General features: G+C 42.1%; 1 protein-coding gene across 10 annotated transcripts; it reads right to left on the reverse strand.

Annotated features, from left to right (window-relative positions):
* Positions 1–6,823: 6,823 nt before the first annotated feature.
* On the reverse strand, positions 6,824–109,581 carry MTCL1 (microtubule crosslinking factor 1). 10 transcript variants are annotated; one of them, XM_059466665.1, is made up of 17 exons: positions 109,271–109,483; positions 97,751–97,975; positions 96,087–96,245; positions 55,712–55,771; positions 53,595–53,672; positions 48,486–49,811; positions 47,382–47,537; positions 39,785–39,877; positions 36,711–36,941; positions 34,931–35,119; positions 28,697–28,864; positions 24,541–24,789; positions 20,163–20,468; positions 17,897–17,928; positions 14,704–16,258; positions 11,081–11,138; positions 6,824–8,080 (listed from the first exon to the last, which is right to left on the reverse strand). In XM_059466665.1, the coding sequence occupies exons 2-16, from the start codon at positions 97,946–97,948 to the stop codon at positions 11,100–11,102; spliced, it is 4,839 nt and encodes a 1,612-aa protein (XP_059322648.1). In that variant the 5' UTR covers positions 97,949–97,975; positions 109,271–109,483; the 3' UTR covers positions 6,824–8,080; positions 11,081–11,099. The 10 variants fall into 10 exon arrangements, with proteins under 10 accessions (XP_059322648.1, XP_059322669.1, XP_059322610.1 ...); XM_059466650.1 differs by lacking the exon at positions 11,081–11,138 and adding an exon at positions 8,946–9,166 and having other exon boundaries at positions 7,859–8,223; XM_059466686.1 differs by lacking the exon at positions 53,595–53,672 and having other exon boundaries at positions 109,271–109,581.
* Positions 109,582–135,106: the final 25,525 nt, after the last annotated feature.

Here is a 135,106-nt window from a genome sequence, read left to right on the forward strand (position 1 = left end):
GATGGAGGTTGAAAGCCTATGTATGTATGTTTTGATTGTGTCTGTATGCTCCATCTGATCAGACTGATACAGGAAAGAACCCAAAATTTATCAAAGTAAATGATTTAGAAAGAAAAGAGAAAACAACAATACCAGCCATGGCTTATGTGCTATTCCCCAGACATTTCTTCAGTGACCATCTTGCCTAGTCCCTCATTAGCACAGAAAAAATTGCTAGACTTTAATCACAAAGACTTCCTAATTTTCACTGTCCATTTAAATTATCTTTAAAGCTCTGTATTGTATTTCTCTTCTTAATCTCAGCTGAGCTTTTGCCCACAAATGCTGTTTAAAAACAGGAGAGCAAATACTATGTGGTGACTGTTTCCAAAGAACAGGTTTGCAGCAGTCTGTGGTCAAAAGTTGTGTGATGCTGATATGGGATAAAAGACAATTCTAGGAGGGCTGGGAAAATCCATTTGGTCTGAAGAACATCTCCTCCACTCTATTGTGGAAAAGGCCACTTCATAGACCTTGCAAACTGCCTGTTATTAGGGTTCTGGTGTTACCCCTGTATACACACACCTGCATTGCTAGATTCCAAAAGATAAGAGACTTTCTGTTTTACAGATAGGCAGAGAAATTGATGTTTCTTTTTCCATCTTCCTTTAGGAGACTGTTTTCAATATATATATTGTTTTATCCTCTGTGACTACATCACTATTGGTCTTTAGCTGATGTACTTTTATAAAGATTTAATGCCCAGTGTGCTGCCTCATGTGTTTTACTTTTGCATAGTAGCTGTGGAGGTGCTGCCTCTAGGCAGCTGGCAATGAACCTTCTGCATGTAATACATTATTTTCTGTTTAAATTATTGTTTCTAGGCTGTAATTACTGTGTCTGCACTGCAATATGCACCAAGCCTAATCAGTTCATCTGTCAGCATTCATCTGTCTGCTACCCTGACAAGAGACTAAAACCATTGCAGGCCTGACCTAATAGATGCCAAGGTTTAAACATGTCCTACTGCTTCTTCAGATTGACTGTTTCTGCTACAAGATCAATGGAGGCTTCGGAGAAAATGTGTGGATTTTTAAACTAGATTTTACTGAGTGACCTGACTCCCAGGGAAAGAAGCATTTCCACATATCCAAAGCTTTCTAGTATGTAGGTCACAATCAAATTAGTTAACTTGCTAAGTGGCTCAAATGATAATTTAATTTCAGTGTAGGGTGGTGTGTTTTCTTTTTGCCATTCAGGTCAGAAGTGGCCTCAGGTAACAGTGGTCTAGTTCCTTACTCCATTCTCCATCCTGGCTCCATTGCAGTTTCAGAGTTCCCTGAAGAACCAGCAGCAGAAGAATATTTTGTGCTTGTGCAGGGATGATTTCTGGGTAACTAACTCCTCTCAGGGAAACCAGAAACCCTGGTAGTGGGACAGCTAAATAAACCAGTTCTGGTTCTGGGAGCCGGCAGGGGCTATGTGAGACAGGGTCCATAGCAAGTGGAGGTTCTCCCAGTTCTTCATGGAGGATTGATGTTGATCAGAGGAGCTGCTGGTCACCTAAACCAGGCCTGCTCACCGAGAGCTCAGGCAGACTCTTCTGAGTGGGAAAATTCCAAGTGCTAAATTATTTAGCTCTGTGCTAGGAAGATGCACTAATTATTTGCTGAGTAAAAGTAACCCACATACCTGAGGAGGTGTTATCCCATAGTGCTGCAGTTTCTGAATAATTTTGCTTCTGTTCTTGATGTGAAAAATGTTGCATAATTCAGGGAACAGTGTCCCACCATGTCTCCTGCACTGAGTGTCACTGTGTTTGTTCCTCAGGACTCACGGCGTGGCAAGTCAGTCTGTCCTGCTGAAGACCCTGGGGCTTTTTGAGAAAAGCACAGCACAGTGCAGCTCATCAGCTGCAGTTTCCCTGTCACCCAAATGTGGACTGCTGCTGAGAGATGCTGTCAGTGTCATAGACAGGCAAGGTTTGTCCCTTTGTGTGTCCTCCCATGAAACTGACACCACTCAAGGTTTGCTACAGCCTAGGCACAGGTCTGGGGCTGCTCTCCAGGAAATCAGAATGAGACTCACTGTTTATCAAACACAGTCCAGGGTGTTGGTTTCCAGGGGCTCTGTCTTTCCCAACTTCTTATTGTTGTTTCCTTCCAACTATTTAATGGTCCTATTACTCAAAAAAAATTCTTTTGTTTGAGTACACATCAGAACCTACTTGTAATACGTCTAGTATGCCTGTGCAACATATTTAACTTACATTTTTATGTGTACATTATGAAGCAGAGGTGTTGTCAGAAGCATCACAGACTAAGAGGAACACAGATAATTTGTGAAGCCAGGGCTTTGTTTTTTGTTTGAAATGTGATTTCCATGACAAACCACAGTGACATTGTAGTAAGAAAACTCCCTCTCAAAAGTCTTTGGTTTTGTCATGGAAATAGCTGTGACAAAATCATGGCCTTTATTGTTCTTCCTCTCATTCATATATGCAAAGAGGATTTTTTTTCAGTCCTGACAATGCAGAGTGCAGAAAATGCAGTGAGGAACAACACAATACATGTCTTCTCCCAGACAACATCAGGAATTGAGGCTGTACTTTAAAGACAAACACACTGAAGCTGTAGTCAAAGATTTGTGACAAAAGTTCTCCAAATGTCTTAAGTTGCTTAAGTCTCTTCCCTGAGCAGAAAATCAATGAGATTTATGATCTAAATTGCTAAGCACTTAACATTGCAATTCTTAATAGCTAAAATGCATTGACTGCTCATCTCCTATTTCAAAGGGGTAATTTTTTCAACCCCAGAATGATGTCCTATTCCATTATGGCAGGGCTTGATATTTCTGAGCCAGGTGGGTTCCAACCAGCTCAGTGAGAAAGAGGCACCTGCTGAGCACAACCTGTGGGATGAGCCTATCCATTTGCACTCAGCTCTCTCCTCTGCAGGCTAATCCAGATGGATCACAGTGGGAGAGAGGAGCAGGAGGAGGATTAGGAGAGTACCTGAGTCCATGACATTTTTGTGTGTAACAGTATTCTAAAGTTTTACTGTAGAAATTATAAAATATAATTATAGTATATAAAAAAACAACTCAAACCCCAAACAAACAACCTAGGGATTTTAAAGGACAAACCAAAAATTGCTATTTGCTATTGCTGAGGTTTAACAGGATTCACATTTCATGGCCTAACGGCACTCTTCCCTTTTAGTGCAGTATCTGCTTACATAGCTCAGCCAGGCTTGTTGCCATCTAGAGAATCATATAAAACTCAATATCCAAACCACCTTCTTTCTTCTCCTCATTGAGATGTCCATCTGCTTGCAGCTGCCAAGTACACTGATTTTTTCTTTTTCTATGACCTTCTCTCCTCAGATCTCAGTCTACCACCCTGGGCTCCCCTGTCCTGTCCCCAGGAAGGGCACATTCTGCCACCCACCTCTTCACCACCTGCAGCTCCAACCTGCAAGTGATGGCTGTCAAATTGGGGACTTGGCTGCCAACCAGGGACTTCTGAGGAGCTGCTTTGGGCCTGTGCAGCCCCAGCCCCAGCTTTGCCTCCAAACACTTGCTCAGGATGGAGCATCACCTTTCCTCAGGCCAGCTTCAGGATGAGAGTTTGCACTGCCTTTGCTGAGCAGCCCATTGATCCCTCCCTCAACAGTGAAATCCTGCCCAAATCACCAAGTGCTCTCAGGATTTCTCATGTATTTTTTTCAGAGGATGACAACACTGGCCTCCAGAAAGTGTTGGTATGCCAAAAAAAAAAAAGATTGAATAATGAGAGAAGTCCTAAATCTGCTCTGATAGGGAATAAAAAATGGTTTTCAGTGACAGGTTCTAGACTTCTATTCTAGAGACATCTATAGCAAGGCAGTAACCTCTCTCACCCAAACCTGAGGCACAATGTCTCATACTCCCACATGATGGATAAGGGGATGATAACAGGGGAGGGAAGCAGACTTTGCTCAAAGCTATTATACCTCTCTGTGAAGCAGACTGGGCTGTGTGGAGTCTGAAGACATTAGCTGTCATTTTGTATGAAAATTATATGTACTCAGCAGCTTAATAATACTCCAGCAGGTTACAATGATTTACATATAACGAAGTAAAAACTGGGGAACAGGGAGTGAGTGAGAAATGGGATACCTCAAAAGAGACCATGGAAGGGCTTGGTGGTTCAGATACTCAGGAAAAGAGTAGGAATAGCCACAGCCCTACCTGATACAGGAGAAATCAGACCTCAATTGAGAAAATACATCCCTTGGGGTACTGTATGGTCATGGAGTTTCCCTCTGTGCAGAGGAGGATATGAAGGGAAAAGGGTAATGGGGAAGGATGGTCCAAGCCTGGTCATTTTCCAGGCACTGAGGTACCACACAGGTGTGGTGTTGCCAGGTTGTCCTGCTTTGGGTCAGTGAGTTAAGAGGCCATACACCATTGCCACTGGTATATATCCATGTGTCCCTGGGGTGCAAAGTGGAGCACAGCACGGGCAGGTGACTGTGGAGAGGCAGGAAGTGGGAGAAAGGGGGGACTTCTCCTCCTCATGGTACCCCCATGGACACATCAGTGTTGTGACATGAGGGATATGCCATCACCCTGGGGTGCCACAGCCACCTCAAAAGCTGTCTGGGCTGGGAGGGATGCCACAGGTCACAGTCCTGCTCCTGATGCCCTCTGTATTGCAGGAGCAGGCAATATCCCAAAGCCATTGTCTCTGGCACCACAAACCCCTGGGTGAAATCCAGCTATTTCAGCCTTACCAAACAAAGCTGTGACACATGTATTCACATCCCCTTACACTAACTTGTGTGCTAATCTGTGAGGCTTCTCCTGCCCTGATTATTCATGAGGCAATAATTCATATACCCCATAGACACTGAGCTGCAGACTTTCTAAAAAGGCTTTTTATTTTCTCTCAGAAGATTGTAAAAGGACTTCAGATGGACTAGAGACTTGTCATTTGTTTTATGATTTATGTAAGTAATGATGGAGCATGATGGAATAATGTGGAGGTGGGTAGGAATGTCCCAAATCCCCCAGCAGCTATATTGGAAGAGAGAAACCCTGTTGTTTCCAGAGCCAGTAGAAACATGGGACATTTCTCGATGTCACTGTATTCACTAATTAGACTAGAAAGAAGATTATGTTTAATTAATGTCATTCTTTTTAAGATTACACATAGAATCACTATTTGTGCTTAACCTTCTCCTTCTTGCTATTGCTTGCTCTCTGGCTTTTGTTTCAGTGATTCCTGCTGTTTCAGAAGCATTTTACCTGTTAAGCCACAGGCAGCTGCTTATCCTCACAGATCTTCATGGCCAGCAGCTAATTCTGCAAACTGGGGTATCCTTGACTTGAAAGGCAAATACCATCCTCTGGCATCAAAGTAACAGATTAGTGGCCTGAATTTTCTGGTGCATCATTAACAAAAATATTATAGCTGTCACAAGAAACAGAACACAATTTTTACTTGCCAGATGTCAACAGTGCTCATTCATTTGCAACTTCCAATTGCTTCATGAAGGAGAAATAGCTTTTAAGGAAGCAGCAACCTTCCCTTATCCCTGCAAAGCTACTTTGAAAACAAAGAAGGATTTTTCAGGTGTGGCTTAGTCTTCTCCAATAATTGTGACTCTTGTGGTTCACCTTCAAAACACTTCTTGCCTGTGCTCCTCCTTCCCCTCCCAAACCCAAATTAGCGCAACAATTCAGCAATGTGTTGCAGGAGGAAGATTTTCAGCAAACAGGGTGATCACCACGGACAATTTTAGGCATTCAGTCTTGGAGATTGTACTAAACTCATGAAAAAGCCTAGCAGTGAGGCTTTGAGACAGCTGGGAAGGCAGCTATCACTAAGATGACTATTGCTGCTCTGCACTGGCCCTGGACACCCCTTGCTCTGACTGTGGCACCAGAGAGCCATGAGACAGCAGTACTGTCCATTCACTGCCCAGTTTTGTAATGATGACCCACAGCTGGACATTTTGACCTCGGGTCAATAGCCACAGCCCTACGTGATATGGGAGAAATCAGACCTAAACTGGCTGTGATCTGGGAGACAGGGAGTTTGTTCTTATCCAACAGCTGAATTAAACTTCCTAGAAAGCTGGCTGTGACACAGCAGGACAGGATGTGAAGGGCTTATTTCTTGACAGAGCTAACCAGGAAGGCTTCTAGGGAGCCCAGATGGTGCTCTTCAACAAATGAGCCTCAGAAAACCTCAGCTGAGGAAACAGAATGGGAACAAGCCAGTTCAGCAACGGGATAACTAGTCGGAGCAGTTCTGGGGCTCCAGAGAAAGCATGTGGCCAAACAGATGGTCTTAGGCAAAGTGGCTTGAGAGGTTTCCACCTCTCAGAAGTGTGAATTCTTGGCTGCATTTACTTCTCATTGTTAGCCTTCAGTTTTACAAAAGCCCTGTTTATTGGTCTCCGTGCGTAATGCAGATGGTACATAATCGTAGATCAATACTGGACGTGTCATATTTCTGGTGTTCCATTTAGCTGGCTGGTTTTCACTCCCATGAGTGAGAAAACAACAAGCCACAGGGCCACAGAGAAACTGGGAAGATGGGTCCTACAATCCCTGTGAGTAGATGTCTTATGGAGTTCAGGGATGGAATTTAGAAACCTTCCCACGGTCTGATCCAGTGCTCACAGGAGTCCGTGGAGCACAGCATAGTATTTGGTTTTGCTGTGATTTATTTCATATTAGGAAGCTTTTTTCTCTCCTTATGAATAAAGGAGGAGCTCAGGGGCTTTTATGTCCCCCTGTTAAATGAACCTGGGGAGTACCATCATAAAAAAAAATTATGAAGCATTCCAGCAGCTTGTAAATATTGAGGGTTTTATTCCACTTCACATGGTCTCAAACAGACTCTTAAACAAGACCAGTTACAATTTAGTATGCCCAGAGATTTCCATGGTTTTTCCAAAATGAAGGAAGTTCTCAGTAAATGCTGTACATAGCCAGTTGAACTGCTAACAATAATTTAAAAACTCTTTTTTGAATAGTCAATGCAAGAATACCAACGATAAAAGTACAGTACAGGTAAATTCACAACAATATTACAGTGAAACAGATTGACTCACATTTATGTGATGGTACAGTAGCAGTATGTACATGCACTAAAGTGCGAGGACCCAGAGGCATGCAAGTCAAGTATTGTAGGTGTATTTTACAGCTAACTCTGTAAGACTTTCTGAGGCATTCTTTTCTCTTTTTTTTCACACATTTACTTGTGTTTACCTGTATTCCCCTCCATCTCAATTAATTACAAGTCTAGTGAACGAGCTTAATGGCTTTCTTCACTACTTAAAAGGTATCGCTTCAGACAGTTGAAGCATCTTTAAGAACCTTACCTTTAAAAACCGATAACACTGACATTAAAATAGAATAAAATTAACTTAAGACCCTAGTTTTACATGAAATTAAAAAAAAAAAACCAACCCAAAATACCCAAAACCAAAACTGAAAACGTAACAGTGCAAATATAACCAAAAGGCAGTCAGTATTTGGAGAGAGCGCGAGCACGTATTCAAATTCCCTTAAAACTTAATTTACATTTTATTTTAAATCTTACTTTATATCATTTTAACCCTTTTTTTTTTTGCTGTTTTTGTTAATATACTGTATGTAGAAAAGATGGAGACAAAAATAGTTTTCTCAGCTATGAAAAAAATTAAGTTATTACAGGCACATTAACTGTTTCATTCTAGAAACACCTCTGTTTTCCCCAGGTTGCACATTCAGCAGCTGTGTCTGAGAACATTCTTTGACCTCTCTCTCCAAGTGGACCTCCCTCCTGTCGTGGCAGGGATGGCTGGCAGGCGGCCTGGTGGAGGCGAGGGGTGTCTTGCCCTGCTCCCGTGTGTGGTCAGGCCGGCTCGCCTCCCTGGCCGGGGGTCTCTGCCAGCAGCTCCTCGCTTCCGCGCTCCTCTGAGGACGCCAGGTCTCCGGTGGACTGCGACTGTGAGGCAGTGGGGGAATGTGAGGCCCATCGTGACGGTGGGCGCCGCTTCGCTGGTCTCTCTGGCCGGGAGAAGCAGGGTTGGAGGGACGGGGCTAGTGCAGAACAAGGCAGTTCCTTGGCAGCCAAGAGAGCAAAACAGCGGTTAGTGACTCGCGTTAGAGACCGCCGGGGTGCGCGAAGAATTGCGAAACAAACCCGCCAAACTAAAGCTAAGCGTGTGCCGTGGCGCGGGACAAAAGCGAGCAGCGAACACCCGGCTGCGTGAGGGCTCCAGGTGTGTCCGTGATTTATGGAACAGGTAAGGAGACAATGAAAGGAAGAGGGTGAGTTGGAGTAGCTGAAACACTTTCAATTGCTATTTGTCCTTGTGCTAGAAAGAGAAGAGCTGAAAAGTACATTTGCATAATAATTCAGGAAACTCCGCTGTTCAACACTTTAAGTGCTGACCTGGCATAAAAAGCCTAGGTTTGGCATTTGCAAGGCAGGTGAAAAATCAACCATTATCTCCTTTTTTTCGCCTTCAGAATTCAGACTTGACATGCAGGAGACTTCTTAGCACAGAATAATGACTACAGGGGTAGTTATGCTCTCCAGCTGGGTTAAATATGAGGCTTACCTACAAATTTCATTTTCTGGAACACCACTGCTAACTGCCAGCTGCTGAAGCCTGAGTTACAGGATTCAGAGTTACTCTTTGTTAAAGGCAACATTCACAGAAACAGAAGAAACTGGAAATTTTATTCCTTCACTGAGTTTCTGTTGTTCTGGCTTGGTTAGCTTGCCTTTGCAATTAGAAACAATCTGCAGCTGTGATTTTTCACCCTGTCACTAAGATGGTAATGCTTTTAATATTCACTTTGCTCAAAGTACAGGTGCACTTCCTGCCTTGCTCTGAATGTTCCCTACATCAAGATAAGTGACTGTGGAAGCAAATCTGTCTCGCAGGGCCAAAGCCAAACTTCTGAATTTCACTGCATACCTTGAAACTTATAAAAGCAAATCAGAGCAGTTTGCCAACATCTAGCAATGTGTACACCAAGCAGAAGTCACTGGAATGTACAGAAGAGTAAAAAGCAAAGTCAGAATGCAAACTGATGATAAATGAAGAGAGAGACCAGAAATGATACAATGCAAAGGAAAAGCTGTGGCACAGTAAGATGCAGGGATACCAGGGCAGCAGGGAGGCCAGGATTCAGCACACTGTTTCGCATGGAGAAGGAGAATAGTCACTAAAGGTGGAGAATATTGGAGTAGGTAACATGATGTGATTGACAGTGAACAAACATGTGATACAACATTGAACTTCTCAATTGCAGTGGAAGACCAAACATAAATGTCATAGGACAGAAAGACCAGTTTTGAAGACATAAAGCTGAGGTATGAGAAATGGAGCTGGTGACACGTGTTTTGGAGAGAGTGCGTTGTTGGACTTGGGAAAGCCTCAGTGAAGGGTCAACCCAGGTGTTTTGGGCAGCATGCAGCCAGTGGGGTGATCTACAGCTACACACCAGTGCTTGAGAAAGAGCTATGGCCAGCTGCCCTCAGCTCTCACAGAGCACCTCAGCCTGCAGCCCCTCTTCTCTGCACCCTCACCCCCCATCCCATCTCTGTGCCATTAACTTCACAACCCTTGCTAAAACAGCAGTAAGGCTGAAACAGAAATGGGTGCTAACAAGAAGTTTGACTGTGTGTCCTTACTTCACCTTATCCCATTGTGCCTGGGGCAGCATATGGTCTGTGAAAGCTGCCACTAGACTCAGATTTGTTAAGAGAAATCCATCTGTGCAAAAACAGTCATGGGCAGCACAACACAGTGAATTGAGGCTATGAGATTTGTGGGTTTTGTCTTAGCCTCTTTCAAAAAGGAGGGTTAAAATTATATCTTTATAGTACTGCTTGCTCCTGGCTGCTTTATCCTAGTTTTGGAGCAGTAAATCAGAGTTAGCACAGCGATAACAAAATTTATTTCCACTGCTGCCTCCCTGTTCAAAAGCCTCTCTCCAGCACGCCCGCAGATGTTGGTCAGCTTTTACCAAACATCAAGGTTAAGCTCATCTTATCTGTGATGTACACACGCCCAGCAGCACACAAGGCTGTGCTGGTGATGGATGTTGCTGCAGGGCCAAAAGTGAGTAGCAGCATAATCTTATAAAGTGCTGGCTGCTGAGTCAGTCGTCCCCACCTGCAGTGTGGAAATGCAGCCATGACAAGGAAACTCTGCAGAATGGTTTGTGAAAACCCCTCCTCCCTTACTACATGTAGCTGTCATAGCTAAAGATGGTTTCAAAAAAATAAATAACCTGTGGGTAATTTAGTTTGGTAGTTGCTCAGGGGTGTAGGTGGATAGGCAGCATTTCTTAGCCTGAGCACTGGAAATGGGAAAAGATGATTTCAGCTTCAGTTTCTAGCTATTTCCTAAAACAGACTGTCAGCCAGCATGGCTATGTCTATATTAATAAATAAGGAAAACAGTTTTCTCTTCTGTCTGAGGCAGAGTGGATGGTCACAGCTTATGTCTGCACAGTGTCTTCCCTCGACTGTGGCAATTGCAGACACTGGGCAGGACTGCTTAATGAGCCAAAGTGACTTTAGCCTTTAGCCCCAGGCTGGTGCTGAAGCCCCTTCCCAGCCCTCTCCACCTACTGCTGTAGCCAGAACTGGAGGGAAGGCATTCTGCGGCAGCCAGAAGCCCTGTGCAGTGCTGTGCATTTGTCAAGAAAAAAAAAACAACTTTGAAGTTTGTCACAAATCTGAATCCCTCCCCAGCACTTTTGCATACCTTTTTGTTGGTCTTAAATGTTGCCAATTTTTAAAAGCTTAGCAAAAAAACCCCAACAGCACAAATTTTGACTTAAGTGTGACATCTTCACAGCCTTTGTTGCTGCAGGACAGGACACAGCAGATATGCTCCTGTCCTGAACTCTTCCTGACTGTCCCATACAAAGAACCCCACAGGGATGTCAGGTGTGTGCTGATACCCCTGGAGTTGTGCTGAACCCCACAGGTGTGTGCTGATACCTCTGGAGCTGTGGCCATTTATTTCCCGCTGTTGACCCCCATGTTCAAGAATGACCGCTTTCGGAAAGCTCTGGAAACAAGGTAGAAAGGACTTACAGCAGTGAGGCAGGCAGGGTTAGAGTCCCCAGGGGGTAGTTAATAAGACAGTTTGGTTCTGGACAGAACAGACAGAAAAGAAAAAGAAAGCAAGTAGATTGGAAAGAACTGTTTTAATTGATTATTTTTTTTAAAGTGAAGGTTTCATGTCAGCAAGGAAGAAGTTTCCTGATGTTACTACTCATTCAGATCATGTTACCAGTGTTATCACAAGGAAACTAATAATCAAAAATAAAAGCCAAGCCACTAGAAGAAAAAGACTTAGAAAGAAAGGAAGCAAACAAACCAACCTTTTACAATCCTAGCACAGTTTCAGAAGTGGACATATCAATAAACAAACCAAACATTTCTACTGAGCAAAGAAAGATATCTGTTTTTCTTTGCCAACCTTGATTTGGGCTAGACCATATTACTATGAGAGGAATAAAGCTGTATTTTTTTCCCCTTAATTTGATTTCAAGAGAGAGTTTCTGCTTAGGAAATATTTAACAAGCAAGAAAATGGCTGTTATTGTTTGTTGCTTACACTTCTATTTCTCAGGTTTCATGGCAGCTCTTTGCCTCACCTTTCTCCATTGTTTCTCTTCAGCAGTGATGCTGGATGGGAAATCCAAGCTTAACCAAAAGCCCTTTAATTCTGCTAACACCTCCCCTGATTTTCAACATTCTCCCTCCCATGCTGAGTGGTTCAGTGGCAAGCCTGTGGCAACTGCTTTGCTCTGGCAACCACAGGATGCAGCACCTGCTCTCTCATCTCTGGGTCTGTGTGGAAGCTCCTTTCACAGTGTTCTCTCCAGAACTGAGTCTGATTCCCAGTCCAGGACTGTTGTGTAACCTCCACAATCTATACCCTTGCTAGTTATAAAAGCAAAAATGTTCCTAAAGAGCTTATGTTGTTAGTTACGTAATGCTAATCTGCATTTTTAAGAGTAAAATGGATAAATCCTACGATACACATGTAAGTTAGGGGTTTATTCAATTAACAGAATAAGACACTAGTAGGCCACACTATGTGGATTATGAATTTGCCTGTAAGCAGCTCTGGGCAAGTCAGAAAACACAAAGTTATTGCTGCTCTGTATGCATATACACTCACATGCACATGCATTTGTATATAAATAGATAAATATATGAACTAGATTTCATATTTGCAGCAGGAATATAGAAGAATATAGAAGAAAATTATGTAACTAAATAACTCAGAAGCTCAAATTGAGAAAAAGTCACCAACAGGTGCTGCATGCAAGTTTAAAAAAGTCATTTATATGCCATGGCTGCAGAATCTAGAAGGCGTGTGGTAGTAAGAAGGGCACTTGACTTGGCCAGAAACCAACAGGTCAGAGGGAAGCAGAGCAGGGATCTACTGGAGGGTGGAAGCATTGTGTCAGTGCTGCCCCAAGCACAAACCTGCTCCTTCAAGATCATAGCTCCCTGAACAGCTGTGTCTGGCTTTGTACAAAATGTGCTAAGAGAATTTGTACAAAGTGTAATTTGTGTGGTCAGGGTAATCCACAAATAACCCAAGGCACCTGCAGAGTCTAAACTTATTTGTGGGTGCTTCTTTTCAGCAGCAAACCCACGCTTCCCTTGAGTACATCTTCCAGAGCACCACCTCAGCTAGGAAAAGCTAAGCTCATTGTGTGAATGCCCACCAGTTTCCTTTTCAATCCACATTCCTGAGAAATGCCAGGACCAGCCAAAGAACAAAACCTGTGCCTCTAGAGTCATAACAGTCACATAGGAGTTGCAAGGAAAAACAAGTCTTAGCTCTAGGGCTCATAACTCAAAAAATTAGGCAAAAGATACTGAGAATTCACAAAAAGGAGCAGTTTTCTGCCAGTTTGATAGTCAATGAGTTTTTGCTGAATAGCATTGACCCAAATCACTCTGTGCATCAAACTCAGGTACTATTGCTAGTTTGTGTTTTGCCAACAGCAATTTGTGATCATCTGGGATGACATCTATCTACCTATATTTGAAATCTACTGAGGCAGTTAAAAGACACAGGAGGGAATCAAGAGTTTCCAGGGTTACCTTGAAGGCAAAGCTGAATTGAACTTGTCATAGTAAAAATATACTTCCTAATACAGACCAGCAGTGTATTCCCAGTATTTCAAACTAAGGACAAAATACAGAGTTAGCTGGAAAAAGTCAAATAAATGAGGCTGCTTCCCACCTTTATTCACTCTGAGGTTTGTGCACAAGGACCACTTTCACTCACTAGTATTTATAATGTGCATGTGGTTTCTTTTCCTTTTTTAATTGAAAAAGTTCCCTGCTTTTATCTGTTTAAACTGCACATAGGGAATAAACCTAATCCAAACTTAGGTTTGGATTGTCTGTTAGGAAAAAAAGATTACATCCTCTGAGCAATACCTAAAAAAATAGGAACTGACTGTACATTGAGAACCACCCACTAGTGCAAGGAAAACTGCAGAGCAAAGGTTTCAGCACTCAGGCTCTCAGAAATCCTTCCTACCAAATGTTGAGTTAGAAAGTGGGGTTTGAACCTTCCATTTTTAAGGTATCTGAGGCAGGGGGAGTAGGAGTCTGCCCAGAGAAGGCAAAGTGCATGTATGGGGCGTGCAGGGGTGTATGGGGTGTGCAGGGGTCAAGCAGCTGCTTCCCTGGAGCCAGGGCTCACCACAAGACTAGGATGCCAAAGGGGCAGCACAGGGCAGAGAGGATGAGGAGCCTCTGCCCTGGGGACTCTCACCAACCAGCAGCACACACCCCTTTTCATGGCTGTACCAAGAAAGGCAATATATGCATGTAAGAGCTGGGCATAATTCAGCTTTTCTGGGCTTCTTAAGAGTAAGAGTCTCAAGTGCTCTCAGAGGTTCACCAGAAACAGGAGGTTTAAATACTGGTAACTGAAAGCTTTCATCCATCATTATAGTTTCTTTTTTGTTGATTGCTGTTGCACCTGAGACTGACCCCCAACATGTGGGCACACTTGCTGAGACAGATGATGACTTGACAAAATATCAGCAAGGAGTTCTTAAACACTAAATAGGTATGTGTCTAGATTAGTTGATTACATGTGTATTTTTTGCTTTTTTGTTATTTTTGTGAGGCAGCAGCAGTCAGTACCAAACATCATGCCATTCAATCACATTCACAGACCTGAGCCAAACTTAATCAGATACATTCAGAAAAGATATGCTGAAGGCCCTGAAGTTTTGCTCCAGGGTACTGTAGAGACTATTTTTCACACAAACTTGTTAAGGCCCATTCTTGTGTAGGAGAAAGAATCTACCTTTCCATCCAGCATAAAAATTTTATTCAAACCTAGTGTTCCTAGAGTATCTGTAACATGTGGTGTATTTTGTGACAGAAAACCCTTATCCCAGCCATTTATGGAAGAAAAATTTTTTATCCCATAAAGGATAAAACTCTTCTGATGCTTTCAAGCCAAATAAGCTGCCAGGATAGAAATTCAATTCTTTCATGCATTCTTCAGTGACTAATCCAAAGTTTCATGACTGGAAATTGCTGGTGGTACCAAGACAGGACTAGGATATTCACTGTAAATACTCAGTAGAACTGCAAGAGAACTCATAATACATTTGCTCAAAGAAGAGTGCACTTAGCTATAGGAGGAAAAACAAGCAAATTCATTACCTCTATGGACCCTGGATCTACTTTGACAATTTCTCCTGTGCTGTTGTCATTGCTAAGATTTGGTGGGCTGTGTGAACGTAGCCTTCTCTCTTCCTTTAAGGCATGCTCCAAAAGTTTCTTATTCAAGATCCTGGCAGCATTTTCTGCAAGCGTGTACCCTGGAGGAGCAGATAAGTCCTGCCTAATACTTGTCACCTCAGATCCTTCTTCCTTTTGAGTCTCTGTCCCCAGACGGAGAGGACTGGGTGATCTGCCACGGGCATTTGTACATGGCTCCTGCAACGTGCCCAGTTCTGGCCTGGGTTCGGCTGACCTGGACCGGCTGCCAGATCTGGGGCATTTTTGGAAGGTCTCATGAAAGATGGGGCTATGGTCGATGATGTTGAATAAACTGGACAGGCCATCGTTGATAGTGGTGTGCACAGGACTCTCCCGCGTGGTGGTCGATCGAGCCCAAGCGGACTCACTGAATCCTTTCTGAGGTGTGCCAGGCAAAGTCCGGTTATTTGGCTGGTCGGATTTGGGAAGGGCTTTCCTTTGCAGCTTCGGAGAGCCGTATTTGGGGGAGCAGCATGTGCGTTCAAACTTAGCCTGGACCTTCTCAATGACGGGGGTCACCTGCCTGCTCCTCAGGCTCCTGGATGGTGAGGAGACAGGCGTGGACCCCCCCTTTGGTGTCAGACACTTGTGTGGACTGCTGGTGATACTGCGCAGGGTTTCCGTCTGCAGGCCGACGCTGATGGTCTGGGTGGTCTGTGTCCCTGTGGTCCTCATGCCGTTGGTTTGGCACGCCGTGTCCTTGAACTGTGGCTCCGTGGAGTTGGAGCGTATCGCGTTCCGGACAGAGAAAGCGACCTCCTTCATGTCATCGCTCATGTTCTTGGACATCTCCAAGCTGTGCAGGGGTGAGGCAAAGCCCACAGTAGTGCAAATAGGACGTTCAATGGGATGAAGACCGTTCTCCAGAAAATCTTTGTGGTGTTTGGCCAGGTCACAAGACCACCTTCCAAACATGTCCGAGGAAGCACCTTTAGTCTCAGTGACGTTCCCCATAGCTTTGGTCACAGAAAAGAGGAAGTCTGGCTCAGCCTGGTTTTTCCCTTCACTGCCAGCTATCACTGAGTTATCGAACCTACGGACAACGGGTGGGCTGTGGAATACCCGCACTCCCATTTTGTCAGTAACACTGTGACTCCTCGCTGGCTGCTTCTGGCAGTGCTCTGGGCTGGTCATGGTGTTGGTGGTCATAGTGACACTGGTGGTGAGGTACCATGAGGATGCCTGGAATGGATCTGAAGCAGGATCCTTCCCAGCTTTTCCAATTTCTGTCCTTTCTGCCCAACCCTCTGCAGGCTTCTCAGTTGCCCCACCATGGTTCCTAGTGTCATTGTAATCCCAGTTTTTGTTGAACTCCTCAATGTATTTCAGATCATCAGGAGACAAGGGAGGTGTTATATCATCTTTGCTGCCAGATGAAGGCAAATTTTTTTCTGGTAGAAATGGAGAAATGTCCATCAGGCGCTGAAATTCGGACATGGAAGAAACGGACATTGCCCTAGAGAGAGGAACACAAAAGAGTCACTCATGCGCCAGGAAATTGTTGCAAAGTAACTTCTTTTCAGCAGCAAACTCTGGAAATCCAACATTCACCATCTGCTTACATATAAAACCACTTCAATCATTGAATCATGGACTGTCCTGAGTTGAAGAGACCCACAAGGATCATCAAGTCTAACTTTTGGTCCTGCACAGGATACCCCAAAAATGACACCATGTGCCTGAGAGAATTATCCAAACACTTCCTGAACTCTGGCAGACTTGATACCATGACCACTTCCCTGGGGAGCCTGTGCTCAAGTACCCTCTGCATGAAAAACCTTTTCCTAGTTTTCCTTCCTTTAGCTCTTTCTTTCATTTAAGTCGCCTTTTATTATCTCTGACATAGCTGTCACATGTCACATCTGTGATGTGCCATTAAAAGTACCAAATGGTTTAGTAGAGGTTCTTAATTTGCTGCTTTCTCATGGATTACTGCTAGGCAAATATCTGTAATGTGGAGCAGTAGGATGCATCTCAGAATTATACTGTTCACAGGAAATGAGTGTTTGTCACAATACGAGGCACCCTTTTCAAAGCAAGTGTAGAGTATTTCTGACCTGCTGGGAAATCATCAACTCTACCCCCACTCCTGAGACTGCCCAGGCTGCACAGCTGGTGTGCAGTGATGTGAGACATCCAGCAGAAATGCTGCTATATGCTGAAGTTTAACCAAGGGAATCTCTCTAAGTGATAATGCTGAATTCTTGGCTCTTGCGCATTTCACTAATTTGTACAAATCACAGGCATTCAGATGAGTTATTCTACTGCTTTATTTTAAGAAAAAAAAATCAAATTTTTTGAATGGCACTAAATAAAAATGCAAATGAGTGTACTTATCAGAGTTGGTTCAATGAGGTAACTCAAACTGGATGAGAAATCAGCAAGCAGTGGTTTTCATGGATCAGTGATCCAAAGGATACAGCCAAGTCACACTGTGAGTCACACTCTGAATCAAGAGCTCCTGCTGCAGTTTGGGTGTGTCTCTGTTAGGGATTCAGGTGAGTATGGTTTCTAAATGGATCTCATGGACTGATCCTCTGGTTTGCATCAGGAGGGCAATCTCAGAGAGCACAGGCTTCATTCCTTTGGGATGAAAATGAGCTGGAAGATGCTCTCCAGAAGCACAAGTAATTCATTCTAGAGTTAGGCGGGTATTCAACCCATGGGATAAGACTAGAACCAGTCTAAAGCAAAATATCCCTGACATGCAGCAGCATATCGTGTCCTCAGCACCCAGTGTTTTCCTTTACTTTTTTTCCCTTACGGAAAAAGTTTTAGTTTCCTTTCCTTATGGATGTCTGCAGTGTGTACTGCACTGCTTGCTAAGGCAGGCGTAGATTTCACTGTAAGCTGCAGCTTCACACACTTTCATAGAGTTTGGTCTTTGTCCATGACAGCTGAATGTGGCCCAAGTTAATCAGAGTAGAACTGAAGCATATTGAGAGAAATTAATCCCTGGGTGAATCCATTAATCTGGCTTGCAGGCTGTTTAGGAGGTGGCATGGCTATGTCCTGGGCCTGTGGCTTGGGTGCAGAGAGTCCTAGCTCCAGCAGCTGAGTATTTGCTGGGATTTCCACTGCAAGTTTTACTCACCTTTGAAGATTTCCTTTGTGTGTTTCTTCCTCCTGAATGAAAACAGAAACAAGCAGGAAAAGTTATTTCTAAAGGTGTTGGCGGCATTAGCTTGTGGGTCATTCGCTTCCCATTAGTTGCACCAGGTATATTTGTCTCTAAAAACTGTCTGATTTTCTCTCTGATATAGATTCTTAAAGTGCCAGTGGGAGTATTCTTCACTTTGTACATAGGCAGGAGAGTGGGCAATGCCATCAGGACAACACACTGCACAGGTAAAGCCTGTATGCCAAATCTACAACAGTTTTTAACTTTTATATTTCCATGCATTCACAAATAGATGTGGGCCAAAAAAGGTGCTTTTTTCCACAGTATATTGCTTCAGACTATATATTTTTGAGTGACTTTTTTCTGTAGAGGCAATCTACTTTATACTAGAGGCTAGCTGTGCTGAAATAAAAGATAAACGGAGTTTCTTTGACATAATATTTCATTATACATTTTCTAGGAACCAACAAGTGGCACCAGCTGAAATTCCTTAATCTTGATATATTAAATGTGTGGGAAGACTTGCTTGTTTCCTAGATGGAATACCTACAGCTTGCTAACAGCATTAATATGTTTTTATGGCAGTTATTTCCCTGTGACAATTCCCATAATGAGTTAGGGTTTTAAATAGCTACTTCTGAAGCATTTGCTACAGTTATTCTGTTTACTTATATTTCTAGTAAACTACAGGGAATTCAAAATATGATCAGATGGGAAAAAAGCATTAGTACTGTACATATTTTATTTGACCTCATGAAATCAAGAACATTACCAAAAGTCCATTTCAAATTGGGACTGTTTAAAAACAGCACTGCTTAGCTCAGCAAATACCTTTCTGGTATTTATCCTGGGTCAGGGAAAAAAAATAGTAGTGAACTGATCCTCCTTGCATTCTCTGTGGTATAATTCTGGAATAACGTCGGTGGCTTCAGTGGAGTTACTGCAGAGTAAATCTGACCTAACTGAATGCTTAATCAGGGTGAAGGCTGGATTGATTTCTACTGCAGTCAGTACCAAAAAGAAAATACAGTGGAAGGTAGAGTCAGCAAGCTGCAGTTGCCTCTGTGCATCCTCAGTTAAGCTACTCATTAAATTCCAATCAGTCTCGCTTCAGCAAACCCTCTGAGGGAAAATTACTTTGCCCAGGTTTCCCCAAATCAAGCTTTGAAGGAAAGAAGCTATGCAAATATCACCAAGAACAAATTTTGCTGTCCACCCTTTTGTTAATGGTGGTAATATCTGAAAAACAGAAAAGGGAAGAGATATTTTCTCTGAAAATCAGACTGAATTTGAAGGAATGGGAACAACAATCAAAATTAGGCACAAAACTTCATTCCCTGATAGTGTTACCAACATTCTTCGCTGAGCACTTGGACATGTAGGGAAAAAAAGTCTAAGAAATAATAAATATGGGATCCCATACTGCCAGCAATACACTTATGGCACTGAGGGAAGAAAATTTAACTGGAACACAGCTACCTACAGCTATGTAACAAGGACAGTCACATTTCTTGCCTCTGTAAATCTTTTTTCTCTTATTCCTTTCAAAGAACTTGATTTCTCAATCTTTCAGTTTTGTACCAGCATTTGGGGACAGGGACGCTTGGTTTCACTCAGAAACAATAGAAACAAACTGTGAAGACCTGGAACTGATGAAAATAAGCCTGCCATGGTGGAGGACACAGACTTCATTTGCCATTTCCTGCTGTCATCTTTTAGCACTGTGTTTTATATCTTTATAGCTTTATGGTCTGACTTCAGGGTAGGTACTTTGCTGATAAATAACTTTATCTTTTTAACGTCTCACTTACTCATGCTGATCTGCTCAGAAGACAAATGTGGCAGAACAATCAGAAGTGCCTCTCTACAGCACTTACTGCTTTACTAACAAAGTAAAGCCCACGTTTCTTCATAAATATGTATCTACTTATAATTGGAAATGACTTAAGACCTTCTAAGCCAATATGTTGTGTCAAATATAGTTCTCATACATAACATAAATGGCCACAAGATGAATTAATCTTTGGGACCTACAGGCTGGCTCCCAGTTGTCAGGTGACTGACACTGGTCTAATCAGCTTATAAGAAGGAATGAAAACCTGTCCACACCAAATTTACTACTGGGTAACTGTAAGCAGTGCCTGTGACACAACATCTCACTTCCAACAGCAGGGAAGCTGTACTGATTCTGACAGAAGAGATACCATGACAGCACGATAAAATGCAGAAGAGCTCATACTTCTGTTAGTCCAGGCAGGAATTTCTCCCTCTCCAGCTGCCGAGAGCGATGCTCCTCAGGCTCGTCGGGCGAGTCGAGGGACAGCGACTCCAGGAAGAGGTTTTCCGTGCCGCTGCACCGGTCGCTCTCCTTCAGCTTGGACAGCGAGCGCTCGTCGAACTGGATGGTGTCAGAGTCCGAGTAGGAGCGGGAGCCCATGGGACGGGGCACGCGGAGGTTCCCCTGCGGCGCAAACGGCCGCCGGCTGCTCTCGCTCGCGTCGCACGCCAAACCAGCTCCCCTCCGTGGGCTCGCTTCCTTCTGCAGCTGGGGACGAGGCACACCAAGAGGAGCAGCAGTTACTTCTGCAGTGCATGGCATTTGGCAGGACTCATCCTTCCCCGGGAGCAAGGCACCCATGCCCTGCGGATTACAGCCCTGCCCCAGGGGTGCGCCTCTGGGGGATGCTGGCCTTGCTCTGCTGGTCCTCCACAAAGGGAGACTTCTCCAGAACTTTGAGGCCATTACTCATGGGATTTTGGGTAATTAAATGTATATATCTACAGTTTTGCTTATTTACATGTATATGTCTACATATATACACACTGAATTTATACGTATATACAAAATAATGCATCTGTCTGTAATCTGGTTTTTAAAGAAACAAATCAACACAGACTGTTATTTAAAAGCAATTTTCATATCAGTACAAGTAGATGCTGATGGAAGGGTGAGCGAATTGCCTTCTCATCAAAACAAAGGCATTTTTCTAAAACAAAGACATTTTTCTTCTGCTCAGCAACACAAAGATTGCTCTTTTATGTATACCACTTGTTTCCAGAGGTGGAAAATTATGCCTAAAAAAACGCAAAAGCTTTGTTTTATATATGGCCTAGCCTGAATGCATGGCTGAAAAGTTGAGTATTTGTACAGAACAACATTGTCAAAGGGATGAATTAAGCATGTTCCAGGAAAACGTGTATTTATAGAAGGGGCATCAAAGCCACTAACTCTACACTTTTCAAAAAGTGAACCATTAGTGAAATTGCCAATATTAAAATTAGATTATGTGATCGACTTCTCTTTTAATTGTAAATACAACAGGATGGATGAAGTAAGTGATAATTTCAAACATGATAAATGACTGCAAGAATCTGATAAGAACTCTGATGTTTTGCTCGAGCAGCATGTTTGGATTAGTGACAATAAACTGAAAATGCAAGTCATTCACTAGGGCCCTGGAAACTGAGAACCTACAAAACATATTCATCTTACTGCTCTAGTTTGGAAAAATAAACAGACATTATATTGCTTAATTTAGACCAAACCATTTTAGGTCTCAAATGATTAAATTTACACTTGAGCTGAAAACAGTGAGATTTTTTCCTTGATTCAGCTCTACAAAAAGGGAAATGCATCTTCAGTCTTTTGCTCATGATATACAAAACCTGAAACCGTTTTATTAAAAGGAGGTGTTCTATAAAGGCAGGGGTTGGAAGGCATATATCAAGAGATCCTGGGGGCCATTCCTGAGCATATGAGCAAGATTCAAAGGAAGGAGAAATGGTAATTACATGCTTTCTTTATAGATAGCTCCAATTAAAAGCCCTTCAGAGTTTTAGGGATCCTATAAGGACAATGTTCTGGAAACATTTATGAGAGAACAGTACTAATACTGCCTCACTCTCTGAACCTCAGAGAGCTGACAGGAGAATTAAAGTGACAAATATTGTCCTAACTTTTTAATAACAGTTTATAATTTTGAGTCCCCATGTGTTTATACCTTTAAATATGCAACTTTTCATACAGGTGATCTTGTGGGTTGAAATACTTGTCAGTGTGCTCTGTGCACAATTAGTTCTAGGAGTACAGGGGAGGGAGAGTCTCTAAGGGAAAATGAAGTGACAGAGTACTTAAAAAGAAAAAACAACAACTGTGAGCTCTGAAGAAAGTAGGTCATCACGTTTTTTCTATGCGAGCAGAATTCCCATCACCATCCAGAGTAAAGTACTTTATATATTTTATACATTGGTGTGACTTCCCTCTTATCATAGATGTATTATTCAGGAGCTGTGTGAAAGCAGACTGGCATAAAGCATTAGAATGAAATGTGGCACACACGCTTCTGCTATCTCTTAGACTTTGTTTCAAACATACACAGTGTGTAGTCTCCTCATCCTCAGTGTACTGCCATACATGGAATACGCACACCAAAACCCTGGGGAGTAGGACTTCAGAGATACACTAATTGTTTCCATATAAAGCAGGGCACGACGGCAAGCTGAGAGGATATTCAACTAAAAGCCTGCAAATATTTGGAAGCTTCCTGTCACACAGGGAAATGTTTGATTATAAGCAAAGATGGAGTTATGAAGTTTTGTAGGCAGGTGGCCAAGACTTCAAATGCTATTTCTGGTCATTTAGTCCTCTGAAGTTAGCTTGATATAATATTTTTTTTATTTCCCCTATTCATTGCCAATTCTGTGTACAACTCTGTTGGCACAGTAAATATAGAGTTAAAGCCCAGAGGTTTCAGAAACATAACAAAAGGAATCAGTTCCAGTACTAGCTAAAAGCTGTTTTGTAGCCTCTCCCAGAATGACACTGAGAGGTTATGTCAGGTTTTAAGAGAATTAAAAGCTAGGTAACATCAACAGGGATTTCTCCGTGGCTTTCTTCAGTGTGCCCCATTCCCAGGGAATGGAAAAAGCAGTCTTTAACCAAATTAAGTCCGTCAAGCTATTGAGGATATACTTCAAACCCCACTATTTATAAGGACAGGAAAAGAAACATCCAGATAGGTACCAGTGATTCTTCAAAGAAAAGTTTCTGTCTATGTCCTTAGTATATTGGAAAATTTTCTGAGGGTTATTTAATTCCCATTGTGCATGAAGATTCCATAAGTGGTGGTTAGAAACCAGCCCAGTCAAGATATGGAGAACTAACTAAGCACCTTCTGCCACTGAACCTTGCAAGCCAGGAGCTTTGCATGTAGAGCTTTGCTATAAGGCTCACAGGCTTTGATGGTTTTATCTTAGGAGATGTGCTACTGTGTCGCATTATAATGGCTAGCTCAAAAAGCTGCATGAAGTACACACAAAACCCCTCAGATATATAGGAGATTTAAAAATTGAGAATATTGTTTGCTGATATTTTGAAATTTAGAAGCTAAAAAATCACCCTTCTTGGTCTATAAAACCTTCATGTTTGGCATTGCCCACGCAGACCTACACTTTTAGCATTGATTTTAGAAATATCCACATGAGCATGGGATTTTCCTAAGAGCTTCTCTGTGGGTTTAACAGCCAAAGCTCAAATTGAGGTTTAGTGTTGTACTCATATTGTTTCCAGCCTAGTCTCTTTTTTTTTTAACTTCTTGTTGCAGCTCTGACATGGGAAAATGAGACACAGACAATGAATCCTTTGCAAAAATTGGTCATGAAGTTACACTGGGCTTTCACTGATTTAAACCTGTGAGGCCACTCTGTGCTTTTCTCAAGTATAATGCTCTCTAAAGGGCATGCACAGGGCTGGTGTGATTCCATTTTTGCTGTCCTAAGGACAGAAAGCATTCAGTTAGTTGAGGACCCACAATTTCACTTGTTTCTCTTGATTTTCCTGGAATGCATGACTCAGATCTGAACAATGTTCAGTCAGAAGCGGTATTTTAACTCCCCCACATAAAACTTCATTTTTTGTGTGGCTTCCAGGCTGATAATAAATTCATTAGGTATTATTTGTCTCTAATACTAAGCAGATGAAAATACAGATAGGCATGAAAACAAAGGGGTAGGTATGCATTCCCAGATTTGCAAGTGATAACAGAGGTTTGCACAAAATTCATGTGACCAATATTCTTCTGAATATTTAGTACTGGTAACTGTGTTTGTTATCAGTCAGGGCTCTTCATGTTAACCCCTGTGTTCCTTTGCCACAGAAAAAGCATTCAGTTGAGACTGAATAGTTGCAGCAGCTGCATCTTTGGTGGCTAATCCATAGATGAACAGTCTTTTTCAGCAAGAAGCTGTGTACCAAACCCTGAGTAACTCTGTGGGTTGAGTGTTCCAGCACAGAGATGCACTAAAGCTTTCAAACAGAGTGTGTCCATGCTTGTCCAGGGTAATTGAAATGGGGAAATGACCTCTAACCTAGAGCTGATTTCTCATAAGTGGTCTTTTACAGGGATTATGAGCATTTCCCTTTTACTCCCTTGTGTATATAAATTGTTTCATAACATGAGAAACATCGATGTAGCCAAGGAAGAAAAATCATTCCTGCGCTGCTTCTTAACGCTGTCCCTTGAGCTTGGCCTGAGTGTAGTAATGGTACAATGGCCTCATTCTTTCAGGCAGGCACTGCTGACCCAGGTAAGATGACTCCTTACCTGGCGGCTCCTTACCTGCTCTATCCGCCTGAGCAGCTCCTTCTTCTGGCGGTCCCATTCCCGCCGGTCTCTGTCGAGCCTGTCCAGGAGCTCCACCTTTTCCCGGTTCCAGTTCTTCTCACTGTGCTGGATTTGCCAGCGGAGGTCCATCACCACGCTGTGACTGTCAGCCAGCAGCTTCTTGTGCTCCTCTCTTTCCCTTTTAAAAGCTCCCTTTGCATCTGAACCTGTTTCTCCAGAGGTGTTCTCACTCTTCCCTTCCAGCTGGCAATAAAGTCAAATGTTACTAGGATGTTAAACTTTCTGCAATAAAAACCTGTGCCTGTCAATAGATTAAAGACCTAACTTTACAAAGCTAATGGCAGAATAATAGCAATTATTACATCTTAGAACCTCAATAAATTATCAAATATGTTCAGAATGGAAAAAGTTTTAAAATCAAGACAGTGAAAACTACAGGGAATAACTTCTCAAGCTCTACCAGTTCATGCTCCTAAGGCACCAGTTATGATCTTTCTGATGGAAATATAGGTACCAGTAATGAAGGAAACATGGAGATAAACCTCATCATTGTCTCTGAGGCAATCTCCAGGACAATGTCCCCAGCTACTGCTCTGCCTTTGTGCTCTTGCTCAGTGCACCTGAAACCAAAGGAGAGTGAATTCATCCCCTGAAGAGGTCTATCCCACAACAACCCTCAGCAGTGGTGCTCTTGTATGACTCTCCTGCCTTCCAGCAAGAGAAGGTGTTAGCAGCAGCAGCGGTAGGTGCACCAAGATCATCCCCCCATCTCTGAGCTTCTGGACCCTGAACTGATTTCAAGGGCAATTGTCTGATGCCACCTTCCCTCCCTTCTTCAATTTCATGATCAGGGGTTAGTTTAAACAGATCAGAAGAGCTGGCCCAAGGTAACAGATTCATAGGAAAATATAAGCTTCATGGGGTGTCAGGAAGTCTCTAGTTGAACCCTCTCCTTGCAGCATGGTACACTCTGAGGTCAGAATGGGTTGTACAGGACTTTGTTCAGATGGATCCTGAAAACCTCCAAGTGCAGAGATTGTACAACCTCTCTGGTCAAGCTGGGCCCATGCTGCACTGTTGTCAGAGGGAAAAAGTGCTCAATTGTTTTGCGTAAGTTCAAATGAGCGAGGAATTTATCCTTGGAATCTGACCTTCTGTTGATGGCTCAGTAGATGTGCGTGTGACTCAGAATGGGATACATCTCCATCCCCTAGCTCTGCAGGTGAAATGGAGTGAAAAGCAGCAAAAACTCATTTCCACCTCTGGAGTTAACATTGTCCTCGAAAATGAGAGGCAGCAGGTCTGCTGGGAAGCATATTACTCTAGCAGGAGAGAAGGACAACACCTTCACCTTGACCTACGTGGAAAATAAACCCTAACTTTCTGAGCAAAAAAATTTCAGACTGGATTCAGGAGTGATGCTTACTAGTTTCTGGAACAGCCTCCCCAAACAAATGACTGAGAGATTAGTGCTTGAGTTACTTAAATTGTACTGAGCTGCAGGGAACATCCTGTTACACCCACTTGCAGTGACAGGGAAATCTTAAAAACACTGGCATCTTCTACCACTAATTTCCAGGGTCCAGTTGTTTTCTTTCAAATGACTAAACAACCAAACAAAAAAAATCAATTTTGAAAGAGCAGCATCCTATTTTAACAAAGTTGACATGACATCATCTTTCTCACACTTTGTACCACATGATGATATATATGATATGATATATGATATATGATATATGATATATGATATATGATATATGATATATGATATATGATATTATAATGATATGATATGATATGATATGATATGATATGATATGATATGATATGACATGATAGATATTATACATTTCTATTCCCCTCAGGCATCCTGAAGCTGGACCCTTGGTCATAGTCCTAGTGAGGGACTCCCATATCCTTAATGGGTCCCCTGTCCTTGATGCAAATTCTCAAAGCATATTCAGGGTTTGGCCCCTAACACTAATTCCCTAACAAGTAACACCCATTGCCCAGTAATTAGCAAGTGTTGTATGTTATTTCCAGCGTAGCAGTGGAGGTAGCAAAGAGCCTGGTAAAAGCCCCAGAAGGAAAGGTGGAAACCCCTGAGTAGGAGTGGTAGCACCACCCTGGGGTCAAACACCAACCAAAGTGGCAGCCTGGAGGCTTATTGCCCATGCAAAGGCAAAGTAGGAAAACTTGGCAGTCCTGTGGTCAGAATTTCTCCAAGTTTCATTCTTTGTTGCCATCTCGAGCTTAAGGTAAATCTGTCACCAAGATATTTCAGAAGGAGCCAAAACAGGAACTGATTTTGTTTCATTTTTCAAGTGATATATTATTCAGTTATGCTGGTGTACTGAGAAGCAATGGAACTAAGAATTTGTATCTTCTGGGAGAAGATTCTGCTTAAAATGAAAGCTGCCTCCTTCATTCTGGGAAAGCAGCCCACAGTACTGGGGCAGGAAAAGCAGTGCTCACATCTCAGCTCTGTGTGTCACAGTGAGGCTCTAAAATTTAGTAAATCCTTCTAAATGTACCACCCTTCCAACAGTGAATATTTTTATTATATTTTACTTCTCCAGAGAAGCTCTACGATTTTTCTCAAGATCTCAATGTACTAATTCTTCCACCCCTTCCCTCTTCAATGTGTAAAATAAGAGCTTTTATGTCATCAGCTTCGGAAATAAATTCTTGTGGGTTTTTTGTTGATTTGTTTTTATGCTGCTTCAGAGTACATCTGTGTACTGTCATATATGACACAGAAGCACCTGGCACCATGTTTTATACAAATATTTCTAACATATCCCATGGCAGGTAATGAGAGCTTTCTCTTCCATCACTAACCAGTAGCTTTGAATGGCTGGTTTAATATCAATATATTGATCTATCACTTCAGTGTTGTTTAATCACTCTTTTCTCTGCTATAAATCAAATACTGCAGCTGTTAACACACCAAGGCACAGTGATGAACTAATTGTGAGCATGCCAAGCACAAGACATTTTTCTCTTCAATAAATACAGACACCCACATCTCTCATTACCACAGCTGATACATCACCACCCAGCTCTGCTGAGAAAATACAGCAAGAGGTTTGGTTCCTTTGTTCTCACCCACATCACGCAGTGCCCACTGCATGGGTCCTTGTACTGGGACAACTGGAAATCCAAGAGGCAACTCAAGTGGCAAAGTTTTGATCAGCCTTCAGGTGAGGGCTGGACACCAGGATAAAATGCATGACTAAAGTCTCTTTTCAGTTTGTCGTAAATTGTCGCCATGATATTTTCTGAAAAATCCCTTTGTCCGGATTTTTCTCCTGAGAAGCTGAGAAGCCTCAGAGGAAAAGAAAAACAATAATTATCTGCTGCTGTGGAATGCAACAGGTGCATCTTTGATTGGTCCATGTTGGTTGTTTTTAATTAATGGCCAATCACAGTCTGACTGTCTCAGACTCTCTGGGCAGTCACAAGATTTTATTATCATTCTATTCCTTTCCTTGCTAGCCTTCGGATGAAATCCTTTCTTCTATTATTTTAGTATAGTTTTAATATATCATTTTTTTTAATATAATATGTCGCAGACATTTTTATGAAAAGTCCTTTATTTAAGATTTTTCTTCTTGAGAAGCTGAGAGGCCTCTGGAACAAAATGTAAACATTGATTATCTGCTGCTGTGGAATGCAACAGGTGGACCTTTGATTGGCCCATGTTGGTTGTTTTCTAATTAATGGCCAATCACAGCCCAGCTAGCTTGGACAGAGAGTCCAAGACACAAACCTTTGTTATCATTCCTTTCTATTCTATTCTTAGTTAGCTTTTTGATGAAATCTTTTCTTCTATTCTTTTAGTATATTTTTAATATAATATATATCATAAAATAATAAATCAAGCCTTCTGAAACATAGAGTCAAATCCTCATCTCTTCCCTCAACCTAAGACCCCTGTGAACAAGGTCACAATAATATATATCATAAAATAATAAATCAGCCTTCTGAAGCATGGATTCCAGATTCTCATCTCTTCCCTCACCCTGGGACACCTGGGAACACCACCAGATTCAGTGAGGCCTGAGTGAGGAACATTGCCAGAGTAAATTTCCTGTTTCATTAAGCGCCTCAGCTGTCCTTTCCAGGTGTTGGACTCAGGGCACGTTACCTGTTGGAGGCGGCACTTGAGCTCAGTGGTTTCCACCTCCCAGGCTGCCTTGTGCAGGGCGTACTGCTGCTGGAGGCCCTGGCGCTCCCGCTCCTCGTCCCGCAGCTCCGAGCGGAACTCATCCAGCAAACCCTTCAGAGCGTTCAGCAGCTTCCGGTTTTCACTCGCCTGCCACAACAAAGCAGACAAAATGCTGTCATTGCACGCTGGCTTTAATCCCCAGCTTCATTTTTTTAGGATGAAAAATGACTGTGCGTCCACTGCATGGGAGAGAAAGTGCCTGGGCTAACTTTTGCATGAGAAAACTAAAAATAGCAATGTCTTCTCTGTCAACAGGCTGCTCAGGAAGTGGTTGAGTCACCATCCCTGGAGGTATTTAAAAGATGTGTGGATGTGACATTTTGGGATGTGGTTTAGTAGTGGAATTGGCAGTATTATGTTTACAGTTGGACTTGGTGATCTTTTCCAACCTAAATGATTCTGTGATTCTCTTCTCGTTAGGCCTAGTGCTGATGCTTCCTGAAAGCCAAAAGTACTTAAGTTACTCTGAAAAAGGCACTAAGCATCTTTCTGGACTGAGGACAACATTAATAACTTTTTTTTTAATACTGTAAACCAAAGCCGAAGTATCATTCCTGAGGTTTGTTGGATAGTTACATGTCTGTCTCACACATACAGTTGTTGCGCTGTATCAAATGCCAAATATTTGTATACTGCATAAAAAGAAAGGGGATAACTTTTCAATGTTTTTGTATTATCAGATAAAGCTGATTAGAGAAATACAGTGAGGCTTTGAGCTGAGTATCTCAGCTAAGGTGTTTAGTAGTCTGTACTTTATATTCCTGCTCCACACCAGGCAGCTGCACCCAGGTCAGCTTTGCAGCAGCACCTTCTGGGTACCACAGGCTTGAAGGCCAGGGAGGCCACTTTTCCTCTTTCAGAGAGGATCAAAGCCCCATTCATGTTCTGTTGAGAGTGTCATGGCCATGCTGAAAATATTGTCAGAGCTCTTGTGGTAGCCAGAAGCCAAGAGTGGAGCTAAGCTGAAAGTCTAGCCCAGAGCTGACATCACATATTCTTACTCAAATCTTTTTTTTTTTCCTTAATTTTGGCATTTACCTTCTGCACATTCTCTGATCACGTGCAAAATCTGCCATTTTTATGTTAAATATCAAAACACATTTTCTAAATATTCATTCTGGATTTGTAAAAGAAAATGTTCCCCACAATTCTTTTTTTGCAGTCATTGAATCAGAAAACAGAAATATATGATTCATTTGTCCAAAATTTAAATCAAATATTCCCAATGAGTGTCTCAGATACCAGGGAGTAACCAGAGATTATATCTGACAAGTTATCCTGACTAGAAAACACTTTTATGAAAATTATACTTGACTAGCAGACACAGCAAGGGGCAGAATAATTGGAAAGCTTACTCAAAAAATTCAGCATTTAATTACCTGGTTCTCAGGAATGTGTTAACTCCATTGGGAAGGCTTAACTCAAATTAGTTGTCTCCATCCTTGCATGATAGTCTAATCATTTTTTTTTATATTTGTTTTAAAAGTGAAGGCTTCCTGCATTCCCTCTTATTTGGTATTTCATGAAGTAATTACATGGAGGCTTCTTTGAAGACAAGTCAAGTAAACAGAAGTATGCAAAAATCTAAATAATTGTCATGTGCCATTTTCAATGGCAATACTTACCAAATTTTATGCAGACAACTAAGCTGACTTCATATGCTCATCAGATTTTTGGCATCACTGAACCCACCTCATCCATTTTTGTATTCACTAATTATACATGCCAAGGTGCCTTTTTTCTTTAAAAAACAAACAAACATGGTCTACTTTTTCCAAGCCATTTGATCCATCAGCAAAAGTATGCTAGATGTAGGGAAATGACTGCAGGTGCTCACTGACTGACCTATCTGGGCTAATGAAAAGTGATGCTGTACAAGATGGGGTTTTGCAAGAAACATACCCACAGAATCAGAATTAATTCCATTAACATTTAATGCCAATTAGCAGTTTCCTGCTATCCAGTAGCAGTCTCCATCATGCATATAAGATCACCTACTATTCAATATGCAATGAGATTTTATGTTTCCGCTATGCATTTTTATTCTACCACCTAATTAAGGCTAAATTCTCCAAACATTTCAAGCCCCTTGTGTAATAATCAGAATAAGAATTCCTTTGAAGTTTTGCCCTTAATGCCACAACAGGAGCTGCTGGGTATTGGAGGCATCAAAATCTGGTCTCATCCTCTTTGGAAACCCTGACTCCAAATGTCTGGGAAGTGCTTTCATTCAAGAGCCATGTTATGTGTTTTCTGGTGTGCTATACAAACCTTTCTCTGGCAAAGCAGTCAAAAGGCTCCACAAGAGAAGTGAGGCAGAAGAAAAGCAAAACCTAATGACACCAAAGCAAGTTACAGCTCTCATTCCTGTGCATGCATCTGATAATTTTATATCCTATAAAAATTGGTTTGCAAAGAAAGAAGATATGAACTAGTTCATAAAGGAGACAAAAGAGCCTCATTGCAGGTTTGTAGCCTATTGTGTTGAGGGCATTTCTTATTTCTAGGGGCATTACATCAATGTCACTGTGATGAGATAAGTACCTCAGGTGCCCCCTGGCTTGCTGGGATTTTAATTACCTTGCCAATATAAATCCAATTTTGGTTACATACTTTGTACTCCTGCAGAGAAGTCTCTTCTGCATGACTCTGTATTTATAGTCTGAAGCTGGAGAAGTCTGTGAAATTATTTTTTTCTCTTTTGCCAAACTGGAGTGATTTTGGAGAGCAGAGAAAGTACTTTTGAACAAAGTGCACTCTGAAATACAATGTTTACATCTAGCCATGCTTTAGATTTTGTTGACAAAACAGCTTATTCATAAGACTAAGTCCTGTAAACACTCAACAAGTATTATTATAGTCTTCCCCTTCAGGCATGTTGCACAGCAGAAATTTGGCATGGCTGTGATTCTCTGAACAGTCTTCCATGCGAGGAGATGACTCTTTAGCTCCTCAGCTGTTTCTAAAATTTAAAGCTTAGAGGAATCTCACTGATTCACAGCTGATCTAAGACAAGATAATTACAAAGGCTAAAACAAGATAATTAAAAAGGCTTTACAGAAGTTTAAAGACTTGTATCCATAGCTCTGGATTTATAGAAAAAACAGCTGACAACAAACAAAACTTTTATGCAGCAAACTCCAGTTAAATTCCAGAATACTGGAGCATTTACTAAATTGAGTCAACCACAGAAACAGGAGCATCCAGCTCTAGAAAAGTTTTGGACAAGAGCAGTTTGGTTGTGCTTTCAATCACAATTCATTTTTCTCTGAGAATTTCCCTTGAGAATTTCACTGAAGACTTCAGCCACAGGCTGGTATTACAACCAGTTTAGTAGAGCAGTCAATTAAAAACACAAGGTCAGGAGCCTAAACAGCAAACCAGAACCGTGTATTTTTTCTGTCTAATCACAGATCTAGGCAAAAGATAAGCTGACTCTTGGTGCAACCCATTTCAGTATATTCAGGCCTTAATGACTGTTCCTTTGGCTTTTCTCTCAGCTAAGCTTTGAAAACAAACATTGTATGAAAAAAAAGAGATTTATTGGGGATTTTCTTGACACTCCTCCCAGCAACACTACTGTATTGTTTTTTAATGCTTTTTCCACTGGACCACAGATAAACTCTCTACTCCTTATTCCCTTATCTTACACCATCTAACAGGCATAGCACCCTTCATACTCAACTGAAACAAAGCTCTTCCTTTATCCACAGGCTGTTCTCCTCTGCTGTCCAACTTGCTTGATTATCTCTTAAATACAAACAAACTTCCAGCCTGGCTCTTAACCTTGCCTGGCACTTCCTGCTGTGTCCCCCAGCTACCAGCCAAGGGACAATGTCATACAGGAAAAGATGAACTGACCCCTCTCAGATCTACTCTGCCTCTTAGCAGCTTACCTTTTTCCTTCCCTTTCCACTCCGCCTTGCCTATATCTCTCCACAGTGTCCAAATAAAAATCCCAGACAAGCCAGACTTTTTTCAACCAGCTGAGTATCTCAAATCATAGCAATATAAAATTAAAAGTTACATGTTGAGATTATGTCCTTTGGGTTTATATTTTTTCTCAAAACAATTCCACTTTCTAGGCAGGGTAAAAAAGTCAGCAGCAAGAGTGCAGTCTGAAAACACAAGCCATTAAATATTAACATTAAATGTTAAAAATAAATATGGGTAACCTCAGGTTACTGTAAGCCCTTTCTTTTTTCTGACCTAGTTATCTCAGCCACTCCTAGACTAGCTAAAAGTTTCATTCTTGATGTGAAGTAAGTGCTGATGCATTTCATCTTGGAGCTTGTCAGGCAGATCCAGCAGCTTTGGGTTCTTCTGGAAAGGTGCAAACCTTGGAGACTTTCAGCTGCACCAATCATTCCAAATTCCCTGTATAAACAGTGTTTTTTCTGGTTATGGACTTAAGGAACCTGCAGAAAACCCCTCAAAACTCAGTGTGCTTTTCAGCACAGCCGTACTTGTGAGAAGATGCCATAGTGTGTGCAAGCAGAGCAAATTATAGTGCTTAAAATGAGAAATATTTACAAACTTATTCTTGCAGTGTTGAAATAACACTTTTTTCTGGTTGGGAAGCAAGGAATCTGTTCTATCCTGACAAGTTCATTTGGATATCAAGCACTATTTATCATCATGGGGAGTACCAAGTGGTCAGTTCCTATAGATCTATTCTTCAAGCAAGATTAGCTGGAACTGCTGTGATGTATATAAAAATGAATTATAATCAATTTACTGCCCATTTCTGCCACCTTAACTGAGATTAATGTCTAAGCAATGATTATTTCAAAGAATAATCATTGAATTGTTCATTTGAATGTTCTTGGTTATTTTAAGAGTCCTATGTGGAAAGTTAGTACATGATGGAGTTTGTAAAGAAACAACATTTTGGTATATATTTATTTTACTAATTCCAGAATAAAGCAGTCCAGCAGATGGAATGCAATCAGATGATGTGATCCTGAGCATCTCTTGCATGGCCTTCTACAGTCTTTAACCAGCAAAGAGTTTGCTGAGAGGAAGACAGTGGTGGGTCTGCGTGACCAGCAAGGTAGAAAATGCCAAACCAATCAAATGAATACTAACTTGGTAGCACTCTTCACAGAAAAGAATAGTTGGAGAATATCCTTTTTATAGGATAGAGACTTTCTGTTGCCTGCTGTGACACATAGGCAGTCAGAAAACAGGTTGTTCATAGTCATGAGGGTCTGGGGAATTCAAGGTGAAGAGCTCAGAGGCAAAGAGACACAATCCCCAGGCCTGCAGTGGCTCCAGCCGAGTATTGTGATCATAGGGAGCACATGTTTGCCTCAGAGCTGTCACTGAGGAGCAGGCTCCCAAGTCAAAGGCTTGGATAAAGAAGGGATATCAGAAGACTGAAGATTCTTTTACCCCCGAATTTGTTTTTCACATAGAATTCTTGCTCCATTCTATTTATGATTGCAAATAAATCCATGTAATGGGATGGTCTCATACGAATGGTTTTCATTTAAAAAAATATAATAAATCTGTCTTCTTTTTCTATTTGTATTGTTACAAATAGATTAGGACAGTTAGTACAAATAGATTAGGATAGTTAGTATATTAAATGTACAAAGGAAAAAGCTAGGATATATGGCAGTGCTCTGACACACAGTCAGGGTACAGGAGATGCCAAGGAAAATATGTTAATATGATTTGATTTCAGGCTTTTAAAAACAAGCCCAGTGACAGGAAGGAACTCTTACACTGTTTTCCCATCATCTCTAAGGGAAACATTAAATACATGTGCTAGTTTCTTAAATTATTTAAAGGAAACAAAATCACATGTTCTTGCTAAAAGCTTGACAGTAGAGTACAATAGATGTGCTCAGACAAGAGGAGCCTGTAAATTCTGCAAACCATCACATACTGATAGATGTTTCTGGGCAAGCAGCCACAAGAGGAAATAGGATTTTTCACTGATAGCATCTGTCAACAGAAGAACAGTAATCACGTGGCTCGTGATTAAATTTAAATATAAACATAATGGATGAAATCTACTGTAATTGCTGTGTAGCTAGAAGTATTTACACAAGTATGATTCTAGGTGATTTAATACAGCAGCACAGAACTCTCTTGAAAAACCCACAGTTTCCATTCCCAGGGCAAGATATACAAATGGTGTAGTACCTGCTTCTGCTGCTGCAGTAACTCTGCAGTCTGCAGCTGTGGTCCATGATCAGTGCTCTCCGTGGTGGGATGCTGGGAGAAATCTGCCAGAGCAAACACAACATCCTCTTCCTCCTCCTCTCGCTCTGCATCATTTGCCTTCTGCTCAGGCTGAATGCTGAAGTCTGGGAGGGGCTCAGGGTGCTCGATCTAGAATGCAAGAACACAGGAATGCAGGAACACAGGAATGCAGGAACGCTGGAACACGATTTTCCCATTTACCTCTGGGACCAGAAATCCACTGAAGGACTAAGGGAAGGGACTGCATCTCTGTGGTGGCATGTATTGACCTCAACTCAGGCCACAGCACGGATCTTTGGGTGATACACCACCTACTGAGTATGTGAACACACCACTATGCAGGCCTGCAACACCAGGGGTTGATGCAGCTGGGATGGGTCTAATGTCACATGATGGATATAATCCATCACACACTAATCAAGAACTATACAAGACACTGGTGCATTGTGTGATGAAGTAATGGAGATTAGGAAGTATCCAAATCTATCACTTCATTTTCTGTAAAGTGTGAGCAAAACACGACTCCAATAATGACTAAAGCTGGGCTGGTAATAAATTAACCAGTCAAAAAATCCAAACAGTCAATAAATGAAAGCTTTTAGGTATTAGAAGATGAGCTAATTTACACAGAAGCAAATTAACACAGCTGAAGTAAAGTAGAAGCAAATTATTTTTAAATAGATACTCATCTCTTGTTTCTGACTCATATTACCACAGCAGATGAATCTAAAGATGTTCATCAACCATTTATCTAAGAATACAAAACATTGGAGTATTCAGCTTAGGCACACTCCAACCAGACCTGAAAGATTACTTGTACTGCCAAATGCAGCAAACCTTGAAAAACACTACATATAAAAGGACCAGAAATATTGAGAAAAATTACTTTGATGCTTACCAAATGGCTTCAGAATTGCATGAACCTGCAAAACAAATCTATTGTTCTCAAGAATTTAGTGAAAATGACAGAATTGGAAAACATTTTTTTTTTTTCCTTTAGCTAAGAAGCAAATGGTAATCCTGGGTGTGCAACTCAACACTTCCTTCACAGTGCGTGTTGGCTGGCAACCACACCCCTGCTGAGATGTGTCAGCTTGGGGATTCCAGGTTGTTATGTACTTCTGAAATTCCTGATCTTGATTTAGCCTCTACTTAGAAATGCACCATGATGACGACCGATGTACTGCTGCTGACGGCGACAGACGTGTGTGTGGAGAAGGGGAACAAATAAGGATGATTCACTCTAAGTTCCCACATGAAGCTGTATAATTCTACTGCCAACACAGAAACAGAGCTTCCCTCCATCTGTGTTGCTGAAGGCTTTGTAAAGAACACACTGCGCACAGGATGAGAAAAACAACAGCACTCATTCATCTAAACAGATTTGACTCCCTCACCTTGCTAATGTGCTTTTTTTCTTTCAAAAAATTACTCAGGAGTCATATCTTTGAGACCTAATTAATTTTTCATTTACTCTGTGAGAGTATTTTAGGACCAGCTGTTTGTACTAGTTAAGGGTTTTGCTTTAAAGATGGGTGATCTGTAACATATCATGCAGAGTATAGCTCAGCACAAGCCAACACCAGCTTCATGTTTAATTTGAATCCCCTTCCAACGTATGTGCAATTTGAAGGCTGCTGGTGCCCCATCACATTTCAAGTCTACACTTGAAGAAGGGAGGTCCCAGTTCTCATCTGGGTTATTAAGGTGGGACATTTACCTCTAATGTGTCCTCCCCTTCCTCCTCCATTCGCTTGCCTTGCCGCCAGTGTTTCAGCAGCCACTTCAGTTTGACGTACAGGAGAAAGGTGTCCTGCTTGAAATGCCTGAGTTCCTGCTGCAGCAGATTCTTCTCCTGACTCCAGGTCTTCTCCTCCAGTTTGTTCTGCAAAGTCAAGCTCTGCACTTCCAAGTCTTTTCTCCGCAGGGTCTGCAGATGCTCCTCCTCCAGCTTTAATGGAATAACAGGCAACATGTCAACAGAGTGGTGTCCTGGGGCAGTCTCCAGGAGCTGTTCTTCACTGGGTGAAACAAACTGAAATCTCTAATTTTCACCAGTAGTGAGCAGCTATTGAGTTTGGCTCAATAAGTTCTTCAGCAGTTGTGACTGCTGAGGAAATTAGAGGATAGCAGTTGATAAGCTTTTCTTAGATAACCATATGAAAGTAACCTGCTGTGGAAGTGGATATTTACTTCAAAGATGCACAAGAGCTCTGAAGCTGGTTAAACATTTTACACCACTCACATTTTCCTCCCTCTCTTGATTGTATCTCTGCAGTAGGTTCCCAGCAGAGGCACCAGCCCACACTGCTGCACATATCACACCTATTAAATGCATTTGCAGCCATTTGTACAAGGTGGGACCACAGCTGCCCTTCAGAAAACCCAGAATATTTGCCTTGCAACTTCCCCCCACAGGCACAGGTTCAATCTGTCCACAGTTGCTAAGTCTCCCTCTGCCTCTGGAAGGGCAACACTTCTGAAGAAAACAGCTCCAGTACCTCAGATACCACTACTGGTCCCTCACTTCTTGCAGTTCATACTTGAAGGCATCTGAATGATACCACAGTAAACAGTCTCTCATTCTGGTATGACTTTATCTGGGACACAAGCAGGAACTGAAGACACAGGAACAGACTGCAACCCAGCATTTGACATGTCTCAGCCTTAGTGTACTAAAATCACCGAGAAAAGCTCATTTTTTAGAGGACATGTATAACTACACCTGTTTCAATGCAAGGCCACCTGAAACGTCATTCTTTAAATGTGACCTTCCCTCAATATATTAAAAAATCAAACCATGGCATGACTTGCACCCAACAGAACTTGTACAAGTTAGTTGCACAATATCTCATATTGTGCATAGATGAGAAAGTGTTTCACTTCAACCAAGCTGTGGCTTCTTCATAGATGAAGAAAATGCAGATGGAAAATGAGTACAGAGTCACTGTTTACAGATGCCAGTTTCTGTTTTCCATTCTGCAGAACAACAGCCCCTCCTTTTCCCAACCAGCTCCATAGATAAAATCTATAAAAGCCACAGTACACTTATGACCACAACAATCCAAACCACTGGAACACGCCCTGCGACAAACAATGCTCACATAAGAATAAAGAATATTTCAGGGATTAGGACTCCCTAGCAATAAATACCGCTGAGAAATACATGTTTGATTTTCATGGCAACTTCGAGATGCTTCTGAAATAGGCTACCAGTCCATATGAGATAGTTTCCTAAGGACTTGCCTGCCTTCTGAATGATGTGCTCCAGCATAATGCAAATTTTTAGTGTCTATGCTACTATGCCTTAAAAAGTTCCTGATTAAATTGAAATTATTTACAGTAGTGGCTAGCTTAAATGTGTACCTTAAAATGAAGTTTAAAGGCAGTCTTGAACAAAATTAGCCATAATGGCCCAAAAAAACTTACACACTACTCCTAATAACACTCATGGAGATTATACACTGCTAGCACACATCAATTTGATTCCATTAAACATTCCTAAAAATGAAAAAGTAAAAGAAGAGCTGATTTTAATTTTTTTTTTTACAGAAAGAAAGATGTACATTTGGTGTTGATGACCATTCTTTCACCAAATAAAGTTATGGTTAAATACAGCAAAAATCTGAGTAATTTCCACCAGAAATCCTGGAAAGTGATAAAAAAAGGAACATTATCAACAGAACAGGCATAATCTGGAAAAAAAAATGAAGAATCCAGAAGATGCTTTTATTCTTCTATTTCTGCTGGCCATCAACATGAACAGCTAACTTTGATTTTGGTGTGTTTTTCATCATTTTGACAAGCTGTTATATTTCAAACCCCTGTGGTCATGAATTCTTGCAGAAGACCCTAGTGGAGGTAGATTCATAGAGTGCTATGCTTTTTCAATGGATAGCAATTGCAAAAGAAATGAACTTTAAGAGACAGGCATAGCTTCCAAAAAGTTTTAACAGCTGAGGCAACTAGGAAGGAAATCAATTGACTGGTTGCCTTTAAGAACTCCAGTGGAAAGCTCCTGTGGAGATCAACTGGAAATTAAAGCTAGTTATGGAAAAAAGAGAGATACCACTTGGGCATAAAGAGATTAGTTGGCACACGGAAAAAATTCTTTACAGTATGCAACAATTATGCTGAATTTAGTCCATGAAGTAAATTTAAGAAGAAAACTTGAGTTAAGAGCCAAACAGCCTGCAGAAATTAGCAGCAGATTTTTTTTGCCCTAGGAGCTAGAGATCAGAAAACGATTGACTAATCTGTTCCGGCCTTCAAAAGAGCAGGGAGAGCTCATGTAAAAAAATATGATTTATTCACCAGCTATTAATAAGAAGATTGGAAGTACTGAGTACTGAGAAATACAAGAATGAATGCCCTGATTTGTTTCTCAGCTATGTGCACATAGCATCTCCTCTGACTTCAGAAAAGTGCTGGATTTTACCTCAGCCAGGAGGAGTCAGGATAAGGTACGGAGCCAAACTGAGCTCCCAGGGATCCAACACTTGCTTGCCCAGCTCACAGAGAGCTGAAGGGTGACAGAACTCTCCATGCAGTATTCCACGTCTCTACCATGATTTCCTCTGCAGAGGGGAGGACAAAAATTCTGTCCACCAAGCAGAGAAGCCAGATTCACAGTGGCAAAATGGGCTTGAGTTTAGATTTACCCAGATTCCAGATTCTTCATTTACTCAGAGGAGGTCGCACAGGCACAGCCATGTTCCCACAGTCCTGACAAACAAGGCTCACGTCACACATCATGGTCATGCGTCTCTCCCGGCAGGTGGGTTTGGTATTTACCTGGATGATCCTTTCTGAAAACTTTTCTTGCTCCTCTCGGTGAAGTCTTGTCTCCTGCTCAAGCTGAGCCTGAAGCTCCTGTATCGATACATTCTGTACAGGTAAAACATGGGAATCCCTGAGCTGATCAGCAGGACAAAGGGAAAGGTTTAGCAGATAATGTGTCTCAGGGGTGTAAAATAAAAATGAAAAAGAAAAGAGCCATGGGACAGACATCTGCACAACTCAAGATTATCAATAGTTAAAACCAAAGCACAGTGTGCAAATAAATAACAATGTCCTAAATCTGTGTGGGAATTTCCTGTGTGGCTTCTTCTGGAAACTAAAGCTGGAATGCTGATGTTACATACTGGATATTCTCTTCAGGCCTCTGCTCTGGATTTGGACTTGATAGCTGAAACTCCTGTTTGCAGGATTATGTATTTGGTGGTGCATTTTTTCATCATAATCAAAGATGTAAAATTGTAACACCTCTGCACAAGATTAATCTAATGCTTGCATGTTGAACCTAACTATTTATTCATTTGCAACAGTTTTGATAGGGCAGTAAATGCGATAGCATTTATTAAACCAAGTATACATAAGATCCCTTTCTTCAGATACAAGACAGTTCTTTGCACAAGTCAAATTCACTCTGTGATTTCCAGTCAAAATAATTACAACAAAAATGTCACAGTGATAAGCTGTGTGAGCCTGAGATCTGACCAAAATAATTAGGTATCCCTTCTTTCAGGTCCAATACTGTTTTAATCTTAATCTCTTCAATTTTATGTTCTCATTAAGTTTGGCATCCCATCAGCTTTACTCCTGAAAGTTACTTAACTCAAAAATAAAGACCCAAGAAGGCAGAGTCAGATCTCATTATTTATACTACAGTAATTAATCTTGTGGCACTTATATTTCTGATCAGAACTTTCTGTGCCCTTCACTTTGTGTCTCTCACATTGGTGCCAAAGCTGATTTATCTGTACAAATGTGATGCTCGGCTGGATGCCATCCTCTTCACGTGTGTGACCACAGAAAGCACCACAGCACCAAACTCCCACTTCCCAGAGCAAAATTGTACTTCATGACAGGGTTGCTTCAGGCTTCAAAGTGCAATCCCAAGTTCACAGCTGGCCCATGTCCTGCGTGCTCCAGCCTCAGCAGCTGCAAGGACACAACAAAGGTCGTGGGACTGCTCTCCTGGGCTGCATTGCCATTTCCCCAGCCCCTGCATCCATCTCCTCGCCACTCCTCCCACCTCCCACAGCAAAGCCAGCAGCTGCTGCTGTTCAGGCCACACTGCCCTTGTTGGAAGATTTTGGTTATTCAAAATGTAGTTCTCCCTGGAACAGACACTCGTCACCCCTCTGCTAGGGAAAAATGAGATAAGGCAAATGGAAGTATCCCAAACACTACCTGCAGGACCACACTCTGCTGGAAACCAAAGCGGACCTACACAGACTTTCTGGGCCCTATCAGTTCCTTCTTTACTTGAGTCATTTATTGACTTGTGCATGTCTGTTTTGTACCTGAGGAAAAGACACTTCCATCCCTCTGAAAGGTACACATAAAGTGACTAAGAGAACATTATCTGCCTTATCAATTTCATCTGTCTCTGTAATGTATCTGCAGACATTTTGTAGTGCATAAGGTCAAAATCTGGATTTGAAAAGAACTGCTTGTGATGGGATTTGTCAGTTTTGCACAATCATTTGTAAATTCTTTATTTAATTTTCTCATGCAATAAAGGAAAAATTACTTTCATCAGGAATTTCTGCATTATTTTATTCTGATCAGGCTTCCTTAGGAATATGCCAAACAAAAACCAATGTATCAGTTCATTCATGTATAATTAAAAAAATAAATTCGTTCCTTCCCTTTATGAATTCAAAATTATCAACCCATGCAATTTTTTTACAAACATGTAGCCCATGAAAAGCCAAATTTCAAGAAACTTCAGTGCTAGGATTATGTGGGAACTGTTGGAATTACTGAAAAGAAGTGAAATATATCATGAAGGCAGATGCAGTATTAAATGCATGCTAAGGCAAAATCCCATCATGACTGCTTTGTCTCTTTAAGGACAACATATTTTTGTAAGTCCTAAAGTAAATTTGAGTTGGAAAGCAGCTAGTGCATGAATGAAGAGCTGCACACCTTTTCCTTTCCAATGCAACCTGAGAACTCTTCACAGTCTATAATAATTTATAATGTAATTTCTACCAGAGGCATTGGGATAGCTTCACTGCTGAAATCATGGAAGGTAAGGCTGTTTAAGTGCCTAACAGATTGCTGCTAAAACAATCTATTAGGATCATGAAAGAATAATACTTATAAATGTAAAATGGAATATTTGTGTTTGCAGTTCAGGTACCTGATACTGCTCTGATGGATGTCTGGATGCTCATATGTGGAAATCAGTCCCCTACCATACAACCAGCAGGCTGTAGTCTGTGGCACAACTGTGGTTTTGTTTTGTTTTAAAGGAACATTACTACAAAATGGACACAACAGTTGATAACCTGTTACATTCCATTCTTTGCTTCCTTTGCTCTCATGAAGGAGTGTGCTACACGAGGAACAGGAGACACCCCGAACACGACGGCCACTGCACAGTGTGCTGACACCACAGAACAGACACACACTCACTACAACAAGACATACAAACACAATACCACGGGAACTACGAGCTAGTGCTACTCTACCACAGCCCCACAGAAACAGCTGCCCTTCATCCATAGCCCAACACCAACTCACAGCTTCCCATGTATCCCAGTTATTGCATTACCAGACACACCGCCACTCCTGCCCCCTCAGACAGCACTGTCAAATCCTTCTGCTCAGTCCTTTTATCTCACCTGTTATCACTCCAGAACAAGCTAATCCATGCTGATGCCTTTACCTCAAGAGGATGCACAGAGAAAAGTCATCCTGGAGACTTCACCACTGCTTCCCCACTGCACAGACCCCTTTCCCCCCTCTCAGAGTGTTGACAGCTTTTTAGGTTACTTTGCAGCTCACACAATCCCACATATCTGCCATGACTTGCTTTTACAAGATTGCCATCCAAGACAAGGTATGGCTGGCTTTTATTTGTCTGCTTTCTCCATTTTACCATAGCTAATTGCAACCTCAATTCACCTGCAAACTTAATCAATTTATATGCAACAACCATGAACATGAAATTTCATGGAATCTTTCTCTTAAGCTTTCCCCCCCCCCCCCCCCCAGAAATGATCAAACAAAATAAGGCCTGAGGAGGCAGGGTAGAATGATGCTCTCCAGCATTTGCGCGCAATTTGAAGCAAGTTAGAAGATGAATATTTTATGCTGCTCCTCTAAAGCTACATTATAATGCTTTGATATTTGGACCTTATGTTTGAACACACAGTTTAGAAATTGCTACTTTTTCACAGATTGAGAGCTGGCTATTGCATTTGTCAGAAAGGAATTTCCAGTGCCTTTTGTAATACTTTTTACATGCAACTCACATCTAACTGAATTGACAGAGGCTGCTTCTGAAGATGGACTATTCTTCTCACCCCTTAAAAATAGACGACATATATTTCATTTGCTAGTGTAGAATAGGCAGCTGTGTGGTTGTTTGTCTGTGCTTACATGAAAAGCCTCTGAGTTTGGGAAAACACAGAACACTTCATTCCAAGTCTTTAAAAATCCATCTCATTGTATGGATAGTACACAAAGTCTCACCAAGTTCGGTTAGGACTCAAATATCCAGATTTACATCATAAAGGGTCTTTTAAGCCATTACACTGTCAACCTCTAAGAATCTTACATAGTAAGAAAGAATACAATACATCAAAGTAAATTATTCTTGCATCCCCTGATCTTGGTGGGAAGGAATAATCACAGCATCAGTTTATCTTTCTTCTTCCCACAGCTTTGCATGGGAGGAATAGTGAATATAAGACATGCAACTTTCTGTGTGGTTCTTGGTTCTGGTTGCTGGTTTGTTTTACCAGAAGAAAAAAAGTCACAATGTGTAAACCGTTCACTGTTTCCTTTCTGCAAAAACAAAACCTTTAACCAGAGAAATGCAAGTGCAAATTTTCAGCACATGGCTGGGAGCTGCTGCAAAAACCATCCAGCTGAAAAACACTCACATGGAGTTATGAAAATTGCACAGAAACAGCACCAGTTAAAAAATAGAACTGTCAAAATATAGATCAAGATTCTCCTCATACGTCCAAAATGGATCCATACAGAAGTTTTAATTCAAAGCAGGTGGTAAATTGACTTACCTACGTTGCACATCACTGTATCTGGTTGGCCCACACTTAACCCAGTAATTAACTTAGACTTATACATTCCTTATTGGCATGAGAAATAAGGAGAATGGATAAACATATTAAAAGTGGCTTATATGCTATTCCTATTTTATTACTAGACCTTGTGGGAAACATGTTGTTTAAGACATGCTCTCACCTTCTCCAGCCTATCTGCTTTTATTTTAAATCTCTGGTGACAATTCACTCCTTTTAAATGAATTCCCTTCAGTGGTTCTTTTTCCATAACCTATGAGTGTCAGAGATTTTATGGCATTTTTCTACACAGAACTAAATGTGTAAGTCTTTAAAAGCCATGTATGAAAACAATCAAAATTTGAAATGCAAACTGCTTTTGCCTTTGATATACAATTGTTCAGGAAAAGGCAGGACTGAGATCCTCTGAAGGAAGAGAAATAGGAGATATAGCTCCAATTTAGAGCATCAGATATCAAATGTACCAAGCCATATCTGGTCATTTGAAAGAGTGAAATTTTTCTTTGTCTGAATGTCTTCTTGCTTCTGAATAAACAGGAAGCAATTGCTTGAGAAAACTGCCTTTCCTTTACAGATATTCCATTGGCAGAAATCACCAGGTGAAAAATTATTTACCATTTTTCCCATAGGTTTCCATCCTAAGATGTTTGCTCCATGTTACCTGTTTTAGTTTTCCTGTTTTAGTCAGGGCAATTCTTACTAGTTCACCTGCTTTTTCCTTGGATAGTAAAGAATGATTTCCCCATCCCACCACAACTGAGCTCTGCTAAAATCATGAATAATGGATTGAAAATCCACCCCAATGGGCTCCAGCCTCTCACAACAGCAGCTGAAAGGCTTGTTTCAGCAAGAAAACAAAGCCCTGCTCTTAAGGCAATTTCAAGATATAATTTCCCTTGGACTGGGACTCTAACCCACCTCTTTAACATGCAAATACATTCTAATAACCCTGTTGCACTAACAACTCAAGTGCAAAGCCCAAAAAACGGCACATGTTTACAGTTAGGCCACAGGGTAGTTTCAAGCACAAGTCTGTCTGCATTTATTGTATTTAATAAAACAATTAAGCTCCCATGGTGCTCATTTTTAAAACTAGAAGGAATAGCTAAATGGAAGCTGTGTGGCATTGCTTGTAAAATTTTAATTTAAAATTCAGCTTGGAAAAAATAAATTTAGACAAATGAGCTTGCTTGAATAAAAAGAAAACATTTTCCTCAGTGAAATGAAAGGCCAGTGCATATATTTTCACTTCTTAAGTCAAAGCAGATAAAGACTCATGTATAGCCATACCCACTGTGGGCATTTGAGTCTCCGTTTGAAAATTCTGTGGTAATACAAAGACACCTTTGATATTTGAACAGTATTCTTTCCTGCTCATTCATCTGGAACAAAAAAATACAGTTTTTGATAGTGCAGTGTATGAAATTTTAAAAAACCAATTTAAAATGAATTAAAATATTTAAAGTGAATAATAACATTAAATTGAATAATGAAATAATAAAATTATACCTTCCAAAATTATTTTGAGAAATCTTCTTCTTCATTTGACTACTAGAGATTTTAAGATTTCAAGATTTCAGTGCGTTGCCTTCCCACTGAAAAGTTTGAGCATAAAGCAGTGTAATATTCTTTTTGCTTAAGTGATCATGGCTGTAAAAAACACTTTAGTGTTCCACATTTTCTCAAGTTAGACTCTTTGAGCCCCAGCCTAGGTCATATTTTGAGCACATCTTGCGCTAAACTGGTTATTCTCTACCTTTGATTATAATTACTGGTTTGCTCCTTGCCAGGCTATGGTGTGAAAAATTTCCCTTCTCTGTTCAAGTACAGTTTTCTGTACATATTTTATACCTCATCCCATCCTGGGAGAGGGAAAAAAAAAGGTATTCTGCCAAAATTAGCCAAATCCCTAATCCTAGCAGAGGGCATACATATACAGGCCTTAATATAATAACAACACTGATCTAAGATAAGGGGCAACCAATAAATATGACAGAATTTAAACAGAAATATTATAATATTGAAATATTGCTGAAGTAATTTTCTAACCCTATCTACCATAACTGTTGAGCAATATCAATTTCTGATTGCAAAGGGATCCATGCTGAACAGCAAGATTTCTCTACCTCATTGGCCCCTTTCACAGCTGAAGAAGAATTACTTTACCCTTCAGTGAGAGGCTTATGGTGTTCTATATTTATCAGATATCCTTCCTGTGGTCTACTATCACTGTTGCAGGTGAAAATTTGAAGCGACGCTGCTGAACAAATTTACTGTTCTAATCCTGCCAAAGATCTGTGCTGTCAGGATATTTTAAACCAAACCAAACAAAACCAGCAAAGAATTACCTGTGTTAAGATGAAGGGCCACGTTCCCTTTCATATTCACATCATCATGCTGCTTGGCTACCAGCTGCCCTGAAGTTTTTGTCTTCCTACCCCTGCCTTCTATGCCTTGAAATTGCTCACTCACTAACTCAGCTGTCCTAGCCAGCAGTTCCCTTTCTCCAGACTGAGTTAGGGTTTCAGATCTATTGACTCTCCTTCGTGTGATTTTAGAATTAAAAGCATTTTAAAACTCATCCCTCACTAGAAGCTACTCTAACCATCACAGTTTCAAGAACTGGCTTCCCAGTGGCCAGCAGAAAAGATTCTCCCTGCTCCAAGCCCACCTTTATGGAGACAGATTCAGAGTTGTTTTCTTCATGACCAGTGGCATGGTCCAGACAATCTGTGTTCATGAGAAAGCAGCTAAGGAGATGTTTACTGAGGCAGATATGGCCTCTGCATGAATGAAAATTAAAATAAAAACTGATTGATGCTTTTGACAAATGGAAAAGTACTCAACAACCCAAAAAATGGAGACCTATGCTTTAAATAAGCTTTTTTTGGAAGCTGCATAGTGTTGTATTCCTGCATGGTGTTGAGAATCACCATGCACAGCAGCATCTACTGACAGGCAAAATGCAAAGCATTCTCTATTTGTAGACTTTCCAGATTTAAAATATCCAACAAGGTAAAACCTAGAAGTATGATCAAATATCAGGGATTGCAACCTCTTCTGGAGACCTTTCATTTCTCTACTCACTTGTAAAGGGTCCCTGAGCTCTACTTTCTCCCTTGGCAAAGCTACTTGGAGCAGGGTGATGGCTTGAAAGTTGGGACAAATTTGCTTCTCTGAAACTGCGCAGGGCAAATGAGATAAATTACAAATTTCACAACAGGGGTGCTGTGTTTGGTCTAATTTACTCCCCCAACCCCTGGCTTCTGTTACTCATCTCCTGGCTAAGGCAGCAGGAGGCAGTGAGTAATTTGGGCTGCTTTGCTGACCTCTAGACTGAAACAGCCCTTGTCTCCTGGCCTGTAGAGTTTAATGTCTCCATCAGCTCTGCGGTGTGGGTCGGTGGTGGCTCGCTGGTGGCGAATCTCTTGCTCCTCTCCACGATCTTGTTTGAGCTGCCACTCCATCTGATCCCTCAGTTTGGACTGTTAGATGCATGGGCGGTTTATAACAAAAAAACAAAAGGACAGGAGGGAATAAAGAAAACAAAAATGGGTAAGGTAGACGACTGAAAAACTACAAGACAAAGAAAAGCGTGAACAGAAAAAACAACTTAAATACAGTGGCATAAGAAAGTGAAGAGAACAAAACCAAAATGAGGATGAGCAAAATGATGGGCTGAAACATCTGAAAAGCAAAAAAGAGAAAGAGAGGAAAAAAGAATGCAAACACTGGTTATGAGGCGCATGCAATGAGGATGCATGAGTCAAACCAACAGCAAGCATACAAGTCATGAAGGATATGGGACACAAGGCTCTTCCTTCCTTACTTGTGCGGTGCAGAAAAGCCATATCCAGTGTGGCAGTTGTGGCAGTTTAGACATGCGCCCATGGGCAACGCTTTAGGCAAGGCAGTCCTTCGCTGGCTACAGAGCTTCTCACTCGCTGCTCGCTTAGGGGAGTGAGCTGTAAGCAGGCTTTTCAAAACACATCACTTAGAAAACTGCATTTGGTTGGGTTCTTTTGGCAAGGCTTTTGAGAACATGCCTGACCCTTTTACAAGAGAGCATAATAAAGACCTCCTCACATTTCTTAGCAAGGCTTCTAATTTACATTTACCAGATTTTTTTTTTTAATTAATCTCCTTTTTTTCATGGGGAAACACTGATGTTACAGACAAAAACAAGACAGATCTCTTTAACACCAATGGATTAGCCTTTTTGCCACGAGGAACCGCCTCTGAATCAAAGGAGTTGTGCAAATAAATAAAAGAAAAAAAAACTATAAAGTGTTTGTTTAACATTACACACTTAATACACTGCGGGTCTGAAATCATAACAAAGCAGCTGTGAGGAAAATTAGCTCTAGGGTAGCAATTGCCAGAAAGAAAGAGAAACAATAAAGAGAATGAAGGCAAGTAAGAGGCTGACCTACCTGGAAGTCAGTGATTAGTTCCTTCCCCAGGTTACCAATGGGAGAGTCTCGGGACATGGAGGTCATTGTGGATAGGAAACTGGAAGACTCTGTGAGGTGGGGAAGAGGGGAGAGGTCCTCCATCTGCTCCTTAAGGCCCTCTCCAATGTGATCAACCTTTTCCAGGAAGGTCTGAAGCTCCTTCCGGAAAGCTTTCATCCTGGAGTTGACAGTGTCCAGAAGCTCTGGTTCATGCTTATCTTCTCCCCTTTCCCCACCACTTCTGAAATCCTGTTCTGTGGATGGGCTGCTGGTTACGTGCACCTTTGCATCATAAATCAAGCTGTCCGTATCAGTGATAAGGCGCTCCACAGTCCTCTCAAGTCGCTCGGCCTCACGTTTGATGTTAATTAATGACTCGGTGTCCTCTTTCACTCTCATGAGCTCGGTGGAGCACAGGTCACTGACCTCTGATGGCTTCCCACTCCCAAAACCCGACGTCTTCTCATACACTTCTTCGGAGTCACTCTCGCCCCCAATGGGCCCCTCTCTCTTTGGCTGTGGCGGACGACCATCTTCACTGTCACTCTCTTTTTTCCCAGCATCGCTGTCGGCGTCGCTGTCCCTGGGGCTGGAAGTGCGCAGGCCCAGGTGAGAGGCCAGATCGTAACGCTGGACGTTGGACATCAGGACCCTGTTCTCATACTGGAGCTTCATCACTTTCCCGCTCAGCTCATTGATTTGTGACCTGGCCGACTTCAGCTCCTCTTGCAAGGTCCCACCACCCTTGGATGCTGCATCATCCAACCAGCCTGGCTCTTGGCCCGGCTCAAACTTGAATTTGTTCAGCTCATTCGTTAGCTGCTTGTTGTGATCCTCAATTTCAGAGATTGACCTCCTCAGCAGCTCTGCTTCCTCTTCCACAAACTGCAGGTGCCTGCGTAGCTCTATGGCTGACTCCACAGAGTCTCCGTAGGGCGAGGTAGGAATGCTTGAAATGTGGTCCCTGCTGAGACACTCTTTTTCGTATTGGCACCTCATATCCTCCATCTCAGCTTTAATCCCCCTGTTCTCCACCTCCAGTTCCACTATTTTTCTGCCCAGTATGTTGGCTTCCTCCTCCACCAGCTTCAAACGAAGCTTCAGCTCAGCCTCCCTGGTGCTGGGTGGGCCCCCTGCTTCCCCAGTAGGCAGCGGACTGTCCACATCTCCATAGATGGACTTGTACTTCTGGAGCTCCTGCTCCAGTTCGTCCTTCTCCCTGCCCAGTTTGGCCATCTTCTTACGCATCAGCGCTGCCTCCTCTTTGGCAAACTGGAGCTGGCACTTCAAATCAGCACTGTCCTCCTGCCAAGGATAATCACCCCCCCCAAACCAAGATTATATTACAATAGAAGAACAACCAGCAGCTTATTTTCCAAAATCTCCACTTATCCACCCTCTGAGCTGTATCTGTTAGGTATGCAAACAATTCACAGACACAGCTGCACAAACCACACAGTTGACACATTTCATGGCTTGGTCTTGGTTAAATTGGTGAAGCAGCTTGACCAGAGTTAAAGAGGGAAAAAAAAAGTGTGCCTGTGCAAGTGCTCAGTGATGCAAGAGTGCTAACACAATGTTTTTTCTCAAATGCTGAGTAAATTTTGTGGAAAATAATGACTCAAACGAAAAGGTTCCATGATTTCCTGGCACTTTTTGTTCCATTCACTTTTTGTTCCATTTACCTTTAATGACACGCTTGTTCCCCTTAAGCACCATGAAACAAATGAAACAAAGACTGCTCAGATGAATTTGCTCCTCATAATCTCAAATTTTGTGCTCCTTCAGCTAGAAAGCACAACAAAGGTGTGCTAAACTGTATGGTTGCCTTGAAAAGTGAAGATTTTAGTTACTGTGATCACATAATGCTGTGAAATAGACGAAGTTCCTAACTTGCTTTCCAAATAGGAAGCACACTGTTGTGTCTACTGCTATTATTAGGACAGAGCAGATTGTGATCTCTGTTTCTGGGATGAACAACTGTTCACAAGGGAGATGGGTGAAAACATGTGAAAAAGGGAAGAAAAATTCATTAAATCGTGTTTGCACCCAAATCCATCCCATGTGAAAACCTGCATTTTTCAGGAAGTACCAGGGTATTGAATGGCTGTTTGGGGTTTTTTGTGCATGTCGGGTACTGCATCTCATCTCAAATGAAAACTCCAGTGTATATTGTGCTGAAATAAGAGACAAGGTTAAGTAAATTCTAAGCCAATGAACAATTTCTTTGCATGAATCACTCTTATGCATTGTCATGGAGATACAGGCACTTGGCCTCAAAAGAGACACATTTATCAGCATTAGCAGTATAATGGAAGGCAGGCTTTGAAAGATGATCTCCTGAGACAGCAGATTTTATCGTTGTTGGTAGGCCATGTGGACATATGTGCAATTATATATGGAAACTTCACTTCAGTCTCCGGAGCACTGTTATCTTTCGCAAGCACCATTTTGTTTTCATTCCTAATAATGGAAACCAAATTCAGAGGAAAACACGACTGACTTTAATTGTTCACCCAGATCAGGCTATGAAAAAAAAAATTACAAAACTAATTACAGCTCAGTAATCTGAGGAAATTATTTAATTTCTATAGCACGGATCCTAGCACACTAGTCTTCTATGTTACCTAGATTAATTTTGCCACATTCTATATACACAAATATAATTATGACTTAATTTCAGCTAATAACTAAACAGACACAAAAGTGTTTGGTTGTATACTTCTGAACCCAGTTTGCTTTCTAATTGATGCTGCCTGCTGCAGGTTGCCACTTTAAAATGCTAAAGAGAAAAAAATGTTAAATTACATGTTAAAAACATGATAGAGGTAAAAATTAGTCAAACTTTTTGTTAATATGTGTTTTTATTTGACAACCAAGAGCCAAACACAACTGCAATCAGCTCATGGGTTGATTAAAATTTTGGTCATCATGTCTCTGGCATCAGAAATATAAATTTTAAACTAATTCAAGCAAGGTATTTATGATTGATTAGAAGCAGAGCCTTTAGAAGATAGACTTTCTATCCTCTCTATTGTCACCTTGCATACACATTTCTCTTTTTCATACATATATTTATAAATTGCTTTTCTCTTTAAAACTCAAAAGTGCAAATTAAGAATCAAATTAAAACCTGGCAAAATCCTATGCAGCCTCTAGGCAGTCACTCTGAATTTTGGTTGCTCTGGCTGGATAAGATTGTATGATGAAATCATCAACTTTGTCCAGGGCTGTGCAACACATTACCTCTGTTTTTCCTATCACGATGAATCAGTTCATCCCCAGAGCTCAAGGTTTTGCTTTTAGAGAAATACAAAGATCACAAGGAAAGGTACAGCCAGACTAGTGCTGCACATCAGAACTCACAGGTGGGGTGATTGCTCCTGGTTATTTATTTATTTCTCTGTTAATAGCTGGTCTGACATTTTCTTTATTCTGTCTTTGTAATCCTGCATTCTTTACTCACTCCTTGTCTGCCTTTGGCTGCAGGAGCCCAGCTGTCTGTGGCAGTAGCTGGTGCCTTGCACCTCCCTGGCTGGAGCGATGCCTGGCTGAAGGGGCATTGCCTGCCCCGTTCTCTGCTCTGCCTGGAGCACCAGGGCCCTGCTGCCACCCTGGGCTCAGGGGGACCTCCAGCCAGACACCCACTGCCCTCCAGACAGTGCAAATAACAGCACTTGGGACAACACACTCAGAGCTTTGAAGCTTTTGAAGAAAAGGGAAAGGCTGCGATGTGTTCAGGGTCAGGGCCCCAATGTTTTTGCTCAGCATCACTGCACGATTCAGTGCATCTGTGGAGGTAGTGTGCTATTATTGCAGGACAAAACCACTTTTAACTCCTTTAATGGCATCACTTTATTGCCAGGTTTTGTCTTAGCTATTTAATTTTTTTTAAAGGATCAAATTTTCAAGTTTTGTTTTTTCGCAAGAGCTGAAACAAGCAAGATTTTTTCATTAAACAAACACAAGCCTCATACAAAACAACAGAGCTGATGGATGGTAATCTTGCCTGCTAAATATGGATCCCATCTGGAAAGGTGAGAAAGCTCTAGATCTTCCTCACTTCCCTGCCAGGGAACATCCCATTCCCCTGACAGCATTTTTTCCAAAGGAAAAGAATGGTCAGGAGAGATTTATCAGCCAGATCTAAGCATGCCAGAAGGGTAGGACTCCAACCTTCATGCATCTGTCCCTCTGAAACTTTGTGTACAGAAATATCACTGATTTCTTGATCAGTTGAAACCAAGTAGAAACAGTGAGAGAGTGAGACACCCACACAGGCAAAGCAGAATTTTGACATATAAGGCAAACTAAAGAAAGGCCAAGTCACTGAAACTAAGAATAGCTCATTATTAGTTAAATTGTAAATGAAAAGACAGGAGAGTGGAAAAAAGAAAAAAGATAGAGAATAGCCTTTCCATGGCTTTGGAGGAACAAGAGGCTCAAATCCCAGGGGCTGAATATGGGCGATGGCCTCCTAACTGTATTAAACATTCAGTATGTGCATGCTTTCCTAAAATGTGTACAGAAGGCAAATCATAAAGAAAGAAAAGAAGGAGCAGCAGTGCAAAGATGTGACAGTCACGGTGCTCTGTCATGGACGTTGAGAGATCATTAAGGATAAATGGGAGTTAATGATTACCGATGGTGATAATTTGCATGCAATTGCACTGCAGCTCTGCATGGCACTTCAGAAGGATGTTAATGGGTAAAAAAAGGAGAAGAAAAAAGCCCAGATCCTTCCCCACAGAGTCTGCTCTCTAATTTAGACAAATGTAGAATGTGGAGATAAAGAAATGAAATGCATAAGAAATAAATTAACTTAATTATGCAATGTAAATGCATCATGTGTGAGAGATGTGATGAGAATGAAGAGCTGATCAAAAATTCCCCAATACAATATTTCTTTTCTGGCAAGAAGACACAAAGCTAGATAGAGGCCAACACCATCTCCTCTACCACCACCACCACCACCAGCGCAAGGGAACTGCCAGGCAGAAGACTGGTAAGCAATTTTGGGGTTGCAGGTCTGATGACAAGGCAGTACAACCAGCACCCAAGCATCTGGCCGAGTGCCAGCACTCCTACCTTGCGCTGGAGAACCACTTTTCTTTGTGGTTTGCCTGGTGCCTGGTATTTTCCAAGAAGCTCCGTTTTGCAATTCTGCTGAATAAAAACTTTTTTTCTTCAATACTGCTAGAGGTGGGAGAGTGCTACTATAAATTCTGCTTTTACACAGCTTCAAGACAATCAACTCCATGGGTATTATTTACTTGGTGTGCTCTGTGGTGGGTGTGAAGTTCCAGCTAATTTTCATGGCTTGCAGTAAGTAAAGCTTGCAGTAAGTAAAAACACCAGTCTTGCCACATGCTGTATGTATCTGTACACATGTGGATGCACAGAATCTAAGTTTGAGACCTTCTCAGTCACAAAATATATAATGGGTGTTCATTCTAGGTATTTAAGGTATCTGTCCCTGAAGAGCAGCATTTTGAACCTCCTGGGCTGTGTCTGTACCAACCCTTTTGGGCCATGCCCAGGACCTGGCAGCTGCTTGACCAGGTCAGGCATGTGCTGTGATGTGCCTTGATCTCAACCAGCAAATACCTCTGAATGGATGCCTGGGTTTGGAGACATTGGAGATATTGGTAATATCCTACAGTTGGGAGAAAGCCAGGACATGTACATATAGGCTGGGCTATGTTAGCATATAAGGTTATTTTCGGTCTTTTTTACCCTAACGAGTTGGTGAAGAAAACTGAATGGCCACCTTGCAGAGCGCTGATGCAAAGGTTTTCATTTCCAGCCCCAAGCCCTTTGCTTGCAGGAGTTATGGTGTGTGTGTAGAGGGTAAAAGTTTTTCTCCCCATGTGGCTTCTGGGATCACTTCTCTTTGTTGAGAGAGATGCTGAGCTCACACTTAGTTACTCAGTTCATTTTGTGAAGTTAATTTTGAGAAATCTTTTTAAGGCTTTCCAAAGCAAACTGTAGCTGCTCTTAATGCCTGGATTTGGGCAGAGGAAGCAAACACGAGAATCCATTCTCTTTGCACAGTTCTGTATTTCCAGGAATGAGGAAAGGAAGGACAGTGCTGCTCACAAACCCCTATGGACACAATTGTGCCTTCCTGTAGCTTCATCTGTAATTTGCATGTGTGTGGGCATGTGCATATATTTCATCTCTGTATTTTACATACTTGCAGAAAAACAAACTCTGACCTGACTGACAACCTAAATAACTCTCCATAGCAAGAACCTCATTTTAAGGTATGATTAAGCCATGCTTGTGTCATCTTGGCCAGGACACCCAGTCTGCTGTGGCCTGGGAAAGCAGGCTGAAGTGCCCTGGCCACTGGCCAGTCCCCCAGTATGCCCACTCAGCTGCCTGCCCTACCCCCTCAAGTTCAACATCTTGTAGTGATTTATGATGGTTTCAATTACAAATCAATGGACTTTAGGACTAGACAGCCCCTAGGACTCGGCTGTGTATGCTGAGCCTGCCGAGGGGCAGCAGGGGAAGTGCATCCCTTCTCTAATGAAGGCACAATGTCTCTCCTGGCTCCTTTCCCAGCAAGGTGAAATACTATCCCCACCTCCCTGGCTATAAACAGTAACTGTGCTGGGAAAGGCTTTAACTCCTACAGTCAGCACAAAAAGCAGAGGAAACCAGGCAGACTGCTTTCCTGAGAAGGACTGACCAACGAGATTTAAAATAAAACCCATGTCCAAAGAGAGACTGAGTGGGAAATTGTGCTCTCTGAGGTACCTCAGCTTTGGGGAGCACAAGTTCCTGCAATATCAGGGAGATCAAAGATTTGAGAGCTCGAGAGGTGTCACTGCAGTGTGTGAACTGCATTCCTGCCAAGACCCTCATTAGCACAAAACCTTTGGCACAGTGTATAAATTTAGTCAGTCCCTAAGCTGTGATCCAATTATTTTGTGAGGCAAGGTGATTTGCTCCTCTTGTAGCAAACCTGCAGCCTCAATCAATGGATACAAGCACAATGAGCCTGAGAAGCTGCACAGTTTAGAGACTGTACTTTTGTCCTAAATTGCTTCTACATTATCTCTGGGAGGTCTCAGTAGATTAAGGCCTAATTGCACTCAAGTTAATATACCTGATGGCCCTGTCAAAACCCATAAAAATAAATCTTGAGTTGTATCATGTGATTTTTGCTCAAAGTTGCATGTTCATGGAAACCATACCTGGGTAAAGGTCTTCTTTTCTTTGTGGATTTCTCTGCTGCCTCTCCTCTTCAGGGAACTCTGCAACAGAAAAAACACTGTGTTATTGATAAGCTAAATGCAAAGCCTGCAAGTTTGGCAGGTTTCACCACTATACAATTAATTAAGGAAAGAGAAAGAATATTCTCCTGAACAGCTGGGGATTTAATTTTTCATAATAATCCTTAAAAAGAACAAGATGATCAGGTCCTTATCGGTGATTCTTTTAATGTCCAAAATTTCCCACCAAAATAAGGAATAAAATTAGTTAAAACTTCTATGGACCACCAAAATTTTTGGCTAAACTTTCTTTTTGCATGGGGCAATGATTCATGTTTGATTAATCCAGGGCAGAAGTCCAAGAATCTTACTCACAGTCGATGTGAAACACGTGGTGGAAACCTCAGAGGAAAGCAGCCCCCCAAAAAATAGGCAAGAACATGCATGTTTAAGCTATGTGGCATAACATTATTTATTAATCCATGCTAGCAAGCATACTGAGGAGCCCAGATAAAGACCAGATAATTCTCCAGATATTTTTGAATTTACTTCATGAACCAGATTTCATTGGTTTTGCAAATCTTTATATCCCTTTATAAGAAAATATTTTTAAGACAAGGAAATGATGTCAGCATTACTGCTTCACTGAGAAATCTCTAATTTCCCAAATGGAAAAGCACAGTGTTCATGAGAAGTGAGAGGTAGAGCACCATCAGGATGTTACCAATGTTTATTTGTGTGTCAAGACTGGTTTCCAAACTAGTATGAGCTGGGCCTATTTAGAAAAGGCATACATTTGACACTTATCAGGTTGAGGGGATCAATAGTTATCAGAGAAAAAAAAAGGCAGAAAGCTGGGAACTGCAGAGTTTGAATTCAAAGCAGGCCATGTTGCTTTGACTGTGCCCAGAGCCTGAAGGCCGATACTCCCCAGATCCCCTTGATATTTTGGGGTTTTTTATTTATTACTTCTGTTTATATTTGCTCTGTGGAGGACAATTTCCAGCTGAGGTAAAGCCTAAGCTGTCATGGGTTGCCCACAGTTGGCAAGATGGGTTGCCCTGCTCCTCTGGTCCATGTGATGGAGCAGTGTCCCGGGACCAGAGCCCGTTCCCATCCCAGGTGAGTTAATCCCAGTCTCTGTAACCCACACTGACCCAGCACTGCAAACCAGGAGCAAAGAGGAAGGGACAGGAGGGAGAGGCATCCTGTTAGTTAGCTAAGTCCAGCCCCGTGCCCAGCCACAAGCTGGCAGAAAACAGGATGTGAGCTCGGGGACCAGCACACACACCACACACAAATCTGAACCAAAAGCTTTCCCTGGCTTTGTGGTTTCTGCCTGCTCAGCTGTGCAGCTACTGCATGCTATAATTATTGCACACAAAGACAAATCTCTCCTTCTACTCTTTGTTTTACACAGATAAGTAGTTAAAACCCATTCATACACAGCACCATATGCCCAAGACATACTCAGTTTATTTTTGCTAATCTGCTCTCTACTTTAATCCAGTGATTTCCTATAACTAATGAAGCTGAGTAAGAGAAATGTCTTTTTCTGGATACTGAAACAGTTCAATAAAAAAAGACTTTAAACACTAAAATCATCATATGAAAACCTGTTACACAAGCTTAGGCAGGATAAACAGTTACTGTTTTCTCTCCCTTTTTTTCTTTTCTTTTTTTAATGTGGTGTTATTCTAGAAGCTGATATGCAACTGAAAGCAATCACCAGTCAGCAGCATCACTCCCAGGCACACAAGAGGGGTCATTCTGGTTGAATAGAGATGGGGCATAGCCCTGGTCCCCATATGTGACTTCTTTTCCGTGTGACTTCAAGCAAGAACAATTGGGCTGAGAGGAGTTTGTCTGGATACTGCATATAATTTGTAAGCCCTTAGAGTCAGGGATGAGGCTATCAATTTCTGTAGAGGCCTCAATGCCCAGTTGTAGCAAGTAGCTACTCATCATGCTAAAAATGAAAAGCCTTGTGCCAAATGCTAAAAACCTCTTGCTCTTACCTGTAGGTAAAAGGTTTCACTTGGACAAATCCAGCTTGAGAAGCTAAGGGATACAAACACACAGACTATGGTGTGCAAGATAAAGTAGTAAAGACTTTGCTGTGTAGTATGGGACAATACTTGGAAAACAAGGGGAAAGGAATTAAAATAATGGTAGATGACATTGATGACAGGCTGAGAAACAGGTAGGTAGCAATCCAGCTTTGGAAACTGTAAGCTCCACTCCTCACTGAAACAATTAATTTCACAGATCCAGACTAACAGGTTTGTAACATATTGCCTTAGATGAGGCCTCATTTTAAGCATTTTCACACTGTGCTGTTTGGATTTGCATAAGAACAACTTTGTAATCAGTGCTCAGGTGGGAGCTTTGTATTTCCATAAGGCAGAGACTCAACCTTAGGCTGAGTCTGTGCTCGGTGTAAAAAAAGATGGGAACATTTACCTTTGGGGACTGCCAGTGGATTACAGGGAGAAACTTCCCTCACATGTATCAGTGGAGGACTTGAATACAAGCATGGCAACAAGGAACTGCCTGCCCAAAACCCACCAAGCCCTACATGAAAACAAGGCAGTATCTCCATTTCAAGGCAGTATCTCCATTTCAGCACTATGGGACCAGGTTACACATGTGTATGAAACACCAACCAACAACAATACAGCTGCTGTTTTAGCTGGGCTAAGGGCAGAGGCTGCTGCTGCTAAAAGCAGGGGAATGTGCTACAAGCTTAAATTATTTAAAATTAAAAATGGTCCAATAAATGAGCATTTCTCTTTGATTTTTTGATGTACAGGAGATTGGCATCAGAAGCTGATATGAATTAGTGCTAGAAGGAACATTTCTATACTACTTTCTATACTCAAGAGACCAGCCAGGGTTGGCTGTCTACCAAGAAGTCTTTCAATGATGGTTAAACGAGATTTTATTAGTCCTTTGGTTAACAGAGTCTCTTAAGGAAGTGGTTACTTGTGCAGATATTTCCTACCTCTACAGTTTCACTGCAATTTATTGATGGACCTCTTGGCTACCAAAGAGAGCTCAAGTATGGAGGCCCAGTGTTTTAAAAGTTAAACTTCCCAAAAGATTATTGGGTGTAGGGATTACAGTATTAACAGTGGAAAGAGACACAATGATTTTTACTTTCCCTAGGAGCCTAGCAGGGATGGGAAGAGGGAATTTGCATTTTCTGGTGAATTCCATTTTTGACAGATCAAAGAAGAGTCCTGCAAACTGAGCAGTGAAAGTGAGCAGTGAAACCCACATGGGGGACAGCAAGCAGGAGTCAATGCACAGGAACTGGTGATTGAGCAAAATATGGAAATAAAATTTGAGTTAAGAGCAATTGTACATGTAAGCACATGATAGACTCCCAGTTTTCATACTGAAGCAAGTGCCGAGCAGGATGAGAATAGAGCTGCAAACAGGCGTTGGTAGAGAAGGATTTGGAAAATGAGAGAACCAAGAGTCCCTAAGAGCTGCCATCCTGTCACTTTATTCACTGCTGCTGAGAGGAGCAAGTAATTTGGGTGGCAGTCTGATATCTGCAGGCAAGCGTGGGCTTGCTATCATATGTGCATCAAACTGAACCTGCAAAATTCAGTAGCCAGTCACTGCAGTGACAATGTCTGCAACTCAAAAACAGAGAGGCTGGGTTGGAAAATCCAGCCCTGAAGGCAGTTTCTATTACTGTGATGTGTGAGGAATTATACACCAGCATCACTGGCGCTTATGAGCTGTATAAATAATGTTCTGTGCCAGTGATGGTTTGCTACTGATTGCTTTGAAATGGATAATCACAATTTTCATTTGCATGCATTAGAAGATACTGCCTGTGAGGGACCTGACAGTATTTTAAAAAATTATGCACAATTGACAGAATCCTCTTGCTCCAAATCCAGCAGTAGGTGAAGCAGACCACTTGCAGATTACCAGGAACTGCAAGGCCAACAGCTTCAGAGCTGCACATTGGCATTTCATAACAAGAACTAAATTCTGGCTAGCTGTTGGGGCCTCTCATGTTCAAGAATGAACAAACCATCCAGAGGGACATAATCTCTGCCCCACAGAATGTGACTCATCAAGAGATCCTGCCAATGGACTGACTTTTTCATAGCACTTACTCTCCAAGAAACACCAGTGGTTTAAATGAAGGTAATTCTGCTTGGCATCTATGTGAATCAGAAGAAAACCAGATCCTCTTGTTAACAGATGGTCAGAGGGTGGATTTATCCCCAAGAGATGTCAACCAGTGTTCATTAACTGCACCACTAATCAGGAACACTTCACTGCAAGCGTATTCCAGGCACTGTGCAGTACTGCATATGAAGATTCTGTCAGGAGATGAAAAAGGAAGGGGATCTCCATGTTCCTTCTCCAGCAAACCTCCTCCACACAAATGAAGCTCTGCTGGCCACTGCAGGTTGTTTCCCTCTTAACTTTTTGCAGCTTTGGACTTGCCAGAACCTGACACTGAGGACATGCACGATTCTCCTTCATCTCACTGTTTTAGAGCTCTCCCTGTTTGTCCAGTCTTGCCGATAAAAGAAAAAAACCTTTGTGCAAAGTTCTGACACTCTTAAATCAGGGATGAATAAACTCTTCTAAGAAGAAAAAAACATGTCCTGGACAATGACCAGAACCTGTTTCTTTAGAAGGGGCAGATTTCAGCTATCACACTGCGCCGTCCTTTATTGTTACTAGCCCATTTGGGAAAAGGAAGCATTTCCCTTTTCTGTAACAATATCATATATTTAAGGTAGGACAGGGTGACTTTCCATTCTTTCTTTAGCCCTGAAGTGTCTCTAAGTCCCAAGTATTCGACTGAAGATCTGCTTTGCTGCCATCTCATTCTTCTGTATTTCAACAGCTGCGCAGTGAAAGTACAGCTTTTTCATTGCAAACTCTTGTACATATCTACAGGATGGTTAATGGAACTGGAAAGTACAATGAAATTCTAATTGCTTTTCAATTGCTGTAGGCCCTTGAAAAAGATATCTCACCAGCCCCTGATAAAGCTGGGCTTGACGCAAGTGATCTGTATCTCCATTCACTCCCGTGTGCGTTTCCTTTGCTAGAAACCTCTAAATACCGCGATACTCATCATTCACATGACCTAGCAAAGCAAGCCATGTCTGAAATATCATAAGCATTACAATTCCGGATAAAAGACATCCCTTGAGTAAAAGAGCAGCAAAGCACACTAGCTTTCAGCACCAGCTTAAATTTCCCTAACGCTGCATTACTCTATTGTGCTCAGCTTATGAATAGGAGCCTCTTTCTTTTGCCTCTCACTGTGAACACACCACACTGTCTGTCTTATGTGGCTTCCTGGTGCCCTTCACATGCAGTCTGTGATATTAGCTGCCTTGCTGTTTACAAATAATGCGGTGTGACAGGTCTGGGAGCATGCTGGGGAGGGAAGCAGCAGGGTTGCACCTGCTGTCTGAAGCCCTGGAAGGTTAGACAGCAGCTCTTGGGAGGATGGGAGACAGCTGGGCTGGCTATGTGTTCAGCTCTCAACACTGAGACATTTCACTTAATATTTGGTCAGGGCAGGCTGATGTGGGGACCAGAAACCAATATATTAATTCTTATTAATAAAATAATTATGAAATAATTATGGAAATAATTGGTAAAATATATAGCAAAGATAATTGATATCAATAGAATAAAATAAATCTAGCAAGAGACAGCTGAGATCCTAACCACGTGTAGTGATCCTAACGTGATAGTGATCCTAACGTGTATCTGCCCAAACATTTCCTAGTAACTTGTTAAATTCATTAAAATATATTTTAAAAGTCCCTGTCTGTCCCATTTTGTTAAGACGTAATTTTATATACATTTTATTACAATTTTATTACTTTTGTCACAATACATAAAGAAAATTATAACACACTGAGATCAGACTTCTCTTTCTTAGGGAAGGGTCTTATTTCAGGTGAAGGAAACAAGAAAGAAGCCGGGCAAATGACTGCAGCTAGTGCTGCTTTTTCCCCTCCTGCTACACTAGTAGAGTGACACTGATGTGCCAGGAGCAAACATCCCTCTGAATGGGATGAACCTCATCACCCCTCCACTTGTGCAGCTGTTAAATGTGAGTTCTGCACAGCACACTGTGCCCATTCCTTCACCCTGCACCACAGGCACGTGTGCTAACCCTCTGCCTGGGCATCTCCTGAGCCTGATGAGGGAACCACTGCCACCACATCCCTCACAATCCTGCCAGGCAGGAGCAGCACCCACACCAACCACAGCAGCAGGCTCCTGCCAGCCCTCTGCTGCTCCAGCTCCCACCCCACTGTGCCTGTAATGCCCATGGTAACCTTTGCTAGAACCACCCACTCTCTCCTCCCCACTGGCACAGGAGGCAGGAGCAGCACCCCAAATTCCTCTGCATTAGCTGAGCTGCAGGGACTGAGCACCAGCCTGCAAGAGGTCCCTTGTCAAGCTGCACCCCTTTGGGAAAGAACTTGTGGAAGAGTCATTCTTTATCCGAGTGGCATGTGCTGCACTGACACTGCCTGAGCCCTCCAATTACCTCGTTAGTGTAATCCCTGAGCAGACAGCCCGTGAAAAATGTGCTGGGCACTGTGTACACACAGAAACAGACCTGTCCTGGAACAACTTGGCAACAGGAATGGTGCTCACAGTCAGCCACGAAACCCCACAGAAAGACACACGCCTGGTGCTCATAGTCCAGGCACACCTCAGCATGCCCAGAGGGAAACAGCATCTCTCACTGTGAGGGCAGGCACCCTGCCAGCCCCTTGGCCAGCAGTGGCAGTTTGGGCTCCCTTCTCCACCTCTCTGGACCAAACAGGCATTGTAAAACTCGCTGAGAAGGTGAAACAACTTTAACAACCATTTTAAAGAATTCTTCTTCTCTCTTGTGATGATTCTTACTGCAGTAGCCTGAGCAAAATAGACAACTGTTGGAAAAAGCCTCTCCTGGCATACCTGCCCTGCCATCCACCATCCACCTGGCGACCTCAACAGAGGCTGATTGTCCTTCCCTCCTGTTCTCCATGAAAAAAAAGCTTCCCCAGAATGCTTTACTGAATGGCACTGCAGGCCAGTTAGTGCTCAGAGATGGGACTGGGAGTTTGCATTCCCAAAGGAAGACAGTATGACAGCATCTGTTGCTGGTCACTGCACACCCTGTAGCCCAGCTGACCCATTACAAGTATAAATGTTGTTTGTGTGTTTGTTTGTTTCCAGAAGAAGGGTAAGTAGGCAGTATATACCCAGGGAATAGACACCTGCTGTCCAGTTGCAGAGGTAGAGTCTCCTAATTCTCTGCACCAAGACCTTTTAGAAAGTAATACTATGTAAGCTGGCAGTCCCATTATCAGGACAGACTTCCTGAGGACTGGAGGAACAAACTGGAGAGTTTGGCAGTGAGGGGACAAGGCAGAGCTAGACCTGATTTGGACAGCGCTGATAAAGGGAAGGAGAGAAGCTGAGTAAAGCTCCAAACCTGTACTAGGTCAGGAGGTTACTGCAACCATTTACAGAACTGGGAGGGGGAGAAAACACACAGCTCTGCAATCTCTGTAGTGTTCAAGGTATGGGCCTAAAGAGCAAATTTCACATAACCTGGAAAAAAGAAGATTTTTGGAAATCTTTTTGCAGAGAAAGATATTCACACCTGCACAACATCTGTGCAGTCCACACTAATAGATCAACAGCAACAGGATTGTTCTTTACATTGGGGATGGAAAGGAAAATTTTCCTTGAGCAGACAACTGTGAGTACAAGCATCTTCAATCTCCCCTGGATTAGAGCAATTTGCTGTTTCTATGAAGTATTAAATGAAATTCTAAAGAAGCAGAGAGATTAAAGGCCAACTTCAGTGATCCCCAACAAATATATCCCAGACAGTCTTTGTAATCCTCGGCTGCCCTTCTATTATTTCACAATTTTAAGGACATTGCACTCTGAAAAAGGGGCTTATAAAAACAGAACAAAAAGATCGTCTACCCAGTGAGGTGGTGGAGTCATCATCCCTTGATGAGTTCAAAATGAGACTGGATGTGGCACTTGCTGCCATGATCTAGTTGAATAGTTAGAACATGGGTTGGACTTGATGATCTTATAGGTCTCTTCCAGCCTTGAATTTCTGTGATTCTGTGATTCTGTGATTCTGTGACAGCAAATTCACATTTGGATAGCTGCTGAGATTTTTGAACTTTGGATAGCTGCTACCCGTGGTGCACTTTCCTATAGATCATTCAGTGCATACACCAATTTACTGCCAGGTAATGGGTGGCCCCCAAGACATTCATATTCAGCAAGCCATAGGAGCCACAGTTCAAGCCCAAATAAAGATAGTTCTGCTACAGTGAACAAGGCCATCAATTACAGGAATGAAATTCAAGCCAGAGTGTAGCACTTGTAACTAAGAAACAGTGAAAGCAGGGCAGGCACAAGAGACAAGAAGGGGACAGAGCTCCTCCAAGCATGTCAGTGCAATGTCCACCCACTCTCCCAGCATTTTCTGTGAAGGAAGAGTTGCCCTCATGGGGGAAAAGTGCTAGGCTACCTATGTGCCAGACTGCAGCTGGAAATGGACAGGAGGGAAAGAAATTGTTAGGAGAGCATGTAATTGCAAAATCTGCAGTTCCTTAGTGAAACCAGTACACAAAGATGTGTCAGCAGCAACCCTGTAAATATCAAATGAAAAACTCTACATGATTGATATAACTTCACAAAAATGTGCATAGAAAGGAGTATGACTAGCCCAAGTGGGAACACAGTGCTTCAAACACCAAAATTAAAATTGCACAGAAAAAATTATTAATATTCCATAAATGCTAACAGCTAAACTGTTGTGAAGCATGATTCTGAGGAGACCTCAACCTGTGCAGGTATTTGAGTTACCCTTAACTATTTTGCCAGCTCCTGGGGCTGGATTGTGATTGCCTGGGAATCTCTTTGATTGCCTCTGGGGAGCTGGGGTGACTCTGCAAGTGTGCAGGGGCTGCTCTCTCTCATGCTACTGCTGCTTTGAAGCCTAAAATGAGCTGCCTCAAGCTCCTTGCTGGGATTCAGGGTCTCTGCCTCTGCATACAGAAGGCTGCTCTGACTCTGTGGACAAAAGCACAAAATTAAAGACAAATCATGCATTACTGGGTGTTACGTGGGGAAGCCAGACCCAGGAGAGGGTCTCAAAGGTCTCAGACCTCTGAGAGATGGGTGAAAGCAGGGCTTGGGACAATGCTTCTTGGTTTGCTCTGCAGCTCCTGGGAAGGACAGACAGCTTTTCCATGCCTTGACAGGGGAGCTGGCTGCTCTGAGCCTCCCCATTGCACTGCCTCAGTGCTTCAAAGAGCTGGTTTCTGAGGAGGCAATGGTGCTCAGCACTTGCCCAAAGGAGGAATTCACAGCTTCAACTTTGTTGCATTCATCCCTCTCTAAATGCATCCTACTGGGGGCCTAAGTCCTATACTTTGTTTTGATACAAATTTCTTACAAATGACAATGTTTTATCTGTTCTCTTTTTCAGTGCAGAACAGAAGGAAAAAGAGGATGATCCATTTATAATCCCTCAAATGAGGAAAAGAATTCGTTTCCAGACTTATTTGAGAACTTATCCCACTGTTTTCCTCTCTGCCTTTCTTGCTAATATCAAAAAAAGCACAAGAAGCCTAAAATAGTAACACGGGTGCACTTAAAAAAACACAAACCCGACCCACCTAACAAAACAATAATCATAGCACATTTGCATGCTCTTGTGTGGGGTGAGCTGCAGTCACACAGCCAGGGCTGGTTTCAGAAGCTGCTTCTGGATAAGAAGCCTTCTACCCTCCAGAAACTGCAGGATCCACCGGAGCAGTGCAAGGTCACCACAGCCATGGTCACCACAGTCCCAGGACAAGGCAGTGAGCAGGAAGGGACCATGTCTGCGCTGTCAGGCAGCTTGGGAAACTTTAACCATTCCTCTTCCTTTGAGGGAATGAATTTGTAACCCCAGTCACACTGCATGGGGTATTTTTGTTATGAAATTATTATGATAACAAATGAAGACTGACAGCTATTGGGTCCAACCCCAAGTATAGAATAAAATATGAAAAAGGTGAGCAGCACTGTTGACTTCACCAGTGCCTAAAAAGATGCCAGTCCATGTGTCCTTGGTTGTAACCACACACCAAAACAGGAGGGAAGAGCTTAGGGATCCCTTTGCAGAGCTTGCTGCTGTTGCTGCCTAGTGAAAGAGCTTTCTGAAGATGATTTGCAAACCAGCTTCTGAAAAGTCATTTTTAGACTGTAACTCCAAAGACCTTCTAATCTCTGTGCACTTCTCATGCTGAAGCACATCAGAGCAGGAACATCCTGATGTGCTTTGTATTTGGTTTGCCTACTCCTAGGAACCGCTTCCTATGTGGAAAGCTTTGCAAAGCATTCAGGTAGAGCAAAGTAGCTCCTGCTGGGGATTGCAGGCTGGGAAGATAATCAGGGGAAATACCCTTTTATTATACTTCTTAACCAAAACATAAAGTAGCACTTTGATTTTCTTACTATAAATCAGCATATGAAGTACAGGATTTTACCATATACAAATGGGTAAGTACCTGATACCAGAGTGGAATTTAATTCTCTGCCAAAATCATACCCATCTCTACTTCTTTAATGCCTTTTAAAAAACCAAAAAGCCTCACATTTTCATTAACTTCAGTGAGGCTTGGACTAAGGCCTCAGGCAGCATAAGGCTCTCATTGTCTCCACTGAAACAGGAGTTTGTAGGAGACCAGGCATCATTCAGGGGTTGCTGCAGAGAGGTATCTAATTAGGAACAACTAATCCACGATTACTGTTGTTCTGCTGTGATTAAAAGCGAGGCAGCAGGGATGCCTGATGAAAGGAGGCGACCAGGTCACATCCTGAAGCCCTACCAAGGTCTGACAGGCGAGGATACAAATCTAGGATTATTCTACAAAGCCTGAAGAAAAAGCAAGTGCAGATTTGGTAAGGGACTTGATAAATCTTCACCTTTTTTCTCTGACTAGCAAAGCAAAGCAAAAAAGGAAAAGAAGAAGGAAAACTTCAAACCATGAGCTAAAGATTCTTTCTCTACCACTGGTCAATGCAAGAACTCACAAAAAGCTTTCACTCTCCCAGGAATAACAAAATGGAAATGCCTGGGCTAGATCAGTGGAAGAGCTTTTGAACTGAAACATGGCAGCTAATGGCAGAATAGGCTTTAGACCAGCCTGGCTGCAGGAGAATAATGACTATGAATAATATATATGCATTAGAGTGAATAATGCCAGCCCTGAAGAAGGACTGGCAGAGACCAACAATTTTTTTTAGATCATTATTTCTCAGATGACAGAAACTATTACCATGAGGAAATCATTGCACTTTTCATTTTTCTAATTAAAACACAAAAACTGCTTCTCTCTACCACTTAATTCACTGCTGGCTTTTTCTGCCTCTTTGGCCACCTGGAAAAAGCATCTCCTCATAGGTAAACTTTCTTTCAGCTGAGGGCCCAAACTCAAAGGGTGCTGCTGTGTCAGTGCTTAAAGTGAGGGCAAAAATAGCTGTGTTAAGGATTTCCACAGCAAAACAACCACATAATTTGAATTCTTGGTGGTTCTAAAGCAGGCCTGTTAAGGTCACTACACCTGGGTACACGCTCTGCCTACTGACCAAGAAGTAAGGGGAATAAAACTGCTTGTGGGACTGATCTTCCCATGTGCCTGCTCATGAACAGGGCCAATTTTACATGGTTATAGGTTTTATGGAGGATTTTGATAAAATGTTCACTTCTAGTCTGTTCTTAGAAGTCTCAGTGTGGTAATTTTTTGCTTATTTGAGAAACCTGAAGTCCCTGGATCCTTTTGTAAGCTCTTTTCTAAGATCCTACCAGTCGTGACGCCTCAAATATTGGGAGGGACAGACAAAATAAAACCACAGGCAATTAGCAGCTGGTCTCAAGCAAGGCATCACTTCCACCACTTACCTCTCCTTCCCTGGCTGCCCTACCTTGCCAGGCTCCTGAAGGGAGCTCTGAGATATACAGAAATGGAAAAGCATCCATTTTTTCTCTCTGTAAATCGCTAATTGGACTCTGCTTATTTGGATCAGCAAGTGAGGAGTGAAAGCCCTCAGAGATCCACAGCAGCTCTTCAAAAAAAAAAGCCCAAAACCAGGAAAAAAAGAAAAAGAAAAAAAATAGAAGAAGGTAGGAAATAATTGAGGGAAAAGTTTGCAGCATACATAAAGCACCATGAAAAAATACTGACTATTCAACACTTGCACATCTTCAAATTCATTAAGGGACATGAAGTTAAATAAAAACCAAAGGGATCTCAGACAGGCACACAGCATTTTCCCTCTCCCATACGCAAATACATCCCCATGCTACTTGGCTCACCTGTCAATGCAGGAAAAGCTCTTCCTGGCCACACCAAATGCCCTGAATGACACCCAATTTCCTAATCTGGCTTTGTTATTTTCTCCTTATTTTGCATATAACTAGAGTATGAATTTATAACATGTTTTCATTTACATAGGAAAACTGGAGAAAGCAGTTTGTGCCCCAGAAGGAGACAAAGAAACTTGAAGTAAATGTAGATCCAGAATTAGGCAAAATAAAACTCTCATTGGCATAATTATTGTTAATGACTTGGAACTGAAACTCATTTGGATGAATCCTCTTTAGATTTTGCCTAATAATTTCCCTAACTGTCAACCTAAATATGGCAGGTTTTAGCCAAATAGTCTAGCCTTATATGAAAATAGACTAGAAATAAAAGAAATAAAATGAAAGTTTGCTGCAGCCTAAATTCTAAGAGGAACAAATTATTACTTTTATTAGAAGGCATATACTTCACTGAAATCTCCTCCCCACTTTTCAGATAATAATAAAGCTACTTACACTTTAAGAAGTAGCAAATGATTGATTCTGACTGGTGCTTAGAAAATAGTTAAGGTTTTTAACCTCACTTTTGCCACTGGGCTCTCTACAGCCCAGTGTACACTCTGTCACTCATTGCTGTGATTGCAGCAGTGCCTTGCGGACACTGCAAGATGAAAAAGGTGTCTCTACATTCCTTCCAAATGGTTTAGCAGGGATTCTCCTTAAAAACAAAACTTCTTGAACACCATTCAGCAACACTGAGACACAAAAAGGGTTTTGGCCACAAATGAGAGAAAAATAATATCAAAATAAAACTAAAAAACCTGATCCACCCACAACCCAAATTCAATACCCCTTTCAATTTCTGCAGAGCAAAGTGAATCTCTAGCATTCACTGCAGCTATTCATGCTCCAAAGTGGTGCTGCCTGTATTGATGTGAGTGGTTCATTATTCACCCTGCAAGGCATCCCACTGACCTCACCTCTGTAGGAACTGCAGAATCACAGCCCTATTATGGGCAGCCCCAATATTTATGCACACTTGTCAGATTTCACACAGCTCCTCTGAATGACATGCTCTCCTCTGCTCCTGCCTTTCTTCTCTTTAGGCTCTTCTTTCTTTCTTCTGCCCTCTAACTTCTGTGTGCCTTTTCATAGTAAGTGTGAATTTAACCAGTGAGCCTCCCCACAAGCTCACACGTAGGACTGTTCAGCTCTCACAAGCAGCTCTGGACATGTTCATTATGACCCCAGGCTGAAATATTCAGTCACACAATAAACCTGTGAGGCCAGCCAATGCTAAGGAGCTGAGCCCAGGGTAAGGGCTGAGCCCAGGGTAAGAGCTGAGGGAGTGGAAGATTTTAAAACTTTGCAATTACTGTCTTCAAATAGTCTGCAGAAAATACTCCAGGCCTCCAACTGATTGTAGTTCCACTAAATATTTTAAAAAGCTGCTTTGACAAGATGTCCTCTGAACCCACTGCTCTTCTTCCTGTTTTTTCTTCTAGAAACAGTTTTCTCCACAGATGCAGGGAGCTCTGATTTCCCTAAGAATAACAAGGCTTTAATAGCAGAAGATTGGAGATTAGAAGCAATGCCAGGTGTCCCTGCACGCTGCATGCAGGGAGCAATGTCCCCAGTGCTGCTGTTGCATTAACACATTCCCAGCACAGAACAGCACTTCTGGATACATTTCACAGCAAGAAACAGCATGGGGCCTAATGTGGGTATAAGCTCCAAAAGCAGTATTTTCCTTTTGGCTGGATTTTAACAAAGAATGTGAATGCATATAGGCTTTTATAATCTGAATGTTTCTATTCCAATCTTTTCATTCAAAGGCCTATTTTTTCTCAAACACTGATCATGAAAGAAGAACCTAAAACCCAACCAGTCCTTTTCTGAATCAGTATTCTGGGTACAACAGTGCAATAATATCACCTAAGGGGTTACAATTTTTAAGAGCATCACTAGCTCTTACATTGTTACTTGGTTATTTCAGTCTTTTTGAAATGAAAACAAAATAACACAAAAAATGCAGTTTTGAGGTGTTTCTTAGGATACTGGCTTGGTACTATACAGTCAGATGGCTGCTCCCACATTAGAGGCAAGGTGATATTTTCAGCTTTTCTGGCAATTTTTTACTGTTTTATTTCCTTATGCTCTTTCTGTCGATTTCCTATCTGTCAGTGTTTCACCTCATAGAGATTAACTGATATTTCAGACTCCATTGAAGCCTCTTTGTCCTCTCCCATGTGACACAGTAGCTGAATATTGACAAAAAAGGGCAACTAGCAACAAAGTGGCCCTAGAGCCCACACTGCTGATGCAAATTTCTTCAAATTATGAGCTCTAAACCTCATTATGCTTGGATGTTTGTGCAAATGTGCCTGGTCTTTCTGCACAGTTGTAAAAAGCTGGTAAATGAAGAAAAGCGATATTGATTTTTCTCTCTTCCTACAATTGGATATTTATGATGCAAACAACCCCTAAAGTACATAGACTTTCTTGAAGAGCCTTGAAGAGGCTGCACTGTCAGCAGAATCCCAAAGTTCAACTGCAAAGGTCAGGCAGACACATAGAAAAAGGAAGAAAAATGTCCTGGGACAACACACACTTTGGATAAGAACAAGCAGTTTATTCTGCAAGAGAGGTCACAATTTAGATTTCTTTGTAGCTCCCCAAAATGTCCCCAAATTTGCAGCAAATGCAAACATGGATGTGGTAAACAAGAATACTGAGATTTTGTTTAACACCAATTTCTGTAGGGTCAAACATCTAGCGTGCAGTTTGCTCATATATGTACCTCACAGAATTTTTGCAAGGATTAAATCTTTGCAAGGATTAATCTTTAAATCTGTGTTTTGAAAAGATCTGCATATCATATTTAGAGTAACAGCTAGAGTTAAGGTCACTTGATAACTTGCCAGGCAATAGGAATTAAAAGATAAACTGTTGTGTAATTATCTTATGCTGCATTTAGAAAAATTCTCTCTTATTATCCTGGGATAAAACCTGCATATAATTTGTCATGAATTAAAAAACACGCAAGTATTGAAAATAAATATACCTTAGACAGTTCCACAGCTACACAAACAACAGTCACAACTTATTCTTTGATTCCATTTGATGTTGCACCACACTGCAAACACATGTGTAATTTCATGTTGTGACAGTGTGATGGGTATCCTGGGAATGAGCCAAACTCAGCATCAGTGTTAAGGTGCAACCTGGCATGACCCAGGCATGATATGCACAGCTGCTGCCATAGGGATGGAGTTCATTGTATTAAACTGGGAATGTGCCAGGTTTGCACCTTCCTGGTCAGTGTGTGCAGTTCTGCTCCTCTGTGTAATTGATTACTGCTGTCTTCTTGAATGTGAACCATTAAATCAAAGAGAAAGTTTAAAAGTGGCGGTATAGATAAGGAGTTTGCCACAAAATGCAGCTGTTTTACAGCTCTGAGGGGCTACTTCTCAGCTGTGGCTCTGAGGTCAGAACTGCTCAGGTCTCCCTGTTTTAAGCTCTGAAAAAAGATAAGGACCTTCAAAAAGAGCAGTATGTTGAGGCCATTAGAAGAGGCAGGAACTGGTATGAAGACTCAAGCAGAGAAACAGGCATGCCACAGTGGAAAAGGAGCTTATTCTAACTGGGAACTCTCCTTGGTGACCTCCACTTTTCAATGTGAGACCATAAAGGCTGCTTTGGGTGGAGGATTTTTTTTCCAAGTCCCTTCTTTTACTTATTACCAGTGGCTTCCCAACAGCTTGTAGGGTCCAACTCCCAGGGCTGGATGGCTGCAAAGGTTAGGACACCCACAAAAAACCAGCTCTTTATGCATGGCAAAGGTGTAGCCCAGGAAATAAAAGGTTTGCAATCTGGAAACCCCCATTAAGGAAAACCCCAAGAAGAGATCAGCTGTAAGGCAAACCTAGTGACAAAAGCAAGAACAACGAGGGGTTTGTCTAAGTGGAAAGAATGGCATGACTGCAGTGGGGACTACTTGGCACTAAGAGAAAATAAACACTTAAACCACATTTATACTTGGAAGTAACACTACGACTGACCATGGAATCAAGCTGCATCAGAAATTCAGATTGGACATTAGGAAAAGGTTCATCATGGAGACAGTGGCTGACCTCTGGAACAAACTCCCCAGGGAAGGGGTCATGGTACCAAGCCTGTCAGGGATCAAGGAGCATCTGGATGGTACTTTTAGTAATACAATTTAGATTTAGGTGGTCCTGTGAGGAACTGGGAGTAGGACCTGATGATCCTTATGGATCCCTTACAACTCAAGATATTCTATGATTCTAACAATTAACGAGGCTAAAGCCTCCCAGCTGCTGTTGATCTAGCCCGTAACTAAATTCACTCTCCCATGTCCTACCAGTTCTTCCAAGCCACTTCTGGAAAAGCGAGAGAGTGTGTTAGTCAATCACATCATTTGGTAGGGAAATGCACAGTCCTGTCTGTCTGTAATCTCCACATCACAAGAATAGCAAAACACTCTCCCATCTTATCTGCAGACCAAAGTCTGACATTAGTCCCATGCTGGTCTGGGCCCTCAAAGCTCCTGCTGGATTCCCAGGGGTTTTCTGCCCGAGAGATGATTGATTAATCCCCATCCATCTAACAGAAGGTCACCAGCTCACTCCATGCTCTCCTGAATACTGTGCAATCACAGGATTCAATTTAAAGTTTCTAAGGACAAGCAATTGGCTCCTGAGACACTGATCTACTAAACAGTAGGGTGCTCAGCTACAGAATAAAGGAGAAGCAGGAGAGGGCATTTCAGGAGCCTATTGCTAATGAGTGAACCATCTGTCTGTCTTCTTTGTGAAAATTAGCTATTTATTCTGACATTTTCTTCTCCCCAAACAGTTTTTCTGCTGATGACCTTATTATTTTAAAGTAATGTAATCTAATTTTAATGCTAGTACTTGTCAGAATTATTTTAAAAAGCAATAATGATAACTGTAGCTATCTTAGCAAAGAGAAGAATAAAAATGTACAATGCCTCTGAGAGAAAAGGTGCAAGTCCCACCACAAACAAGCCTCACTGGTGATAATTATACTCATTATTCAGAAAGAAAACCATGGCCAGCTGTGAAATGAGTGACCAACACTGAATTTTTTGTATGGGATCATTCTTCCATCACAAATGAAAAAGAGATGCTGAATAAATAAATAAAAAAGACTCACTGTTGGCAAAAGCTTAATATAAATACATAAGCTAAGATGGACTCTCCCCGGTCTGCCTTACCCAATTTGTGTCTCTCATAGGAATGTGTCCATTTCAGGACTGCAGACTGTCCTTGAATGCCTCTAAATGTGAACACCATTTTAGCAGAAATGCAAGAAGGGGATACAGAGACTAATTGAGTTGTCTCTTCATCTTCCAGTATCTCTGCTGCAGACATCACCAGCTGCTTCACAGAAATGGGCAAAAAGCCTGATGGTAAGCTCACAGGGATAGTCTTCCAAGCCAGGAAGTCTCCTCCTTATTCTTACCAGCTATAGATTCATTTCAGAACTCAATTGTGAAATTTTGTGGCCCTTCCAGGACTTTCCTTCACAGTTGTTTTTTGGGGCCTTTTGGGCTGTTTTCAAGCAGTGCCATTGCAATCCTAAATCTGAGCAGCTAGGCATTGCCTAGGCACTTCTAGTAAACAAGAATATTCTAAAATGTAAAACACCCTGAGTATACCAAATTTAAAATGACATCTCACCTCATGTGAGTGGTTATTCTCCCTTTTATCTCCTGTCTCAAATCAGCAAGCATGGGCCAATTGAGACCTCGGAAATGAAGTCACAGGGAAGGCAGTTTCTTTGGATGGGCAGATAGAACTTGATAGTATCTCTCCAACCACTTTTGATATTAATTTTAATCTCAGCTGGCCCTGTATTTCTTTGTGCATGGTTTCATGCCAGGTGAAGAACACTGCATTTGGATTCATATTTTTTACTTTTGGTGAGGCAAGCATTTACCCCAAATGAACACTTTGCTAAGGAGCTTTGTCAGCAGCAGCCTTTTCTGATATTTAACCTGAAGTTTGCTAGACGTAGGGAGTGAAAGGAGAGATTTATTGAGAAAGGCTGATACATCCTGCTGCCATGAAGGTCTTGCAAGTACACACAACTCATAATTACATGTGACCCCTCTTTCTTCAGCCTGATGCTGTTCCCATCAGCCTTTGAGATGCCTCTGACATACAACAAAAAGAGAGATAATGAGCCCTGAGCTAGTACTAACCTAACACCTTTGGGGTGCACACCAGACACCAGAGATCAGCAGCAGAATAACAGAACAACTAAATAACAGCAGAATGTACAAATCAAAGTGGTACAAGAGCTGTATCTTTTTTAAAAATTTCTCTTTAATGAGTGCCATCCTAAGATGAAAAAGCTGGTCATGTCTAGCTTGTACAATGGGTTAAAGCACTGCAAAATCTTTCTCAAATCAATCAACAGAAGACATACAAAAAAGGAACTCTTGAGGGAAACCAAACTGGAACGAACTTCTCTTCTGATGGTAAAGATTGAGTGATTCCTGCTTATCTGGTGGTTTATCTAAAGCACCTTGAGTATGTCCAGTGGTCTCTAAAGGCACTGTGGACAAAGAAGCTCCAAGCAAGGCTGCTTCACTAAGAGGGGACTTTGAAAATCATGTTGTTAGCATTCATCTGTTCCTCATTACTCCAAGACAATATTAAATCTGAACAGAACTGGAAAATTGTACCTCCTACACAGACATTTTTTCCTCCTTATTGTCTTTCCAAGTCCTGAAAATGCAGCTGAAGGCGTGAACAGCTGCAATACTGGAAGCTACACATATGCTGCTTATACAGTAGCCATGCTGGAATAACCAGAGCATGATGCTACACTTTTTTCAAGAGGAAGAATTTCAAGAGGGAACTGGTTAAGCAGATTTTCCTACTCTTCTAAGAAAAGTGACTGCTCCAGGGCCATGTGTTCATCAAACAACAGGACACATATTTCTGGTTTTACAATCTAGTAGGAGATGCTAAAGGCCTAAAACCTTCACAGCAACTCAGAGTATGTCTCAAAGACTCTGTTCTGAGTTTTCCCTTCTGGGAACATTAAAATCATGATAATTTGGTTTATTTTTATTTGTATTAAGTGATGAACCCAAGTGTAATTGATGGCATTGTGACATGGGGAGGAAGACTTAAGAGCCTACTGGCTTCCACTACCAGAGTGCTCATTTTATTTGGTCTGAGAGTGACTGACCTGGAAATATAAATGCTATTGTAATAAAAAAGCTACAGCTCAAAAAATGAAAAAAATTAAAGAACAAAAAATAAAGGTACAAGGTTGTCTGACTAAAGGCTTTATCACAATAAGCATAGACACCTGGAGAGGATCAGAGAAATGACAAGGGGTGGAGGAGCCCAAATAACTGAATCAGTGAAATCAGAGCGTGACAAAGAATATTATTGAACTGTTCTCCCTAGAATGAAACCCATGAAGAACTGAGGGAAAGAAACTTTCTTCTTGGACTTCCATGCAGAATATGAGGGTTGCTGCCTAAGGGGACATAGGGCTAACTATGGAATGTAGGAGGAAGGAAATTTGTGACTGGTGTAAAACTTATCCAGTTGGCAGTCTGTCACTCTAGGAAATGCTGTATTTTGCAGATCTGGTTAAAGTGGGCAGAGAAATAAAATTAGGGAGAGAGATGGTGCAACTAGACAGTCCTAACACTTATTATCTTTTTCTAGTTGGATTGCTTATATATCTTCCTGCATGTGCCCACAAAGTCATTAAGTACATAATGGCTGTATGTCCTCTATACCATACACCTGCATATTTTATTTATAAGACTGAATAAAACAGCACAGATGCTTTTACTTATTGATTACAGTCTTTACTGGCTGTGTTCAATTTCACTTCAGCATCTCTTTTTGACATTAATGGGCTGTAGTCAGGCTCACCTATTCCATGCTCACATTGAGCAAAAGACCTCACCACGTAAGTTTCCAGGAATAAGAATTTATTCAGAGAAAAAGGATGAATGGGAATCACATGCCTGTTTCCAAAACTGGAAATCCCATCCTGAAGCTTCTGACATTCTGGAGAGGAACCCAACAAAATCTAATATTACTTCAAGCCATGAATGTCAGCTTACAGAGGGACTGTGAATCAAGAATTGTTCCAATGGGTTAAGAAAATACACAGCTTCAAAGGCCTAATTGTACCCCTCTTCATATAATTCACCAGTATAGTCAGACCATGAGAATCACAGGAATTTAACTCATTCTGGCTTGAAATTATGCTTTCAATGCAGAGCACCAGGTGCAAATGGAAAATGTCTGGAACAACCTCTACCAGAATGTAAAAAGCAACTGAGCAGAAGACAAAAGCCAAGGTTTTTCCATTTTAGATCTCATTACATGAGGTCTCTCATGCAGGAGGCCAGCATGAAACTTCTTGGTTTGCAGAGGTACATCATCATCACTAAATTAAGAGTCTTAATGCTGCAGCCATGTTAGAGGAGAAAACTGGAAGTGAAGAGACTGCAAACATTGCTTGTCTTTTCACAGGTGGCAATACCTTCTCCTGACTCATGCATATGTAGGAGACCTGCCCACAGACCAAGTGTAAGCAGGAGCTTCCCAGTAAGACCTTATTACAATCTCTTTCAGTGCATGCCCATAAACAAGTTTGTCTTCCTGGCATAAGTCTTTTACATTATATTTATGCTCCACTGCATGTCTCAGGAAAACACCAGAGGGTTTATCAGTGCTAAAATTTCAGATATACTACCGCCAATGATTCAGAAAATTACTCATTATCTTTTAAAACAGTTAAGGTAAGCTTCATTTTTAAACTGTACATTCTTTATAACAAAGAACTTGTCTTCTGCCTTTTCTGTGAAGTATTTGGGATATTTTTGGGCCTCATAAAATTATAATAACACCCTCACAATCGAGGTAATGAAACTTGGCATTTTATAATGGTGTCTCTTATTGAAAAAATGTTTCAGAAAATTTGGACATACCTGCCTCTACCTAGAAGTTTTAATTATAATAAAAAATTATTCTACTTTGACACTTCTTGATTTCACCCCTTTCTACATTTAAACGGATTTTCACTTTAAATCAGACTTTCAGAGGAAAAAATTGCTTCAAGTTTAAATCTTCTAAGTCTTTGCTTTCAACTCTCCCTTATGACAAAAATACCATGGAAATAATGCAAATGTCAGCCTCCTTGCCATAGGTCAGAACCAGAAAAATGTGAAAGTCTTCAGTTTTTATATAATACTCCTTCTGTCTACTACATACATTAACATTTACAATGGGAAATGCTGAAGACCTCCCACCTCCAGTTGTTCAAGAATTTCTTGTTTAGTATCCACGGCAGACTGTAAGAGATTTGCTGGAATACGCATCTCTGCATCCTCAGATGAATGCTCCGTGTGTTTGCAAAGGTCTATGAGATGGGCATGCCAGAAAGACAAGCCTGTGAGCAGCTCCAGACAGTTCTCCCTGGAGTTTCTGTGTGCCTCTCATACACGCTTCAGTATTCACCCAGAGAAGACCACATGTAACTTCTCTGCACACAGCCAGAATCTGTGCAGTGGATCAAAAGAGCCTTGTGGTTGATAGCAGTAACTTCCTGCTATTCCATATCCTTGAACATTAGCTCAGCCTCCAAGGAAGTTCAAACTTTAAATTTTTCTGCCTTTCTCAACATTTTGGTAAAGAATTCCCCTATCACCTTTTACATCTAGCAGTTCAATTCCCACAGAGCACAATGAATGTGAGTCAGAAGTACACACACACAAAGCATACCAAATTCCTGAGGAACAACAAAGTTGCATCTCTCCACTAACCTGATGAATCTTTGCAAATCAGAGATTAAACCCCCTTTGTCTGACCAGACTCAAATGGAGGTGTGTGATGGGAGGGACACATTTTCTTCTCAGGTAGGTTTCAACTTCCAGATCATTTGTGGCATCACCTGTCCTATGACATGTGCAAGGGCTTCTAAATCAGTCCTACCCCCAAAGATGGCCACAAGGCTAATTTCAAGAATGCCATTGGTCCCAAGTCCCCATCTAGTACTAAGAGAAGTGGATCCTGTCTGGTTTGGGGGCTGTTTGGGTGCAAACAGCAATGCTGCTTCGAGCCTGGTGCTGCTAGCTAACAGAGCAATCCTTCAGGAAGGGCAGCATTAGAAGAAGGACATGATGGATGCTGCCTTTGCAGGGATGGGTGCATTGCTGCTTCCCAGGGGTGACACACAATTTGGGCTCAGGGGTGGCTTTGGGCCACAGGGTTCCCAAATCCCTGTTCCCCACCCACCAGGTGTGCAGTCCCACACAGGCACCGTCCCAGTGAATATGGGTGAGGGCACTCTGGCTCCCAGCAGGAGCATGTGTACAGGCACTGGGAGGTCGGAAAGTAGGCCCGCAGCATCTCCTGAATGCTATAAAATAAGTTTAAAAACATCTCCTGGGTTGAACTTTCCCAGCAGTCCTGAGGTGGCATGGGATTAGTTCTTGTCCTCATCTCAGCTCCTCAGCAGTGGCACCAACCTGCACACATAGCACCTGGTCTGTCAAATTCCTTCCTTCCAATTCAGCACTTGGTCTGTAGAATTCCTTCCTTCCTTCCAATTCCCACCCGTGTGAGAACAACTCCTATACCCTGATCATACTTACTGCCCCAGTTTTTTCTACATTGTATTGATAAATGTAAAAGGGCACCAATAGATTTTATATAACACCTGCCCAAAGGATGTGAAATCTTGGAGGACATTTTTAAATATGGTTCAGTGAACAAAGAAAAGGACTACACACATTCCTGCATGGAGCTTGACCCTTGCTAGATTCACCTTCTCCAATCCCAGCACAAAAAGGGATGCCAACGGGCTGTGCTGAGCTCTGCCCCACCGAGTCCCTCCCTCCATGCCCTGGGGAAGGAGGCTGCCTGAGGCTGGCATGGAGTGGCAGCTCTTCCCCTGCACCAACCCAGAGCCCAAATCCCCCCACAATGCTGCAGCCCACAAGTGACTACAGATCTGTTATGCAGCTGCTCCTTCACATACTACCCACACAAATCCCGGTGCTCCAACTTTGCTCCACTAAATCCTATTTTATTACAGTCAGGATTAAGTTTACTCATCCATGATGGCACTGTAAACCTTGCTAAAAAGACTTCTTAAAACAATGCGCCATCTAAAAACTGGACTCTCAGGTTTCTTAGAAAATCTGTAATATTTTCTTTCCCTCACTTGCCTTTGGGAGAAAATATCAAAAGTAAAGGCCTTTCAGTTGAATTACTGAGTAGATGTTGATCTGGCAATTTCCATTAAAAAAAATTCCATAAGTAAGCAGCAAGATGATATAGCCTACTGTAATTTATTTTGTCAGAGAAAAATTGCACAAGCAACTGCATTATTACAATGGACTATTTTTAATTAAAGTTCTTGAGGAGAAGATAGGCATCAACTAAGAAAAGCCACCCATGTCTGGAAGCTATATTGAAAATAAAAAAATGAAAAGCCAAAACACATAGAGAAATGGACATTTGACATTTGAATGAGGATTTCTAATAGCTCAGAGGAAGGAAGAATATGAAACTGGAGTTTCAATTCAGGGCCGATTCAAACATAATCCCTTCTGTTAGGGATTTGGGGCTGTGAAGCTTCTCAACTTCAACGAGTATGCTTTTGCAAGGTTATGTATATCAGACTGGCAGACACCTGCATGTTCCCTTTGGGAAGCAAGCTGGGGATGATCACTGACAGTGCCTGAAAGAAGAAAGTTCTGCAGAAAATCTCTTCAAGCTAATGGGACCCAGGTAAATCTCAAATTAAATGCATTCTTAAATTCTAAATCAAGTGTTGCCTTCATTCCTAAAACTGGTGGTAATATTTGCACTTGTAAGACAGGTCTGGTTGCTCACTTTATACAGATGCAAGCCTACTCTCCTTTGAGTCTTCCTAAATCCTTGCCCTTCAGTGATAATCATGTAGCAGTGAGATTCACAGACTGGTGACTTGTTTACGCTGTCTACCCAACAAGTTATTCTGTAATAGCTTCTGCCTCCGGCAACTCTCTGTGCCAGTAGAAAAGTCACTTTGTCTTAGACTGGGGAAGCAAAGTCAGCAGCCAAAACACTTTTCCTACAGTAAACACCAAGGAGAAATGATGGGGGTTTAAAGATTGCTGTCAAGAGCTGTGATTTGGAGGGCAGCCAGTGAAAGGATACCCAACACAGACAGTAACTCTTTAAGCACACACATAGATTACAATTCTAATCAGAAAACCAAAATAAAATACAAAGCTGCTTTCAAACGTATCCCTGAAGATTCTACTGTAATATCAGTTAAAAAACAAGAATCCATTGCATAGTAGTTAGGCCTTGAAGCCCAATGTCCATTCCTACAGGAATAAACAGACAAAAGGTAGTGTATGTTTTAAACAATCCTGTGCCTTGCTTTCTTCCATCATAGACCTGGAGTAAATCACACAGATAAAATAACTTCATGATGTAATTTCCTGAAATTACAGTGAGAGTCTCTGGCTAAAAACATTTAGATGGCCCCAAACACATAACTAAATGTTAGTAAACACTGAAAATCCTTCTTTTCATTTTTGTCATTATGAAAGAGCTACTAACTTGAAGCAGTTATACTGGCTAAAAATTTGTTTAAGATTACTCAAAATCCTTGTATATACAACAGCACTGTGCATTCATGATTTTTTTTTTCAAGGACTGTTTTCTTTCTTGTATCTGTAATAGTAACCAGTGATAATTTAAATAAATTTTTAGCATAGTTTTTCTTTATTTATCTTTTCTCACTACTGTTTAAGTCCCCCTGGAACTCAGTGGAAACAGTCCTCAAGCTCGGTGGCATTAGCAGAGAATCTGGCTTGCCTGAAAGGAGTCTCAGGCTGACATCAGATAGGGCTCCCTGGATGTGGCTCACCAGCAGTTTGCATGTGGCTGCTCCCTGCCACACCCAAACATGAAAACAAGGCATCAGTCACTGTTTACAACACTGCAAGAAATGCTGTAAACATAATGAGATCATCACAGGAAATTCACATGGTAAAAAAACAGGGAATTAATAATACAAACAGAGGAATAGTTTCCAAGCAAATAGACTTCATGCGAAATAAAAAAAGAGGGACAGTGTTTTCCGACCTCTGCTGCACCAAAGAAGAAACCCCAATTGCAAACTAAAATCAGAGTGCTTGTATTTCATTAAGGTTAGAAAAAAAAATCTGTCTGCCCTCTGATAGCTGTTTGTGCCAGCCAAAAGTGAATTTATGGCATAATTGAAATGACATTCTTTTTCTGCTACTCACTTGCTTCTGATGAGCATCATTATGCTGAAGCAATTTATCATGCTTTATATCTGAAAGAGCTGCTCTCTTTCCACAATCCTAGCCTTTGTACCATCATTCTCTAAAAATCTGGGCATTATAATTTCCTTCCTCCTTCTGCTTCTCTTCCATGAAAACTCTGCTGACAATTGTGAGACAAAATGCAGAGCATGCACACAATCTCAGATAACTATTAAATCCTCTGAGAATTAAGACATACTTTCACTGCCACAGGTGAATTTTCACTTTGAGTCTTCAGCTCCAGTGTCCCTCATCCAGCAAATCTCCAAAGAAGAGCAGGAGAGAGACAGCCACCTGCAGCTGGTGTTTCTCTAAGTAGGCAAGCAGCTGCCCCAGGTGCACAGCAGATCAGGTGACTGCTCTGCAGGAGGAATATTTATACATGTAGCTTGGCAAAGAAAGGAAAGGATAAATTTTCTTTTCCACTCCTCCTGGAAGATGAATGAATTATCCCCTACCAAAGGCAGAAGCTGGTGGGTTGGCAGGTACCCTCAGATGTGCATTTGCAAGAGTTGTGCTACCTCTGCTTATCATAGCAGAGAGCAGCCAACCCATGCCAAGGAATAGAGTCTGTCAGCAGAACATTTTTGTTACTGCTGTTTACAAACAAACCTCATTCCATGCTGAGATTTCAGCACTGGCAATCAAAAGGTAGATTAAACAGCTTTACCTTGAAGGTTTGATTGACCAAACAGCAGACCCAGATGCTGAAAAAAACACCATCTGCAAGAACAGAAATACCTTTTAAACTTTTAACTGCTCAACCTCACCTAGCTGAGATTTTAGTTCATTACCTGTTGCCACAATGCTGAACTGACAGTCTGGAGCTGACAAAATGCCACCACATAAGGGGAAAAGGGACGGTGTGGTTGCTGGATCCCACACCCTGTGGGCAGGAGTAGACACTCCACCATAAGGCTCTGATCAAAGGATTTTTAGCTAACTTTTGACAATATCCACAGTTGCCAGATCCTGAAGCCTCCAAATTTTATTTGGCTGCATCCAAAACACTTCATTAAACCTCAGGCACTTGTTTGCTGAAGGACATCAAACCAAAATATTTGGTGCTTTGATGTATATGTATTAGTCTAAAGGATTAATTAGGTCTGCAAGAATAATCAACAATTTGAGACAGAAAAAAATCTCTTTGCCTGGAAGTCTGCCTCTGGAGATAGCCACTGAAGGCTTGACTTGGCCTCACCACACAGCCAGCTTCTCTTTCAAAACTACATGCAGAAATCAGAGCTTTGACTCCTCTCAAGGTCCAATTCCCCTACCTCCAATCCCTTGTAAATATATAAGTATTGTCATCTGTTTCTCCCATCTTTAAAAATTCCTATGAACTGAATGCTAAACTCCTAGAAAGCTTAACATGGATATATTTTTTTCCTACCTGGGCAGTAATGGGATATTTTATTTTTTGTTTCATCATCTCACTCCCCAAGGCTGTGTTTGTAACACACACTCAGCCATGAATAAAAAAAATAATTCTAATTAAAGAATGAAAACCAAGTAAAAAGCCAAAGTTATTACCCCATGAGTTTAAAAAAAAAAAAAAGTAACACATGTAGCTACGATCATTATGACATTTTGATATCTGCTCAGTTCTGATCAAATTCTCCATCTCCTATCACAGAGGAAAAGATAAATTGTCACTCTTATCCATGTCATACTGGGAGAGACTGACTATCTGGCTATAGTAGTTAGGAGTGCTGACAAAAAATCCCTAAATGCACAGTCACTAATGATTTCATTGTGGTACATCTTTCACTTGAAAATAATAGTCAGTACTTTAATGGAGAAAATAGAAGCTCAATAAATCCTTAATGATGATGTCTCTTTTATGCTAGCAGTTTTACATGGCAAAAACAATTCTTGGAAATGTCAACCTGCCAATCTGGTTTAAGGTTTTAAACCTTTACTATGAATTTCAGAGGTAGACTAGAAATATTTCTGTTAATGGCTTTGTTTGAAATGTCTTGATTATGGATAATCAGGTATGAGCAGTAGATTTTTGCAATACAAGAAGCCCCTGAATAGAAAATTAAAGCTAAATCAACATTATCCCAAGGCTTTCTATTCCTCATTTCCCATCACAAGGTTCCAAGTGGTTTCTGCCACATCCTCCTCACCCAGCAGGTCTTCATATGAAACAGAGGTAAAATGAGCCTTTGGTGGTGGGCGATTTATCCGAGCTATTTCCTCTCCTGAATGCCCAAGAGGAAATCTCATATTCTTCCCCTTCTCCTCTCTGAGCTGCCAAGAAAAACCCATCTCCAGCAGCTCAGAGCAAGAGTTAGAGAGTCCAAGTGAGAAACTAAATCAGTTGCAGGCCAGGAATGGGAAGAAAAGATGGCTTAGATTTTAAAGCCCAGATTATAACATAGAATAACCATGCTCTTGTTATTCTATAACATAGAATAATTAGTGCTCTTGTCATCTTCAATTGTGTCTGCTGATGACCTAGAGTGAAGGTGCCGGGATCCAATCAACACCCCCATTTAAAACCAGTTAACAGACTGTCAGGTTTAGTTGTGAAAATGCCTTTATTAGTAACTGGTTTGGGCGAATCCTGGAAAGCAGTGTCACTCTTTATACACTGAGAATCACATGCTGGTTGGTTGAGGAAACTGAAGCCTCCAGGAGGGCTTTCTTTTTTCCCTCTCTCTTGATTTGTATTCATAGTGAAAAATCATGTAGTAGCGTGACAGAATCTTTCTTTCAATACCAGACTCTTTGAAGAAGTGTGGTACTTCTTGTGGAGCATTACATTGTGGATACCTGTGGTTTATTGTGTCCAAAGCCTTCCTCTTCCTCTCACTTTTAAGGAAAGCATCCGTGAAGACACAAAGCATGTGTGAAATGTCCATACCCAAATTGCTCAACCCCCAAAGGCTCCCTCTTCCTTCCCTTTGACTAAGAAAATTACTGTCAAATTTTCTCCTGATCATCTTGTAGCACAGAAACAACAATGCTGAAGTTGTCCATGGTGTTTATTCATACCAACTCAGAAGGACAGCAATTCATGCAATATTTCTGGTTTTTCCAACAGCCTGAGAGCACAAAACCACGTTCAATGAAAGGCAGCTTGCAGGGGTGCCAATGGCTCATCTTCCTGTGCAGAACCACAAGAACTTTTTCTATTTTTCACATTCTCCCCCCAAAAGAATACACAATTTCTTACATACGGTTATTTTTGTAAGAATTGTGTCCAAGAGAAGCAAGAGACATCTCTGAATTTGTGTTATTTAAATTACAGTCTCCTCTATGGCTGTGTGAACTGGTGGACTATTCATTCAAACAAAACTGAACAGATGCAAAACTTTACCCTAGAGTGAAATCAACACTGTAGGATAAAAACCATTTTGTTTGGTTTTTTGCACTTACTACAGTCAGGCCCAGAATGAAAGTGACAAGTTATCCCACTACGGGAATGTTCTCACAGTATTTTTGGGGAGGTTGAGAGCAGGTGGAGCCACAAATAGCAGAAAAAGCTTCCTGTTTAAAGATTTTTTTCCTTGCCTGAAGTCCTGACCTAGGGGAGCAGCTTTTGGCAGCAGCTGTAAAGTAACTTTTCAAATAGTGTAGCTCAGCCCCCAGCACCAGAGACTGCTGTCCCAAGGTGTGTCTGAAGTCCTGCACATCTCAGCTGTCCCTAACCTCAAGGGCTGGTTTGCATATACTGGAGAATTTTGTGTTCAGCTTAGCACCCACATCTGAAAAATGCTGAGGAAAAACCTAAGGTGAAGAAGAAAAGGAAGGAACAGAAGGTGAGAAATCCCACCAAGGAGGAACCTGTAGAAGGGGAGAGAGGAAAGCTGATCTGTTTGCCACTGGAAGAGATGGAGGACATCAAAAGAGATTTTTGTTTAAGGAAACCAACTCTAATTTCTTTTTCCTTTCTCTTGTGAAGGTAATCCAGAAACTGAAGTCACATACCCTGACAGATCACAAGAGTAGAGAACATAGTAGCTATCATTCTATAATTTTGATTCATGATGGTCACGGTACAACAATTAGTGGTTTTAATACAGTGGTCAAGGAAGCTCCTTCCAACAAGTGATTCCCACTCTTTCACATCCTTATAAGTAATGTAGGACCTACATTTCAGTTCCCCCCCAAACTAATATGGGAACCTTCCCCTATAATTGCCCATAGCTTATGATACCTGTGGCAGTATGCACTACAACTTCTGGTTTGGGAATAATCAACTAATCAGTAAATTAATCACAAAAGACACATGAGTATGCAATGGAAAAGCAGAAGGATTCCTAAAGAAAGGAGGACTTTGGGAATGACCAAGCTGTCAGCCTCACCTGTGTGCCTGGGAAGTGCATGGAACAGATCCTCCCAGAAGCTATGCTAAGGCACATGCAGGACAGAGAAGTGATCTGAGACATCCAGCGCGGCTTCACCAAGAGCAAGTCCTGCCTGAGCATCCTGATGGTCTTCCACTGATACATAAGTGGGCAAGGGAAGGGTTAGCCCAGATTGTAACATGGCAAGAATGATAACCTGTGCATTTTCTCCAAGGAAATCTTTCCCGAACTGGTGAGGGGGAGGGGCTGCTGGAATTTGCTTTCTAGAGGGACTCCATTCAGAAGTTTCCTCCCAAATTTGCCCTAAACCAGGCCACCCACAGAGGTGGTAGATGCCCCATTCCTAGAAATATTCAGGGTCAGACTGGGGCTCTGAACAACCTGATCTAGTTGAAGATGTCCCCATTCATTGACTGTGGGTTGGAGAAGATGACATTTAAAGATCCCTCTATTCTATGAAGGACCAGACTCTAAAAAACTGAAATAAGGGATGAACAAAAAAAATCCCCAATTATTTTTTACAGACAAATATATAAACAATATTAATGAGGAAAAAAATTTAAGGGTTTGCAGATTTGCATCTGCTTTAGAACTGTTTTATCATATCATTTAATAACTTTATTCCCTCCTCCATCCCTTCAAAGTCTTTTGTTTTGACACCACTGAACTCAGGATGGGAATTTATCCCGAGCTCCACATGCAGTGACAATGAGGTGAGCTGCCTTCACCAATCTCTGCACAGGACCCACTTTCTCTTGGCACAGCTCACTGAGGCAAGAGCACGCTGGAGAGATTGGGCTGTAACTATTTTGGAGTGATCCCTGAGAAAGAGCCTTAAATAGACCAATACGTCCATCTGTCAGTCTCAGATGGATCCTTGTGCTTCTTCGGCCCACGTAGGCATTATGCTGATGTCCCTAAATATCAGCACAGCTTACCCTCCCCAGCTCTGGCTACTATTGAGGGAGCAAGTCCTAAAATTTGGGTAGGAATATCTTGTAATTTTTGTATTCATTTTGGCTAGAGCTTCCATCTTGTGACAAAATATACAGTAAAGAGAAAAGGAAACAGAGAAATCACAAGCAGTGTACCTATTAAGGGCAGACTGTGTCATTTTCTAGAATGAATGAACCACCATGATGCGCACTTAAAGAAAATTCAGGCTTTCTCCTACCAAGGACATCAAACCCAAACCCAAATCAAGTGAAGGCTTTGCCCTGCCTCTTCCCACAGAACAGATACTGTCTCCCCACCAGGCATTTTTCAGCAGGCTGAGTGTAGGAACATCTTAACCTTGCAGAGAGCTCCCAGCTGATATAACTGCTGGCAAAATCAATGGGGGTGTGGGGATCACTCCTGTGGGGATGAGAAAGAGGCTGAAATACTGCACACACCATGGCTTTGGCATGGATTGGGTTTGCAAAAAGAGCAAGATAGGTGAAAATATTCTCATCTGCGGCCTGAAGAAACAGGTTATTTACCAAGAGTAGCAAAATGTGCTGATTACAAATTGCTTGAAGAGTCACAACTGCATAATTCCACCTCTTTACCACTTTAAACCCTTTTCCTGACCTACTTGCACCAGCTGCCTCCATTTTTCCCTTTGAGAGGAACAGAGAACTTCTTGACAGATCCAGGCAAAATGTGGCACTCTGCCGAGCTGGGCTGCCTTTCAGCCAGCCAGGCTTTGGGCAGTGGAGCCAGGCTTACCTGCACAGTGCCAGGCATGGAGAAGGAGGAAAGTCCAGTGCCACGGCATGTGGCAATGGAAAGCTTGCCAGGATGGTCAGGTCTCTGCCCCTCATTCATCCTCTGACAGCTTGAGCAGTGCAATGTCAATAATTCATAAGTTATCTCTGCAATAAGTTACGTTCTCCTTTTAAAAATAGAGCTAGAGAAGCAAGTCTAAATAATTAATTTCAGAAGAAAAACAATCAAGCAACCCTTTCAAAGAAGGACAAAAATCAATAGCGCTGACTTTTTTTCACCTTGCTAAGCATTTCCGGAAAATACCGTCCCCTGTGGATGACAGTGCCCTGGTGTGACACATATTCCTAAGTGCAGCATCATCACAACAAAAACCACAGGCAATCTGCAAAATTTGTTTAGAATCTATGCACCTCACAAAGCTCCTCTTCTCGCCCTGACAGACTGCCTCTCCCTCTTTTCCATCGTGCTACGCAACGCTCCAGATGCTGGGATGAAATTACCGGCGATGTGAGATGAAAACAGTTGGCGCCGGCTCACGGGGAGCCAGCCAAAGGGCAGGGAAGCTGTGCCTCCCAGGAGTGGTGCCACTGAGCTGCCCACTGATGCCAGCTCTGCACTGAGCACCAAACGCAGGAAGCCTCCTTACAGGTTTGCACACCGTTTCTCCTTCAGCTGGAGCTCCCTGACATGCACAAGGCTACATTCACCTGGGATCTGTGCTGGTTCCTCCGAGCCCTGCGAGGAAAGCAGGGAGGGCAGGGCATGAGATACCTCTGGAACTACAATGCCCTGGTATCCACCTCCACCCCAAACACTGCATGACACCTCCCACAGGAACAGTTGTCAGATGGTTGCTGATCTGAATTAGTTTCACTGGAGAGTGGAATAGCAATACCTAATCAACTTCAGCATGAATTTAGCTGTGGATACTCCAGCTTTAAATCACAGCTTCTGTTCACAGAAACAGCAGCATGCTGTGACACTCTACTCCTCCTGAAACAAGTCTTGTCCCCACCTTGGCAAGGAAAACCAAGGGTACTGTCTTCACCTAGGACTTTCACCCCAGTTGAAACATGATTTAGAATATGGAGAGCATGCACTTATTTCCCCCCCGCCCCCAAAACAGCACTTGAAGGATTTGCTACTAATATTTTGCAAGGGTTTGCTGCATAAAACCTTTAATTATGTTAGGATATATTAAGGGAAGGAAGAAAATGAAAAGAAGGTATTTTTCAAATGAAAATGTCAGAGTACAGTTTGTTTGCACTGTCACTGCTGAAGCCCATGTGACAGACAGCAGGATTATTTTTGGTAACTGGGTGGAGGATGGGGAGACTGATACACTATTTGAACTTCTCCATGCCAGTCTCTGCTATTGAAAAGTTACCAAAAGGCTTCTGCTATGTAGTAAGAAAAATGAATTATCAATGGAGCACAGAGAAATTTAATTTATCATACAAAGAAGGTTTGCTTATAACTAACTGGTATCCAGGCAGTCATGGAGCTATAGTAGGTCACTTTTCCTGCTGTAAATGCCATCAACTAAACATAATTTCTCGATATGCAAAGGCCAGTTATGGTTCTTCAGAGTATTTGGGAGTAATGGAGGGGGTGAGTCAGCTGAAGTCCATGCCTGGATTGAGAAACTCAGGCTGAGTAACAGAAGAGATTTTGCATGAGACAGATCTCTGGATCTGATCAACAGAATCACTGTTACTTTATCTCAAAATCACTCACTTCAAAATTATAATAGGATTTGGAAGCAGTGTCAGCTGAGTGCTGGCCAGTCTGGACAAATAACGAATACATATTAAATAAAGACTAATCAGAGCTTGGTGGTATCTTATTTATTAAATAATAATTCTTAATTTCAGATGCAGATACTGCTCAGGGAGGGCATTTATAACATAAGAAAAATATTTGGAAAATGTGAGGGGTCCTTTGGTTAAAAGATATTTTTAAATTTCTAAAAAAATGTGGACAGTGCATTAGAAGATGTATAATACAATGACTTAAAAAAAAAAAAAATTCATGCTACTGACTTTGCTTCCTAGCTACTGAGTTTTTTTGAGTCCAGAGAGATCCATTCCCATGCATGGCCTCCTACTAAGAAGAAGCAGATCATTTCACTCTCTGTACAGTTTCTGAAATGCCATAACAAGTATAAATCATTCACTGTGGGTAGGTACCAATTTATTATTTATCACAGTGGAAAAAAAAGATATTGGAGACAAAATGGTGCTGCAGTAAAACTTTCATTCACTTAATGGGTTTAGTTATGATTATTGCCTAGGACTTCATTACTTAAAACTGTCACAAGCACTAAATTCTAAACAGGGTTATTGAGTCAACATATTGTTCTTGCTTAGTCCTTTTGGTGTTACTTGAATCCTGTCCTGTTTCTCATAAATTTCCCTTCATGTAAACTCACTGATAGCTAAAAAAAGGCAATGTATTACAAAAATCAAGGAATTTTCACAGTATATCCCTACGTCAGTGAGTAAATTTTCTTTGAGAAATATCTGAAAAACACTATGTGCCACTTTAATAAATATGTATAAATTCCTAGCTTATGAAAACATAGGGTAATGTTTTATGCAAACAAGTGTGTTTTCACCAAAAATAATTTCTTTAGCACTTGTGTACCACTTCACACCAGATCTGTATTTATATCAGAGCAAAAAGTGGGAAATCTGATTTCAGCTTGGGATAGTCACACTTTACACACATGCAGCACATGTTTTGTCCTACTTACAAGGTTCATGGCAATGAAAATCACTGTCACACTCAGCTCCAGATTCCACACACAGCAGCTTCCAGATTTCATTTTGCTATGTTATGCTTATAGAGCTGAATTCTTCTATGAGCAAAATGCACTCCACCCCTACTGATGTTAAACAGAGTACTGCACTTGCACTTTGGAGCAAAACTTGACTCAAAATAATATGCCTGAAAGACTTTTCAACTTATCTTGTGTATTTCTATCATTTTTATAAAGTTCTGAATATAGGTTTTCACTCTGTTATACAAATATTTTAACAGAAAACTTTCTTTGACTGTTAAAAGCAGCAGTTCTTGAACAGTGCCTCAAAAATAAGGTGCTGCAGGGGAGGAGCAGAGAATGAGCTTAGGCATTACACCATCCAAAGCAGGAAAAGCTCTTGGATGAAAGAGCATTTATAGAAGTCACTGTCCTAAGAAACCCACAGGTAACCTGGGAAAGCCCATTTACAATAGGTGCTGGTTCTCATCTCAGTCTGTGTCCTGCAGAGGCACGTTAGAGGCATTACTATGGGCCAGAGGACTTGTACTTCTTCCCTCTTCAGCAGAAATATATGGAAACAGGATTTCTTGCCTTTTGCCTCTACCCTTATTTGTAAGAACACCACTGAACGTGAGCTGCAGCCATGGCCCTCTGTCAGCTGGAAGTGGTTTCCTGAGTGAAGATGCCCAGGGAACAGCACCTGGGTCTCTGACAGTCCCAACAACCTGAAGGGCTTGAAGCACTTCAACTGAAGTTAGGAGCTGGCCAACACAACTTCAGTGTCACAGGTGAGGCTGCTGCTACAGCAGAGGTCCTTGCAGACACAAAGGAACACCTCTGGTTGCTGCCCCTCTGGTCCTTCTGCTTTCAGTGGCCGTAAGAAAGATTGTCACCTGCTCAGTATGGCCAATGCACAACCAGTAAATTTCTTCCCAGTAAGCCCCTTTCTTCCCAGTTACACAATTCTCATTCATTTCTTGCTAGCCCATTTCACAGTACTCACACTAAATCTCCCAGCAGCTGCTGCCCCTGACCTTATTCCTCCCCTCCCTTTGTCTGCTCTGACAGGGCTGCCCATCCCCAGCAGTGTCACTGCTGCCACAGCTCTGCCTTGTTCTCCACCCTGGCTCACCCCACCAAACCCAGACAAAGGACATGGGAAAATACACATTTAGCAGCTGCAAACAAGCAACCAACTCATTGTCCTCAGGGGGAACAGGAGCTGGTCCCGTGCCATCTCAGTGCTTTTCTTCAATAAGTAGCAGAAATGGTTTGTTCTTCCCCAGGTAGGGAGCTCTCAGAGACAGGATTATTCTGAAAGGTACTGCTGGCAGGGGAATTAATGACTGCTGTACATAAAGGCACCCAACACTTGCCAAGCGTGATTTCCTAGTTTTTTACACTTAGACTAAATATAGATCATCCTTTTGTGAAGTATCTTTCCTGAGAAAGTATAAGGAAGAATTCCTTTAAGGATGCCCTGGTGGCTCCAAAGAAATGAAGTTTGAGGTGAATTAGATGTTGAGTGGAGATGTTGAGTTCTCAAAGAAAATCCACTTGCTATTGTCAAGACTTTGAGTAAAAGCTCTGATGTGTAGATGCTCAGAAGAGAATTGGTAAGGTCTTTGCACTGCTGCAAAGGAAAGGAAACTTTGAAAAAAAGTGTTCTGAACGCTTTCTGGTTGATTGATTGAGAAAAATTCTTAATACACATCGATATTTCTCATGAGGTGCATTAGGATATTAGGAAGGGAGAAATGACAGCTGCAGGGATGTTCCTGAGGTAATTTGTTAGTGATGGAGTCATTTTTTTCTGTCCTGGCAGCCTGCTGACTCAAATGGCAATGTTAATAACCCAGACAACACGAGGAAAAAGCAAGCAAGCCTTGGCAGGGATATGTGTTCTTATCAAATCTGTGAGGGCACACTGCCTTTGCTTCCAGAGTTGTAAGGAGGAAGCGGCTTTGTTAAGTCACAGAAAATCCTAGCAAATTCCTAGAAGGGGCAGTTCTCACAAACATCCCAGGATATGCTACAAAAAGTGTTCACAGCAGTAGAAAAACACTGCAGCTCTGATGGAGAATGCCACAAAAAAAGGTATCAGAGGGTGGTGCAAAACCAGTTGAAATGTTCATAGTAAAAAGGACAGAAAGGGAAGATTTGAAAAATGAAAACTGAAAAAGTAGGTGAGTGTAATCATGGAAAAAACCAATGAACAACAGTGCTTCAGCAGATAGAGAAGACTGACACACAAAAAACCTTGCTACAGTCAGTGAAGTTAAAAAGCATTCAGTGTAAAAACATTATTAGCCAGTGAAAGAAGTATCTTCAAAAGAATCAGTGACAGTACTTCAGGCAAGAGTAGCAGATGATGAACAGTGATAAATGAGTAAAATCTGAAAAATTTAGGAAGTATTATGGGAAAGGAAAGAACTATATCATCTTTTGGCTAAGAGAACTGAAAGCAAAAAAGGAAGTACAGTGGCATGAGTAAGCAAAGTGAATGCCAGGATACTGATGAAGACATTCAGAGAAGAATGATGTCTAACTGGAAGACATCAGAATTGGACAAAATTCACAAGCATCCATTAAATATCTTTATCAACTCATATCTTAGCTCAAAACACAGGAAATGCAGCAAAAGGCTGAAGGGATGGAGTACCTTTATGAAAAAAAGAAAAAGACAAAGGGAAAGAAGGAGGTGGCATCCTAAAAACTTGCAAGTGACTCACCAGTTATCTGAGAGCTCCTTAATGAAACAATCAGTGAAAATCAGAATATTTTTTGATGGGGAGCATTTGGCAGATACTAGAACAGACAAGGGCCAAGATGCTGTTTTGATAGATTATGCAAAAGCTTCTGAAAGTGTGTCATGGAATGGGAATCCAGAAGCACCTGGGAAAGGAAGTGCTTTAGCAGCAATTCACAGGGAGAGAGGAGAGGAGAGGAGAGGAGAGGAGAGGAGAGGAGAGGAGAGGAGAGGAGAGGAGAGGAGAGGAGAGGAGAGGAGAGGAGAGGAGAGGAGAGGAGAGGAGAGGAGAGGAGAGGAGAGGAGAGGAGAGGAGAGGAGAGGAGAGGAGAGGAGAGGAGAGGAGAGGAGAGGAGAGGAGAGGAGAGGAGAGGAGAGGAGAGGAGAGGAGAGGAGAGGAGAGGAGAGGAGAGGAGAGGAGAGGAGAGGACTGTGAAAGATTATTTTCACAGTAAGACACATTGAGAAATATTATTTAGTGACAAGACAGGAAAGTCTCTCTTATATGTACTTAATAAAACAACTTGAAATTACATGGTCAGTAGGAGGCAAAAGAAATTCCAGTTAAAACTGTAAGACTTCCTTCTTAAGGAATTAAATTTTTTATTTATGTAGAACAAGCCTATATACCCAATAAGTCCTGTTGAAAATATCACAGGAGATCAAAACAGGTAATGGTGAAAAAAAACATGAAAAAACAGCACTAAACATGATAAATGTTAGAAATTCTTCAAAAGATTATGATAAACACCAAAGGGGGCTTTAAAGAAAGAGTGCTTTCAGAGACATGTACAATTCCTAAAGGTATTTCAGCATGCAAAATACATTAAAGATAATCAACATATATGCCATCCACTGCAGTGAGAAATGGGAGCCGAGGGAATTGCACGGCATGCCAAAGCAGAAGCGAGCACTGAATTAAGCAATAAATATGAACATAGATGGGAGAAAGCCTTTCTGTCGATCCAATGATAGAGAATAGTCAAGGATATTGCAGAGAATGAGCATATGGTTGCAGGAAGCTATATCAGAGGGTGAATACTGTCTAACTGGGTCTCAGGCAGCGCTCCAGGACCAGAGAGGAAAATGCTCCTTGTAACTGTTAGCCCTTGGACAGACAAGATGCAGAGTCAGGGTGGACTGGGGAGAAGCTACATGGCTTTGGGGTCACTTTTGTCCTGATATATAAAGCACTAGCTTTCCGCTGGCGTGCCCATAATATATTCCTTGTACACATTAAATGTTCCTAAAGAGTCACCGCTTCTGGTAGTTATTTGAACACATCTTGAGTGAATAACTTATTTTTTTTAGCGATGTCAACAACACTGCAAACACACCTATCTGACACATACGTAGCTGTGTTTCTGCAGCTTTTGGCTCATCTGTCCTTGTGTGACCTGCAGAGGACTCCAACCTCATCTTCTCACCTCCAGTGACCTTGTGAAATTGTGACTGCCAGAGAAACCACAACTCACGGCATGTGAAACCAGACTTTCTCTACTACTACATCTCAGGATCCCTCTTATGCCCTGCTTTATCTCCACATCAGCATGAATACATCCCATCATTCTACCTGCTATCTCTCCCTTTCCCTACCTCTCCTCCAGCTTTTGCCTCTTACTGGCAAGCAATGCATACAAAGCAAGGGTGCATTCACCTCATCTTGCAATCCAGCAGAAAGACAGCTGACAGCTGCAGCAATCTAAGCAGGAAGGTAAATTCAGCCTGGTTAGAGCTAGCTTGAGCCTTCAGCACTGCTGGACCATTTTTTCCCTCACTTCTCACCCACAATTTAATTTCTGCTTGAACCCCAAGGCCATCAAGCAGTACCCAGTGGACCTGCATGTTAATCAACAACAAGCAATAAATTAGGTACTGTTGATGAGATGGCATTTTTTTTACAGAGCAGAGACTGCAGACCCTGTAACATGGTATCATGTCCACTTAGCACAGCATTCACAAATAACATTGAGGAAGGAGAAGAATAGCTAAAACATAATGCAGACTTTATCTTTTGGGCCAGGTTCAGAAGCAATCTAAGCAACACTGATATGTGTACCAGCTGATGATCTGCTCTGTTAGGTACAAAGGCTCCAAAACTCCTGCACTGGACTACTCATAACTCCAACGCACAGAGAAATTAAATTGGGACTGTCCTTATAAAACTGAGCCAGGCTTTGTGCCAGTTGACTCACAAGTAATGTTGGAAAGATTAAAATAACACATAATTGCACCAGCTCTCTAAATCTGACCAGGGCTCAGCGGATAAATGTCTTACCTCATTACTTTTAAATGCTCTATCTCAATCTGGTTTAAAACAGAGCAGGGGCTGTGAACTGCCAATCTGCTGTTCTGTTAAGAGAACAGAAATACCACTGCAGATTGGGATGTAGGCTCCAGCAAAGAGCTGTGGCTTAGAATCTGGCTTCCCTTTATGGTCCCCTGCTCCTCAGCTCACTTGCTTCCAAGGTTCATCACTTCACCCAGTGTGACTGTGTGTCAGCACCAGTTGAAATGATCCCCTTTCTCAAGAGACAGCATTTCTGTGCCTGAAGTGCAATATTATTTATACATTACAGACCACATTCTGGCTGCCCAGCTCATGCTGATAGCTCCACCACCACCATCACTGAGGAGTACCAGCCAGAACAGCGGCTTGCCTATCTGAGCCCTGCTCTCAGAGACAAGTCATGCACAATTCATTTGACTTTCAAGTAGGTGGAAGTCCCAGTCTGTGTAAAGAACAGCCAGAGCTAGCTGGAGTCAAATCAGAAAGAGCAGGAAGAGAGTTCTTAAGGAGACAGTTTAAAATGGGACAGAAGCCCTGTGAGAAGCCAAAGACAAGAAGTGGAGCATCACTCATCTACATCTCTATTGATTCTAAATTACCAATGACGTATCTGGGACATATAACAAAGGAGACCTTTGGGACAATTGTACAAGCAATATCAACAAGCACTTCATGTAAGAATTAGTAGTCTAAGACATCTCTGTGCCAAATTTCCATTCTAACTCCATGCTCTGCATGGCTTTTCTGACAATTGCTTACCTCTTTTAACTTGTCCAGCTCATTTTGCAGCGTCTGCTTGGATACTTCCACCTCAATGATTTGCTGCCGAAGGACTTCATTTTCATCTTCTGCTTTGACTCGTTTCTCCTCCACACTCTCCAGCTCATGGTGCAGTCTGACAGAAACATCTTTGGCTACCTGGTCAAAAGAGCACAAATGCATGAGGATCATCCACGAGGAGCAACAGCTAGGGTATGTCTCCTACAGTAAGAAGCACATGACAGCCCTAGACAGCCAAGAGATTTTTAATTCAATTATGACACTGTTGATGGAACACTCCAAGCCTTCCAAGTATCAAAATGAATATTCATTTCTAATAAAGGAATCCAGAATGAAAATATATTTGATTACCCATCTCCAGCTCCCTCTCCACATTATGCTAAGGCAATGTCATGAACAGCAGGAGGAAACAAGCAGGCACCAAAACCGCCCATCAAAGTCCCAGCACATCACACAGATAAAGCCAAAGACAAGGAATTGTGCTGTAATGCTGACAGGCCATCCATCAAAGCAGTGTGAGCAGCAGTCACAGCCACACAAACTGGCTGCTCTAGCAGCAATCACAACTAGGCAAGAGTGATATGAAAGCACAAAAATATATGCTAGCTTAGGTTTTCTGAGTCCAGCCTAAAAAGAATAGATATTTATTCCAAAAACATCTATAAAGGTGATACATCATACAACACAAGGAATTATGGAATTACAAGAAGTCAGTAATAAAAACACTCAATATCTCTTTCATTGAAATCTAGGTACAAGATTTTTACTGAGTAATGTATCATTGCTATTGTTATAAGGTTATAATTTGGTTTCCATCATAAAAGAAAAAATGAGATCTGACATATTAAAAGGTTTGATGACTTGATATGCTACTCTCATTTCCTCTGCTGACAACAAATCATTCTGGTTTCAGAAGGTTTTATGTTTTGCACTTATAAGTACAATATTCTTAATAATTCTAGTTGCAAGCAGTCCTCTCTACAGAAGATATTTTAAAAACAGCTGCAAGATGGCAATATCAAGAAAGATGAGTAAAGCTAGATAAACATCATGTCTACACAAAGCTTTACTTGGTCTTGATGGAAGCATTTCTGAAAGATACAAAAATTGTTTCAGTATGAATATAATTTTGACAGGTATTTGTGTTTGTAGGGAATGAGCATTTTGATTCTCTATCTGCCCTGCAAAAACACTATAACACTCTGTTCCTGTTACAAGTAACTCACTAGACACCAAGAAATGCACCTTAGACTATTTTTTCCCAGTTACTTTGCATAAGCAAGAAGTGAAAAGGAAGGAAACAGCATGAACTGGAAAAGGCATATCAGGTTTTGTTTACACAGTATTGCAAAGCTAAGGTTTTCAGTAAAACCAGTAAATCAAGACCCTTTAAATCTTTCAAATGCAGAAATGTAACTTGACTGTATTTCTTTCATTTTGAATCTGAACACATGTTTTTTTTACTCACTGACACATCTTTTTATGGCGATGAGCTGAATATTTGCTCTCCACCACAGCAGAAGGAAATTGGTTGTGATGTTTGGAGAACTACTGGTTGTTTCATGTGTCACCCTCACTTCCATTGCAGAGAGCCACATCACAGTCTGCTCTCTTTTGCTGTGAGTATGAATCTCTCAACCCACCTTTAAATCTTGTTCCAGGCTCCTAATGAGCTCTCCATCCACATGGCCTGTTTGTGCAACTTTCAAGCTTTTCTGTTCTGCTTTCCTGAGACGATATTGCAGAATGCGGCAATTCTTGTTCGCCCGGTCCAGCTCTCGCCGGAGCTCCTGCAGCTGGTAAACATCTTCCTCTAAATAGCTGTCACGCATTTCTTCCATCTCAGCCCGAAGTTCATCCAGCTCATCCTGTGAGAAGGCAAAACAGTGCTCCATCATACCTCTAAATCTCACCCATGGGAGCAAAATAGGAAACACGCTCGCTAGGATACCACATTAATGAAATGATACAGATTGCAACGTGCAGCTCCAGAAGCCACGCGAACAGAAGTTTTAACCCAACACTGAGTAATTATGCTGAAGCAAATTAATGGATACTTGTCATATTTCTTTCAACTGCTTGGATAATTAAAAACAAACCAGATGCTCATGTGTTCTGAAACTGGTAACCTTCATTTTACCATCTCAAGTTAAAATTAAAACTGCACAATACTTTACCACCATTTGAACTGATCTCTTGCTTTACTTAGACTACAGTAAACCTACTTAACCAAGCACTCCAACAGCTCTGTGTGGTGTGCCTTTTTAACAACCAACACCTCCTAAAAATGAAATTTTTAGGAAAAAAAGAGTCCCTGGCATGAAATACTGAGATGCTTCACATGGAAATGCTGTCCCATCTGAGCCTAACACTGTGCACTGGCTTAATGACACGTGGATTGTGTGCAGGAGAAAGTGTGGTTTTGCTGTGTGCACACACATCTCAATAACAGGACCACAGGAACCAAACAATGTTTTCCCATGTGTTCCCATGTGCCCATGGGAATAACCTGCTGGTTCTTTTCTGGGCATCATGAACTGTCCCAGTTCCCCGTTGTACCATGTGTAGCACTTGCTCTCTAAAGTCAGATTAAAGATTTACAGCTGAACAGGATAAGCTCTACCACTGCCATTTGTTTAATGCCTGCGTGACTGAAGCTCCAAAGCTAGAACTGTTGTAAAGGTCCTCCAGGCAGAGGGGTACAAAGTATTAAACTACTGCATGAGAGAAAAAAAAATATGATTCTTCAAACTGAACAGAGTTGGGGGGGGAGGAGTGAATCAAGAAAAAGAGCTAGGAGGAGAATATTTGAAATTGACTATTAATTTTTAAATTGGTTTCTTTAAAATTGCATTCGATATTATAAAGATCAAATTTTCTGTGGGAAACTTCACTTAAATAAGATTCCAGGAGAACTGGTACTCCGGGCTGGCTGCACTGTGACCCCACTTCAGATCTGTAAATCACTCTTGAAATACCAAGGACGGTTGGAGATTATTTCACACTTGAAATTCCAAAGGTGGCCAGAGAATATTTCACACTTGTCTCAGGTGGAGGGGGCACTGCTATGAAGTCAGCACCCTTGACAAAGCTCCCCTGCCCCTGGCTCAACCATCCCTGTCCAGTCCCTGCAAGAACACATCTGCCCATACTCTTCTGGCAGTCCTCTCAACCATTCCCATGCTCTTCCCATGGCATAACCAGATGACATATTAATCTTACTTCATTGGAGCTTAGATAACCAATGCAGGGCAGATCTTGTCCCTGAGCACAGTCTTGACCAAAGGAAGAAGGGTTGATGGGTTCTTTAGCCTTGTCAGTTATGTTAGAATTAAAAATGTTATTCTTACCAAAATCCCATCCATGTATAAAAACTCCAGTATTTATACAGCCATGGTTTAATTTCAATTAGTTGAGCCAGCATAAATTTTGGGTACACACAAGGCCTGTTATTTCCAGAATTACAGCTCTGGGCTCACCAGTGAGGCTTTCTCCACCAGCACAGCCCACTCAGGACCCTACACCGTTCTCCCTGGATGCTCTGGAAGGACAGAGGAGTTTTCTCACAAGCCCACTATGTCACTGTACATCCTCAATATATTCAGATTTCTGCTGCAGGAGCATCCAGTCCCACAGTCTCTCTGGGACAGGGGCAGGATCAGGATATTTGTGTGGATGGATAAACTCAGGGGTCACCCCCCAGTGAGCTGGATCGTGCTCACACCATACACTGTCTGGAAAGGAGTAGTGTAAGCACAGTCATTGAGGTTACCCTGCAGCAATAACATCCTCACAAGTTCCAAATACATTAATTAAGCACAAACAGCTGACTCTTCAACGAAGCAAATGAGCTCTGCAGACCAAAACCAGCAGGATTATTTCAAAACAATTTAGGGTGCAGGCTCTATCTACTGCTCCTCAGGACACAGCCAAATACTCTGGCCGGTTTACAGCCAACACACTGGTGAAGTTTTGATAAATGATGTATATTTTTAAAAAGAAAAACATAGCAATGCATGCTTGATTGGACTGGAAATGAGCCCTGCTTTTCTTTCCTGTGTACACACCTGTCACTATATTTCACATTCATAGACACTTTCAAGAGGTAAAGTAAAAGTTTACCCAGTGAAGATAGGAGATGCAGAAGAGAATGTCAAGGTTTCAGAAACTGATTAGAGAGTAGCAGTGGCTTTTGAACCTAAGAAAAGGAGTACACTCATGCATTATCAGCTTATTATTGAGGTATTTTGGCTAAGGTACTCATACCAAAAGTAGAGTCTTTACCAATCAGCGCTAACACAGCCCTGTGGAATGAACAGGACCAGAGTTACTTCTTAAGGGTTGTCTGCAGACTCAGGTGTTGAATTCACCTCAACTAGATTTAAGTTCAATTAACTTTTTAATGTCATCTTCAGAATGCTAATATTAGATTAGCAATTAGGTTTTAAATTACAATTTTGAAACACAAATCCACAATAAAGAAAAACAACTGTCATCAACAAATTAATGGGATCTGGTTTATAATCTGCTGTTTACATTTAAGAACTAAGCAATGGCTTTCATGTATAAAGTAGCCTGCAATTATAATGTCATTGCTCATCTCTTAAACTTCCTTCTTATCTTTTTCAAGTTTTGTTGGTAGTAAATTTCGTTGGTTTCTAAAGACAAATAATAAACAATATTTGATTTCAAAGCTTTTATTGCAACCAAATTTGGAAAGTGAACTTCACATAATTTTAAACAACCAAATCCCTGAAACACTCATCCCATTGAAACTGAATATTTCCAAATCCTATCTGGGCATGGGAGTTCTCCCAGCTGTAAAAGCCACTCTGTTGGGGACTTCAATCCAGTCTTTCCTCACAACAAAGAAGTTCCTCAAAGAGTTGCAAGCATTGGCATGAGTTATGTTTTAGGAGACAGGACTGTATTTAATCTCCTGGTAAAACAAAGTTTTCTCAATCTCTCTTATCAGCATAACCATGACTTTGCAAGTCAGTGTTGTGGGGTTTTATTCTGCTTGGTTGGTTGTTTGGTTGTATTTCTGTTTTGGGTTTTTTTGGGGTCTTGGGGTTGTTTCTTTTGGGGTTTTTTTTTGTGCTATGCTTGCCTCTGGTTTTGGTTATAAATACAAGGTTTGTTTTTCTCTAGTGCTCTAGTGTAATTTTACAGATAAATTAAAATTTAGAATACAATGAAGGAGGCTGTACTTTACAATCTCACACAGTTCTCCTCTGATATTTTTTGACTGATGCATTTTCCACAATTAATTTCTTTTCTTCTTCCAAAATTTTCACATGGAAATCAAACTGTATTCTGACTTCGAGATACAGCACCCTTTGGATGAGCCTTAAAGCAAGGCAACATGAGGCCACAAACAGTTTTGACTGTATAAGGAGCAAAAACCTCACTGTACAGGCTGCATGCAGCATCAGCCCATATTCTGCTGTATTGCTGCAGTGCTTGGGGCTTGAACCTATGTATTCTGTCCAGCCCAGAGAGGAAAAGCATCAGATTAAATCAGACAGATTAAATCTTTTTGAATAGCAACATGAAGTCCTATTATTATATAATAAATATATAGAGAGGAACATGTAATCTCTGGAAAATCTGGCTCAGATTTTGTATGTCAGTCAGCACACAATTATAGATGCTGGGATAACCTTTAACTAAACCATAAAAGTTTAACTTTGGTTACAATAAAGACACAATCTTCCTTTCAATACAGGCCACAAGGCCAGTGACAAGGGTGTAGATGATTTCATTTATTAACAGTTTATTCTCCTTTTGATTCTGCTGTGGACACTGAAACTGTATGGTGAAAGATCCTAAGTCAGAACTGTTACAACGGCACCTGGAAAACCAGAACAGCTTTAACTCCTCCTCCAAAGTGATCCATGCACAGAAAATGAAGGAAGCTAAGTTAAAGACCCATGGAAGGGGAAATTACAACTGAAACTATGATGGTCCTACTTACTAAACTGGCAAACTACTGCTTTGAAGGAAAACATGTCAATCATTTGTGAACTCAAAGGTAAATACAGCAAAGCCAAACTTCTCAGCGTGGTGGTTTGCAAAAAAGGGATGCTCTGGCTGCAAGGCAGATGGAAAGAACAGATAAGCCAAACCCTCGACTTTATTAAAATCTATTGTTCTTACTACTCTTATTATTGTGAGTTAGAATTAAAGCTCTTTCTCTCAGGAAGTATTGAGCTTCATACCATAGACTTTAATATTGTAAAATTGAAGAAAGAGATCAGAATAGGCACTTAAAAGTAATTAAAACAAACAGGCAAGAAAGCAGCCATTCCTCTTTGTTCATCTACAAATGGAGAGTTGCTCCCTTCCCTAAACAGGGAGGACCTGCTCCAGCACTCCAAAGTGGCAATTGAAATTGGGAGGTTAAGTGCTTCAGAAGCTTCACTTTGCTCTGCATTCCTGAAGGGGATGAAAGCCTCCTCTCAATCCCTTTTAATGTAATGGTAATTATGCTATTATTTTCAGTAAGAACAGCACGAGGCAGAGAGTCCTGCAATAAGGAATATTGTTTAGGAAAAGCTAAAATGCTTTTCTTTCCCTGCGTCACTCTGGTCATCAGAAAAAAAATTAATGGAAGTCTGTTTTCTAACTGGCAGCTCTTTCCAAATTTGCTGTAGAAATCCAGGTTGTACCAGCTCCTGAGCCTTTCAGCTCATGGTTTCCCTTGGCCCAAATGAGTTCCTAAAGGCCAGCTCTTTGGGGTCTCACAGGAACCACCCATCTGAGGGTCACAGGTGGCTGTATGGATTCAGGGCCACACACAAACAATGCAAACAGCCTCTCTGTTTGCAGGAGTCCCTGGGACTGCAGTGCAAAACCAACAGAACCAGGATTCCCCATTTGCCTGTCAGTGTGCCAAGCCAATGTGAACTGGCTGGGAAGGGGAAAGCCTTGTGTGCAACTTCCACACTGTGTAGCCCAAATACATACTGATGGGTCATTTTCTGTCTGTACTGTGCAAATTAAACACTTGCCTGTCAGAAGGGAAGCCATTATCTCATTAATACCTTTACTGATGTCATGCTTGTTTATTATTGATTTAATTAAAATGAAGTATAATTAAGAACAAATTATAGGAATATGCCTTGTTTATGATTCTTTAAAAAAAAAAAAAAAGAGAGAGAGAGAGAGAAAGAGAGAGCAAAGGTCAGGCCATGCAGCTATTACACTGAGTAACCCATACTCATCTGAGTCATTCCCACTGAAATGACCAGGAATACTTGCATAACTTATGGGCTCTGTCCACCCAGCCAGTCTAGTTATGATCTGTAATAAGGTTTGAAAATGAATTTTCCAATCATCTCCATCAACTGCACACTCATTCTGTCCCCAGAGCATGCAAGAAATGGATTCCTTCCAAAATCAAACAGAGAGCTACACTCTGTAGGTGCATCAAGATGCACTCCAAGCCTCAAATGCACTCCATTACTTGAGTCCTCTGGACAGCTCTAAAACATATGCATGACGGGGATGTTTTGTTCAAGGGACCAGACTAAATACAGTCCAAAGCAAGACCATTAAACTGCACATAAATACAGAGGAAAGGTCATCTTCAGCACATGCATTTAGGTCAGCCTGCTGATCTACCTTCACTGAGAGGAATTGCTGCCTAAAATAAAAAATGTCTTATCTCAGAGCCACTAAATAGTGGAACACAATTATGAGTCAAAGAAAATTTGGAAATTATTATTAGGGAGAAATTACATGCTAAAAACCAGCATAAAAGACACATGAATACCGAATTCATTACTCTGTGAATACAGTTATACACACTAGCAAAGTCCTTAGGTTACAGTGAGTTAAAACACATCAGTATGCAGAGGTGTTATATTAAGTTGAAAATACCTGCAAACTATGAAGACAAAAACACACAAAATCACTGAATTGTATAGTATTGAAGAAAATGCAAATGAATCAGGACTATGTAAAAGATATGTCTATTAATTTACCCAAAAGTCATATTTATAGATTTTGTCAGAACCATTTTCTAAACAGAATGTTATTTAATATAAATTATATCAAATGAGGGGAGAGTGGGGAAGGGAGAAAGAGTGGCAATTACAGGGGGGAGCTGCTATTGCACTGGCGAATCCAGAGCTTCTAGAAAATCCTTGATAAATCTAAGATTCATGAACTGTGATTTTACATAATCTCTGTTTTCATGATTTAAATATCTCAAACCGTCTATATGTAGGAGATGCTGCTGCTGCTGCGGAATACACACATCCCCCACAGCACTTCACAGCAGAACTGCAGCAGGGATAAATATGCTCTGAAAGGCTTTGATTGGGAAGAAAGCAACAACCATTATTTTTGCCTCTTGCAAAATATGTTAATGAACCCGAAGTCCCAGGGCCCCTGATGTTATTATTTAGCTCTCAAATCAGACTAGTTTACAAGTCATGCACCAATCCAACATGGTCTGAAGCTTGTGCGCAAAACCGAGATGTGAACTGAAAAGTCATAGGACCGTGCACACCTGTTGACTCGAGGGCTGGTTTAACTTCGCAGGATCTGAGAGCAGCATCTGGCAGCTTTTCTGCCACATTCAAGCATTAGCTATAGTATTGTTCCGACACATATCCTTGACTGGGGCTGCTGAAGCTGTTGGAGCACTCATCAATGGCACCATCCATAGCATGTCTTGACGGCCACCGAGGCCAACGCGGCGCAGCACAGAGCTCACCCCCTCCCGGCAGGGTGGGGGCTGCCAGGACCCAGCTGGAGCTAGCCAGGCACATGGCCTCGCTATTGTCCCCCCAAAGTGACATCCTGCTCGGCAGCTGACCCCCAGCCACTGGGGTCCGTGCCCCGGGCAGGGCTGTCACCTTCCATGCTCTCCAGGTGGGAAAAGCAGCACTGAGCAGGGATGCGCGATGAGCTCTATCCTGCTAACCCTGGCAACCCTCGCTAAACGGGAAAAAACTGGTGCCATCACTGTGCATCACTTTTGCCCTGCAAAACCCTTTGACATCCACAAATCCCTGCAGGTTAATAAGAGAAGCGGTGGAATTACTGCCCCTGAGTTCAGCGCAAGGCTGCAACTCAAAGAGCTACAGTTCCAAGTGAGTAAAGAAACACAATGTAACTCATATGACACACATTGTGATTTCAAACAAAAATGAACATAGTTTAGATGCATCAGAGTGGAATACAGGGCCTGCAGTGGTCCCTTAGTCAACTCATATCCAGAATATGTCACAGTTACAAATGAATACAGAAAGAAAAAAAGACAAAGCAAGACAAAAAAGCCAGTTATCTAATAAATCCAAGATAGTATATTGTCTGTGCTAATCCACACGGCAGCATTGAACTTGTACAACACAGGCCCAAAGAGAAGGGCAGTAAAGAAAAGCACAGCAAGCATCAGGTTTATTTTAAGGGCTGTAGGAAGTGTCACGCCTCGTGTAGGAGGCGGCTTTCACATTAGGGCCACGAAGGGTGCAAAGAGAAAAGGGGTGTGTGTTGTGACTAAAACACCGCTGCTGTTTCTGCCACCACATTTAGTTAATTAAAACAGTCTTAACTAAAGCTGGGCTAAGACAAATAAAAAACATCTCTAATTGCTAAAATTTGGGCCCCTTTCCTTAAGATTCCCCACCCTTCAGAGGGCTCTACACCACAAAGGGTTTCTTTCTGAGTTTCCCAAGGACTTGCATGCTGAATGACACTTCTCCGTGTGCTGGACACTTTAAAGCAAACTTGAAAATCAACCACATGTGTGGGCAGTGTTTTTCTACTACTAGCAGGACTGATGAGCAATAACTAAAACTTTATTTACTACCAGCAGTTACCAAGGATCTCCTGGTCCTGCAGAGTCAGGCACATCATGACAAAATTTCTCTTTTTAGACATCAACAACTAAGTGATATATTTTAAAATGCTGCTGTAGTATTAGTCTTCCCCACAGGTAGCTGAAATAAGGTCATGCAAGGAATACATGAAAGTGAAATCAGTGATGAAACTTCACAGAGGTGAAGTAGAAGAGAGGTTTCTCAATGTAAACACGTCTCCTCATGCACTTCACCTACAGGCTTAGCTTTGCAGCTAGTTAGCTATGGCTAGAGCCAAATTCTTATCTAGGGTAAAGCCCTGGAAATACATAAGGTGGAAACTTGATACAAGTTAAAATCTGGCTCATGGTATAAGAAGTCTGAGATGTTTGCTGAAGCAGCAGCCTGCTCTGCATTCTGGGAGACTTTCTAGTACTTAGTGTGTAGAAACAAAAACAAATGATTGGGTTTGTTTTGGATTTTTCCATCTGGTAACGCTTTAATCTCTAGTAATCTTTAGCACCAAGTCTGGGTGTGTGTGTGTGTGTGTGTGTGTGTGTATCTTCTATAACCTGTGTTACAGACACATGAAAGATACATGAAAGACCTTCCTATGTGAAAGATAAAATTCCCTGAAAAAGACTTTATTATGTGCACTCAGGGCTGCACTCCAGCTGCAGGGAGGGATAAGGAGGAGTGAAACCCACAAAATTTGGCTCATGGCCATGCTCAGGAAATTAACAGTTTCTTCTGGGATTTATCTAATCATTTGTCTATTTACAGTTGACAGCATCCCTGTTATCCCTTAGCCCCCTCTGGAGAAACACAGCTCACTCCAATGCCAACCAAGGGAACTGCATTGGAAAAAACACATGGAATAAACCCACAAGTAAACAACTCAGACAGTGATGTGGTTTTAATTTACAGACTTTTTTATAGGTTTTCCTAGGAAAAGCGAATGAGGTTTGGGAATTCTCCTGATAATTTTTGCATCACTGGGCTGTTTCCAGCCATTTTGAGAGAGGAGCAGAAATAAGACCTCGCACACCAAGGTGGCCAAGCAAAGCAGACAATGTATTCATTTCCCTCAGAAGAGGCAATAGTGTTAGCTCATGGCTTTCCAGGCACCAGGACATGCCCACCAAAGAAACCAGTCTGTATTATCCTACCAGACTCAGAAATACTTTTAACATGATGAAGTCACAATCTGAATCAAAAAAAGGGGGAAAAGAGGAAATAACTGCTGTAGATGGCAAAGACATCAAGGTGAAAGATCTGAAGACATTGTTGCACAGGGTGAAAAATTGGGAATGGAGCAAAATAAAGTTCTTCACCTAAGACTTGCCCTTGTAAACTAGGTCCCATGATCACAGGGTTCCTCAGGTGGGACACAAAAACAAGGGTCTGTCCTAGACAATTCAAACACACTCTTTTTTTCTCCCAGTTTCCCATAGTTAAAGATCACTTTCACTACAAAGAAAGAGAGCTTGACACACACTTTGTATAAGTTTAAGTATAAAATACTCATATACTTGTTCAAACCCTGTAATGCAAAGAGATGCTCTTGGACTTCATGACTTCCAATGGCAGTGCCAGTTACCCACTCCTTAAGTGATTCCCATTATCAATTCTGATTTCACTACATCTTCTTTTGCTTTCAGGCTGTCAAATAAAAGAGAAGCTTGTGATAAAGGTTCTCTATGCTGCTCATCTTTTTATAGACTATTACATTTCCCTACCACACTCAAATTTTCCATCCAGTGAGTGCTATAAAAGCTTTGCTACAAACCAATAATTTTTATTGGTCTGGTTTTGTACTATCCTTTTCTAGATGACCAGCAGTGCCCACAGTATTTCAGGTACACTCACTGACCTGTGTAACAGCTACAGTTCTATAAAATATTGCCAGACTTTCTTAGTTAGTCTCTCTTCAGTTCCCTCTGTAATCTAACAATTTTTGCAGATTTTAATTTCTCCTTCTCTCATTATGCTCCTGAGTTAACACACTTAAACAGAAAAGTGCATACTTATTCCCTCCAAATACTTAAGATTTTGAATATTAAGATTTAGTTGCCATCCTCTGCCTTCATTTTTCACACGTTCCTCAGGGGTTAACTTTATGATTAAGTTCTGTCTGATCTTTGCTGGACTTGACTTAAGCTAGAAAAACTTAATGTCATCTGAAAATTTTGCTGTATCATTGCTTGTTCCTTTTTCCAGTTCACTAAGCAGCACCAGACCTGGCAAAGAACCTTGCAGCACCCCTGCTGTTACCCTTTTGCTATGCTGAATATTGTTTCGTGTACCTTGGCCAAAACCCCTTAATGAGCCTAGTCTGTGTCTTTATCACTCTTGTTTCCCAAGGTTATACACAAAACTGCAGTTCTTATTTGAGTAAGAATCCTAGATTTACATGGATTTCCATGGTTATTTTGCTTGACAACAGGGAGTCCAAATATCAGGGAACAAAGATTGTTTTCACCAGAAGCAGAGTCAGTGGCTGTGGTTACAGGATTATCTCAGTTTATCTTATTTATAGATCTTTATGGATGCAGCTTCTTTGCTCTGCCAAAAGATCAGATTGTAAGCACAAGTCCAACTAAAGGTTCCCACAGGTCAACCCAGCTCAGAGCTCGCCTGAATTTAGCTTTCCTGTTTCTCTGAGGATTCCTATTGATATAGTTTTCTGCCTGTACAAGGATGCAATGACACTTCTTTCTTGCTGCTCTTGTTGTTCTATTAGTACTTCACAGCGAGTGGCTTCACTTTCCAGTGATAAAGTAACACAATAATCAGAGCACATAACGCTGTCATCCTTTCCACATCAAATGAGGGAACCTGTTCCTTTGGCTTTTCCCGAAGGGTGATACTGAGGAAAACAGTTCCTGGAAAGCAAAGTTCTGCTAACCAGTTTGTTGTGTTTGCTGCGCTTTAGAAAGAGTCAGTGTTTGTTGAGCTACCACCACGTCAACCAAACGCAACATTGCCACGGTACATGTTGCATCGGACTGACGTTCACCCAGCGCCCACAATTCGGGCTTTGCAAGGAGCCGCGATCATTCCCTGAAGTCCCTTAGCTGTCCTCAAGCTGCGCCGCGCTCCCGCTTCGTGGGGCGGGGGAGGAGGGGGCCGAGGCTCCCGGCTGGCTCTCCCTGCCCCTATTTCCCTCCTGCGGGTAAAATTCGGCATTTGGTCCAGCGAGGGCGGGGGTCCCATGGGAGGTGACTCCAGGCAGCGCGAATGTTCTTCCCCCCTTCCCAGCGCGGTCCCCGCATTCCCGGGCAAGAGGGGGCCGCGTTTCCACCGCTGCCGCCTCCTGCCCTTCCCATCCCCGCCGCGGGCGATGCTCACCTTGAGGTACTCGTTCTCCGAGCGCAGCTCCTCCACCTCCCGCTGCAGCTCCTCCGGGGCTGCCGGCGGCGGCTCCCCGCGGCTCGTGGCTCTCGCCCCGCCCGTGGCCGCAGGGAGCGCATCCCCGCGGGAGCCGAGGGCCGCCGGAGCTCCGCGCCCGGGGCCGGGGCCGGGGCCGGTACGGGGCTGCTCGGCGGCGGGATGGGCGGCGGGATGAGCGGCGGGCTGCTCCCGCTCCCGGTCGCTGGAGCCGGTGCCGGACTCGGCGTCGCTGCTGGCGGCCGGGGCCAGGCGCTGCTCGTCCGAGAGCGGCTCGGAGGGGCAGTCGGAGAGGTCGGAGCTGCTGTCCGTGTGGCCGACGCGGGCCAGGGCCGCCGCCGCATGGCCGCTGCCCGCCGCGGCTCCCCGCTTCGCCTTCCTGCCCTTGCCGGGCGGCGGGGCCGCCTCCCCGCCGGGCTGCCGCCCCGCGCCCCGGCCGCCGGGCCCCGGCTCCGGACCGCGGGCCGCCCGCTTGGCGCAGGGGGCGGCCTTGGCGCCCGCCCTGCCGACGGCGGTGACGGGGACGGCGGCCGCCTTGCCCCCCGGGGCGGCGGGGCGGCGGGAGAGGCGGCCCGGCGCCGGCAGCAGCCCCGCCGAGGGCTGGTGCGCGCCCGGGTGCGGCGACGAGGGCGCCCGGGCGGGGAGGCCGGGGGACTTGGGGGGCGCGGGCGGCGGCTTGGCGGCGGCGCGGGCGTGCAGGTCCTTGAGGAAGGGTCTGGCGGGCGACGGGGCGCGGTGCGGCCGCTTCTTCTCGGCGTGCGGGTGGTGGTGGCCGGGCGAGGGCGGCGGCGGCCGCAGCGCGTCGCCGGGCCCCGGTGCGGGGCCGTTCAGCGCCTCCATGGCGCGGGCCGGGGGCGGCGGGGCGGCAGCGGCGGCCGCGGGGGCGCCCGGCGGCGGCAGGAGCGGCGGTGCCCGCGGGGCGCGGCGACAGGACGGGCAGCCTCCTCCAGCCTCCCTGCTCGCTCTCTCATCACTTCTGCTTCTCCCAGCCACAGCCCTCACACTTTTCTTTCTCGATCCCCCTCTTCCTGCCCCCCCACCCCCACCTTCTCCTCCTCCTCCTCGCCGCTCTCTCCCGAGCACTGATTTGTTTCAATAAATCGAGCCCAAATCCCCCGGTGGCAGCCGTCTCCTCCTCCTCCTTCTTCTCCTCCTTCTTCTTCCCCTCCCGCTCCCCTCTCCGCCTAGCTCAGCTTGATGCTGCTCAAGTTGTGATGCAGCCCGAAAAACCGATCCTTTCTCCCTCAATCCTAGGCAAAGGCTTGTTCCCCCGGCTGCCTTCGCCTCCTCTTGCAAGCCCCCCGCTCAGCCCACCGGCGCCGCTAACCCCATCACTGCCCCGTCTCCAGCCGCCGCCTCCGCCCGGCTCCTGAAATAGCCCCGCGGCTGCCGGGGCCGCTCCGGCTCGGCGCTGCCCGCCCGTGCGCAGGATCCGCCCCCTCTGACAGCCAGCCAGCAGCTCTCCTCCGCCCGGCAAACTACTTTCCTCGCACGCTTTATTATAGGGAAGCCTCTGCCAGCCTCTTTCTATCAGAAAGCCTCGTTTGGGGAGAAATTTTGTTTTTCCAGTCATGAGCTATATAGTGTTTCCCGTTTTGGTTGTTTTGTTTTTTTTTCCCCCTTCATGGAAACGGTCTCTCCAGGGACCGGCAGCAGCAAAACAACAGCCATCGCATTATCTCCCTGCTCAAGGCAGATACACGTTCACCTAGAGGCAGAGCCGAGTATCCGAGGATATCGGCAACTTCCTGGCTCGGGCTGAACTACAAAAGGCACGGACCCGTCCTTTTGGAGTGCGGGGCTGTGAAGTTGCAGCCCTTACATTTGCAAAGCACCCGGAGAGTAAATGAAAGGGAAGAGAGGCTGGAGCGGCACAGCATTAATGGGGAGAGCAGAGCAGCCGCGGTCGGGATGTTTGCGACTCTTCCGCTGGGACACAGCGGACCTTAGAGGAGCCGCGGCGGCTGCCTTATCTGTCAGATGAAAGCAAATGCGTGCTTCGCTTCTGAAGTCCTTGGGAGGCGCGGATCTTCCACGTCTGGATGTCAGGGACTGCAGCGCGCTCGGGGGAGGACAGTGCCGGACGTTTTGGGGGGCATGGGAGACTGGGCAGCATCCTGCGGGGCTCCGGGTACCCCTCTCATCTCATCTGGGCTGAAGGCATTGCCCCTAAAAGGCAAAAGCCCGAAGGTCTGCTGGAGCCGGAGGGCAGCGGGCACCTCGGGGCGGGCGGCCAAGGCGAGACCGGGCAGTGCCAGGCCGGGGCCGGGGCCAGGCCACGTTGCCCGGAGGAAGAGACAGGACCGCTGGGGCATCCCCGGGTCCTTTCTCTCGGTAAACGAGGGGAGCACTGATTTATCCTGAGGAATAGCGCTGCCGCATGAGTATGCAACAGGTAGTTCCTACTTTGTAAAGGCTGCAGAGGTGAACAAAAAACCATTCAGAACAGAGCTGTATTTACAGGTCTCCAGGAATTGGGAGCAGCTCCACGACAGCGCCCCGGGCAGCGCCAGCCGGGAGAGCGGTGATGGGCGGGATGTCGGCGGGGCAGGGGGCGAGGGCGGCTCCAGCCCCGGGAGAAAGCCAGGTCCCTCCCCGTCCCCAGAGGACACATCTCCTCGACAGGGCGGTGTGGTCCTTCCGCGAGTGGGCAGCCGATGAAAGCTCTGCTCCGGGGCACCCAGCGGTGATGCCAAGCTGTGTTGGCTGGTTTATTTTTTTAATCTCTTGGAAATTTCACTTCTGTTAGTGCTCTTTATTTCCAACCCCCCCTTGGCCTGGCTGCCAGACGGCTGTGTTCCAGCATCCAAATGTGCCTTCCAGGTCACACGGCAAAGTACCCATTGCGGCAAAGATGGCACTGGCTGCTGCCGGTATGTCCATCTACTACAGCCACCGGCAGCCCTTCGTGGGACCAAGTCCTTTAAAAAATACAGAAAACACTTTGGGGAGAGTCAAACATAACAAACCCACTCGCAGGTGTAAGTCCCCTTATTCTCCTTCGGTGTAAAACTGTAGTAATTTACTTGTTTGGGTGAGACAATCAGTGTATAGAAGCAATATGAAGTGGCTCAGCTGATCTAGAAAAATGGCTTATAAAATACACACTACTGTTACATTTTAATGACATTGCATTCCTATCAGGCCATCACATATTATCAGTGTTCCCTATGGAGCTGTTATGCTCATAGTTGTTGTTGTTGTTGTTTTAATTTTTTTTTTTTTTTTTGTCAGTACACTGCTGAGCAGTTCAAGGAATTCTCCTTTATGGAAATGTGAAAGAGAGTGAAAGTGAAAGAGATGGCAAGTGCTCTATTTCATAATGAGAAATAGTAATTATTATGGAAGCACAAAATATTATAGATGTTGCCCTACATGGGAGATATCAGAATGGTTGTTTTGCACTATTATGTCACTCCTCTTACTTGGTTTTGGCTATAAATTCCAAGAATAGATGGGAATTCCAGCTTCACCTACTAGATTTGCAAAGTGTTTATGCCTGTGATGAAAGAGGAACTGCTCTGTGATAATTTATGAGCAGCCTGTTTTGACTTTGCCCCATGAACAGAATGGTTCAATTCAAAAGGAAAATGAAAGGAAAAGTATGGCTCAAGATAAGCCACTTTTCTACAAACAATAGCTGAGGGACACTGCCAGGCTTCTTTGCACTGGAGGGAAAAAGAATTAGGGATGTGAAAAAAGGAGCACATTCACAAAAGGCTGGGAATTGTCTGGGAGAATTAATCTGAGACACTTAAGTGCCTGACAGAGCCCACTTTCCTGTGGTTACCTTGTAAATTTTACATTGCAAATACATTAATAAATGTATATTTTTTCTATCTTACTTATCTTTTTCTCCCCCACTAAACACTTTGTTTCAACTGCTAAATGTTTTACGTTTGAGATGTCTTTTGTATCACTGTGCATCACCGACCACAAGCTCCTGCAGGCAAAGAGAACTAAAACTCATCCTGGCTTCTGAGGAGGTGCCCTTGACAAACAGAGACTGAGAGTAATGAAAAGCCCATGACAAGGCAGGGTGACCTCAGATCAGGAAGGAGACTGGAGAGCAAATATCTCTGAAAACGCTGTGTGTCTTTGTGCACAGGTGTTCTGTGCACCTTCTCATTGCAGCATACAGTGATGTTCTCTGTCCTGGACAGCACCAGTTCAACCAGGCACCTTAATAAAGTGATTTATTTGCATTAATGCTTAAAAAAAGTGGGGCTGCAGCAGAACACATTAGAGGGAGAGGAATGCTCAGTCACATCAAGATCCCTTTATACTGTGCTGGCAGTATAAGACATTTAATAACAAAGAAATGCAGCCCCTGTAGCCCTCCCTGGGCATGTGGCTGGCTGGGTGCAGATGGCAGATCTGTGTGGTATGAGGCCAGCTGTAGGATTTTGGCTGTGTTCCTCTGTCTCTGCTGCCGTGCAATGCCTATTGGAGACCCCTACGAGGATGGTGTAAACAGGCATGGCGTGGATGAGGATACGGCCCTAATATGAAAGCTAAGTACATACCACAGAAATCTCCACTGGGCTAGGCAAATGCCTGGTAAGAATTACTGGTATTATATTACTTATTTATTTATATCAAAACATTTCTTTTTCCTTTACTTAAAACTCATTATAGGAAAATACAGTCACAGACTACCATGAGCCCCTATTTCTCCTCTCTCTTTCTTTTTATTTGCTTGTAATGTCCAATTGTTTTCTCTTATCGTAAATTAGTCATGCACTCCCTCCTGGTGGAATGGTTGCTTATATGCTTGTGTAGCTCTTAACATAATAGGACATCTGGGTGTTGGTTGAATAATACAAATAATCAGCCACAACACTTTTACAACATGTTTATTTTGGCAATGCTGATATCCTTTGTCTGATTAATGCTGACATTTGATAACTGAGCTGTATTTGCACAAATAATTATGAAAAGTGGATGCTAAGCCTGACTACTTAGATTAGCTATCAACACATCTTACAAAGCCTAAGACAGTTTTTGGCAGTGCAGGACTGCCTAAATTCTTTTCTTGGGCTGAGGCACAAGAGAGTTTACAATTACTTAGAGAAGATGTGAAGAGGCTCAATCTAAATGTAAATTTGCCCCTCAGCCAGCCCAGTTTACAGTAGCCTAAGTCTAAGCTGTTATTTTCTCCTATTTCAAATCCCTATTTGAGATCTTCTTCAATGACACAAGAACAGCCAACTTTTAATGGCCAGGCTCAGAGTTATAAGGGAGCACTGGTGTTTACAGAGCTAAATCAAAATAGTAAATGAAGACACAAAAGCATCCATACAGGCCATATGTATGGATAACCCAGCATAATCTGGTTGAGTCTATTATTATTGCTCCTTTATATGTTGCAGATCATGAGCTGTAATTTCTTTGTGGCCACATTGTGCTCTGTGATTATACCATCCCAGAGGAATCCTAATCAGAGCCAGCAGGTGTTACAGTGACATGTTAACAACAGCAATGAGGCATAGCTTCAACAGAAAATTGTGTGACATTTCCAAGTTCACAAATTCACAATTTATTTTTTTTTTTTTGCAAGCTCTCTCTCAACTGCTCTCTCTCCCTGAGGGACTGATTCAAAGCCCCAAAGATCTTTTTTTAAAAGATTTATTCCTGCTCCCAGGAGTTATATCTAGATTGTCACTTCTTGCTCTTTGTTTGAATGAAACCTGATTATTAGAGGTCTCAGTTCTTTACTGGAGCTTCTGTCCTACAGTAATGATATTACTAATTGCCATAACTCAATCAGGGAATGGAAATAATTGCATGGCCAGCTCCTGCAAGGGACTTTAGCAGTAGAAGAAGAGCATGAGGAGATGTTAGGCACATTTATCCAAAACTGTGATCCCCAAAACCCATTCAGCCAATCTCACAGTCTCCTAATTCCATTGCTAAATTTCATTTTGGCCATAAAACTCTGTGGATGACCAGAGCTTTTTCCTTGTCCATGCCTACTCATTCAGAGGCAGCAATGGAGCCCCTGGGCATTGTGCAGTTATCACCAGTGCTTTCTAAGGGGATTTTTGGGGTCCACACAAAACACAGAGGCAATCAGCTTGGATGAGAGAACAGCAGCACCTCACCTCTTGCAGAGGTGGCCATGTGCCCGGGCAGCAAGGGAGAAGTCTGACTTGGAAGCTTCCTCAGACTGCAGGGATTAAAGACCAAAGCCTTAAACACCAAGGGGCAGACGGGGCTCGCTGGCTGCTGTCAGTAATTCCTGCTGGTGCTGAGCCTTTGTGTGAAACATCCTGGGATCAGGCTGGGAAGCAAACATGGCTCTTGCACACTTGCTGGAGAGGAGCTTGTGCCTCCCTCTGCAAGCAGCAAGTGTTTCCCATGTGAAGTTCCCATCCTTACTCTTCCCAAACAAAGATCTACCTCCTCTCCCAGTTCCTCCAGCTCTGGGTTAGTCACTGCTGCCCAGGCTGAAATCTACAACTCTGTTACAGGTGGGTGTTCCCAAGTGTGCACTGTTCCTCTCTCAATATCCGAGGAAATGTCAAAGAGCCAGAATGTAAAGTCCTTTATGTTCAGCACCACAAAGGCAGAGATTTTCCAGTCTGGTGCCTGCTTGAGAGTCACAAAGTTCATGCTGAGGACTGACTTGGTCTGTCACCCACAGTCCCATCTCTGCCGAGTACAGCCAGTGTCATTTCCAGTGGGAAAGTAACCTCCAAATTTATATATCATGCTATTGTACCAAGGAGCATACACTCTGCTGTTACAGTTATTGCCTTTTTCAGAACTAAACAAAGAAAGTGTGGTTTCCAGTATTAATAAATTTGTACTTTTTCTCCTTACAAACCACCTGTGCTATCAATAAACACCCACATGAAAAGTTTATCATCTGCTTCCCATTGTGGGCACATGTACTTGGGATCTGCTATTGTCTGTAGCACACCACCATGTGCCACTCATTTTGCAGCTCCCTAACTTCCAAAGGATCACTTATGTTTGATGAGATGCAACAGGGAGAGACCAAATAAGTCAAGAATCATTGAGAATCAAAGGCTGTCTCTAATCATAGGCATCAGAAGAGGAACAGCTCGTTTTGGTCTTCCTCCATAGACAGTGTAGAGCTGGCACAGAAAGGTAGCATTAATTTATCAGTGTTCAATGAGAAAAAAGAAAGATGGGTCATATCCTTGGTACTTCCTGAAGATGGATGCTTTTCACAGTTTCTGGTTATTGAAATTGATATACATTACTGGATACACTGTTTGTGAGATACAGTCTGATAGAACCTCAGCACCAGAGACCTTTCAAAGAATTATGAGGCATTTTAAAAGCTGAGGAGCCAGACTATTAAGATGCCTGTTGGTTGGCAGTATGATTAGCTTGGATATCCGGCAAGGAAAGTGTCACCTTACACTGAGTAAAACATAGAATATTACAAATTATCCATTTCTAATGGTAGAGTTGGCCAAAGAAAGCTACAGAAAATATAATTCTGCACACACACATACCTCTAATAAGTAACCAATATCCCAATATAGCAAACATTCAGTAGGATCAACTCTCTTGATATACCTGTGCCAAATTTAGCAATTAGAGTCAGTATTTTTCCACAGTGCTTCATTCCCACTGTATTATTCCCTACCCTTAGCACCTCTTCAACAATTTTTTTCTGACCATGACTAAGGAGGCTGCTCCCAGAAGAAAACAACCCCCAAATTTTCATTCATTCACACTTCAATTCCTCTTAAGATCCATGGACAGACATACTGTATTTTTTGTTTTACCTCTTTTCAGTAATTTCTATAAATCTACCTCCATTTTATCCCAAACATTTAGGACCTCTGGCTTTAGTGCCAGCTCCCTTCAAGGCTGTAGCCATTTTGATTTAAGACTGTTTTTTGAGACAGCTGCTCCTTAGTTTTTTTCCCTGTCTCTGAAAATCCCAAACAATTGCTTCTTACAAGTACTCTGACTGTGATGGTTTAGGAGTTCCTTTGTCCTCAGTGAATCTGCTGTTCTCTTAGGTTTCAGAAAAGCTGATTGCCAAAGTCTGCTTCACAGTTCCTGTGTTTCCACATGGAATTTCCTCTCCATCCAAATCTGGGGCATGTCATTGCTTTCCCACATGACACACAAGCTCTCAGCTTTGCAGCACCTTGGAGGCAAGCAAACAAGTTATCTCCTGCAGTTTACACTCAGCTGAGAAGGCTCCACAATCAGTTGAGGAATCAGGGATTTTTAAGGAACATGCACACAGCGTTTAAGGATCAAAATTAAAGGCTCAGAAGAAGCAGAGCCAATGAGCAGGAATGCATTATTCTGACATAAAGAGAAGTATTAGCAAGTAAGACTGATTTCCATTCACTGGAGGAATGTTTGGAAGATGAACCATTGATTGTGGGAAACATGGAAGAATACAATACCTACAACCTCAACACATTATAACTTACCAAGAATGGTATTAGGGATATGTTTGGGATTCCATGTTCTTTTAGTGTGTAAGTCATTGACTACAATTTTTGAATTCAAATAAATATGCTAGCACTTCCTGTTCAGAAGACAAAGAAGCAGCTTTGCTTACTTTCTTGTCTTGTAGGGTATTACAGTTTGTTTCTTATCAGTAGCAGAATGGAGACTGGTGTTTCCCTTCACCTGTAACAGAAGGTTCAACAATATAGGTGTTCACTAAATCAGGGAGTTAATATTCACAGAAAAATATTTTTAGATCAGCAGACACTTGTAGCACATCGAAGAGGTGTCCTTAGCACTGAATTATTAAAATTTCAAAAGAGGCTAAAAACTTTGACATGTATCTTTAAAACAATTCAGGGGTTTTGTTTTTTGAAGCTAGATGAAAGCAGTTCTTTATATAATTTAGTATCAGAAATGATGATGTTTTATAAAGAATAAAATACAACCTGATAACTAATTGATTTACTGCAATTCAGGTTGTAGAGTCGAGCCCTGAATGGAGTTGAAGTTTCTTGACATGGCAGGAAAAACAAGGAAAAAGAAAAGTTTTCTGGTTATCTTATCTTGTATAAAAGCTTAGAGTCTGTACTACAGTTTCTGAGGGAAGAAATATCTCTTTGTCAGCTTCTTACCTGGCAATGGAATTAGAGCTCTGCTAATCTTTATTTAAAACTGTGAGGTGACAGCATGGTGCTAGCACTGTCCAGCCTTGTGATGTTAAATGGATTTAAATGCCTCAGATGTGCAATAATCAGTCCAATAGTCATATGAAGATCTTTTTACATTAAAGAAAAGATAACCCAAAACCTCTGTTTATTGGATATGTGTCTTGGTCTGGGAGTGATTACAAGTTCACACTGCTGTCCTTACACTGATGCTGCAGCTTCCTAAATTAATTTGATCCTGACCCTTGCTCAGAGCAGGCACTTGTTGGAGGGATGCCACAGCAGCGGGTGTCCCAGGAGTGTTTCTTATATCTGACCCAGCCCCTCAGCCCTGTGCTGAGAGGAGACAGGCCCTGGGTTTGGTTTTCCAGCCTTTCTCCCATCTGTGCAGCTGTGGGCTTGGCTGTCTGTCCCAAGGGCTCGTGTTCTCCATCCCCAGGGAGGGGCTGGGAGCTGCTGGTTGGGAGCGTGGGCTGGAGCCCCGCACGTGCTGCCTCTGCTGCACGTTTCCCTGGAGAAAGCTACATCCACTGACTATGGCAGCACAGCTTGTGACTGCTCGGGTAAGACTAGATTAAGGCCAGAGGAAAAAAAAGAGTGGGAAGATATGCCTTCCAAAAGGGGATGTCAGCACAGAAGTGAAATCACAAACCAGCTGCCGCTCTGTGTGAGTGCGGAAGATGATTCAGCATTGGATGCAGCATAGATATTAATTAAAAGTCATAAAATGAAGCCATTCCATAGTAAATCTAAGAGTCTTCTAAACACCAAGAGCTTATGAAGTGCACAATAAACCATTTATGTGAAAATTTTCTGAAGAGTTTTGATAAAATCTGACTTTGGAGGTACTTGACGGTTCGTCTTGTAATGAGCTAACAATTTGCTGCAATGTGGAAAATATGTAGGGATGGCTGGAATAAAATGAAAAGCTGTTAATCATTAAACTTGACAGGGAATATCACAATAGAATTGGCATTTTCAACCTGTTTATTAGCAGTTTAGAAAAGAAAGGGAACATCTTCATTCACCAAATTTGCTCATAGCAAAACACTATTCTGGTGGCTCAAGACTGTGACAGACTCTAGGAAAACTGTAATTAAATTACATAATAGAAAATTTTATGGTACACTAAATTTAGACCCATGCAAGACTGGGGACTTGAGATGAGCAAATAATTCTTTCTAAAACGTATTCAGCATATATAGCTTTTGTATGTGTTTGAGAAATGCTGAAGACATTTATGTGAATATGATAAAGAGAGGTTTCCAAAATTTTAGAATTCACTGAATTGAGTGATGTGAAAAAGAAATTACATTAGAGTTGAAAATGTGACAGTTGAACACAGAATGGGGGATGAGCTTTTCTTCACCAGTTTTGTATAAGAGGGAACTCTACAGAATTTTTAAAATATAAGCAAAAACACATACTCTGCATCATAGCTTATCAGCAATAAGAAAAACTAAGCTAACAAATATAAAATTAAGTTTAGGATAACAACAGGAGTAAATACAGAATGGGGGAGAAAAATCCTATATTGAAGGAAAATGATAGAAGGTCAGTAGAGAAGCTCAGAGAGTTTGTAGACCCAAAATGATCAGTTGATTATCACAGGAACATCTTTAATTTTTCTCTTTATTAGGACAGTCAAGAAATATTTCCGTAGTTAAAAACATAACTTTAGTTTGCTTTGAAAGTATTTACTCTGTGGGTTAAAAGTAAGAAATGTGTTGGTCAACATTATCTGAAACCCCAGCCAGTGGGCATTGTAGCTGTGTGTGCTGAGAAAAATGCAGAGATGAGAAATGGATTCACCTTTTATTATTTTTATGAAGATCTGTGCTGAGCCTGTTTTGGCACACCTTACAGATAACTAGCATCAGATTGTAAGTTACATTGCACACCCAGAATTCTGCAAATTTATCATCATCACACAGCAAAGTGGAAAATTTGGGAGGAAGGAGACATAACATGGATGAGGAGAAAAAGAAAAGCTAGGTTACAATAAAATCACCTTCCAACAATTACCTTCCTATCATAATAAAATGTCCTAGGTTCAGGACATACTTCCTGTTACAGTATATTTGGAAAACTACCCCAGTGCAGCCTGACGATGACTTGTACCTCCCTCTCTTCCATGTGTCACACACCCTTTCCAAGTGGATGAAGAGTATGGAGGGTAGGGAGGAGGAAGGGACTGGTGGAGGCTGCATGAGACACTGGGGCTGTGTACAGCGCCTGCTGGCTGTGCCTCCCTCCAACAAACCCACCCCACACACCACCACAAGGCCTTCCTTGCAGGGGGATGTCCCTCTGTTTCTGGATTCAATCATGCAGAAGCCTTTCACTCCTCCGAGGGGGAGCAGCTTTGCTCTGAGGAGTCTCAGCATAACGTGGCAATTCATGAGGAACACAGCAGTGCAATTCCATTTCAACAACAATGAGTTTATGTTTGCGCCACCTCTCATTTTTAATTCATGAATACATTAATTTTGTATCATTTGCATCATAACTAGAGCCTTTCCTGCAAAGGAACACTAAAGATTCATTATTTTTATCTTTTTTCCCCGATATTCTGCTTTGCTCTTAGGCACCTGCTCTACATGAATCAATATTACTTTTCCCAAAAAACAGGCATGTGGGATTTATTCAGGCAAAGTGCTGGTATTAAAACTGGGACAATTCCCTTTAGCAATAAACAGTGAAGAATAATGTAAAACATTATGGTATGACAGCCATCACCTGAGCGAAGAATACACACCTGACTCATCCTTTTTGCTGTCTGTCAACAGCAATTCATTTGGACGTGGCAGTACCTCTGTAAGGCACACAACAGGATGCCTTCTCATTTCTTTTGGACTTTTGTACTAAAAATCTGTTTTCTCCACATTCCAGAGATGTTTATCTGTTTTTATAAAACTCCTGTTCTTCAGTGAAGGCCAAGAAGGATTTGTAATACCTTTTAAACTGGAAATTGTTGCTGATTATTTTTAAGTTTACTACATTTTTTAACTTTAAAGCTCCCTTAGTTGCTTTAATTTTGGGGTCAGTACACCATCTTTTTTCCATTCAAGACAGGAGTTCACTATCTCAGGAGGCAAAGCCATGCACTATTTTAACAGACTCCTGAAGAGATGAAAAAGTTATCAATGGATCCTGTGCTCCAGATGAATACCTATTGTGCTGAGGTGACTGTAAGAAACACAAAAAGAGGATAAAAAGTGAGGTTCACTTTTGGCATTTAGATGCTTTTCCTTTACTACGCTTTCCCTGAAGCATGTCCCTGCCTTTGTTTATCTCCATCTCCTGCTTTCTCTTCTCTTCCAACCCCTGCCCATTCAGAGTATCAAAATCTCCTTTGTCCTTTTGGCCACATTACTCCTCTCATCAAATCCTTGTTGCCTGCAGCATAATTTTTAAGGTCTTATCCTCCCATCTTCATGGGGCTGCTTGTGCTTCATGCTTTTTTCCAAGCATAAAATATAATCAGGGTAAGAAAGATGCCAGAGGCTTGCAGAGTTTGAAACCATTGTGTTTAAGTCTGGCAGTAGGTCAAGGCAGAGATGCAGCTGCAGAGCTGCATTTTGGTGGTTTTTTTAATGTCTCATCTGTAGTAGAGGTGAGCTGTGCAAACCACCTGTTGAAACCTTTGTGTGATGGAAAATCAGAGTGCCAGTAAATACACCATCAAAAAGAGAGCAGGGAAGGAGAGGGAGAAAGATAAAAGCTGCTCAGTGAACTCATTACCTTACTATGGGATGAAAGGTGACCAGGAAAACCAAGTCATGGGTACTTGGCAGTGCTTTCCTGCCTCACCTCCTCAAGAGCAAGTAACACCATCCACTACAGGAACAGCAGTCACAGCCTTCTCTGATGGATAGAAAATATGGCTTCAATTTATCTGTTTTTTCCTCCCCAAAATGATATATTTATGGTGTTTATCCCTGAAGAACTCTCAAGAATATGTACCAATTAATATGCATATTTGAAATTTTACATTGTATTAAAAGAAGAATATAAGCCAAGCAAAACTATCAAATATAAGGTTAAGAACTGAAATCTGTATTGTTAACTCAAGGCTACCACACAGTAAAGAGCAAAGCCTTTTAAAGAATACCATACAATGCATTACAGATCTAAGCTTTTCAAAGCAGGATATGCAGGATTAGGGCTACATTTAAATCCAAACACGATAAAAGGGAAAAACCAAATAGGCAAAACAGGACTACTTTACAGTGTTACATAAGAACTCACATAGGAAAGTGATTCAACCCCTGATTCTGTTTTGTAATGGTACCAGGAGGAAAAACAATATTTAAAAACATGATTTTTTTTTAAATTTGTCCTTATCTGATCTGATACCATAAATATCAAAATACTTTAATCCAAACTGTATGGCTATTGCCATCACAGTGCAGAGCTCATTTTGTTTGTGAGACTCAGTCCTGTATTTTCTGTTTCAGCACATATCAGTGTCTCTTCAGTACCAGCTCAACTCTGACATTTTGGGAGTTTGTGGCCACTGAAATACTCAGCTTCGTGACACTTTTCAAATAACCACAGCATTATCTACGCTATGTTCTATTTTCAAGCTTGTGACAGATATTCTCAGCACTGACTCAGTCTTGAAGTCCCTCGCATTTTCAGGAAAAAATGCTAAGATTACACTATCCTTTGGGACTATGTATACTGCCTACATAATATACATCTATTTTTTAAGCAGCTTAGGGTAGGAACCATGTATTATATAAAGCTGAGTGCATAGCCAATGCCCTTATTTAGTAATAACCCATGCTTCCACTCCTTCTGACTGCAGTGCCTGGTGGCAGACTGGGATTTGTTTGTGAGGAGATGAGTGGTAGCACAATAACATCCACTAAAATGCACTTGTTATTCCTGCCTTTCTCATTCAAAGATGAAGACGGCAGGCAGCCAGCGGCGTAACCTCCTCGGTAATTGATATGCGTAAGAGGCTCCTACATCCTACCCATGCCATCCCAGATCCCAGCTTCTTCCTCCCCAGGAAGAAATGCTGGGATGGAGACAGCAGCATCATCCTCAGGAGGGTACCACTGCTCCCTTCCTTCCCTGTCTCCCTCGCACTCTCCCCTGGGCTCTCAGGGAAATATGTTGCTTTTGAAACCCATGTGCCAGGATATTATTCAAAGATTTATGGTTCCTGATTCTTGCTACAGTCCGCTTTTGCCGCTTTGTTTACTTGGCAGGGTGAGGGAGAGAGGAGGGAACTGGATTAGCCTCAAAACCCCTCAACAAAAGGCAGAAAAGCACTGCTTTAGGCAATTAATAATCTGCATTTCTAGAGAATTACTGAATATACCGGAATTATCTCTTGAAAATCTAGTGTATTTTAAAAGTTATTCATAGCACTTAAGAAACACTTCACATCAAAATAGATTTGAAATCAACAGGAGTTTTGTTCTGATCTGGTAACTACTGTCACATACCATGAGAAAAGAGCAAAAGAAAATGTTCTGGTTTTACTTACTTTACCTTTAGAAGCATAAACATTACACTGAAAAAAATAATCAGAACCACTGGGATCTGAGCACTGGGAAAAACAAAGGCAAGCAATTCTGGTTTTAGGTCAAGTGAAAAATTTTCTTCCCATTTGTAAAGACCTTTACAGCTGAGAGGGGGCTACAGTATTTCTCTGAACATCCTGTGGGGAGAGGACTGGAGTATTGGTTTTGTTGACTTTTATTTTCAGGAGGGGAAGAAAGCTACCTAGTCTTTGCTCATGGTATTGGACAGATACCATGCAGTGGCTCAAAACACTAATTTGCTTAATTGCATTAGTCCACTCCCCTCCTGTTATGGGAATTCAAGCTTCAATGGCAAATTCAACCTCCTAATGAGATTATGGTGCCGTTCCCAATATGATGCTGTGGGGTAGCAGAGGAGTCACGTGTTTCTGCGGTGACTGGCTGAGTGGTTAACCCTGGTAAGATGGGGTGGAGGGCAGAATCAGCCTGAGTGACAGCACTTCATCCTTTAAACTTCAGTTCATGGCTGAGCAAAGCAGAAATTGTGCCAAGCAAAGACCATGGGGAAATTACCCTTGTTTTAATCTTTGTCTCCTCCAGCTGATGTCAGTAGAAGGGGACAAGACAAAGGACCTCAAGCTGTGGTAAAGATCATTAAAACAGAAGAACATAAAGCCATGGTCATGCCTGTACCATCTATTAAATATTAATATCAGTTGAATGCAGATATTTTTCTTTGTTATACTGTTTGATACTATCATTATTATTATACCTTTAATCCATTTCATGTAGTTTTACTCCTTTTTTAAGCTCCTTTGTAATGAAGGTGCCTTTTAGTCAGCTCCACCAGCTAATCAGATTGCTTTCCCTTCATTACTCACATTGAGCTTTTAAAGCCTGAAGCCTAAGCTAACTGGAATATATGGTCACGATTTAAGTAATGTGGAAAAGCTGAAGCTGTGCCAGAAACACATCACACAGCTACGTTTTTATTGCCTTCGTATTAAGAGCAGGTGAGATGCTCTTGAATCAGGGACTGTTCAATCAAAAACATGGCCAATTACTGTATAGGAGTATAACAGTGTGAGAAATGGATTTTTAAAGAATTCTCATATCTGTAAAGAATAAAAGATGTGTTTATCACTCACATATTTCAGTGGAAACAACTAATAGCCTTTTTTGCCATAAATCCAATAAATTTTGTGAAGACAAATGCAGTGCAATGTTAAAGAGATCAAGTCTGTGAATGGAGAACAACAATAATTTTTTGGGAGTATATTATTTTTTTCCCAAGGAAAAGATATTTCTGAGTCAGAGGACAATGCTGCCCACATGCAATTAAGGAGTCTATAACCCACACACATGGATCCCCAGAGCCCAGTTTAGTTCACAGCAGTGCAAATCTAGAGAATTTCCATAGTGGTCAGTAAAGTTAAGCTGTTGTCAAAAACATCCACAAAGGCAAAATTGTTACCTCTTTCCCCAAGCCTGTGAGAGAAGATTGGAAGCGTGGGCAAGGCTGAATGAAGGAATTCAAGGGCTAGATGAAGTCAAAAGTGATAAAAAACTTACTCTGACCACCAAGCACCACTGGAGTGTGATTTGCCTCTCTGGTATGTGGCTGCTGCCCGGGAGCATGGTGTTGGGGAACAGCAACCTGGTGCAAGGGCAAGAAGAAAAGGAGATACCATTACTACACGACACCACCAGCAGCAACTCCTAGCTCCTCTGTGCTCTAATTTAGTACAACTGAGAGTGTCATCAATTGCTGAAATCTTTTCACTATTTTTAAACCTCAGGGACCAAATGGAAATCACATTTTAAAGATGGAAACTTAATTAGGGTTTTTGAGTAGTCATTTACCAAAGGAGAAGCGACAAGGGCAGCTCTGCATTCCTTACCTCTCCTCTGGGAAGGTTTCTGATGTCTGCTGCCGATCCACGCCGTGTTCCTTTTATTGTGGATTTGTCAGTGATGGCTCCCGGCAGATCAGTTTGATGTAGCTGGTCATCAGGGTTAAAATGGAAGAATCAATACGTTTCTCAGTTTGCGTTTTTTGTTTTCCTCAGCACTTTTAGGAAAGCCTGTAATTCTCATAATCACATCTTGACCTTGATTCCCAAGATCATCTATTTTTGAAGATACCTACACTGTAATCAAAGCTGCCATTACGGCATTGCTAGTTACACGTGTGACTGCTTTCATCTAGCTAGGCTCAGATTAAAGGTTCCTGCAACATTTAGGCTGCTGAAGCCAATGGCAGGAAGGCTGTTGCAGCAGTGGAGCCCTTACAGCCCCACAGGGGATGCTGGGCATCCACTTGTGAGGACCAAGGGCTTGGTGGCCCTTCCCATGACAGCTCCTGCCTCTACGGCTCTGCTGGAGTCACACTTTTGCCCCCTAGAAAACCTCATTAGCCCCATCTCAATCAATTGCCTGCAGTTAGGTCTTTAAAACATGGCCTTCTTCAGCCCTTCAACCCAAGTATTTATTAAGTGCGTGGACAATTTTGCTCCAATTAAGTTCTCACAGCCCATGTGGGGTGAGAGCTGCAGCTACTGTTGTGGCTGTGACACACATTTCCAGCTCCTCCTCTTCACCTCTGGAATTTTTTTCTGAACATTTTTTGTCTTGGCTTTCTTCAAATTTCTCCGTTGTTTCCTGTTGAGCTCTAGAGCTCAGGAGAAATGCTTCTGGTGTATTTCTGAAAGTTCAGCAGGATCAGTAAGTTAGGAGTTTAAGAGGCTGAGAGGCTGGGAAGAAGGCAAGATAATCAGAGCATCTTTATAAGATATTCAACTCATAATAAAATACAATCAAATATTTTGCTAAATAAATTAGAGCCTAATCTCTCTTGGCTTTCCTAACAGTGACAGAGATTACTCGTTCTGATTCCACTTGGTGGAGGAACCTAATTTAGGCATCCAGATTTAGATGAGTTGGTATATGATGTGATGACTCCTTCCCACTCCTGTTCATTTTTCCACTGCTCACATGGGTAGGAAATTCAGATGTATGCTACTTTTTATTTTCCAGCCACGTGATGTGACCCCTTATTGTTAATGAGAAGAGATTAACCTTTTGAAATGTGAGGATGAAATTACATTCTTTTTCAGGACTAGAGCCACAAGCTAACATAATAATGTAGAGCCTAGGAAAGAGCTATGGAGACACCCAAATCTCAGATCTGAAATTTGTTCCTATAATGAGAAAAACAGAACACATTAAATGGGTATTTAAAGAGGATCAGGATCACAATCCCAACCAATTCTGCTTTGGCCAGGAATAAAGAATAGTTAAGAGAGTAAGGATGCAAACCCAGATCTCCACCCACAATTTCAGTGGGAGAAAAAAATCATCTTTCAGATGGGTTTTGCCATTGACTAATCCTGCAACAGCAAGAAATTTTATTAGCATTAAGAGGCCTAGGAACTAAAATGATCTCTTAAAATGCAGCCCCAACACTGTCTGGAACTGAATTCTGGGTGTGTAATGTGCACTCACAACAGACTTTGGCTGCACTATGTTTTGAACACAGCTGCAAGCACTCATGTAGTTATTCCCTTAGAAACATCCATCTTGGTTATGGAAATATTAGGAAATATGGTTCTGGAAGTCCCTAGAAAATAACTATTAGTCCTTATGAGAGATCACTCTCATCTGACCAGAAGAAGCGTGGAATATAGGTAATATTATGTGGAAATTAGCAAAAAATGGGTATGGAGGCAAAGAAATACCAGGATATACCTTTGTTAGGCTGCATTACCATAAAATATAAACAAATGGGAGAAAGTGCTCTCATTATTCCAGTTCATAATTTGAGAGACTTCTAAGTTACAGCTCTGCCAGAGGCAAGGGGTCAGGGACACTGCCCTTCTCAATGCCAGCGACATTTTCAGACTACCTGACATATGCTTAGGTGCTTGTGTATCCACAGGGGAGGAAGAAAAGGGTATAATGCAATGGGCATTAAGTAGGTTCATCCAATTGTTGTGGTTTACCTCCAGCTGGCAGCTAACCACTACACAGCCCTCAGCCACTGCCCCCTGCCAGTGGGATGGGGGAGAGAGAGGAGGAAGACTCAGACTCATGGGTTGTGATAAAGACAGTTTCACGGGGCAGAAAATGAATAATAATTATAATATAAAATAATTTGAATATCCAAATCAAGTGTTGCACAATGTGCTAGCTCACCACCAAGTGGTACCAGTCAGTTCTCCCCCCAGTTCATATACAGAGCATGATGCCATATGGTGTGGGATATTCCTTGGGTCAGCTGGGGTCAGCTGTCCAAGCTATGTCCCCTCCCAGCTTGTGCCTCTCCAGCCTTCTCACTGCCAGGGCACAAGAAGCTAAAAAGTGCTGTAAATTGCTCAGCAACAATGGGAAACAGCAGTGTGTTTTCAATGTTACTGTCATACTAAATCCAAAACAGAGCACCGTACCAATTACTAGGAAGAAAATTAACTTTGTCCCAGCTGAAACCAGGACAAAAAATGCAGAAAATACTTACCTACATTAATGCATCTCCCCTTTGGTTCTACTGTCTTGCACATCACTTGGATTGTCATGTCAAATATTGCAACGCTAGAAAAAGAGGTTTTGCTGCTGTAGTTGACATAGTTTCAACAAAAGCTGAGGGCTGAAGTTTTCTGTTCACCAAAAAAGTAGCCTGACATGTTATATATTTCAGAAACAAAGTACATACAGACCATTTCTAGTTGAAGGATGCTTCCACTCATATGCTAATGATTTTGTTGGCAAGATCTAGACTATGCTTTTAATATTATCAGTTTCTTCCATTTCAGCCTGTCTGCTTCTTTCTTCCTTCCTTCTTTCCATTCCTTCTAATTCTTCTGCTCCCACTGCAGTAGTGCTCTGGAGGCTCCTGGCAGTGCTCTCCTGTAGGTCCTTGTGTGCATGGGACTTTCATGGGACAGCTCCTTGGATGCTGATCCAAGGGTCTGAGCCCTGCTTGCTGGTGTGCCACTTGCACAGGGCTCAGCCAGCTCCCTTCTGACTGGCAAGAGGCTGCTTTGATGGCTCATCTGGGCACACCAGGAGCCCAGCTAGCACTGACAAGGCAGGCACTTCCCCCACTAAATCTGACAGCCTGACAATACAGGTTTAATACTCAGGAGGACAATTTCCTCATCAATATTTGCTTGACTAGTCTCATGTCTTCTTCCTTTTCTCTTCCACTTCCACTCTCCCATGCAAATCCAATCTACTTGTGACATACTCCCACCCATTTTCCATTTTCTCTCTATTTTCTCCTCAAACACTCCTGCAATTCTCTTCCCTAAAGTTGCAAGTGGCCGGGCACATGGAGTGGTAGAAGCCCTGAGTGGTTACTGAGCTCCTGAGCCCTCACTAACACAGCTTTGTATAGGGTAAAATGAGATGGAAGGGGACACGATGGGTCATGCACTGAGGAGAGTCAAGGCGCTAGCCATGGCTGAGACATTTTCTAATCAGGAGCTTTCAAGGGAGATCAGAGATGAGGCTGTCCAGTTGTGCTATTGCAGTGTGCCAGAGGAGGAAGGACACAGGCTCATCTTTGCTGAAGCTCCTCACAGGAGGGTGAGGGGATCCAAGGAAGGAAGGATAGCATTAAGCACTGAGTGGCCCAAGCAAGGCAGGACAGATCTGACTCCCAGCTGAGTTACTGCCTGGTGTGCAGCACTTGAGACATGAGGTTTGACTGTCCCACACACCTACCCACATTTGCTTCTATCTCTTATTTCTCTTAATTAGTCTTCTGTTTTGCTACAGGAGGGAGATGTGGACCTTAAAAGGCACACTGCTCTGAGAAAGCCATCACTGCAGCCTAACCTCCTCTTCTTCTCATGGAAGAGATCAAACAAGTTAGACTTTTTCTGAAACATACAAAAGAGCTCCATATTAATTCAATAGGAATTCAGTTTGTAGATGGCAGCTGATTAGAACTGGATGACTGCTTCAATTAAAGAGCCCTGATGCCTGTTGATCAAACTGATAACTGGTGTTCTGTAGGGATTGCTTTTTGACCTATCCAGAGATGGGCAGGCACCTGGAAGGAAATACCTAATTTTAATTTAGACTCCTTCATCAGACAAACCCCTTTTTTTGTTTTTTTTTTGTCTCTCAAACACTGATATTTACTTATGATGCTTACTTAGAGCTGTGCAGTGCCTAGCAAAAGTTGGTCTTACTGCAGAAAAACTGAAGTTCAGTTTTTATCACTGGCCAAATTGCGTGCTGTGTCCATTTACAGGAAAAAGAGAAGTTGAACTGTACAGAATAGCTCTCTTCCATCCTCCTTTGAGTTTCATTATCAATTACATTTTCTATTTCAGCAGACACCTAAACTTTCCTTATGAGCTTTCAGCACAGTCTGGCACAACCACCACTATTAAAATCTCTCCTACACAAATACATTTTATCCATAATTTTTATCTTATGACCCAGGAAGACATAAAACTCAATTTACTCATTAACCTCAGCTTTGTGAAACTGCAATTACTGCCCTGTGCACAGTCAGTAATTGAATTGAAAAGAGGTAGCATGCAAATGCCAGCCAGTGCTAGCTACTGCTAAATAGATAATCCTGCACGCTCACTAAAATTGCATGTGGCACACAGACAGCAGGTAGAAAAGCAGAGCATTAGAAAGGAAAATGCATGAAGTAGCATGTGAAGGGATTAAGAAGATGTAAAAGACCAGGCTCACAGGAAAACACTCAGTGGGAATAAAAACAACATTATATTAGCTTAGGTTTACGATTACAGCTAATAGCATGCAGTTATTACTTTTGCAGTGAAAAGCATTTTCTGAGTGGATGGTTTCACCACAGAATCAGATCTTTTCTCCCTGCCTTTTGTAATTCAAGATGCTGGTTAGCATTTTATATAGCCTAGTGTCTCCTGCCCCAGCTGTCATGAAAGAGATCAAGACATTACAAGTATGGACTGGCCTAACAGAATGAGATTTAACTTGAAGTGTGCTTGTCTTTCAACATTGTTACTTTCCATTTTTTTCCTTCCACTGAAGCATGAGTGTATCCAGGCTTGCAGACAGCACTTCTCCATTTTTCAGCTTGATCTATGTGTAGATGATCCTGGTCTCTTGCAGCTACATTTCATATCTTGTCATGGCCCTTGCAGAAGTATCTCACTGGTTGCCTGAGTGCATTTATCATGAAACCTCATATCCCTCTCACATTTCACATGCTTTGCTTAGCTTCCTGGTTCCAGTCCTAATTTCTTAATTTCTTCCTTCACTGCTGGGAAATGCTCCAGTAAGTAAAAAATGTCACTTAAAAGTTTGATTTACCATGGTTTTGAACCCATACAAGGCATACCTACATGGGCATTTTCATTCAGATCAGGACCATTCCCTCTTGCTGCACTCTGGTTCATGTCACAAAACTGTGCTGGAGAACATGAAGAGGATATCTACTCAAGGAGCCTAAAGCAGAAGTTGCTCTTTAGGAGCACAGGTAGCAAATCCCAATTGCTATGGGATTAGGATCCCAGCTGCTGCCCAAGGCCAGACTACAGCAAACCCTGAGCAACCCCTTCCCTGGCAAGGTCCAGCACCAACTCATTGCAGCAGAACTGCTCATTTTGGATCACATCACTTGTTAAGATTGGCACGGCATCCATAACATAAGCATATACAACCTTCTCCTGTTTTAATTTGGATCTACAGCTATGTATAGAAAACAGCAAGTTTTTTTGCTAATCTTTTGTTGTAAATGATGCCTCTTTAATCTGATGTTTATTACAGTAGTTTTCTGGTTCTCCTCTTTGGCTGAACTTGTCTCAGCCTGACTGGTAACCTTGGTCTAGCTTGCTTAGCTGCAACAACTTTTTCTTTCCTAGTGATCTGACAGCTACTCCCATTCTATGTACTTTTGCTTATTTTAATCACTTTTGCTTATTTTAATCACATGATGTAATAGTTTTTGTAGAGACAGCAGTGGCAGCTGGTTATTCTATGCAGAAAGATGCATTTGCGACTCACACATACAGCAGCCAGTGCAATTATACAGGAATAACAGTAAGGCCTTCAAAGGGGGAATACTGGATGTGGTCTAGACAAATACAGGCCGGGGTTGACAAGAGGGGGCTTGGAATCACACTTAGAATGCAAATACTCATCAATGGTAAATTAAAGAAAAATACTCACAACTTGTAGTTGGGCAAAACTAGTGTTAGGAGCACAAGAGAGCAGACGGCATTATCCAACACATGTAAAATGCACTGTATATTGCAAATGCAGACGAGATGCACTTGCAGAGCAGTGAAAAAAAGCAAGGTCCATTCAAGTATCAGCAAACATATGCTAATGAAAATAGCCCCATGTGGAACCTAGAGTGAGGAAGAAGTTGCCAACATCACATTCGTCTTGGCAAGGAAGAGGGGAAAACCCAGTCATAAACACCACACCCCACTCAGTGTGTGTGCATGTGCTTGTGTGCCTTTCTCTGCAACACTTTAAATTGATTATTTTTCATACAGTGAGAAGTATTAATTTAGTTGGATAATAGGGACTGTGAAACTTCGTAACTGGAGTAAAATCTTTGTAACCATTTATTGCATTTTATTTAAGTCTACTGAAATTTCAGTTACATGAACATTAAATTCTTGGCTTCTCAAATAAGGCATGTCCCCATTTTTGCTTATAACACAACTTTGAGAATAACAAACTGATTTTAATTAAGATGTGTTTTTTGCCAGTTTAAGTAATCCTTGTCTGGATGCATAGAGTTCACAAAAATCTGCAAAAGGGAGTTATTTTGATATAGATTTGTATCCAGCCTCAGTGGTGCTGGATGTTAAATGTAGCCAAGCTTAAACTTTTAAATGTGTCAATGTGGAGGTTTTCAAAGCTTTTGAACTGCTTTTAATCTGCACATAAGGTGACAGAAATAGTGTAACTTGCCTGTGCTTTCTTTTGAGAGGTGACTATACATGTCTTGTACAAAAACCAGCCATTTTTTCTTCCCTCTCACACACATTCCACTGAGGAGAATTCTCTAAGGGACACTGGAGAGACATCAATTTGGGATACTCGTTAGATACTATAATCAAAGAGCATTAGTCATGTAGAAAAATAATATTGGGGATCTAAGAATATCTGTTATATCCAGCCATCACAGACTGATTAAATCAGCTTGACTTTATTTACCTGGATTTATAAAAGCCATTCTACACATCTCTTGCTGAAGGCTCCTAGAGATACAAAGATGCCATGGAACAAAACTCCTCTTCTGGATAAATTGCTGATTAAATGATAAGAAGGTATTGTGTAAACTGATGCTGAAACCACATTTTTGAACGTAGTTCTGGCCCTCTTGAAAAGGGATTATAAAAAAAAAAAGATGTACAAAGGAGGGCAAAGGATGTTTAAAGGTATGAAATGCCTTCAATAACAGGAACAACTGAAGATAACAGAACTTGCCAAGGCTGCAAAGGATATGACTGATGGAAACACTTGATACAAGATCTTAAAATTATGGGAAGTTATTTTACCACAGAAATGGTAGAAAGGAAACAATTGTTCAACTGTTTCTTCCTGTAAGAGAATGCTGGGGGAATGACACAAATTAGCGAATGATAAATTCAAAATTAAAAGAGCTCTTTTCCCCATAGTCTATTTTTATGATGTAGCACTTACCACCACAGTATATTGAAGATATCAATAATCCACATGGGTCTAAAAAAATGCAAGCAATTGGACAAATTCCTGAGAAAAAAATTTGCTATTATGATTTATCAGCTCAGGGACAGAGAAGTTTACCATCAAGACTTCCTGCCCAGCAGGGGAAAAACTTTATTTTCTGTAAATCCTTATCTATTTTAGGATTGCAGTGGGGAAAAAGCCTCCATTTTATATTTGTTGATAACACAGGGGACTAAGTTAATGAGGCCTGAGCAGCCCCTTCCATTTCTCTGTTCTTAAAAATCAAATCTGTACTGGAGCAAACAAAGCAATGCCCTTATCCAGAGGTCATCTCTGGCTGCAAATGCATGTTCTGGTCTCTTCTTCTTTCCAGTGGTTGTTGGAGCTCTTTGGATTTTGTCCTTCCCCCCTGACAGGCCACTAAAACCCCATTAGGAGCAGCTGCAGTACCCTGCAAGAAGGACTAGCAAGTCAGAAGCCTGGAGCATAAAATGATTTTATAATTTGGCAGCTAAAACATTTTGGCTTCCTCCTCTCTACTGCCTTCCACTGCTGCCTTCCCTCTTTCCAGGCAAGCTTGGACAATTCCATAGAGCCTGTGTTTACATGGCTACTGTGCATCTGCATCATTATCCCTGAGGAAAAAACCTGACTTCTTTCTTCAGGAGTCTGTGGGACTGTGTGTACTAACATACTGAGATACACATGGTAGATTTTATAATCCTTAAATACAACATAAGGTAGCTTTAGAGAACATGATAAGGAACTCTGGGTTAGAAGAAAGCATAACAGCTTTAATTGAAACAAGCAACTTAATTCAGTCATCACAACCAAAATCAGCCAACACCAACCAGGATTTCTCATTTCTAAGAGGCAAAATCATCTTCAGGAAAGGAAATAAAAATTAATACTTTTAAACAAAATAAAACAAAATTTTTCAGAACTATCTGTTAGGATCTACAGGAAGCTGGATTCTTATGTAAGGGCTGGCACATGGCCAGACTAAAATAAAATGTTGTTTTAAAATAGTGACTCTGTAATTCTCTGTGACACAACAGTATCCCTGAGGAACAATTAATTGAAGCAGGACTCTATATTACCCAGCATTAAAATAAAAAGTTTACCTTTACAATTTTAAGGAAAACACCCTTGACAAGAGACAGTTTACCTATATTTTGGCCAGAGCTGGAAGGAAAAAGTTTCACTCCAGGCCATTTAATCAAGTACAGAAAACAGATTCCACAGGAAATTCTAAGAATAAAAAAATTGTTATGAGTCCTGAGCAAAAGCAAGGTAATAAATCACACTGAGGGTGGTGGTTTCTAATTTTTGTTTTGTTTTTATTTTTTAACATTTTGATTAATTTATTAGGAAATTAATTAAGAAGGCCCATCTGGATACTTACTGACTGTTGAATAAGTCACTGAAGGGGATCATCAAGAAGCACAACTAAACAGATTGTATCTATCATGCAGCTAGCTAACTGGAAGTTAGCTAAGAACAGCTTT

Source organism: Ammospiza nelsoni, chromosome 1 (genome assembly GCF_027579445.1).
Source record: "Ammospiza nelsoni isolate bAmmNel1 chromosome 1, bAmmNel1.pri, whole genome shotgun sequence".
Lineage (NCBI taxonomy): Eukaryota > Metazoa > Chordata > Aves > Passeriformes > Passerellidae > Ammospiza > Ammospiza nelsoni.

Excerpts from the sequence above, each read along its gene's own strand:
- MTCL1 (XM_059466627.1), bottom strand. The coding sequence starts at position 97,948 with ATGGAAGAAATGCGTGACAGCTATTTAGAGGAAGATGTTTACCAGCTG. Across the intron at positions 96,246-97,750 it reads GCCTGGAACAAGATTTAAAG|GTAGCCAAAGATGTTTCTGT; the intron begins GTGGGTTGAGAG and ends TCTTTTGACCAG. Across the intron at positions 47,538-48,485 it reads AACTAATCACTGACTTCCAG|TCCAAACTGAGGGATCAGAT; the intron begins GTAGGTCAGCCT and ends TGCATCTAACAG.